Below are 103,948 nucleotides of genomic sequence, written 5' to 3'. Positions count from 1 at the left end.
AAAATATACATAGAAATTATGTTTGCTCCGAGATATACAAAAACAACCAGATAAATTAAAAACAAAAACAATTACATACGGTATACTAACATTTAGTGCCCGATTGGCAGCAGATAAAAGCTATTATAAATGCATATTTATATGTTTGTTTACATGCACTAAATTGTGGTGATTTTTAGAGGCGTCCGAATCCGTTTTTCTCAAAATCAAAACAATAATATTTAGGCCCAACTAACGTCACTACGAATAATCTAATAAACAAAAAAACATTCTACTGGCTTTGATTATACATAACACGTTTCTCTCTCACAGTATTTTTTCATCATGACTTTACAAAAATAAAAACGACTTTAAAAAAAAAATCATATTGAATAATTGATTATTAATGTAGGCCTATAGCTAATTTAAAGTAGTAGGCCCTACCAGCGAATAATTGTATTACTTCATTAAGTTTTACGATGCTGTTTATTCCAAGGCCTTAATAGTATTTGGATCTTACTATACTGTAAACGCATTGGATCTCCGGAAATAAATCTGTCATAAAAACCAAAAACGAGTTTAATAGTCGGCGTCTAAAATCCAGGTTCTTTTGTAGACCCATATAAGAAACGTGATTCTTTATATCGACAAGTTTAGTACCCGGTAAGTGGATCCGCTCTATAGGCTACATAGTTGGGGAGCCAGAAAGGATTCACCTGCACCCTCTAGCAAACTATACCAACAATGTTTTATTGCTTCCTTATATCAATACAAATCAATTTTTTTGCTGTTGGCCGAAACAAATTGGGATGCTTAGTCAAAACAGGGGCCAAAATGTCAATATGGTCAAAGTTAAGACCTTTTGTAACTTTGTAACTACTGGGTGTATTGGAATATTTTTTTGGCCAAACAACTCTCATATTTCTATTCACTATAATGGGCAACTTTTGCGAAAAGTGAACGTAAACCCCTTTTCTGACCACTGGTCAAGAAATTGGACATAATAATATGTCACTTTCTGACCAGTGATTGCTGAGATACATATTATGTATCTCAGCAACCACTGGTCAGAAAGTGACAATTGTGGTCTCAAATTACTCGCAAAGTATATGTTTATATTTGTTCTAATGTAATAGAAATCATAAAACTGTCAATAAACCTTTAATTTTGATTTTAACTATGTAGCCTATAGAGCGGATCCACTTAAAACCGGCACTGTGTCTAAACTTGATATAAATCACGTTTCTGGGTCTAACAAAAGAACCCTGGCTCCCCAACTAACATGAGTCTGTATTTTAACTTTTTATAAAGAGAAATAGGATAATAATGCATTTCATCGAGAGGGCATGGTTAGTTTTCTTTACGGTATGATTGGTTTTTCTATTTCAATGTTTACAGAGGTTATCCCAAGTGCCAGTTGGGATAAAAATGTCAGTTGATATCCAGTGGTCCTCTTGAATTCAAATAAAAAATACACATTAATGTGCTAGAACATAGTTTACAATATAAGTTTGTTTTATAATAATATTGGCCTAGTAAAATATATAGTTTAAATTTAGATTTAAATGTTAGGCCTATAACATATAGCTGAAACATTCTTTTTAATAAGAATTGGTATAAAGTTTAGGAGGCAAATAACCAAAGACAATGGTGGATGTCCTAAAAGTAAACAAAACAAAATGAGGAATTTTAGGGACATTGTAATTGGGTAAGGGTGACGATATTTTTCTATTTCATGATGTTTCTGAGTTTTTAGCTGGTGTAGTAGAAACAAAGCCACGAGAGCTATTATATGCAAGATCATTTAACAGCATGGTCTATAGCATCAAGGGGCAATTAATGAGAAATGTGTTACTCCTGTACTGCAATTAATTTGCCATTAATTGATTTTAGATGTTTGATAATTGGATTACACAATACTTTAGTACTGTAACGATCGATAATGAAGCATGCTCAATAATACAGCAAGGGTCTACACACCGCCCAAAATTAAATTTCAATCAAACCATGAAGAAATAATGATCAAACGTAACTAGAAGACAATTTAGACAATTACATTATTGGAGCAGGCATAATTAAAAATTGCTCTCTAGTTATATGAAACGCCATGTGTCAACATATTTATTATTGTAATCGTCGTCTAGAACCATAGACAACAATAAATGATTCCGTAACGAAAATACACCAATCACTCTGAGCCAATAGGAATCCAGCCAATGAAACGTCGGAAGCTATAACACGAATGGATTGATGACATTGGACAATGTTCGGGTCAACGATATTTCCAGATTCCTTATCTCATTTGCATAATTCAAACCGAAATGTCAATACAGTATTATTTAATAGGTCTATCGGAAATCACCAGTGCAGCACAGTAGGCCTAAATAACCAGCAGAAGCATTTTAAATTGTACGGTAAACAACGAAGTTATAAGGACATTTTCTACTGGCCGTTGCATCGAAGGCCTACAGTGCGCGTCACATTTTTTGCTGCACATGTAACTGTAAGTATATTTAGTGTTCTAGTCTTTCGTTTGGACATTTTTTGTTATGATATCTACACCTTCGGATGGATAGTATTGTACACATAACGCATGGAGGTATAACGCCCTATCTATGTATAATGATAACGGATTCTGAAGTTTTCCAAATTTGTCGTATTCCAATTTCTCCTTAGTTAGTAATTTCTGATTCTGATTCTACTAAGGTCTACTAAATTTCAAGTCAGCTAGCCTGTAATAACGTTCTCGTAATCATTTTAAGTGTTATACAGTCAGGGATTCTCTTCCAAATTTCATTTATTCTACAGTCTAGACTATAGGCCTACATAGTATAGGTGGGCCTACTCATCCAAATTTCACCTGATTCCGTTCCGCTTCCAGGTTTTAAATAATTATAAATTTAGGTCATCTGATTCCAAATGTTATAACTTGTTTTTTAAAAGTCAGTCTGTTTTTTTTTATATACTCGGTCATTCACATTTAGCCTCTTAGTTAGTCTTAGTCTTATCAATTATCAATTCAAGTTTGTAAAGAATTTAAAGATCATCCGATTAGATGTTGTTGTATCATGCATGACTTTGTTTTGTTATGTAAATGTTCATTATAGGATTGAAAAAACCTTGTTAAAAGAAAAGGCTTTGTCGCTGTATAGACGGCTTTGAACCATCGTGTAGACAAATACATATACACGTATACATATAAATCAAAGAGCTGCATAGGCAGGATATAGAAAAAAATCAAGATCAAATAAGTTAAAACTGCCTCAATATAGATTTATTTTAACGACATGTTTCGGGCATAGCCCATCATCAGGTGAAAAGAATTGTAACAAAGGATAACATATATAAGTCACAAAATTACATAATAAAACAAATCAGCCAATCAAAGATGTTAACAAACAAAAGGCATAGTTATAAAGGCACGCCTCCAAAAGCTATGGGGTACACGTAGTTGTAATAAGGACAACCAAATTATCTCATTCGGTTCTTGATTTGGCTATTTTAACTGCTGGACAGGTTTCACGCCAAATTAGTTTCCACTGCAAAAGTGGTGCCTTGCCTTGGTTTGCGTGATACAGACCATGCGAACCTAATTTGGAAATTTCACTTAATTTGGCGTTACACAGGCAACAGTAGGTCCATGACAAATCATAATGTTTATTATTTAACCATGGATCATATCAACTGGTTTAAATTTAAGTAACGCGTATTTGTCTCTCTTAAACATACACAGACTAACATCTAGGTTTTTTGCTCGGTCCGTATGTATGATAAATTCTTTTGCGAATCGAGTATCGCCTCTCATACTAAACATCATACTGTATATACTGTATCAGAAACAGCTGTTTTAACAAATGCTTTACACGTCTCTCGTCTCCTGGTGAACGAAACGCAATAAACTATTGTAATTTTGAAGTATTCAAAATTCATACTTCCCCCAAGGTAATTTCACGCCTGGGTGAATAATTAACCTTATGTAACTCGATGTTCCATTACATAGCCAAAAGCAATACAATCTATCGCGTTGTATAAAGAAGTAGAGATTAGTAGCCTATAATAGCGATCCTACCCTGTTTTGTTTAGCATTTCGTTTAGCCATTTCTATTGAAACATTGGTTCAAGGTGGGTTTGATGCATTTCATAAAACCACTGCAGTAATAAGTAGTCCCAGTTGTACAATGTACTGGTGATCACAATCTTAAACGTAAGTAGTCACTAGCATAGGCCTAATGCTTGTTTGTTTATAATTGAAAATATATGTCATGCTTTCCGCAGTACAGCAATTACCACGCATTTCGTTGCATTATAGAATAAATTAGTTCAAAATAAATATTACTATCGCGGATTCCGAATCAACGAATACCATTTTGAGCATTTCAAAAATGTATTCTGTGTCAAATTCATGGTAAAACGTAGCACGATAAAGATGGGGGTCACGCGATCACACCCCCCCCCCCCCCGCGCCCTCTCGCCCACAATGTATATTCTCCGTTCACATGACGGTGATTTGTAAAACAAAAACTCCTCTCTTTTGTTATGTAGGCCAATAGTAATATTAATTTATTTCTCTGTAGATTTTTAAACGCCAGTCATGGAGACAATAACTTGGTTCCACAAGGAAAGTGGATTCACACTAGACTATGCAACGTCTACAGAAATTATAGACGCTATGAAGACGTTCGAAGTAAGAGATGATGACGTCTGGATCGTAACATATCCTAAATCAGGTAATATTTTAGATACCGTAATAATAAGTTGATGTTTCAATGTTTCATGACATTGCGTTAAGCCTAAAGATAATAAGTTAACTTCATTCGTATTTATGATTTATGGCCTATTAACAGGTACATCTCAATTGAAATGTATATGACAACGATTTATGGCTTATTAATATTAACAGGTATGCATACATCATACCGATCGATCGTACGGTGAAAATGAGATTCACGAGTATATGATTATACAATCAATAATGCCGCAACAAATTTTACAGGGGGATTGTTAAGCAACATCTAGGAAAGGCCTAGCCTAATTTCAATATATCCATCATCATGAGCCAATTAAGATTAAAACAAATTTTCCAGCTGGCCAAAAACTTGTCAAGAGACAACGTCGTACGACTAAGTAGTCTCGTCGGGTGAAAATTAAACATGTTTACAGTTCTCGCGACGACGTCGATGGCTAAAAACGCGCTATCTCATGACCCGTCTCACGTCGGGATTCATGAGTTTCGTATTAAGGCCAACTCAGAAAGCGTACAGTAGTACGACGAGTCGTCTCGTCGGGAGAAAATTAAACATGTTTAAAGTTTTCGCGACGAGCTAAAAACTACGCCCGGTGATTCGTCTCGTCGGGATTCAACTCAGACAGCAGCACCGACGAGTCGAGTCAAGACGTTTTGTCGGGCCTCGTCGTACGGTGCTGACTGAGTTGGCCTTAGGCGTACATACACTGCTCTTGAAACCTTAAAAAGGACACTTCAAGAAAAAAAATGATGGAGCGGGGCGGGTCTTTCGAGCCCTACGAATTACTGTATTACCATCATAAACTCTTTTCACTCTAAGGCACAACGTGGATGCAAGAGATGGTTTCGGCAGTGAGTGCTGACGGCGATTTAGAGTCGATTAGTAAGAAGTCGTTAGATGATCGTATTCCATTCATCGACTGCATCTTCCCATTTGATATAAGACCGCGATTCCAAGAACTTGAAGAAGCAGCTTCGCCACGGTTCATCAAAACTCATTTTCCGCATCAACTGATTCCTCAAGGTGTTTTAACAAAGAATCCAAAGGTTAGTGTGATATTTGGGTGATAGAGGTGGGTTAGGGTTAGGGTTCACACTGCTTTGTCATATAAAGTTTGATAGTGTAGACGGAGCTTAAGAATAAGATAGCTTTGACAATAAATGTAACATTGTTCATTTCTTAATCTTTTCCAGGTAATCTATGTGGCACGTAATCCGAAAGACGTCATGGTTTCGTGTTTTCATTTCTACAACGCATTCGTTCGAAACGCACCAAAAGTTAAATGGGATGAATTCTTTCAACATTTTATTACTAATAACGGTATGTTTGTTAATACTTGGGCCGTGTTTCTGAAGCCCAAACAAAATTATCGCTTAATTTAAATAAATAATAATTTTAACAATAAAGTCATTAGGGATTGCCAAAAAACGCAGATGCCTAATCGTATCGCAACAATTTGTTGTTCAGGTAAAAATTATCGCATTTATCCGATAATTATCCGATTTGTTTTTATTTTATTTATTTAGGCCTATATCGGTGGCACACATTAATCAGTCAATGGTGCATCCATTTTACAGACAAAATTACAAATAACATAAGCCACAAAAAAACGTGCTGTGTACGAAATAAAAATCAATTAATAAATACTGTTTGAAGACAGTTTGAAATCTAATTATCTTCTATCTAAGAAAGGATAATCCCTGGGGCTATTCTAGGACTAATCCCAGGGTAGCTAAAAAGAGTAATTCGATTATCTTACGTCACTTCTTAAGAACGCTCAACGGGATTACATGCTCGGTAAAAGAATCAAAACAATGAAACATTCATCTGTATTATTATTAGTCCCAATACTGACAAAATTAAGATTCTAATAGTATCCATTGTGAATGTAAGCAGTGTACAGTATTGAATGTACAATGCTGAAAATCCCCCGATTGAGAGTAAAGCTTGGTTCCCACTAGAGACGCAACGCAAGGACGTAACGCAACGTAAGTGATTTTACCAATCACAAGCGATGGATTTATTCGACTGTCGCTTGTCATTGATCAACACGTATGCGTTGCGTTTACGTTCTTGCGTTGCGTCATAGTGGTTACCAAGTTTTGGTCTCTAAAGATCAGCAATTGATGGATGGATCACCCTCATTAAATATGGTCCAAAAAAAATAAAATAAAAGCTTAAGAAATAATAAAAACAATTAACGTAAGATACGTTCCAGTCTGATGAACCTTAACTGCGAGTTACAAAGAACTACTTACGGGATTTGTTGTTAAAGCAAGTTCAGTTATATGCATGGAAGTGTGAAATAACTCACGGATTAAAAGTTATATTTAGATATAAGAATAAGGCCTAATTAATATTATTGTGAATAAGGCCTAATATGATTGTGAATAAGGCCTAATATGATTGTGAATAAGGCCTAATATGATTGTAAATATAAGGCTAAATTGCATTGTGAATATAAGGCTTAATTGCATTGTGAATAAGGCCTAACATTATTGTGAATAAGGTCTAATATGATTGTGAATAAGGCTTAATATGATTGTGAATAAGGCCTAATATGATTGTGAATAAGGCCTAATATTATTGTGAATAAGGTCTAATATTATTGTGAATAAGGCCTAATATTATTGTGAATAAGGTCTAATATTATTGTGAATAAGGCCTAATATGATTGTGAATAAGGCCTAATATTATTATGAATAAGGCCTAATGTTATTGTGAATAGGGCCTAATATTATTGTGAATAGGGCCTATTATTATTGTGAATAAGGCCTAATATTATTATGAATAAGGCATAATTGTATTGTGAATAAGGCCTACATAACATTATTCAAATTTCACCGTAACAATTTCATAATTAGCCCGACTCGCCATATTGGTCAATACTATAATAGATTTGCACAAATAACACATTATGCTAAATGAAATGAAATTGAACTAAATAATAATAAACAATAATTGTTATAAAATGTTATTGTTGTAGACATCTTGTAGCAAAATGCGCCTTTTTATAATACTTTTATTAATGCACACGACACATTTCACAACTTGTCATTTTGTTTTGTTTTTTTATTTAGTTCCATGGGGATCCTGGTTTGATCACAATCTATACTGGTGGAATAGGAGGCACGAATCTCACGTTATGTTTGTTACATTTGAAGAAATGAAACAGGTAGTAAAACAGGCCTTAATGGCTATTGTTTAATTAGGACTAGACTAAGGGTTGCCGAATCCAAGTGTACCGAATTCCAATTTGTCGAATCCAAGTGTACCGAATTCCAATTTGCCACGACTCCAGTTTGCCGAATCCAAGTGTACCAAATTCCAATTTTCCGAGAGTCCAGCTGCCGAATCCCATTTGTTCGAATCCCAGTGCCGACTAGCATAATAAGTACGGTAAAAATAAACAACGGGAAAGAGGAATAACTCCGAAATCGAAAATACAGAAAAAAAATGCTTCTTCTTCTGTTATGGAGCTTGCGGTGTTTTTTCAAAAACCTAAAACGGCCATTTAAAAGCAAAGAATGTTTATTACCATATTTACTGAGGGTAGCCTATCCAGTTCCTAATAGAACTGATCATTCAGGGCCCTCGTTGTATACAAAGAAAGAATGTAAAGCATAAAAAGGTACTTAATCGAGAAAATAGACAATCGAGACAATAGACACGGTGACAATAGACACGGTGACAATAGACACGGAGACAATAGACACGGTGACAGAAAACAAAAGACGCGAGGTGAAATCAACATGTACACGTATAATCGCCGTTTGCTGGCTGTAAATCTTAGTTACTTACTAGTAGCCCTACCAAAACGACATATATTGCAGTTTTAAACTATGAACATGTACTTAGCTTACCTTCTTCCAGATACCCTACTTATATCTAAATTAATATAATCTTAGACAATCTTAAATGTGTATAACGTTTACTCTTACTGAATTGTGTTGTTTTTCTGCGTCGGCTCATTTAGTACAGTGTCTGGCAACTGACCTATTATTAAAAATTACTACGTTGTTCAATGAGAGTGTGACGCGGGCCCAGATTTTTTTTCGTACATAAGTTGTGCAATCCTTGTGAAAGATAGCTGAACTACTTCCTAAATATAACTAAACCTAACCCTCTAAACAAATTATTCTGTCATTATAATGTAAAAATAAGTTCGTTGGGATTCGAACCCCATACATCGAAATGTAAAGTCCATTTATAGACCCTAGTACACAGACGGCTCGACGGAAAGCGTTTGCATTAGAATATTGTAGTTGGGCCAATCCTTACGTCACACGCCTTATAGACATGACTAAATGAATATTCATGTTTATTTTGTGACGTTTCATGACGGGTCCCCAACTTATGTACAAAAAGAAAAATGACAATTATTGTTGAAATGCTTTATACTTATACTTATTTATCCCAACTTCCATTTCCACTAGAGGTGTAAGAACGATTTACCACAAAATGTCAATTCACAATGTCTCTAATTCATGTATTTTCCATACTGCAGGATTTGGTTAAGGTTGTTAGTGATGTTAGCAAATTCCTGGGCAAAGACTTAGATAAAGAAACAATCGAACGCATTGCAGATCATTGTTCATTTGGTAAAATGAAGAAAAACCCACAAGCAAATAAATCACAGAATTTAATGAAAGACACGGTTAATGGCGACACTGGTAATACTGTGCAGTTTATGAGAAAGGGTAAGCATGCGCATGCGTCTACTTGCCATAACACGTGACGCATTAATGGTGTAAAACAGGGTTTGCCAAAATGCCATTTGCCAAGTATACTACTTGCTGCTCTGTGTATAAGCACGTTTTTGGTTGCAGGAAACTTTGTTTTCCTTTCCAAATATCTATTATACCAACAGTAAGAATGATATTTAATGATTTTTAGGAAAAGTAATATATTAGTGAGGTTACAAAACTTATAAAAAAATCTCGAGTTATTTGTATCTTCAATATGGGCCAAAATATTAAATAGCACGTGATTTATCATTAACACATATTATATTGTTATTATTTGTAGGAAAAGTTGGAGACTGGAAGAATCAACTTACTGTAGCCCAAAATGAGATATTTAACAACCTATACAAAGACAAGTTACAAGAAACAGATTTAAATTTCGACAAGTTTGTTTTATGAACGTGATTAATGTGAATGGTGGCGGTATTTTGTGACGTACGTGCTTCGTTTGGCGGTTCAAGCTTAAAATAAGATACGATTTATCCTGATTGTAGTACCATACAGTGTACAGTTTTAAAATCAATGCAAATAACAGACAAACTATAAATGTACTACTTTATATGTCGGGTTACACGCATGAATAAAAGTATGTATTTTAACTATTAAAAAATGTATTAATTTTATAAAATGTATAATTATTCAATGTATTTTTACTTATTTTTTACATTACTATAATATATTCTTATGTGTAATAAAATACTTAATGTTACGATGGAAGTAGACTTGCCCCAAGTCTGTATTATCTTTTTTTTTTATTTATTTGTTTTTATTTCGACCGCGATTTTTGTCTGAAAATACAGACTTGTGAAACACGTATAGAAATCGATTTGCAGACCGCAAACATACGATAAGAATGACGTAGGTTATCATACCGTATTTGGCTATATGGGGCGGGCGGTATGTAAATATGGATTTCGAATCAACCAATGATCATTTTGTTTCAAAATGAAAGAGATCGAGTACGTAGGCCTACCAGTGCTTAATGTACGATCGAGACTGTTGAAATATAAAATAGTAATGCCAAGTTGTTTTGTTTATTAATTGTTTAGTCCTTGGCCTAGGCCTCTTTCGTAGGTCCTACTCAACTCGCACGTATGACCTGCCAAATAAAACGCCAATGAAGTAGGCCTACATACCACCGGCACACAACAGGGCTACACCACCACACAGAACAGGACAGGGTCTGGGTGGGAATTAAATCAAAATTATCTCCGCGTAATAAATGATCCATTCAATGTTTGATTTGCGGAGAAGCTAGCCTATCATATATCAAGACGAGTTTTCATGTTTCAAAGATCCCATCAAATGTTTACCAGACTACTAGGCATATAAAATAATTTCTAGCCTTCAGAACTTTCATAAATGTACCCAAGTACACATTGTCTAAACGTAACATAGCGCATGCGCATCATCTTAGTTGTTGAGTCTTTGAAATTCTTAAATATGAAGAGCCATTGTCTGTAAAAATCAAAGATTTGGTGGCAGATGTAAAAAAATGGATTTCTCTCAAATTTTTACCATGAATAGACATTTCACTAAAAAGCATATCTACATCATTCATTTGAATTTTTAGCCTCCGTTGCCATGACAACGGTCAATTATCCAAATTTTGATGTTTTTGCCATTTTTCACAGATTTTCTATAGTGAAAAAGTACAAACTTGTATACTTATTTTAACCAAAATACTTACAGTATACAGTTTTTGTTTGTAGCAGTGTAAACAACATGTATTGAGTTCCATTTAATGTAAAAAAAAAAAAAAATACAAAATGGAGTTTGGTTGATACCATTATTTTAAAAAGGGGTGTTTTTAAAAAATATTTTTTTTATAAAAGTATACCTCATAAACGTACCTATAACTTCCAAAGTGGTGTTTTTAAATCAATGAGGTTTTTTAATTTGATAGTCAATAGGTTTGTCAACAATAATCACGGAAAAAACACTGGGGTAAATTTCGTACATAGGTTTTGTGTTGCCAGGAAAATACGAAAAATACAAAAAATATAATAAAATATCAACAAACAAAACACATGAAACACAATTTAAATATGGCTAATCCAATAATAAAATGTATATGTGGCTTGTGATAATGCTACTAGAGTCATACGAATAGTTTAGATAAAATAGGAGAATGTGTTGCCAGGTTTATTTCAATTAATTGCCAGAAAAACAGTATTTTGCATTGAAATATTTAGTTGATGGAAAATAATGTTAAACTTGGAAATAATTGCGTCAATGGTTTTTATAAATTTTTAAATCTATTTTGTGTAAAGAGATACAGAAAGACCTCCCAAAAAATCTGACCTTGTAAATAGGTCATTTAAGGTCAAAAGGGGTCAGAATGCAAAACAGGACAGGTCTCCACTTTACTACAACTATTAATGTTTGATCAACATTTACAAGATAGTTCATAACAATTCTCAACAATTTTAATATTTTACCTAATGTGTTACCTTAGCAACCATTTCTATGTGTAACTAAGGAAAGTAATTTTTAAAAAAATGTAAAAAATGGCGTTTTTATAAATACAAAGAATTGATTGCATTTGTAATTTTTCTCAATTTTACTTCTACTGCATTCCATTAATGACAAACTTGACTTTGTAAATTCATTCAACATTTTACCATAGCAACTGTTTCTATGCGAAAAGGGGTTTTTCATAAATACAAAACATTTTTTCTACATAGTTTTACATTTCTACTTTTTGCCAAATTTACTTTAAATACTGAATCCTAATAATCTCAGAAAGAAAGTCTTGACGAATATGAATAAAGGTAAACAAAATAAAATATGGAGTTTTCATGAAAAAAAAAAATTACATATTGAGGTCAAATGACATCAACATTTTACCTATAGTGTATTGATTGTAGCAACTGTTTCTATACTAACTAAGTACAATATTTTTAATATGGGGTTTCATGACTACAAACATTTGATTACATAGCTTTACTACCTTTTCCCAAATTTACTTATCTACTGAATCCCAGAAAATGTCTGACCATGTGAAAGGGTCATTTGTTGGGTCAAGTTATGTCAAAATGTATTATTTATGTTATCTTAGAACCTGTTTCTATGCATAACTAAGGATAATTGCTGCTCTAGCCCGCTACGTCACACGAGATGACTCATTCATTAGATGAAATCAAGCAGCAGTATAGTACTACACTTTGACATTTTTGTTAAAAATGGAAACTCGACTATAATTTATAGGTAGGCCTACCACCTGTTGAATCCAAAAAACGGCTGAGAAAAGAGTCTAATGACAAATCATAAAGCATTTCTGGTATTTATGAGTCCCATGATATTACTATAATTCACTGTCAGATAATCATTGAATTATTATCAAAACAGTCCATTGAAGTTTTTGTTTGTAATAGGATACCTGAAGTATCTAGGCTTGATGAAGTGACCCCCAGACTTGACCTTAGCAATAACAATAAGCAAGCAGCGTTTTTTGTAAGAAATATTCTTGTTTAAATACAGTTCAAGAACTTCCCGTAAGTGGCCACCCTCGGGACCTGGAAAAGTGGCCGCTTATAATTGTAGGCCTATTATTATTTATAATCAGGTGGTTTAGTATTTTTTAGCATTTTCAGACAAATTTTAAAAACTTTTATCATATGAAAAATGGTCGGTCAAAATCAGTGTAGTTTTCTCATCTCTTCACAGTAATGTTTTTAAAACCTCTTCAAAATAAAGCTAATATATAAAGAAATACAATAAACATGCACCTCTAATTCATAGGTCCATGCAATAAGTATTGCATTTTTCGATTGGCCGCTTACTAAAAATCTCATTTTTTGTATAAAAAGGTGCCCGCAGCTGCTTACGGTAAGCACCAAATGCACTAATTAGATAGGAAGAACAAACAGGCTTTTCAAAGTGCGTCCGTTAAGGGAGGTGGCCGCTGTAAATAAAATATGGGGTTTTCATGAATAAAAATAATCACAGAAGAAAGTGCTTACGAATATGACCTTGTGAAACGGTAATTTAAAAATGCAAATAAGGTATTGCCTGCTAATAATCTACAAATTAAAATTAAATTTGTATAAGATAAATATGCAAAATCTAAAGAATATCTCAATTTTAGTTACCATAGTAACTGTTGCTATGCATAACTAAGGGAAATTAAATAACTATCAGATAATTATTAATTAATAATTAATACTGAATCCAAACACACCGTTAAAAAAATATAGAATTTAAAACCAATATTTAATAATAAAGTGTGATATTTTACATGCTGACCTTAAATGAAATGAAATTTCAAATCAGGGCTTCTATATTTGTTATGTAGCATTAACATACCTGAGTATATCATTGACTTTTGATTGGTTCTATTTTGGGGAGGGAAAAGTGGTGGATCCAGGACTTTTAAATAGTTAGGAGGTTGAAGGCGAGGGTCTAAAAACTTAACTTTATGTTCTATCTTTTGCATTGCAATTGTTAACTTGGGGTGGGTGGGGCTTGGAGAAAGGAGGAGGGGGTGGGATGAAGGAGTTTGAATCTGTCTATTCATTGGGGCGATAGTAGCGGCAGTGTGGGTGGTGCTTGAATGCATGCATTTGACACTCTATAGTGGATGATCGACCAAAGTGTTGCAGTTTATCTTTTTGTGGTTATAGTCGGGGTGGGGGGCGGGGGGGAGGGGAGGGATGGTAGTCGAAAATGGTGGTTGATGGGCATGTGGGATCTGCTTAGGTTAGCAAATAAAACAAGTAAACAAATGAAAGAGGAGCTTCAAAATAAGAGAGGAGTAATCTGTTGCAAAGATTAAAATTCACAACGATCTGATAATTTATTCAAATTTCCCGAGGATATAACCTATAAAATGACATTAAAACTGGGAATTACAGAATCTATAATTAAAAAAAAAAGTTTTTTCTCACAACACAACTAGAACTATATAAAACATTAAGAATTTTTCTGACCAATGAGTTTCAAATCAAATAATCAAAGAAAATAAAATGTTTTTACTAATATACCATGTTTTTTTTAATATAAAAATGCCTATGTTTCTCGCAACACTGCTTGCAGATTTTAAATTTACCCCAGTATTTTATTTTAGAAATCAATTATTAAACATTGGAACTACCTATTTGTAATAAATCAGCTAAAAAAATACACCACTTTGGGCGTTATGGTGAAGTAAAGTTTAGTTGCATTGAACAATTAAAAAAAAGTGAAAAACACCCCTTTTTAAATAAATGGTATCTCCCAAAGTATGAAATAAAAAAATAAAAAAAATTTGAAACAGGTGCACAATGCATTGTTATTATGCATACACTAATTATTTTTTATAATTAAATGAACAAAACAAAAATATCGTTCATCAAAGTAGTACCAATATCCATTTTAAAAAACCTTAAAAAAGGACAAAATTTGTCAAAAACACAAATTTGGCCGTTGCCATGGAAATATACGTGTGGAATAAAAAATACTTCATATTTGATTTCTCTCAACACATATAGCCATGTGCAAAATTTGAAAGAAATCCATTTTTTTGAGTCTGCCACTCTTTTTGATATTTCTTTGATTCTTACAGACAATGGCTCTGAATATTTAAACGGTGTACGAGAGAGTAGCCAATCGCATGCAGCTGAAACTAGTCAACCGGATAATCGTATGCACCAAGAATTCTTGGTGTCAAACCACGTGACTTGTGCGTGTTTCCCCAGACGGAGTATCCAAAATCAAGTAGTATACGTATGAAACGCCATATGTGCCAAAATATTTATCTTTTAACTAATATTAGACAAAACTCCGTCTGGAACCCAGACTACGATGGAAGATGTGTAGGTAATGAATTAATAAATTCAAAATTGATAGATTAGAAGAGGCGTGCCGCAATCACAGCTGAACTTGCATTACATGTCTTTTGAAGCAGAGCAGGCGCTTGCTTGTATCCATCAGATTGGACACAGACTACGCGTTTGGACGTACGTGCGCGCGCGAACCAATTGTTTATAAGTTAGGTCTGCTCTATCGTCTGATGACCCAACTGCTGACACAAGTAACACACTTTGCTCACAGTATGTGTGCGCCAGACAATTCGTAAGGAATCGGCCACGCGTGCCGCTGAGGAAAAATATCTATCGTGTTTAATATGATAGCTATAGTGTGCGCGCTGAGCTTTAGGTATCTTCTTGATCCAAATTAGTATTGTTAAACCCCATCGTTTCCTAGCAAACATCACGCAGTGTCTGCTGAACGCTATCACATAACTCTTAAATATTCCTCTAATAATCTCTCTATACTACTACAGTACTGTATTCCACATCCAACTACAACTATGAGTGCTGTTCACACTGTAACTAAACACGACGTGTTTAAGATTTATTTGGCGTTCCATCCTGGAATACTGTTTGTATAATTGGTGATATCTTCACTTGGAACATTATCAAGTTGTCTGTCTCGATCCCTCTGCCGTTTCCTCATTCGTTGTACAATACTTGATTTACTCGACTTTGCATTGTGCGCCCTTGGCTTTTGGCTGAAAGAAAATGTTAAATGCAAATTAATCTTATTTTCCACTAATCGAATTTGTTCGCGCAAATATAAAGCGTCAGCCTATACACATGCGTATTCGTGTTTCGATCTTCCAAATCACAAATACGCATGCTGCCGGTTTTTCTATTCGCGCGTTTTCGCTATTAGTAGAAAGCTGGTTGGTGACGTATCGACGTATTGGCACAACAACACCAATCACAAGAGACACTTCGGATGATCCATCGTGTCGCCATGATTGGTCAAAATACTTGTGTCGCGTTTAGGGTGCTTGCGTTACTCAAGTAGGAACCAACGTCTTATTAATTAGACCTATCTTTATTGCAGATAGATAACACTTTATGAGCTGGGGTAAACTAACTAGAGATCTGATATTTATATGTGGCTATTTACAATGGACGAGGATAAAGATAGTTATACGTACAGCAGCTGGACGTATAGCCAGTCCTATTTACAATACCATTAACCGACGATTAAACATAAACATTAAACATACCGTGTGCAGCAGCATCCGGTGTATGTCATGATAAAAAGGATGATGAGTGAGATACCAAACATCGTACCTATGACGATCGTTAGGTAAAGATATACTAGAAAAAAAACAAAAAAAAAACGATGGATGATGAGTGAATACATATATCAAACCATGCTCAGTGAGTGAAAATGAAAACAATAAATTGCATATTAACACAAACAATATGTCTGACAAATGAAGAAGGGCTTGTAACTGAGACTTTTTTAGCTTGAGAATAATTAATCACTATTCTATACAAGTTTTTATATGGCCCTCTACAAAGAATAGAGAGCCTAACAATACTTAGTAATTAATTAAAAAGTTTTAAGTTGACGTTTTAAATAGAAGTGCCGAATCACTGGAACACATTGCCATATGACTAAGTAAACGCAACATCTGTAAACGTTTTTGAAGGGAAATTGGACAAGTATTGGTCAAATAAGGACTTTAATACCATTCTGGGCTTTGAAGCATAACCGACTGTGGGTCACAAGAGACAAATTAATTACATATTACATAATGTAATATATATCTACACACAATAAGTTTCAAGTTTCAAATGCGCCCTCTATATCGTCACCAACAAACATTTGTCTGCCAAACAAAAACAAAGTAGCGCCCTCTATAGCGTCACAGACAACCAAAACTACAGTACCTGCATGTACTCGTTCGTCATCGTCTACCGAACCATATTCAAGAGTAGTTAGGCGAATGGCCGATTCGTTTACGTCATCACCTTGTACACGCATTGTAATGTTAAACGTGTAGGGTGTATTCGCTTTCAGATTGTTAATCGTGTATGTTGAATATGTTTCAACAGGAAAACGCAATATAAGGATGACGGATGACGACGCGTCAACACTGTATGTTATCTGGAAGAAATCATGACAATGATTAGTCTGGGTCCCAGACGGAGTTTTGACTTAAAAATATAAGTAAAAAGATAAATGTTTGGCATATATGGCGTTTCATACATATACTACTTGAGCTGTTACTTTCCAGACAAAAAACATACAGAAAGACGATAAATACAGACTTGAAGTCTAGAAATGATATTATCATAATGACCAAAACCAAATATTTGTTTATAAACTTTACTTTTATTTACAGGCATATCATTATGGTTTTTAATCTTTCACATTGTTCAAACATAAAGTTACAGCATGGTTCGAGAAAGCAAATGGCAGTAATAGCACATTCCTAGTAGTAGTAATATATAATGCCGTTATCAACTTTAATAGAGTCAATACATGAACCATGAAAGTAGCCATACCTCCACTAACGACGCTTGATCATTTCTTAAAAGAAAACCAATGCTTGTTGACATTACAGAATAGGTAATATCTGACACTCCTAAAAAGAAAAAGAAGAAAAATGAATAAAGCCTTGTCTACACTATCAAACTTTATGTGACAATAAATGTGATGTACCTATGTGGACATGATGATGTCCATATCACTACCACATTTGGGCATATCAATACCATATTTGGACACATCAAACTTTTGTTGCCAAACTAGTTTGATAAACTTGTAGAGCTTGATGTAAATGCGTGTGTATGCGCGTGTATGCGCGCCTAAATCATTAGTTCATAACTTCATTTATATGACTTTGTGTAACTGTATAAGAACTTTTACAAAATAATTGAAGCTGTAAAATATGACTAATTAATATTTAGTGACGTTAAGAGGAATTTAGAGATTACGGACCCGCAAATGTTTAAGTATGCCGCGCCTACTAGGCCTACTTACTGTAGACATTCAAGTGGATTTAGGTCCTTGCGATAATGGTTTTCTATAAACAAAACAACTTTAAGAGTAATTCGGTGTGTTTAAAACAAGAAAAAAAATTATATTTTCTACAAAAACCACTTAGTTTCGGCCTACCATCGGCGGCGGCGTTGAATATTTTGTTTACATTGCCTATATACTGATCTACATTTACACAAAATCGATAACTATGCTGGACGGCTAACTAATTATTATACATGCCTTTTCTATTGTAAATTAGAAATAACTAGATTTCAGTAAAACTCGACTCACCGTAAGATCCCTTGAATAAATAAAATAATGACAATACAAAGATACACTGATACTTCTGCGTCGCCATGACCACAACATACTAACTGGGGAATGACAATATCAGAAACTAAAGGCTCGGTTGGTTAAAATGTAGCTTTTCACCGAGTTATCAGCTTTTATTTAGCCTTGTGATTTTATGGAATCTATTCCAATATCTACTCTAGTTTAATGATTTCCTTCTTCAGCGATCTTTACATCCGGGTTGTGATTTCTAAGCAGACGACTATTGATGATTATTAAAAACACGTTGGCGGCGGTGAACTTGAAAATTTAATACAAAACCCAGTTCTGGTTTGTGGACGTGTATGCAACGAATTATTACGTTTCAGAAAACATCGATTCAGTGGTGTGAAATGCTGCTTTGTATATAGAACAACATTATAGACAATAAGGACTCATAAACCCACTCATTGTATTTATATTTTTATAGAAACAAACGTAAACCCGGAATTTACAATAATAATACAATGAGTAAGAGGCGTATATCTTTACCGGATTAGCTATGATAATAAGGGGAAGATTTTCGGGACGAATCATATTTATTTTCCCAATGTTGAAAGTGTTCGCTAAAGGTCAGATGCGGGAAAAAAAATGTCTATTGATTATACACTCCAATAATTACCGATCTATAGTTTCCCCTATGTTTCATAATTTTTGGGATTTTATTTGTATTACAGGAGCTTGTTGAAAATAAGCACTTTATTATTAGTGGGGGATAGTTCTAATTACACAGTAGGCCTATAATCTCTATTCTTTTGTACACAAATGTTGTAAATAGAGAGGCATTTCTAAAAAAACTATGAAAAATAAACGGTGTGGTAAAAATATAACTTCAATTTTACGTTTTGGTATTTTTATTCAACTTCAGTGTTTTATTTTCATGCTATAGCAAAAATTATCCACCATCTTATTTCACCTTCTAGGAAGTCACCAGACATGTTATTACATTAATTAACTTCTGAAAAAAAAGTCTTCCTGGTTTTTATAGCAAAATTTTGCCAAATTTTGTATTTGACCATTTTAAGGGAAATTCTTGTTTTTTCGTCATTGATTTCTGTTACAAATATTTGATTTATGTACAATTAACCAGATAATATATTTAAAATGTATGCTTGTACCTGAGCTCTGTCTACACTATCAAACTAGTCAGAAGAGATCTAAGGACTGGATATTACACTCCTCTACTTTCTGTTATATACATTTTAGTATGTTATTTTATAGAGCACTCTTTTTAGAAAATTCATGGGACAGAGTAAAGCCTGATAACAAAAAAGCTCTAGATCTCCAAGATAAAGATGATGGTAAATTTTGGTAAGAACATTTCCTCAATCCCAGAATTCTAAAGGGATATTCTCAACTTTCTGATTTCCTCAGAATCTGAGAGATACAGTATTCTCAACTTTCTGATTTCCTCAGAATCTGAGAGATACAGTATTCTCAACTTTCTGATTTCCTCAGAATCTGAGAGATACAGTATTCTCAACTTTCTGATTTCCTCAGAATCTGAGAGATACAGTATTCTCAACTTTCTGATTTCCTCAGAATCTGAGAGATACAGTATTCTCAACTTTCTGATTTCCTCAGAATCTGAGAGATATACAGTATTCTCAACTTTCTTGTTTCCTCAGAATCTGAGAGATACAGTATTCTCAACTTTCTGATTTCCTCAGAATCTGAGAGATACAGTATTCTCAACTTTCTTATTTCCTCAGAATCTGAGAGATACAGTATTCTCAACTTTCTTATTTCCTCAGAATCTGAGAGATACAGTATTCTCAACTTTCTTATTTCCTCAGAATCTGAGAGATACAGTATTCTCAACTTTCTTATTTCCTCAGAATCTGAGAGATACAGTATTCTCAACTTTCTGATTTCCTCAGAATCTGAGAGATACAGTATTCTCAACTTTCTTATTTCCTCAGAATCTGAGAGATACAGTATTCTCAACTTTCTTATTTCCTCAGAATCTGAGAGATACAGTATTCTCAACTTTCTGATTTCCTCAGAATCTGAGAGATACAGTATTCTCAACTTTCTTATTTCCTCAGAATCTGAGAGATACAGTATTCTCAACTTTCTTATTTCCTCAGAATCTGAGAGATACAGTATTCTCAACTTTCTTATTTCCTCAGAATCTGAGATATACAGTATTCTCAACTTTCTGATTTCCTCAGAATCTGAGAGATACAGTATTCTCAACTTTCTTATTTCCTCAGAATCTGAGAGATACAGTATTCTCAACTTTCTTATTTCCTCAGAATCTGAGAGATACAGTATTCTCAACTTTCTTATTTCCTCAGAATCTGAGAGATACAGTATTCTCAACTTTCTTATTTCCTCAGAATCTGAGAGATACAGTATTCTCAACTTTCTGATTTCCTCAGAATCTGAGAGATACAGTATTCTCAACTTTCTTATTTCCTCAGAATCTGAGAGATACAGTATTCTCAACTTTCTGATTTCCTCAGAATCTGAGAGATACAGTATTCTCAACTTTCTTATTTCCTCAGAATCTGAGATATACAGTATTCTCAACTTTCTGATTTCCTCAGAATCTGAGATATACAGTATTCTCAACTTTCTGATTTCCTCAGAATCTGAGAGATACAGTATTCTCAACTTTCTGATTTCCTCAGAATCTGAGAGATACAGTATTCTCAACTTTCTGATTTCCTCAGAATCTGAGAGATACAGTATTCTCAACTTTCTTATTTTTTCAAAAAACACATGATGTACCACAAACCTTTATTCATTTTGTTGACTATGCAAACATTACAACATATATTTTGCTGTAATTGAAAAGCTTTGAAACAGTGAATTTTTGTTGTAGATGCTATTCACATTTTACAAAGCACCTGCATTGAGTCAAATACCATTCACTATGATTTAGATTAAACTTATAGAAATATTCTTGTACAAGAAATACGGTATATACATAATTATTCTGGTGATAAAAAAATAAATGGTACTATACTTTGCTAGTATCGCGAATAACCTTTAAAAAACTAAGCTATTTTATGTCTAGCTTTAGACTTATTATAAAAAAACAAATAAATAATTTGGCACCATTTATAACAGACCAATCCGTTTGTTACAGTATTTTTGATAAGCTATAAGTATTTACATCTATATAACATAATGTGTTATAGTCATATGAATTTTGTGTTATCTTTGTTATATTGTGTCAAAAAAGATATTAAGCTATTTTGTGTCCAGCTTAAAGACTTGGTACTCACTTTCGAATCAGTGGTACACACCTTTCAGTGGTGCGTCCATACAAATATACACAACAACATATAAAAGGTAAATGATGATTAAACTTACATAATTTACTTACATTGAACAAAAAAAAAAAAAACCTAATACAATGTACAGTAGTAATTGTACACTTGATGAAATACTTTAAAAAAAACATTTGTATAACAATTCAATCAATATACAGATACAATAGGTCAGTAGTAAATACACTTTACACATTACAAAATGTCTGACAGAAAAAAAAAACTTATACATAGTAAATAAAACTAAAAAACAATTGGATAACAGTATAAATTTACATTAGGTCAACAGTATAAATAATTCAAAATCATGATTAATATATATTATATAAAACTCAAAGGCAACGAAATCAGCAAGCGATTATGTTACATGATTTCTATTGAAAACCAGAGTTAATACCAAAACATGTTGCTCAAGCCATTTGTACATTTTAGTAGGCTTAAAGATATATTGTCCCCCAAAAACATTAAAAATGAAGATTAATTAAATCAGACCACTTTTAATATGTTATTTTGTAGTTAATCACTTCAGTAGAAAAAAAACTGAAAAAAAAAATGTTTTCACTTATAAAATGACAAAATAAATGGTTAAATTCAACCAAAAACTCATTGGCTGGCAGCCAATTTGACCAATTTTTGCTAATTGAAGTAGATAACTGTTATGTTACATTAAAATGGCATACTCAACAAAATTGTGTTCAGAGTTTTTCAGGGGGACAATACATCTTTAATTAGGATTAAGTTGCATCATTTGGGGATATCTTCATCTCAAATGCTTTTTTCAACTTGTCCGTCTCTTTGGATGCTTCATTGTCATCTCTTTCATTTGACAACTTTGTGGCGGATTTTGCGGCATCCTTTGTTGAATTTGAACTGAAAAAAAAAAAAGTTTATACTTATTCTGTGATAAAAGGATAACAAACAAAGTACACACTATTGGCCTACATCATAATTTAGTGAAAATGCACTTTGACATGAGCAGTACATTGGAAAATTCAGTGAGATGTTATACAGTACAAATAATGAATGTTTATGAGTACAATGGTACAAATATTTTCATAGGGTAAAAATAAAACATTTCACCAAATAAAAATGTTTTAGTATATATTAGTTTTACAGATAAAAATCGATGTTTTATATAAATAGATGTCTGACATTTGGTTGAAGGGTTCACTGTATATAACGTGCCTGAACCCTCAAAATACATATTTTCACATGCATATAACAAAAAATTGCACTCTTGATGTAGGTTCAATGGAGTATTTATTGAATGTCATATGATCCACAATCATCCAAATGACAAGAATCTACATAGTTACATAATAATTATAGAAGTACCTTACATCTTGGACAGCTTCCATTCCATGACTACTATAGCAATGAGTGCTATAACTAAAAACACACTTAGGGCAATTGTTGCACCACGAAACGCTAAAAAAAGGAGAAAAAACCAGTACAGTGAGTTATTGAACATTAATAATCAATAATAATAATCAATAATAATAATCAATAATAGACCAATAAATGTATAAAGCAGAGTAGAGTTTTTAAAAATAATACTATTACAGTAGTATTAAACAGCTTTTGTGTAATTTCTTTTCTCAAATACTATGTTATTACTCTATGGATATGATTATGAATCACGAATTAAAAGACTGTTCAAGGTATTTACCTGGGTAAATTGGTTACTACCCACCAAAGGTAGAAACCTGGGTAAGTTTGGTTGTATGGGTACTAATATCGGTACCTATGGTGGGTAGGAACCCATATTTACTTTTTTTTTTTTCTTACCATATTTAATGAGGGTGATCCATCCAGTAATTGCTGATCATTAGGGACCCTAGGTTCACAAGACAAACATATACACAAGATGCTCTACATAAACAAAGTCTTATAAAGTCTTTGGGAGTGGAGTACATGTGACAGGACTTGAACCCATGACCCTTGGAGTGGTAGCCAAGCATCATAACCACCAAGCCACAACACAATCTAGCCACACCTACCTTTACTTACGCCATCTGAGTTATCATTTGTTGATCCTTCCGCATTTGTAGTTAGTGTAAGAACTGTTTTAGGGGAATCTTGACCTTGTATCCGCTTTATGATGTTAAACGTGTACTCTACATTGCTTTCCAAGTCATTAATCTTGTACGACGAATATGTTTCATCAGGGAAACGCAATATGGTGATGACAGGTGACTCGTTAGTAGTGTACATAATCTGAGAACAATTAATATTTTATATTTATTTTTTTTAACACGCCTTGAACACTCTTGCATGGTATGTGCTATAGAAATCTTCTATATTATTATTATTATGTTATTTTTATGTGCACAAGAATGAGATTAATACAATTTATATTAAGTTATAGATATACGCATAATTTATAGATATACGCATAATTTAATAATAAAGTGACGCAACTTACCTCACTTAAGGATGCCGTCACATTGCCGTTCAACTGAATGTCAATGCTTGAAGCTGTTACAGAATATGTAATATCTGATCCTGAATTTACATAGAAATTTTATTAAAAAAATTACTTAGTCTCGTGCGATGTAGTTTTTTTAAAACACTTTCTTCAATATGGCTTTTAGTATGACTTTTTGAGCCACACTGAAAAGTATTTTTCAACCCAACAGTCACTAATAAAAATGGACACGTTATGGGGGTAGGCCTATATCTAGCCAGTAGTACCTTTTGTCCTTGGACCTAGTTACAGCTAATACTAATATATTAATATAAAACTTAATAGGCCTAGCCTACTATCTATCTAGTTAGGCCTAACTAATAAATTCTTAGTGTTTTTAATTTTATGGTTTTTTCTCAAGAGCCATTCGACTAGCATAATACTTAATTAATTAATAGCCTTTTATAGGCCTATAGACTAGGGCCTCTAATATATAGGCCTATTATAGGCCTAGTACTAGTAGGCCTAGGCCTAGTTCCTTTTACCAGAGATATTATTATTTAATATCACTATAATATTTTACGTAGGCATTTTAACCAACCAATCATAACTGTGTTGACATCATTTCTCTATTCGTAAATCTACAAACGTAATATGGGCTGGGCTAGGCCTGCCGCCTGCTGAGTAATAGGCCTAGCTACTAAGACTAGCCTAGGCCTACAATTAGTACAATACATCTAGCCTACATCATCATTTAAAATAAATAATAAGGACAGCCTAGGCCTACTCACCTGCAGATCCTTGTTGTATGCCTACTAGTAAATACAATAAACAAAAATATACAGAGAAAACGTATTTGCTGTTTTGTATCGACATGGCTACAACAAGAAACCAGCTTTTTAAATCGTAGGAAATTACTGGAAACGACCAAAATGAAATTAGAAATGGAATTTCCCTCTTTCTTTTATGAGATAGTATGGAACGCGGTTCACGCATTTATCGTTAAGAAACGCCCTTTACGCAATTTCTGATATGACGACGTTGGAATTATATAAGAAATTATGTAAAAACAGACCGTTTCTTTTATATGATTTCTATGAATAACTTCTACACAGCAATAATTTAAATTCTTTAAATTTTAAGTAAAGTAATTTATTACTAAAAAAGAAAATATGCAATGTTTTAAAAACCTCTTGTAAAGTTTCAATCATATGTAAAGTAAGTAAACTCAATTTTTTGAAACATCAATATATAAAAATGCAGACAAGAAATCTGGCAAGGATTCCAGACAGTAAAATCATCACTGATTTCATTTAAACGAGTCAAACTATCACATTGTATTCAGATTTTAAAACCTGTTAAATGTATTATGCTGCCCTCTATCATTAGTATATAAGTAAACTTTTATTTATGTTCCAGCAACAAGAAATATTTCTTACAAAAACGCCACTCGACTTGTTGACGTAATAGTTTGTTTTAACATTTTAAAATATCATATGCTGCCCTCTATCATTAGTATATAAACTTTAATATAATATTATTGTTCCAGCATTAAAAAAAAAACCAGGTACTATCCCACTGATTCTGATTCTACTCTTTTAATTGTATTCTAAAAAGATCAAACTTTACAGAAAGCAGACATTTTTTCTGTAGCTTCGGAGAGTTTATTATGGGATGTTAAGTGGTGCATAATGGATGCTGTGGCTGTTTTTTTTTAGCACAATGCAAAATATTGCCTACATATTTTTAATTTCATATGCATTCAACAGCGAGCAAATCTTCAAGTGGAGTGGAGTTCATTTCGTTTCATTTATTTCGTCTCACATAATTATAACAAAAAAATTAAAAACAATAGAGAGAGACAGGATTCCCAAAAGCGAACTAAATCAAACTATCAAGTGGGTCTCCAGAGTTGAAAGAATTACAGCCCTGGCACTAGGTCAGGATTGAACCCTGAACCTTGGTATCGGAAGGCAATCATGTTAACTACCAAGCTACAGCTCCACTACATATCGATCCTTTTGTTATATTTAAGAGGTCGTCTTATAACATTACTCATTAACTTGAGCACTCCAGCATTTAAAAGTCCAAAAATACATTGATCATGACGCAGCAATCTGTGCTCGCTGTGAAATCTGTAAATGTTGTACAACTGTTGAGTTAATCTGCGGATGTTTGTTGGTATCTAACGGTAGGGGCGGACTTCCTTCGCTTATCCTAAACATTTTACGCAACACAACTCTGGAAGCTTCGTCTTCAGCGACTAAAACAGATTCTCCTGCCGCTGTAATGTAAAAAAAAAAATCAGTTACTAGTGATGAAGATGATTTGAGATAGAGTAGAGACTCTCCAACCATATTCAGGGGAGACTACTATTCAGAGGACACTCTTATTAAGGGGACACTCCTATTCAAGGGAGACTACTATTAAGGAGACACTCTTATTCAGGGGACACTCTTATTCAGGAATGCACTCCTGATAGAGAATCGTCATCATTGGGTGACAAAACACAAACTACGTACCCCATCCAAGTAACTTTTTATCGCAATATATCCCAACAACGTATACAGGCACCGCTGTGTTGACACCAACTTGTCTCATAATCCTGTATTAATTAAAGAGGTAAAATCATTTCATACTAATGACATAAAAAGGAAAATGAATAATTATAAAAAATCATTTTAATATATTTTGCGGTAACCAATAAAAGCATGTATAATCGGTCGGTTAAAAATATATTGTCCCTCTGAACAATTTTGTTGTTGTTAGTGACTAAAGTGGTTTTACTATTATAAAAGTCTTTTTTTTTTTTTCATTAATCTTATTTGTTCATGTTATTAGGTGACAATACATCTTTAGTAAGTATATAACCAATAGCAACTGGCAATATTCCCAAACTTTACCTAGGTTCTACTAGATCTCTTTTACTGTCGTCAATGTTCTCCAGTAGGATGGTCATTGGATCAACTGGATTCCATATTTGCATGAGATCTTTTCCAATCAATTGTACCAGGATGAAATCCTTCACAAAACAACCTGCTTTCTCAGGACCCTATAAAGAAATTTGAAGAACGGCTATTTCTTATGGCAGAAAATAATAACAATACAGTACACGACTACAAATCTAATACAGTAAATATATCGAGCAATGAGAAAACAAATATTGCGAACATTGTTTTTTGCAGACAGCCATACTTGGTAGCATCACAATGTAAATGCATGTGCAGTTTGTTAAAACAGTCAGGCACACAGATGTTGTTAAAACAACAAACAGTGGTGTTGGTATTCTATGATATGAGGGCAAAGGTATAAGGGTGCGGGTAGCGCACAGTATCATAATCCAAAAGGGGTGCTCAACAGTATTTCTTTTTTTCTGTAATTGTATCCCTCTCTCCTCGGAAAAAGGGTCATTGTTGGTTTATCCAGGTAAGCTAGGCACAAAATAGACTAAGCAATGCATATGGGGTGATACATGAGAAAATGGATGGATGGATAAGATTATGTTTAATTTATTTTATTTGACCAGCAAATCAATACAATATATATAAAAAAGAGATGAAAAAAATGCTGGACAGGGCAAGCTTAAGCAAAATTCAAATGAGTCAGCTATACCTCTTACAGTATGTACTAAACTTAAACGTACAATATACAGTATAGGATATTGGATACAATATGAGATCAAGTAAATTATAAATGTCTCCCTCTAATAACGATGCATGACTCTGTCAACCTTGTCCTAATTTTGGTCCTGCTAATAGACAGAAAGCACACAACAATAAAACCTAAAAGCCTTACTAATCCACTAACCACTTGTGTGTATCTAATTTTACAATACAAGGCTAATGGGTTTCGTAGAGTACGCACATTTTACCATGCATATTTTTATTACTTTGTCATACTGTAGAAGAGATATATGAGGGCTCAATGATGGCTGTGTTTTACAACTGTAATCTAGGTTACAATAATAATTATGGAATAAAACAATTGTTTTAAACTCAATTCACATGACCTTTCTTACCAATATTCAGTATTCAATTCAAGCTACATAATGAATTGGTCAGTTCTATGTTAAGTCTACACTATAAAACTTTATGTGACAAAAAAATGTGTGATGTGCCCATATATGGACATGATGATGTCATATCACTACCATATTTGGGCACATCACACTTTTTTTTGTCAAAGTGTGTAAAGTATAGACACAGCTTTAGAATTGTAAATTACCATTTTATTTCTTTAATGTATTGTACATAAATAATACTATTTATTTGGGGCTTTTTGTCATAAACAAATCTATTAAATAAACAAGAAAATCCCTTCTTTTTTTTACTTTCAGGAGCAGCAAATATATAGGAAACACTTTATAGAGTGTCCCCTTAATAGTGTCCCCTTCCCAGTTGCAAGAAATTTGAATAGGCAATTCATATTAGGAAATTATTTTATCTTTCAACCAAAGCAATATTGATATTGTGTAATGCTCTGTCTATACTATCAAACTAGTTTGACAAAAAAAGTGTGATGTGCCAAAATATGGTAGTGATATGCCGAAATATGGTAATGATATGACATCATCATGCCCATCTATGGGCACATCACCTTTTTTTGTCACATAAAGTTTGATAGTGTGGACAGAGCTTTAGACAACAAACATAAAATGAAATACAACACCTGTCCTCACCTGCTCGTCAAGAAGAGCACCAACAACCGACATAAATGTGGTTTTCAATACTTGTTCTGGGATTGGAAATTCCTAGAATTAATTCAAAAAAAGGTTAACACGATAAACTTCCATTATGCCATTTTAAATACATTAAGTTTATAGCAATATAAATTGAAGATGTAATTCTGTTGAACCTCAACCTGCTTAACAGACCAATTCCAAGCCAAAAAATAAATATGCAGATCGAGATATCTACTTGGTTTGACACCACAGCACGCCAGTACCAATCACTTTTTTAATGCCTTTTTGCTTTTCAATATATTTATGAATGGTAATTGAATAATGTGTAATGTGGTGGTAGTTAACCTGCTTTCTTGCCTACCAAACACAGGACCTAGGTCCAAATCATATACTAAACACAGCCTTATGTTCTAAAGCATGGACAGATGTATTTCTTAGCATACATTTTTTTTTAATCAATCAAATGAAAAGAATTAAATATTCAAATAATTTTCAACGGTTATTAAAACTACATTATTAAGTATGAATTTTAATTTATATAAATTCTGTAATTTTTTTTTATGTTTTAGCAAATGTTACATTTTAAATTGTGCATTTTCATTGCATCTTAAATATTCTCTTAATTCTTAAAACCTAGATAATCTGTTTTTATAATCTAACTGGATATAATAAAATAATCAATAAAATAAAGTATTAATGTTTTTATACAAAAAAAAAACGGTTCTGAACCATCATTCAATAAATAAAAAAATTAAAAGTCATCAATTACCCGACATATATTTTTCATTGACATTAATATGTCTCTAGTTATTTTCCATTCATAGTGAATTCAAGCGGCATACTTTTATGTCAGAAATATGATTTTCGTACGAATTAGTTTTTAATGCTCCCATAAGCACAATTGAAGCAGACTCGTGCTGAGTGCAGTTAATGAGGTTCTTTTTAATTATATACAGTAGTCTATTTTTAAAAATCACCCTACTTTTATATAAAGTATGATTTGGGTACATAGGATTTTATTTTTAGATTTTACTTTTATATTGTTTAATTCCGTTAAAATAGAATTTACTTTATTCAATTATTTTAAGATTTAAATTTCATTTTTACAATACAAATAAAAAGTAATAGACTCATATTCTTATCTAAAATATAGTCTTTTTTGAAAAATCACCCTACATTTATATAAAGTATGATTTGGGTCATATATAGGATTTTATTTTTAAATATTACTTTTATATTGTTTAATTCCATTTAAATATAATTCAATTCAATTCAATCATGATGTAAAAGTTATTTTTACTTATATATTAAAAAGTAATAGACGTATCCATGTACCATCGCATACAATCTGTCTGATCTGATCACATACAATAGATTTCCCAACAGCTTTCAGTTTTATTTTCCCCATCCAATTTCCTTATTTGCTTCCCAAGGTAAACAGAGCAAGGAAAATGACAATGCAGTCTCGGAACAGAATGGGAGGAAGCACAGATGGGGGAAAGCCTTGAATGAATCTGGGAATGGATTGTATAATGTCAGGAAGTGAACAGGGAAAGTGATTAACCCAGTAAATGACCTTTCCAAATGGAAAAGGTAAATTCCCATAAGTTTATAATAAACATTCCCAACCCTTACTTACTTCAAACTATTTGTTTGTCAAAGGGAAAACAGTTATATTTTACTATAGAGCTTCTTAATATTCGTCCTTACAGAATCTTTCTGTCCTCCTAGACTGTTTCGGTTTATTGTATACCTCTGTTTTTAAACAATTAAATACTTAGCTATAAGTTTACTACCATATCAAATGTTTGCAAGCGTTTAATAATAAAATATAAATTGTATGAAATGAAACCCTCGTAAAATTAAAATATTAAACTCCTGAATTAAAAAATAAACAATTAAATAGTAAGAATTTATGATCTTGAAAAATTATTAAGGAAATTTAAGTTAAAATAAATGGCAACATAAAAAAAATGCAACAAAGTAGTTAGTAAACTAACTTAATATAAAAAATTGCTACATACAGTAATTAAGGCTGTATAAAAAAATGGGCTGCGAAAATAACAAACATTGAAATTAAAGGGTTAACAAAGAGTTGATTGGTGGAATAATGGAGCACTGTAAGATTAATGTATAGAATGGTTACAAATAAAAAACTTCCATAAATAAAAGACTACAATAAAGAAAGCAGGTACACAATAAAAGGAAGGAGAATCTGGCAGTAAATCCAATACTGTTGACAATGTGAATTATGTAGGTAGAGGTTACACTGCAGAAGACCTTGTATATCCATAGGCTTAGCCTGAATGAGGCAGTACATTAGAGAAGCTAAATGACAAGCCCACGACATATAAATCACAAGTTAATATCTTGCCATCATTAACAACAAAAACCCAGGCTCTAGATGTAGGTAACAGCTATGTGCAGTAACTGATGAGTGCCTGGCAAATGCTTCATCGTAAAAATCATTTGGCTTTGGGCTACCATTGTTAATGAATTATAAAGCTATTATTCTAATTAGCGTAAAACTGAATTTTAACTAGATGATCATGTATTACTTTGAGCATTACATAAGTTTGCCCGTAAACTAAACGTAAGTTGTTTTGTATTGCCTGCGAACTGAATGTCTCCAGAATGCATGCCGGGTTGTACAATCACACCAGCTGCTCCCAACTTTATACACAACTCCGTCTGGAATTGAACCAGTGATTGTCAGGTTAGAGGACAGGTGGCAAGCCACATAACCACTAAAATTCTAAAATTATAGATCTGATAAAGTGACAGTTTCTTTCATTAATGGGACAAGAAATGAACACTTTCTATTGTCTTATATTATTATTCCCTGGTGTATAATATAAAAAGAATTAAAACACCACTAATAATAAACATAATTATGTTTAAAGCTCTTCCCAGTGAAGAATAGATTTAGATGATTGATTTAATACAAAATCTAACTACAGTATGTGGTAATCATTGTACTATAGGCCTAATGCACAGCAGTTGTAAAAGATTTTGTGCCCAAAAGGTGTTATTGATGCACTGTACAGTCCCTCTTAAAATTAAATAAATAAAATGTATTTTTTTGCCTAAACTATCTTATTTGTAATGTAAACTAAAGTTGAGTTGGGCTGGTTATTACTATCCTTCGGCTGGTATCGTTTAAAATTATCTAAAAAGGTACTGAAACAAACTTTAACCCAGAACTTTACTATCGATCGAATATATAACCAGAATTTTACTTCTATTTCTACACAAAATTTTAATACAACTAGTGGGCAAACATTATTTTAAAATCCTCAAGCAAAAATTTAAAAAACATTTCTTGATAAATAATCAATATATAATGATTTAGTCTAGAGTAGGTTATTAGAATCTGATCCTATGAATATTAATATATTCTAATTAAACCAAATAATAACCACAAGTTTCATAAAACCTCTTTATTTTAGTAGCAGCATTTTAGGTCTTTTTTGGGTCAAAAGAATTGAATATACTTTAGCACAGCTGAACAGAATTTAGATTTAGATAGACGTACTAGTACTACTGAGTGATACATAGTCTAAAATAAAGTATAAAATATACCTACAGCAAAATCAATGTTTTAAATTTTATATACAAAACGCAACGCATGGCTAGCAATGCATATTAGTGAATCATTACACAGAGAGGAGCTAAAGCTCTGTTTACACTATCAAACTTTATGTGATGTGCTCATATATTATGTCATATCACTACCATATTTGGACATATCACTACCATATTTGGACATATCACTACCATATTTGGGCACATCACACTATTTTTTGATAGTGTGGACAAAGCTTAAGAAAATGTGGGTTCAGAGAAAAAGGAAATTTTACTAGTGAAGAACAAATCAGATACTCAAGGAATCGAAACAAGCAATGTCAACGACAACAAACAATCAAATATGACCATTTTAAATTGTTTTGAAAAAAAAAAATTGGTAAGGCAGGTGGTATCATGGGTGACCAATGGCAACTGCTATACATCTCACTGGTGGATGGGACAAGGGTCAGAGGTCACACAATGGCTATTGATAATTTGAATTGGGCATGCCGAGTTCGATCAAGACTGAAACGAGCCGCACTACTTATAAGTACACGCGGCAGATGATTATATCTAATAAGAAGTTGAAAGTACTTTAAGCATTAGTTGTCTACACGTCATCATTATGTGTGGGATTTGCACTTTAACAGTCTAGTAACTAATTGAGTGTGCTAACTGTTTATATTATACAATTCCAAATCAAATTGATTCAACAACAAAAGAATATTATAGAACAAATTCAATGAACAAGGATTTTAAAACAAAGTGATTATAAGGATTTAGTGTATTTAAAGCAAATCTACTTTCTTTGTTTTAGCACAGTGTGAAAACAGAACAATTTCAGTTAAAACTACAGTATGCATAGGGATAACCACCACTAAAATGTTCTCAACCGATTTGTGATTGATGCTATTAAAAAATTATAATTTGTCGTATTCGATTGAGGCTTTACTACTGAGTATAGTTATTTAACAGAGTATTTTTAGCGTTGAGATTGTTCTTAATAAAAAATTTTTTTTTTGCTGCGAGCACAATCCGTTTACAATTTACCATTCGAATACAAAAATAGCTGCATTACATTTTTTTAATTGCCTTTTAATGGTATATATTTTAATATGTAATGACAAATTATTTCACAAATTTGATCCAGTAAAAGAAATTCTAAACTGACCATGATCAAAAGATTCTTTACAAAAAGTGTAAGGAACCTGATTGAAGTCATTAAAACGATAACCATTGGGTCAAACACAACTGGTGCAAAACACAACTAGAAACCAGTTATCTTTTGATACGCTTCCATAGGCACGGTATACCTTTAATAGTATTGCACTTTCATGCATATTCTATCTAACAATAATTCTGGAAACATCTTTTTTACAAACCATAATTATTGAAGAATTAATGAGAGACATGACGACGTGTGAACCAGAAATAATCTACAAGCTGTTGACCAGCCAGTCATTTTGGAAATTCTTGATGCGGTTACTTATTTTGAGAAATTTCTTATGTGGTTGCTTTACTTTTGGGAAATTCCTGATGTGATCATAAGAGATGGATTATCTGAACTCTCGCTTGTCATTGGTCAACACGCTTGCGTTGCACTTTCGTCCTTGCGTTGCGTCCTACTGGGAACCAAGCTTTACATACAAGAAAGTCTAGGTAGTGATGATAGACAGATGCATGCACAGTACAGAAAGATTGCTTGTTAAAATATGACAATAATGAAGATAGTAACTGAAGGCAATGGTACTCTAGTGCAACACAAATGCTGTAAAAAGACGGTATCATATGTTTGAAATCTGAAACGATTATCAATGTAAAAAATATCATATCGCTGTATTCAGACCGTATAGTATCATATTACGTCATTCCATCATTAATACAATCATTTAATCTTCAGAATTTTAATTTTCATATTAACTAACCGAGTATTTTTTATTTTATTTTATGTGTAGGTCATAGACGAATATGAAATTTAATATTAGTAGTTGTTGACATGTGATATGATATCATATTTGTCACATTTTCATTTCCAAATTGTCATATTAACTAAATAGTTGTTTCATGTTTGTCTGCGTGTATATTTGTCGTAGAATAAAATATAATATTAATATTTCAATCTTCAAAATTGTTGTGTAATTAACTAAATACAAGTAGTTATTCATGTTTATTAGGTGATCATTTAGAATAAAATGATCACCTATTGTTATTGTATGAAATCTTTATTGTTGTTATTATTGTTTCTGTACACTATTTTGTGTAACAATTATCTCAAAAAGTTTAATTGTTAATTTGTTTGTGTGGGTCATAGAATGAAATATATAATACTATTGAATCTTATCTATTCTAAACTAAATAGTTGCTGTTTATGTTAATGTTTGTTTGTGTGGGGGTGTAGAATGAATTTGATATGTAACATGATAACATGTTTGTCTCCCGTAGTCATGTATATCCTCATTTCTTTAATTTTTACATACGTGATTAGTGGGAGAAATCCACAGAGAGAATTAGTATATGTAGGTTGGGTGAACCGGTAGGTCAATCAATCGGCCAATCATTGATTATCTGCCTCTGTACGAACAACGCTTTATTCAATCCTTAATTGAAAAAAATGAAGCACATAAATAATTTTAACAACACCTTTCTATTATTAGTTGTACCGCCATCATTGTTAATATTATAATTATCGTAAATCACAAGTTTGTGTTTGAATATTATCAATTCAGTTTTTTCATATCACAATATTGATTTCAATGTATGATTTTACGAAACAAATTTATAATCGTTTTTCCTATTTTAAAACATACTTCCAATCAAAGAATAGAATGATACCCAATGAGATCTATGTTTTGAATAAAATTAATGTAATAAAAAAAGTAATAGAAATATCCTATTCAAAAATGGTACAAGTCACAAAAATGGGTGGAGCCTCCCAGACTACTATAGAGCCATTGTTTTGGATGTGGAATGGAATGGAATTGGTTTTGCAACATTGAGGCAGAAATACTGCAATAATTGCTTTAGTTTCAACGCAAGATAATATGCACAGATAACTAAATCTCATATTGTTATTCCTAACATCCCCAAACAGATCTACATAACTAGGCTGGGTGAAAACACAGAAATACTTCACTTTCCGTTCCACATTTTCCTCAACAATAGCACTATCATTAAATCTCGCCCCTTCTCAAATATAATTACGTAAACTAACTCTCACAATCGTTTTTATTGTTATTCCTAACATCCCCAAACGCATCTACATAACTAGGCTGGGTGAAAACACAGAAATACTTCAATCTTCACTTTCCGTTCCACATTTTCCTCAACAATAGCACTATCATTATATCTCGCCCCTTCTCAAACATACTGTAATTACGCAAATAACTAACTCTCACAATCCTTTTTATTGTTATTCCTAACATCCCCAAACGCATCTGCATAACTAGGCTGGGTGAAAACACAGACATTCTTCAATTGCAGCTTTCTGTTCCACATTTTCTTTGAACACAAAAGCATCATATCACTTTCCCCTTCCTCATTATAATTATGCAATGAACGTTTAACAATGACCTTCTTTGTGAAGCCTAAAGGATTGTCTACACTATCAAACTTTATGTGACAAAAAAATGTGATGTGCCCATATATGAGTAAGATGATGTCATATCACCACCCTATTTGGGAATATCACTACCATATTTGGGAACAGAACACTTATTTTTGTCAGAGCTTTTACATCCCCAAACACATCTGCATAATAACTAGGATGGGAAGCCTAAAGGATTGTCTACACTATCAAACTTTATGTAACAAAAAAATGTGATGCGCCCATATATGAGTAAGATGATGTCATATCACTACCATATTTGGGAATATCACTACCATATTTGGGAACAGCACACTTATTTTGTCAGAGCTTTACATCCCCAAACACATCTGCATAATAACTAGGATGGGAAGCCTAAAGGATTGTCTACACTATCAAACTTTATGTGACAAAAAAATGTGATGCGCCCATATATGAGTAAGATGATGTCATATCACTACCATATTTGGGAATATCACTACCATATTTGGGAAGAGCACACTTATTTTTGTCAGAGCTTTTACATCCCCAAACACATCTGCATAATAACTAGGCTGGGTGCAAACAGATTGTAAGGTTCACTGATTACTTTGACTGCAGCTCTGTAATCTGTCATAATAACAGGCAGAGTGTCATAGGAATTCAAACATAATCATATATACAGCAGCCTGCATTTTCATAAATGTATAGTGTAATTACTCCCCAGATCTCATCGTATACTTTATTTTTTCTATCATTATTATACAGTAGAAGCTTGACAGACATGACAAGAGGATAGAGGTAGAGAGGTAGAACTGGAGCTTTTAGATTTCATGTACAGTACTGTACAGTATTAAGTATGATGGTTACTTTGGTTTAAAGGATAGGGGTAGAACTAATCTCTGGATTAGGATGGGTCTTTGGATTTCATGTACAGTAATAAGTAGGACGGATACTTTGGTTTAAGTGTTACGACAAGAGCCTAAGATTGCCATTGTTATCTGTAAAGCCTATTAATTGACTGTATATTAATTATAAAAGTATAACGCTAAGGTAGGTCACAAAAACAAACCAATTTGAAGTAATAAAAATGCTAAAATCACTCAGGAATCAAACTAGTGTCAAATAGTAGAAGAGCTCAATTACGACGCCAATTATTTAAAAAAAAATACAGATTTGAGTCATTTCACACATTAAATTCATTATTCTATTATACAAATATACAATAGAACGAACATGAGGCAATATATGTCTATGGCCAACAAAGAACACCGATATTAATAGGACACATTACTGGGTCATAAAGGTGTCCATTAACAGGTGTACTACTGACCGCGTTCAAACAATAACACAGTATAGATACAGTAGTTAGATATGTTTTCAAACGTAACTAAAACAACAATAGAATATTGATATATTTCTACTCGTTACAGAAACGTTCATGTTTCATTTCTAATTCTTCTTCTGATACCAAACCTACAATTAATTTCTCAATTCATCAGGCTTTACCCCTGGCTATGCTCAATACATACTCTAGAAACGCACGCCTCTTTAAATCCAGAATCGTAATCATTGGACTGGGTATTAGTAATAAGATTGACTATATACCCTGATTTAACGTTCATTCATTGATTCTTTTTTTGTAATATCTTCGATGTTTGAAGGGCATTGGTTTGACAAAACCTACGGAACAAAAGGTTAAACGTTCAAGCCGAAGAACAGTTACATTAAGTCAGCCTGTAGCATAATGAAGTGCCTCCTTGATTGCGAATGTCGCAATATATTCCATTGGTTACAAGTTTCAGAAGCTGTATCAGAAACCTACCTGAAGTAGGTTAACTTAAAAGGTACTATTAATACATTGAAATATTCACCGTAAAAAATTAAAATGCTAAGGATTTAGTTTCAATAAAAAAATTAGAAAAACGAATGATGCACTAAGGAGGAAGCTTGCTTTTAACTATAAATAGAAAGCAAAAAAAAAAAATTAGATCATCGGTGAAGTTCAATAAGTAAAATCAGCCAAAACGCATAAATATTGACGATAAAAGCGAAAAAATAACTATTCTTGTTCTTGGGAAGTGATAAAATCATTAGCCTAGTTTTTAGAATGTTACGATTTTTTTAATATGTAAACTTTTAATATACTGTGTCAACTGTGTGTTTGTTATTTGGTTTAATAATTTATTACGTGTTGTATTGACTTGGTTATGTGCCGCACAGTCTAAGCTGATTAAGAGCGGCGAGCGGCTTTGTATTTACGCAGAGAATTTTAAAGGGCATGCCATTATGGACGAAAATCATAAAAATGCGCTGATGAGGGAAATGCGACTTCTTGGATTTGACAGCAGGAGACATTATGACCTATATTAATATTGGTTTAGAATAATGCGGGAATACGGATCAGAAAACATTACAATAATATATATCTCTCAATTAATCATTCCTTATATGGGTTTTGTATTATGACCTATTAACCTTTGACCTAAATAACAGAAATTTATACTGTAAGCTTTTTTACATTAATACTTATTGCATAGATGAAAATGATTGAAAAAATTAATTTGTTGAAATGATCAATAAAAGAAAATCGGCAGAGAAAAAAATATTGATCGAACACAGAAATCCAATGTCTGCTAGGAAGGGTTAAACGGGTGATTTTAAAACCAGCATAAAAATTAACAAAAGAAATTGCCTGACGGACATAATTATTATATTATAATGTGGGTTTTGCATTATGACCTATTAACCTTTGACCTAATTAACGGACATTTTTACTTAGTAAGCTTTTTTACATTAATACATTTTATTAAAATTGTATTAAAATAAAAGAAAATCGGCAAAGAAAAAATATTTGATCAAACAAAAATCCAATGTCTGACATGGAAGGGTAAAAGGGTGGTTTTTTTTAAGCTGCATAATTAGTAGTTGCCCGACAGACATAATTATTATATTATAATAATAATATCGTTATTAAAAAATGAAAATCTTTTTATACGTTAAACCTTCCCATTAATCCGACATTCTTTCCCAGCTGAATCAAAATTCCAATTTATCAAACTCTTGGTTTTAGCACCTTCAGTGTTCAACCTACTTTTTAAAAATTCATAGCATCATTAATGAAAATGGGTTGAATTGAAAAGAATGAATTCTTACCGCGCTGAGGGTCAGATCTGGAACACCTAAGTTGCTGGAAATATTTACAATCGTATCTGTATCGAGGAGGAAGTCACAAATGGCTCTGAAAAAAAAAACAAACTTAAAACTAGGAATGTATTGTTTGAAAGTTTATGACTAAGAAACAATCAAACATTTGTATCATAAACTAGACTGTATCTGACAATCCTTCGTTAAAGAAGAGAAACGATTTGCTGAAAAATTTATTTAGATTTTAAAGTATTTTATTTATAAAATAATAATGTATTAATGCAAAAAAATCTGCTTGCATACTGTACAACGACATTAGTGCTGTTCCACCATGTAAATATTAAAAGCAGTTACCATCGAATGACAATTGAACGTTCCATATCATTTGTTTATAATTCTATTCACGTTTTTAATACCAATTTCGTAAGATCTCTTTAGATTAAACGCTTTATTTAAGTATTCATTTGTAGTAAAATCAAAATGTAAACCGACTAACCAAATTTCATTTGTACCTTGTTATTAAAATGACAATAAATAATATCATATCGTATTTTTCATTCCATCTTTACTGTAGAATCTCTCGTTTATTACCAATATAAAGAAAAAATAACTTTACTTTATTATTATTATTAAGCTTTTATATGATGCCCTACCAAGCTATAGTATTTCACTTTTTATTAAAAATATATAAAGAAAACGAAGAAAACTTACTTAATACCTTCTTGTGGTAAAGTTGGAAGAACACAACGCAAGTAGGTCAAAACATACTCAGAAATAAATTCAATTCCTGAGAAAAATAAAAAACATTGATAACATTTTAATTGCGATTTAAAACCCCTGTGAACATAGGATACATTAACAGTTAATAATGCTTGCCCCAAGCTTTTATGATGTTACATTAGGTTTATGAGAAAAGTGTTTTTTTGTTCTGTAATGTAGTGTGAACGAACGTCATTCCTAGATGTGTTACCTGTCAAATTTAAAACTACAAGACTACATCAATCTTCAAGAAAAAAGTTAATCAATTCAATTTAAAGTTAATATATCCATTTATAAAATCAAGCATTTTTCATTTATGGTTCAAATGAATTTTGTTTTTAATAATCTATATACCGTAATTAATTTATTTTGGTACAAATTTAATTCAATAATTTATTTTATTTCATTTATATGTAATTTTTACTTTCTATGGACCAGAGATTCCGAAATAAAAGATTGACTGAATGAATGTATTAAACTTAATTTAATTTTAACAAAAGAGGCAACCCCTATTCATGGGACATTTCTATTCACAGGTATTTATTAAGGAAACAGATGGAACAAAATATGTTTTCCAGCCAACACCAATCAAGTGGATACAGTACTTTGTTTTGTCTCAAAGTGTCCCATAATTTCTAGTGTATTTCAAACAAGTTTAACAAAAACATACAGAGAGATAGGTTTAAGTAAGTACCTGGGCATACAGAATCTCCCTTTTTGTGGTGTAATATATTAGACTGTCCATCTCAAAATAACATGTCGTCATTTTTTATGATATATTATAATCCAGTGACCAAAAGAGATGTTTTGTTTCATTTGATACATTGAAATATTGGTTTTCAGTAAATCGATCTGTTCGTAGGGTGATCAGTATCTTAGTCAATTTGATGATAAATTAAAAAATCCATATTTAGCCTGATATTGTAAAATAAATCGTACATATTTGTAACATTAGCTACACGGGCCGTAAAGAAGTGTATTAGAGATATAAGACAATAAAACGTGTTTATATAACTGCGAAGGCTCGAGACTGTCATGCTTCAAGAAATATATGTATTCTAACACCTTAACTTTTTGAATAATACAGTAAAGTATCAATGTCCTATTCTTTATTATCGCAAAAATAAACAACAATTACATTTTGTGAAAGAAAATAAAAGTTGAAAGGTGTGGAATGAAGTTGCTGATGCTGAACATACAAATGTACAACACATCATGTTATCAGACAAACCACAACTGAATATACTAGTATACACAGGTGGATCCAGGTGGACAGACAAATGGGGGATGGTGGGGGGATTACGTCACCGTTTCCCCCCTAAGTTCTTACTTAATTTGATACATTAAAAAAAATAACAACATTACAACATAACATACTGTATGTGGTGGGGTGGATTGGATTGAGGGAAAGTATAGTTGTACAGACGGTAATAAACAGCACATGCATGGGGTATTATTCAGTATCACTGTTCTAAGTTCTTACTTAATTTGCTACATTTAAACACAATATTAAATAACAACATATCAACATAACATTAATAACATAACATTAATTAATAACATAACATTAATATACACTATTATGAAACTGTTTTTCACTTATTTATGATTTTAATTTATCAAAAATTCTGCTATAAAAAAATAAATTCATTTAATATATATTTACAGTATAACAGACAAATCTATAATACTTAATTTGCTACATTAACAAATAATGTCAATAACAACATTATAATACACAATTATGAAGCTGCTTTTTTATCAATTAGAACCAAAAGATCTCCTATAAAGATACAAGCGAATTAATTTATATTTATAACAGACAAAACAAACCTTTTGTAGACAATTTTGTGTTGTCTTGCAACTGAACGAGGGCACTATCACCGTCAAGTCCCAATTCTCCTCTTTTACGTTCTTCTCGTTCAATGTAACACTTGTTGGTGAAGGCTGCTCGCAATGAGTCCTCTGAGAATTCCTCACCTAGTCGTTTGCCAAAAGCGTATAACTCACTACTATAATTCCTATCAAGGTAACAGAAGAATTAGCAAATAAAATTGGTTGAAATTGTTAAATAAACTAATTACAGTTGGTTATGAACTTTAAACTTTAAAATCGATTTAAACCCCTTCCCAATCAAACTGTCAGTATTTACGGTCATAAATCATACTGATGTCAACAATACAGAATTATACAATATATTCGACTATACAAGATACAATATTTGTCTTTGTAAAAAACAATTTATGTCAGTTGTCAGCAAATACATATACATAAACAGACTAAAAAATGACAAAAAGTGTAAAAGTATAAACAGTCACATTAAAAATCATTAAAAAAAGTTACAATCGCATTTTTACAAATTAAATTCAAATTATGAATAGAGTTTGGTACAAATTTCTAAAATGACATCACACATTAGGTATATTTTAAACCAGACTTAAATATTAAGTAAGGGTGTGCTTAAATATTAAGTAAGGGTGTGCTTAAATATTAAGTAAGGGTGTGCTTAAATATTAAGTAAGGGTGGGCTTAAATATTAAGTAAGGGTGTGCTTAAATATTAAGTAAGGGTGTGCTTAAATATTAAGTAAGGGTGTTCTTAAATATTAAGTAAGGGTGTGCTTAAATATTAAGTAAGGGTGGGCTTAAATATTAAGTAAGGGTGTGCTTAAATATTAAGTAAGGGTGTGCTTTACTAGGTATATCTTTTTAAAATTAAACTACCGGTAACAGAACACAAACACACAAAATGGTACACATTGTATACACATATTTAATAATCACTATTAATTAGTTCAACAGACTCTTGAAATCTTTGCACATTTAGACAAATTAGTTACGGGTAAAAGAATATTTTAATTAATTGAACACTGTTTTAACATAATGAAACTGAAGGTACTGTACATACACCATATTTAACATTTCTACCCTGACGAACATTGCTGCATTAAGTTACATTCATTTTCGTAGTAATTCATTAATAAAATTTAATGGGGCATAAAATCGTACTTCACATTACAGAAGTAAATGTGAAAGTTTTGAGTTTAACAACGAAGTAAAACAAATAAACACTAATTTTACAGTTTTAATTTACGCCGTGTTGCAGTGTCTGTTGCGCTATTAATCCTTAGATCAGGTATTGTATTTCAGTGGGAGGATTTCATAGATGAGTTTAACTGTGTTAGAAGTAAGGGCAGTAGACACATGTAATAGTACATGGGACAATCAACCTGGGGGGTCACGTAGAACTAGGGCAACTCTATCGAGAGTGAAGACGTTATATGTATATGTAATTAAACAAAGCTACGTCCATAGCAATAATTGAAACAGTCGGCCGATTCCTATAAAAAATGTATTAAATCGATTACTTAATGGAGATAGCAGATTGATAGATCTTTTATGAATTTGGTTTCCTTATAGATAAGTAGCTAACTTATTAAAAACTGGAATTATTAACATGGAGAAAATGAATGAAGATTTAGATTTGTGTCAATGAACACTAGCTAGAAGTAGGTGCAAAGCCTTACTCTTGCTAAAATCTTTACACATATCATTTTTTACTTCATTGTTTTCTGCGGTTTTATAACCTTTAAGGAAGGGTGTAGTACACTTCAGCTTCCAGTATACTACCAGATATCAAATTCCTAAGGAAAACAATTTACCCATTGAACCCCATAATGCTTCCTTTTCGAATGGTGCGACCATCGCAGTCTGTAGCCCATCCTGTATAACCTCAATGAATAAAACTGGAAACTAGCACATACATTTTAGTAAAGCTCTGTCTACACTATCAAATTTTATGTGACAACAAAATGTGATGTGCCCATATAGGCCTAAGGACATGATGGTGTCATATCCTATCATACTTCAGCATATCACTATCATATCAAACTAGTTTGATAGTGTAGACAGAGCTTAAGACTATTTCAAGAATATTTCAAAATAAGACCTCTTTATTTCCGGTATGAAACATAAGTATCCACTAAAAGAATGTCTCTAATCTGTTTGTGACTTGGATCATAAAACAATCTATTTTCATCTTTCCTGAAAATCAAATAAATGATGCCATTTGGTCGCTTAAAGATTATTAAGGTTTGTATATTTATCTATAGAATTATAGGATAAAACTAATATTTAGTATAACAAAGAATTAATACTTACAGCGAAATTTAAGTACTTGTGTACAATAATATAGTAACGGCATAGTCTCCTATTACTTCCAACAGTGGTTACCGTAATACACTTTTATAATCAATTTACGTATACAGTCAACGATAAAAAAGAAATAAAAATAAAAAATTCTAGGACTGACCAATAAATAAATGAATATATCTCAACAGCGGAACTACTCTTTAAGATGAAATGTCCATTTCCTAGTATGTAATTGTAAAGCTTTGTCTACACTATATCAAACTATTTTGACTAAAAAAGTGTGATGTGCCTAAACATGGTAGTGATATGCTTAAATATGGTAGTGATATGCCCAAATATGGTAGTGATATGCTTAAATATGGTAGTGATATGACATCATCATGTACATATATGGGCACACCACATTTCTTTGTCACATAAAGTTTGATAGTGTAAACAGAGCTTTATGGTTCATTGTATAAAGCATTGTCTACACTATACCAAGTGTCAAATATTGTATTGATACTGTATGCTTAAATATGGTAGTGATATGCCCAAATATGGTAGTGATATGCTTAAATATGGTAGTCATATGACATCATCATGTCCATATGGGCACATCACATTTCAAAGTTTGTGACAGAGCTTTAGGGTGTACTTTTAAGTGTAGGTAGAGTAGGTACATTATATTTTTTATATTACAAGCACTTTACATACTTTGGGATAGAATCATAGTAAAATAATTTTAATCAATGTATTGTGATAACCAGGCCAGGTTGTTATCAATAGAAATACAGATATTAATATCCCCAGAAACTAAACATTGCACTCTTCTATATTACAGCTGAAACATAATACAAAACTGAAAACAGCATCAGTCTTAAAAAATTGTGAAACATTGGATAAAAATCGTGAATGTTTTCATCAACCTTTAAATGAGAAACGATGTAGGTTCAATGATGTTCGGTATCAAATGTAAGTTGTTAATGTTTTTAAATGCGACAAATGAAAGCAATACAAGAAATTGTATACATTTAGTAGAAAAATAAGTAAAGATATACGACATAAAAAGAATACCATAGATAAATGCTAGCTATTATGAAATAGGTCATATCTTAAAATGGTTATCAAATTAAATACAAAGTACAAATACATAAAAGGCAATCATTCATATTTGTAATGGTTATCCCCTTGCCTTTAAAACTAATCTATTTTTTACAACTTAACATTTTTATATTTTTTATGCTATTTTTATATTCTTTTGTTTGTTTGTACTATAGTTTAACTACCAGAAACAAAGCAGAGTAGATTCACCATCATTTTTCTCTCTCCATATGCCATTAATAGGGAACTGTCGAAACAGGCAACGTGGTAGTGTGCAACCGAACGTGCAATTTACAGTGCCCATGCGGATACCAAAAAACTTCCGCGGACCGTTGCCTGGAGGGAAGCGATGCAAGGATTTCTGACTTGCACGTCTAGCCTAAACCTTGCCGCTATTTCACTTAAGCTCTGTCTGTCTACACTTTCAAACTTTGTGACAAAAAAATGTCATGATGATGTCATATCACTACCATATTTGGGCATATCACACTGTTTCTGTCAAACTAGTTTGATGTCCTTCAACCAAAAGTCAATTCTGCAATCAGGTGTAATACAGTGTCATATCCATCAGATGTTACCTGTATTATGTTTAGGATAGCCTTATGACATGATAAAGGCATCACATGTGATCACATATGTTACAGTTTTTAGATGTATCACAGAATTTTAATGAATACTGTACAAATTATAGATACAGTACCCACCAAGAATCAGCCGGTTAAAAAGTCCAATTAAGTCAAGTATTAAATAACTAACAAAGTTATCTTATTGGTAACAAAGGGATATTTCTAGAGTAGGCCTACAGTATACAGTCGGTGCTATTTGAATATGGTAGCAACAATTTAGCGGTTTGTGGTGAAAAAATGAAAAGGTATTTAGAGATCATAAAGATGTCTTGCAGGTGTGTTGAATGAAACCCTTGATATAAGCTAGGTGGGTGTCTACGTCCTACCTCCAGACAGCGGAATTAAAAACCTAGTATGTAAACACATTAACTATCCTGTCCACACTAGACGTCAAACTACAGTAGTACTGTATCAATATTATATAACATCTTACAAGACTTACCAATTCTCTTTGTGCGAACGTGGTTTTATTTTTTCTTCACCAAATTTTGAATTAATTTTCTTTATTTGTGTATTGATTTCAGTCAGCATTGGGCGGAACCACCTTGTATGATCACGTTTCACTGTAGTATAAGAAAATAATTATATCTTTAGTCCAGTCTTATATACTATAATATATTATATCTTTAGTCCAGTCTTATATACTATAATATATTATATCTTTAGTCCAGTCTTATATACTATAATATATTATATCTTTGGTCTTATATACTATAATTGCAATTTACAATGTATATTCTTGATTCATTGTAATTTTTAAACTAAATTTTACTTTAATTTTAAATTTTTACAATCGTTTTTACTTCACAAAAAAAAAGCCATTAAGCTCTGTCTACACTATCAAACTAGTGTGATGTGCTCATCATCTTTAGTATCAGTATGGGCACATCACTTTTTTTTTTGTCACATAAAAAGTTTGATAGTGTAGACAGACCTTTATAAAGGTATGAAATAATACATATCCTTGATACAGGATTTGAACAAGAATCAGCCACCTACAAAATGTGAACTTTTTAAGCTATTTTTTTTTCAAGAGGGACATATAAGAAATGTCTTCAATGCAACATCTATCATTATTTACTACCTATAATACACCTTTACTTATAATTCAATTCTTAAAACTTTAGTCGGTGTATTACTTGTCTCATCTTTTCTTTTCAGTCATGTGTTTTATTAGCAGTGACAAGCGCACAAAACTAGGCTTGGCTATGCAGTGCACGCATTACATTAATTGCAAAATCTTTGAGAGGAATACAAATGAGCTACGAATGGAGCGTTTCGCCTAATTATCTTAAGTCATTTAAATCTCACCCACATATTAAACAAATTAATTTTTATATTTCAACATATTTCAAACAACATGTTCAATTGTAAGCCCATGCTTCATAAGTCAGTGATTAAGCGATGGCCCTGTAAACAACATTTGCAAATCCAATAAGATTTGAACCTCGGATTGTATTGTCATGTTGAAGATGACCAACTGCAGTTCTACTATTTAAAATATTCAATGTCTACTTACATATTTAACTTTAAACTAGGCCTATGTCTGAATAAAATGCAAAACCAAAAAAAACACATCCCTCTAGGCGATGGTAAGTAAAGACGATGACGTATTAAATTAAAAAAAAAAAAAGCGTACCAGAATCGAAACCTGGACTTGATAGCTAGAAAAAGGCTACACCACTAAGCCAACCAACAAGTAAAAAGGAATCACTGATTATTATTATTAATTAACAATACATTTGTACATGATTACTGTGAATTGTGGACAAATCAATAATTGCATTCCGCTGACAGAACTTTAAACATAGCGTATATATGTATACACGTCGGTGAGGCAGTGGTTTATGTCATGTAACTTTACTGTACAGTACCTTTAGCAGCTAGAAGCTTTGACCTGAGGCCTGGTCACTAAACAGTGTTTTAATATTTTTATATAGAAATTAAACTAGGACAGCCTAATTAATAAATAATTAAAGACCTCCACTTACTAAAATTATAGCCTAGATTATAGATAGTAAAATAGGGTAGCTCTAGGCCTACGTTACGTACTTAAAAAATTAAAATAGCCTAGTTAGCTACAGTAGTACTATCTATACTTCTAGGGCTGGCCTCTCTAGGCCTAATTAAATAATAAAACACTTTAAATTACATTTGTTTGGCATCCAACATTATTACTTGATAATTATAACATCGTAATACGAAAGTATTAAGCCTGTTTACAAATATATGCCTGGCTATGTTTAGGCTAGGCCAACATACGATAAAAATGTATTTCCCAGCCGGATTAGTCCAGACATCATCATGCCATTCACACCGTACCACAACTACACAATTGACAGGCCTAGCTAGCTGAATAAAATAGTCGAGTTGTGCAGAGTCAATATCAAAATGTAAGCATAAAATATGACAGTAAATTACCTACCAATGTTGAATGGAATATATTGTTTACCTAAAACAATCTTAGTGTGTAAAAACGAATGTTTGCAGTAAAATAAATAAGGAACATGTCGAACACAGGGGGCCGCCATTTTATTCATTTGAGAAATAGGATCTCAAAATATATTACAATTTATTCGAAAAAAGATAATAAAAATAAACGTTTATATTCATTATAAATCATAATAAAATTATTAAAAAATTATTCTGTTATATTTATTGCATTTATGTAATTTAAATGTGGTTAAATCTAAATATCTATGTATAAAATTAATAGAGTTGTTGGTTTACGTGGAGTTAACATACACCTACATTTGCGAACAAACGAACATAACTAGGAAGCAAATTTTGTAAGTCAATCATCTTCACACACTGAGTACGTACACAAGCGATACACAGCGAACGACATCACATGCAGTACAAGATCGGCTTGTTTATATTCTTTTAACTGGTGCTATCTGTTAATTAAAAGCATTAAAATACTAGGAAATGATATGACAAGCGTTGCCGAGTACAATATACGTGGTAGGAACGAACATTTTGTTATTTTTTTCATTTTAGACAAGTGTAAATTAGTAATTTGTGACCAAACCTCAAATCGATGGGGGTTGTTGGTTTCACAGAAGTGGGTTACATTCTTTGTTCATATCCGACTTCAATATCCTAAATTTTTACGGTTCCGGTATTTTTTAAATAATTTATACTCAGGTAACATTAAAATATATATACTATTATCGCCCAACTTACTTTTGATCACTTTTAGGTAGATTTTTTTACATTTTTTCGATGTGCGAAATTTGTGTTTTGGTAGCGTGTTATACCGTACTTTTCCAATGTGAAAGAGGTGGGGTGAAATCCCAGGCTCTACCCTTTCCGTCTTTGTTCCGCACGTATTATATATCCGGTTACGAGGTCATACTGTTCAAGGGGGCTACACGCCGAGTGTTGGCCTTGGCCGGGTGAGATATGCAAATAACCAGAGTGGGTAGTAGGTATTTTAGGAGGTCATTTAATATTTGAGAAGGTAGACCTACCCTTCACCACTAACAATTTTCACCCATCATCATTGTACTGTAACACATAGACTGTCAATGCCCTCCTGGACTTTGATGAGGTCAAAATGTGTACTACCAGTACCACCAGCAATATCGACCACAACCTCTCAATTTTATTTCACCAAATCTACCACAAATTAACATTTATTTTTTGGGTTGTTGAATTGCATTAAATGTATTGTTAAGACCAGCAAAAACATATTATTAGTCTATCAGACCATGGAGGTACAAAATTGATCAGACATACAGTATATCCTGTTATTGGCGAATCCTTTTTGCTGTTGGGTTAAATTTTAAAATAAAATGCTACTGTATTATATTAGCCTGTGTTTTAGACAGGAAGAAACGTGTATTTCGTTTTAAGAATCCGTACATTTCATCTATTTAAGTACTGTAGGCCCCTTGTAATTTACAGTATTGCCAATATTCAAGTATATAGTTGAGTTCTATTTTAAAACAATTTTGGTCATGTTATTCATGAAAAAATGTTCACTGGATATTAAATTTGCTTAGATTTAATTTCTATTATTGTAAACTAATTTTAAATAAACACTAATTAAAGAATTGACTATACTGTACATCAAATCATTTAATTGGAATTTTCCTTTTTAAATTTATAAATTTGTCGATAAATTGGTTGGTGTATCAATCATACAATACACAGTATTTCAATTTCAATAGACAATAGATATTTATATTGTACTAATGAAAATTATTAGTAATTACTATTAATTAACACACCTCAAATTCAAGATTTGCAGTTATATTGTCAAACCAACATTTACTTCTTTCAGAACCCAACTTAGCCATGCTAAAACCATCCCTTGCCAAAATCCTACCAATTTGACCATTTTTCTATGATCTTTGTGATTAACTAACACAGTAAATAAACCACCTTGGGTGATTTCACTAAACAACAGTCAATGATGCTATGCTTGAATGGTTCTGGTTTCAATTGGATAATTAAGGTCGGGTCACTTGAATAAGATGAATCCAATGAAATTGTTCCCTTGGTTTTATGATAAATTCCATTAACGAAATATGTCAAATTTAAGTGATTTTTGCTTATTGCCTTTGAAAAGTCCTAGAATTTTATTAAAATGTTCTAGAATTGATAATATAAATTATAGTAAATAAAGTTGTGCAAATGAAATAAATAAATATAGTTCTGTACTTTTCCTTTTCAGCAGTCTACAGAGAGTTGTAAAATTACAGTAGTATAATTAAAAATTAAATATATTAGTAATTCTGTAATTTTATATTGAAGTAAACAATTAAAAATTCGGTAAAAATGCTTAAACCTGAGATTTGTTATACAGTACAGTAGCTTGTCAGTCATTCATTCTATAAATAAAAAATAAACAACAAAATCACTTTTTCTAATAGGAATGATAAATTTACATTTGTACTGTAAATCACTTAAAAATTAAATAAATAAACAGTGCTGTACAGTACAAAATAAAATGATATTTTAATGCTTTGGTTACAAATTGAATGAAACAATATGCCTGTTCTGATTTATTTTTAGGATTATGTAAATATAATTTATGCTTTTGGGAAAATATTCAGAGAAGATTACCAAAGATGTATGGCCTCGATAAATTTAAGCAAATCAATGATTACTGTTGTTGTGTAAAATGAAATTTGTATTGACAACAGACGATGGAAAAACTAGGGCACAGTGCGAGAATATAAATTGTTGAAGAGTTGTACTTTTTTATGTTCTATGTAACAGAAAAACACTTGTGTTTTAATATATTAATAGTACAGTACAGTGTAGATGTGAGCAAACTTGTAAAGCGTGGTTCCCACTAGCGACGCAACGCAAGGACGTAACGCAACGCAAGTGAATTGACCAATCACAAGCGATGGCTTATTCGCTTGTGATTGCTAACTGTCTATAACTTCGCTTGTCATTGGTTAAAACGCTTGCGTTGCGTTTACGTCCTTGCGTTACGTTCTAGTGTGAACCAAGCTTAATCAATTGAATTGATATTTTACTACTGTACATGATAGAGATAAACATTTGTTGCAGTTTGGTGACAAAAAATAAATATTTCCAAAATATTTTGCAAGAAATGCTTATGTTTAAATGTCACCAACATAACAAAGTAATTTTAATAAATTTGTGTCAAACTATACATAGAGCACACACTAGTGATAGTGTATAAAAGATACTAGTCACGTGAGGTTTACTTTATTTTTAGAATCTGTTTATTTAAAAAGGATAACATTTTTAATAATTCAAAAGTTGGATTTTATTTTTATCTTACACTGTACATACTATAATAATAATAATAATGATTTTAATTTTCAACAACATACATTTTGTGTTTTGTACAAATATTTGTTTTTAATTTAATCTATTTGTACAGAAGACCTGTAGATATCAGCTCTAAGGTAAAGATCCTTTATAAAGTGTACAGTATACATAGCCTGGGTGCAGAACAGTTAAAAAAAAAGTATAGGAAAATTTTTTTTGGGTTTTTCTGATAGAGTATACCTCCATATAGAATGTCAGAAAAAATCCCCATCCCAGGGTTTTGGGGAAAATTTTTTATGGCACTTTTAAATTTTGGCCTACAGTAACACACACAATGCCTATTAACACACACAAATACCTATATATATAGGGGATAGGGAAAACCAATTAACGGTTTTTGTTACTTGCAGTTGTGTTTTAACAGTATTTCAATGGGTTGAATATTTTTATAATTAAAAGTATATAAACCATGTCTGAAATTTCCACCAATAATTTAACTGAAAATGCAGCATGTTGATACTGTACACCAGACTGACCACCATGGTGATTGTAACTGACCACCATGGTGGCTGTAACCGACCATCAGTATCCTTTGACAATATTTTTAGAATCCATTCTACAGTTACATATTAAACATTTTTCAGAAAGTACAGCATATACTCCCTGGTAAGACTAAACTATCCTTCATTTGCTCTCTATGCTCTATCACTGGGGTACTTGCTGTGTCTCAAATTCTCTTCAGGGAGTACAAATAATTGGGGTCTGTTAGTATCAAGTAACTAACTGTTAGCTAAAAACATCTCAGACTACTAAGAACAGCCAGATGCTTGTTATATGCCATGTTGTATTTCATTTTGTAAGTTCATTTTCCATAATTCTTTTAAATACTTATACTGTACGTACTGTACGTGCTTATTATGTCTTATCCTCTTTTTTCAGATTAAAGCTCAGTGCAGATAAAACTTCCATCATGAGTACAGAGGTCATGATTGCGTCCGACAACGACATAAGTGACCTGGGACCAGTACGAAAGATGTCTACAAGTTTTTTGGACGATTTTAAAAAATGTATTGCAGGATTTGACACAAATGAAAATGACTTTGTTCCTGATACAGTTGAGTATCGTGAAAAAACTAATGGTTTTATTAGTATCACGAAGAACGGGAAAGGTGCCAGTGGACGTCTGGAATCGAAACTAAAAGACATGGCTAAAGACAGGGTAATGTTAAGGGGAGTAACAAAGAATGAAAATGACTCAATGGTTGAAGTGAAGCGATATAACATCTTAGATGGCACAGTGACGAAGCATCAAGAGGTACGGGGCGAAGAATCACAATCACAGAAAAGCGAACCAGAGGATACACCACATTCCAATGAATCAAACCCAAAGGGGGATTTCCTTCGGTCTCTTTTATGCGGGAGCAACAAAGGAGAAAACGGAGAAGCTGAAAACGATTCTCAGGCTTTCTATCCATGTAAAGTGTGCAAAAATAGTTTTATTTCCAAATCAAGTTTACGCAAACATATTTGCGCTACTAGAATAGACGAGAATGGGGTCGTTGAGGGTACAGTTAAGACCGAGGGTCAAGAGGTCAAAGAGACTGCTCAAGATGAGATGGATGTTTATTATAATGAACCAAAGAGCCACGCAGATGCTATTCATCAATATGCATCTGCAGCGAATGACTCGCAATTTTCCATACCCCCACCAAATGCGTATATTGTTGACGGACAATTGCATTTGCTACGTGCAAATGCAAATAATGAAAGTGACCAAATTGACCAAGGTGGAATAGCGGGAGGTGTAGTTGGTGGAATTCCAGGGGGAATAGCAGTTGTTGATGGTATTCTAGAACCTGGAGAGCGACCTTTCACCTGTAAAGTTTGTAACATGAATTTTAAGCATTCCAGTCATCTGATGCGGCATAGGGCAACGCATACGAATGAACGGCCTTATGCTTGTAACGAATGCCCCGCTGCTTTTCGCAGAAAATGTCACTTAAAACGGCATTGGCAGAGAATACATAGTGGGGAGAAACCATTCAAATGCGGCGTTTGTGGTAAATCCTTTAGCGACCGAGATCATCAGCGACAGCACGAGACGATTCATGGACCAGAAACCTATCCGTGCATTGCTTGTCGTTACGTTTACCCGACAGAAATGCATCTTGTAAAGCACTTGGCCGACAACCCAGACTGTAGAGCTATCGTTTCAAAGGGTAGTGCTGATGGCGCTCCACGACGAAAACGCCGGAAAGATGGCAACAAGTTGACATCATACAAATGTGGAATGTGCGGAGAATCTTTTAAGAAACTAAGACAGATTCAAACGCATCAACGTGTCCGTCATCATGATGCATTTGAAAAAAAGTACAAATGTAATCTCTGCAATAAAGGCTTTGACCTTATATCAGATTTAACCCATCATCGCAATACTCATCTTACGAAAGAAGCAAGAGCAACCAATGGCAACCACCCAAGTACAAGCTCTCCAGATGGTCCTCCTCAGAACAAAGAGAAACTGATGGAGATGCTGCAGCAACTGGAGAAGAGAATACAACAGCAGCAGCAACAGGTGAAGAAAATTGAAAATCAGCAAGAACAGATCGTACAGGAGGGTTATCCGGTTATTGGATCCCCGCCAACCACTCATCCGCTCAACTTTGCTGATTTACCAATCATGTCAGAGCGTGAATTCAGTCATGTGCATTATCTCTTACGTAAAGACTCGCCAAGCCCCCCACCCCCTCTATATCACCAACATAGAGAATCGATGGCAGCCATTTGGATGAAACATCCTCGTTTACGTGAATACTTCGCAGAACGTAACCAGAATACATCCGCATTAATGCCATCCACTCCGAGCGAAGCTGTACGAGAGAATTCACAAAACGGCAAGAGAGAAGGTGAACCTGAACAGCACCCTCTAAGAGAAAACGAAGAACCTAATTCCCAAAATTGTATGATTGGTCTCCTCCCAAACAATCGGCACACTTGTGAGCAATGTGGTATCTCATTTCTTCTCTATTCTGAATTTCGTATTCACCGTAAACGACATGAACGTGCGCAGCTAGCTTATTCAAAATCATCTAAAGACGATCAAAATCCGAGCTTAAGTATGTTAGAAACGAATCCAAATGCTGACCGCAGCCTTTGCCGGGAATGCTGCTCCGAAAACGGCGACTCAAATCACCGTCACTGCCAACTGAAGGCAGAGGGTAATGACGCACATTCAGAGCACAACTCTGAGCAGAGGTGAGCTTTATTTTTGTTAATTAGCGAGAGTATCGTTATTGTAAAGCCAGGGTTCAGTCCTGCCCTTGTACCAGGGTTGTACCATGCAACTTTTAACAATTCTACTCCCTCTGTACTGCAAGCCTAAATTGAGAGAGTTTATAAATATAAATATAAGCAGTCGTTCAATATCCTTAGAGTTACATACCTTGCTGTAAAATTATATATTTTAATAAAAACAAATATTAAAGCATTTGTTCGTCCAAAAAAAATGTTTGATAATTAATTGATCAATGATTCAAAATTAAATTTGGAAATTAAAAAAAATTACATAATTCTCTTGATTTTAGCAAAACTGTAAACGGACTTGGTAACCTAATTTCTACTATTAATCTAAAATTAATTAAGGTTGCTATTGTTAAGGAACCTGACCTACTTTATTTTATACATATACATGAATTACGGACTCAGCACATAGATTATACAGTATACTACTGTAATACGGTACCTAGATTCTCATGTTTACCAACTATGATTTACTGAAACTTAAATACGCATAGGTTCTGTTGCAAACTACTTAGAAGCACGGCTTAATTTTTATCAGTCGGTCGTCATTTAGAGCAACCGCTCTTTATAAGGTTAATGTATTTCAGTTAAATCGATAAAATGTTTTGCGGACAGTTCAACATTTTATTAATAATTAGTTTTATTACTTTTACTTAATTTCCTATCGTTTATTAATGATTAGTATTTTTAATACCTTTTTAAAGAGGTTGAATATTATATAGACATTAGCAGACTGGATATTAAATCAATATCAAATGTTTTTATGATTTTATTCTTGACCTATCTCAGGTCTCTCCTCACCAGACATATTGTCTCATTGTAAAAACATTTACAGAAAATACAAGGATTTACCACCTGCTTTTTAGCACATATTTTTCTAACACTTTTTATCAGTCATATAAATTTGATTTATTTTATGTGCAAGTACATATATTCTGCTATACCATGGCAACACATTTTCATAATAGACTGAATGGACACATACTATCTTACATCCTTGATCCTATAGTACTTTTAAATTAATTACTTTATCAATGCATCTTCTTAGAATAATTCACCAAAGAGGCTAGTCGTCCTGTCAAGATAATTTTTGATAAGCCCTGTTTTTCCCATTTTGTAACGTATCCACTTATTGGTAATTATGCTAACATGTACATGATAATTTGCTGTAGTAATAGTTGACAATCGGGTCGTATCTCCTGCTTATTGAATGGTTCCTATTCGATTTGCCATATTTCCTGCCTATTGGTAGTTACAACAAGCCCGTTTATTATGAGAATGTTGCTATGACTCAAACTTTATTATTATAGAGTATTTTGTAAGGAACCTTGCCGTCTGCTAAACTACTTAAATCCGAGATCCTTATTACTTTAAGGATAATTGATGTAATTACATATACAGATATTTTATACACAGATTTCAAAAAATTCTAGAAAATGCAAAATTGAATTATTTGCTCAAGATTTGCTGTTTTTAAAGCTGTAAAATTAAGAATTAATATTGACGTTTTAAAAAAAATAACTTTTTATATTTTAATATCTCTTTGACATTTAATAATCTCTACTAGTATTAATTTGATAGTAAGAGCATTAATTATTACATATTAAAGAGAACATTGTGGGTATATAAAGCATTTATTACATGGTAAAAACATTGTTTTACACTTTATTTTGATTTATTTTTAGTATGTCTCATACAAAAAATATACAATTAGAAAATCTTTATTATTTACTGCAGAAAAAAAAAATATGAATGTAAGTAAATATTATACTGTATTATTGATATAAATGCTATTTTTATTATTATTCATTTTGAAAATATTTTTTTAATGGAGAACAAATTAAAAATATAAATAATAATAATAATAAATGAAAACTTATATAGCGCCGGTATCCTCCACCCATGTGGCGCTCATGGCGCTTTGTGCATTAACAAATGAAACAAGGTTAAATGTGTCCTGATATCAGTAATAAAAAGATACAAACTAAGACAGCTTACAGTAGTATTAGGAACATTTGCTAGTTAAAACCAACCAAAACTACTGATGACAGTACATCTGAGTAAGAATTATTATATATACTGTAAATAATTATAATTAATCCCGGATTTATATAGCGCCTAATGTTGTGAAACCTCTAAGCGCTAAACATTATTACCCCAGTCATTTGTTCAGATCAAACATGTATGGAAACATACTCCCATAATGCAGCTATACTTAATCAGCGTAAATTTGAAAAAAATAATAATAATTTTTACTGTAGCTGTCTCTTTAATATAATAGATGATTATAAATGTTACAGTATCTTGACAACATTCCAGTTTACCTTTCATGTTTAATCTTAAAACCTTACAATTTTGCCTTGGAGTCAAATGGAAAGTAGGGCTGTTCATCGAAAGTGTAAAGATGATCTGAAATGTCTAGATTTAAAAACACCATAAATCGCTCTAGGTGTTAACAACATCTTGTCATGAAAAAAATAGGAGAAATTAAGTACATTGCTGTGTATGTCTTTCTGGACTACATAATTTATTATGTTTGTACAAAGAAATATTTTCTCCTTTTAATTTAATATTTTTTGCTGTGATTATTCTGTTTTGTAACTCAAGTTTTTATGTTACTAAAATAAATGAATAGATAAAGTACATACAGAGCTTAGTAAAGATTCCTAACGTTTTAAATTTCATTAACTACAGTGAATAGAATGGTTGATTCAGTGGTTGCTTGAAATGAAATTTTGCGTACAGTATTGAGTTTTAGAAAATGGATTCTTAACTTTATAAAGAGTGAGAAAGGAAGATATATTATTAAGTTATGACAAGCAATAAATAATAATTAGTAAAACTATATTATTGGTTTAAATTAATAATTTTACTGAGGACTGCATATTTTATATCGACGACGAGCTAATCACTTGACCATATGACTCAGATCGTTGACTCGTCAAGTGTCCACTACACACAGCCTTTGTCTCGTATAAATGTGAATATCGTTAATAGTATCATTTTAAAAAGACATTTTTGAGGGAAAAATCACTGAACATTTTAAACAACAAAGTTATGCTTTCATAGAATCACATTTAAGAAAAAGGAAAATCACAAAATTGTATTCGTTCAAATTACGACCACCTGTATCATTTTTAGCCACTAAATTTAAACATTTGACCCTGACAAAAAAAGAAAAAATGTATTGAAGAATTTATATTTTGATATTATTTTTTAATTTACTACTGTAAAAACAAACTTCTATTTCTTAATAATTAATAATAAACTTTTATAAAGAGATATTTACTGATGTCTCACAGCGCTAAAAAAGACCAACAAGAAATATTGAAAAAAGGTGATATTTTAGAAGTGACTTGAAGCTAAAAAGATTTACATTACATTGACGGATATGGAGTAGAAGCTGGTTCCAAAATAAAATTAAATTATCATTTAAAATCATATTTTAATATAATTCATAATAATGGCTTCCTTTTACAATTAAAGTTTAAATTAACAATGCCATTTAAATTACATTTCATAACTTTCACTTATTTTATAATTTAATATTAAAACAATGTTTCATATTCATATTTGGTTTTATTTTCACTGTAAACAACATTAAATTTTAAAGCCTTTCTCTAGACACAGTGATTAAATCTTACACATTATTTGTAGGCCTAATGATAATGACTTTCTCTATTGTACTCAAACAGCTGCATGTTTGACCCTTGTTCATTATCCAAGCTCATTTTCTATTGTTGATAAACAGCTGCTCAGCTGACCGTAAACATGAATCAATAAATAAACATCATTCATTATACGACCATCAATCATGTATTCCCCCTGACAGCAAAATATAACATTAACATCACATTCAACTTGCAACTCATGCCCCCTTCCAATCTAATCTCATTTACTACATATCCCTATGGACTCCACAAGTCATACACCCCTGGTCATCCATCTCATTTATATCCCTGTTGGGATTCTCCCCCTTGACTCTCTCCAATTAATTAAATAAAGATTGAGCATTCCTAAGCCAAACAATTCCCACATGCTTTTTGTGTCTCCCTTTGAGCAATTTTACATCGTTTGAGATCCGCTTAAAATTTTATTTATTCGTTTTTCAACAAAAAATAAATCATTTCAATATTAACTTTTTCTTAGCACTCATCCCAGGTTTTATATTTTTACTGTTTATTTATTAGGGAAGGGGTTAGACTTGGTGCCCCTTGCTTTTTCTATTAATACTGTTTGGTCGTTAGTGCAGCATATGTGCCGCCATAGGGTCCTGCATGCAGACGTTCACCTGTTGAAGATTAAGTCAAATCTCAAGTGTACTATTTGTCTATACTAGTTTCTACTAGGTTTAATCTTGTAGCTGTTTAAATGTTGTTTTTTTTTAGCACCAACCATGTTGAAGTAGTTAATCTTACTGATGCCTGCAAATACTACACTACCCTAAATTGATTCCACCCAGCTTCTTATAGTCGTGTCTCTTTGTATTACTGTACCTCCCAGAAATTCAAATCTAAACTATATATATATGCGCCTGTCGTTACTTTATTAGAAAAAAATGTCAGCAAAAAAGAGTACTGTAAGACAATTTTAACTTTGCAAACATTAAAAATGATTGTTCAGACAATTTAAATGTAATATCTTTATTGCTTCCTTTTTCATACTAAAAGTTTCTCCAATTAATGACCGGTTTGGAACAGGGGTTTTGTAGTCTTAATATTTAATATATATAATATTTAATATACAACAATGTAGTTTTTTGTTATTTTATAAGTTTCTTTTTTTGACATTCTAAAATATAATAAAAAGGACAATAATATACTTAGTATTACTAAAGGTTTTACTTACTAATTCTTCTTTGATTCAGAATCAATCAATTTAAAATTAAAGGTACAAGGTAATAAACTTGTTAAATTCAAGCCATAGGTCAGATATTAACCCTTAAAGCACTGCGTTTTAAGAGACTGTTTCGCTACACTAAATTTTGAGATTTTATACGTAAGCTTAGCTTTAGACGACCAATTATTCTTACTCTATAAACACGTCAACACCTGGCTTCATCTAATCCCGTTACTTTTGTCGTTTACCGTGTGTAATACAACCTAGTTATTCCCTGCGATTCGTAAGCTTCTACATAATAACGTGTCCCAATTTCCCTTTTGTACTGAAAATACCCAAGCATTAACAAGTGACAGCGCTGCAGTTGGTCGTGCAGTCAGCTAATAATATAATATTTCTGAACTTTTTATTATCATACCCAGAATATTTCCCCCAGATGACGGCGATGTGGGGACAGCCACAGTGCCTGCATCATGTTAGATGTCCCTTAAATGTCCCTGTTAAATATTAATGGGAAATCTGTAGCACACAGGGATTTAATATTTTCCCTTTTGTGCACTGACCAAATGGCCTCCAGTGACTACTGTATAATGCATATAGCAGAAACCCCTGAAATATGCTAATCTTGTTTTCTATTTAGAATAGATCATGATAAATTCTAATGGCTTTTGTAGACATTTTTGCTGGTATTTAACTCACTAAAAGGAAGGGGATTTTAATAGTGTATTTTTCCAAACTGAATGGATAATATAAAACAAGTATGGCTTTCTATTAAGAAATACATTTTTATTGTTACTATTGGTTTCAGTCTGTTTTATTATTTAGCAAGTTTTATTGCAGTTAAATTCAACTAAAATCATATGTTTGTGCAGTTATAATGCAGTTACTGCAGTAACTGCAGTGGAATAATTTCAATACAATACAAAGCTAATTTACAACATACAATTAACAATATAGAATATTCATACAATAGCACTATTCGACTGATAACCCTGATGTACATGAACTTTCAACGCTATTTCATAAACCTATTACTTTATTTTTGTCTCATTTTTAATTAAAGTTGAATTTGCATTTTGTTATTAATATTAAACATCACGTTTCATTGTTTACATGAAGAAATATTGTTGCAAGTAAAATTGACACACAGTACTTCTGTAACTACAGTACTAACTCTTCTCATACATAAGGAAATAGAATTGGGGTAGGGTCGCAAAATGTATTCACCTGGCCCCATTGATTTTAATACAAATAGCGCACATTAATGATTAAATCATTACATTTGTAGCCGATAGCAATGAATAGTTGATGATACATATAAAGTGGGTTAGGGGTTTACACAAATTATAAGCTGGAGTCGTAGATTTTTTTTTTAGATCTCTAATTTAATGATTATTCGCAATTTTTAGCCGTTGGATACAAGGTGTATACCTGAGGTTACAAAATCATTGTGATTTATTATTTTTAATAGTAATTGATCATGAAGTTCGCTCAAGATGTAGGCTGACTTTGCCTAGTATTACAATCCCTCCAGATACAAACTATCCTATGATTTTTACCAATAGAAGTGACAAATGATATTTTTATTGTTCTGTTTTAGTAAGTCTATAGTATATGATGCAAGTCCACCCTGTACTTAAAAACCACATCAAAATTTGGGGTTAACTACACCTTGTCATCCTCTCCCCAAACTTGAACCAATTTTGGGTTCAAAGAAAATTATAGGTTGCAATATTAATATTCATTTTTGTCAGTTCTTTCATTGAATACAGTAATTGTATACAAAGGGACCCAAATGGTTTTTGCTAATTGAGTAAATTCTAGTATTATTATGCTGACATTCAAAGCAAGAAGACAAATTTAACTATTCAAATCAAACTTTATGTGACAACAAAATGTGATGTGCCCATATATGGACAGGATGATGACATATCACTACCATATTTAAGCATAGCACTACTATATATGGACACATTACATTTTTTTGACAGTGACACAGGTTTGATAGTGTAGACAAGGCTTTAGAAATGATAAAAGAATAGTTAAATTTGTTTGCATAATCTTCCTACTGTATACTAATTTTCAACAAAATTATAATATTTATTTTTAAACACATGGTTTTTTAGACTTGATTTTTTTAACGACCACGATCATGTATACTGTAGTAATTCTCTGGTATCTTTAGATATCACATATTTATGTCGCAGAGTGGTAAAAAGACAAGTATAATATAAATTAGTATAATATTGGTGAAATCTTAGTGAACTATTAACTTATTTATAATATATTTAAATTACATATTTTAAATTATATACAAGTTGACATTCATGGGGCTTTAAGTACAGCACTTATACTTAAGTATGATGCATGTAAAACAGATTATTTATTATAAACATGCTTAAAATAATCCAAACCGATTTGTAACTACATGAAACAACTGAAGTTATAATAATGATTCTCTGTTGACTCCAAGAAAAAATAATTAGGTACAGTATACAGAAATGAATGTTGTATGGATGTTTAAGTATACACTCATTTATAGTACAAGACATTATTTATAATCATAGACACAAGGTATGACGATATCTGTGTCAAGCCAGTGAAAATACGCAATAGGTTTTGTTTGTATCAGCCAGTCATAGCGGCGTGAAATTACAACTGTCTTTATACAGCAGATCAAGTTTTCAATCTGTGGGGATCGCATTGCCAGAACTGGGTCGGGTCATCGGAGAAGGTGTCGTCGCTAGCTGTATGGCATTTTGACCCTTCCTCCAGCAGCCTAGTTCTAGGATCAGCTGCCCTTTACGATGAAGCAAGACAAATTATGTTGACGACATTCGAAATTACAGATGCTACTCACTTCCAATTTATTCCACAGATAGCTTGTAATTGCATGTATTACAAGCGCAATTTTGCCTTGAAACTTGTATGTTAACAACATTTCTGAATCACTCTACTAAACGCACTGATAAAGTCTCATATCATTTCTATACTAAAAATATCTGTTATTCCTATAAATAACGTCCACACGTTTATTTACATAATCAATATTTTTCACAGCATACAACAAAAAGCCTAATATAGCTGTCTTTGTTCACTACTGTATAATGATTATATTTAAGTGTATAAAATATAGCTAATTTAGCTGGGCTTAAACACCAGATGATGTGATGCATAATTAATTATGCAAATAAGCCTTAAGCTTTCTTATTCTGTAGAACCAGGTCATCTGTAAAGTGAAATTTACCGGAATTATCACAGGCTAGGCTGTTTCTCAATGGAAATTTCAAGCCTAATAATATTAATTACAATTAAAGTATGAGCATCTGATTAAAATTAATAACGAAATATATTATCATATGTAATTTTATTTGGTTTTCACCCTTCATTCATAATAACATTTATTTCTTATCATTTCAAAGTAAACAAAATAACAATTTAAATATAAATAATTAAGAGGCAACACCCAGAAAGTAATAACATTTTGAGGTTTCCCTCCAGTACTGTACAACTCTACTATAATAAAATGAGTTTATCCCCATATTTATATGTAAAATACCTAAAATTTAGTTTTAAGGGGGGGGGGGGGTAAGCTTTTATCTGTTTAGTTTTAAAAAGGAATCTCTATTTTTTCAGATTTAGCAAATATTTTTTGTGTAAATGTCATGGAGGAAATAATGGTATAATTTGTGCCCACATACATACTGGGATTGAAATTTAAAAGATCAGAAAGCCAGGGAGCTCACTTTTAACAATAAAAATACATTAAATTGTAGACAGACTCTATTCAACAATTTCCAATCTTTTATTCCATCCAAGAATGAAAGAAATTCTGTGCGACCTTCCAATCTTCTGTATGTTTGTTATTGTGCATATGTAGGACAGAACCAATGTGTAAGGGGAAATCATTAAACAAAGGCTATTATAATAATAGTGTACTGTACGACATTGTATTAATAAACATAGTGCGGCATTGTAGTATTAAACAACAAAATTTCACAATTTTATTTTTTATTTCAACAATATTTTATGAGGGTGATTCATCCAGCATAAGCTGATCATTAGGGACCCTCAAACAAAACAAACGGAAAATACAAAATAAACTATAAAAATACAAAATTAACAAAGATATTTTAACGAATGAAAATTTTGTACTTGTTTTTGCAAGCAAAATTATGAAAAATTTAACGCACATAAAATGATTTTCCAAATTGAATTATCCGATCGCTTTAACTTAATTGGTCGTCAATTTAAGTTTATTGCTTTTTCGTATGGTAACCTTCATCGTCACGGTTTTCAAGCGATATTATTATGCTTTAATAGTATATTTTTAAATTGAGAATTTTGTGTAAATATGGGGTTGTGTGCTAGTTACTAAATCCTATCTGAGATATGCTAAAAAATTTTAAAGAAAACGAAAATTAGATTAAAATAAAAATGTCAGAGGATCTGAATTTTTGAATCGCTTTTAATATCAACAAATGCAATTAAAATTTTGTTTTAAAAATGTTTTAAAGTTTAATGTTATCGCTACACTGACCTGTGAAATGGACAGAAAAACACCTTTAAGATATCTTTAATGTAATTTTAATCATTGGTGGTCATTTACTGTTGCCTATTATTGTATTCATGGGCTCTGCAAGTGAATTGTAAAGTAATCGCACAGTATTAACATTTTATGTTGGAAAATATTGAAGCTTACTAATGTTATTAAAGGTCTCTTAACATTCAAATAGGCCTTTGAAGCTCTGTCTACACTATCAAACTAGTGTAGTAGTATTTTTTTAATCATTTTGTATTATACCTCTGTCGTATCATTAACAAACTCTGGGTGTCAGCGAGTGAGTTTTGTTGGCGATATGAAATGGAAAAATACAGTAGTGTTCATTTATCTTTCTAAAGCTTTTGCATAATGTAGAATAAATATATTACAGTATGCACTGATGAAGGGCTAGTGTTGCCCGAAAGCTCTGCTAACTTTTCTGGCTGTTTTACTTTTTTGAGATCCAGCCACCGATACCCACAGCATTGTCATTTTGTATCTCCAATGAGATCCAGCCACTGATACACACAGCATTGTCATTTTGTATCTCCATTGAGATCCAGCCACTGATACCCACAGCATTGTCATTTTGTATCTCCATTGAGATCCAGCCACTGATACCCACAGCATTGTCATTTTGTATCTCCAATGAGATCCAGCCACTGATACCCACAGCATTGTCATTTTGTATCTCCATTGAGATCCAGCCACTGATACCCACAGCATTGTCATTTTGTATCTCCATTGAGATCCAGCCACTGATACCCACAGCATTGTCATTTTGTATCTCCATTGAGATCCAGCCACTGATACCCACAGCATTGTCATTTTTTTCAGCATTTTGCCTTTGGATTTATATTACAGTTGTTTGATTATGATTTTTATTCATGGTTACATTAGAGTAATATACGTGTAATATAGTTTTAAAGACCAATGCATTTCCAGTGTATAGTACTCTATTTAGTATAATGCCTCTTAAGTGTAGATATATAAATAATGTTGATTAGAACTAGTTTTTGGCCTTTTTAAAACCATTTTAAAAAGACAATTTTAATTACATTTGTTGGTATTAAAATTATTTTATGCTTTTTTTTGTTTTCTCAAAACTATACTAATATCACAACTAAACTAAAATCACAAATCACAATTACTTTTTCCACGAAAATTGTATTCTTTTGAATTACTAGACTTTGTCTAGACCAGAACAGCAGTAGTTTAGAATAGAGAATACCGTAGTTGCAATACTGAAAGTGGTGCGTTTGACATACAGCACCACCCATTTTTTATGCAGATAATTAGACTATTTTTTCTGCATATAGAGGGAAACCGAAAAAAAGATAGTCTTTAATTAGAGTATGCCTTCATTATAAACTTGTGTAATATAATGGGATGGATTCATTCATTTTGAATTTATGGTCCTTCCTTCTTGTAAGTGAAGTCGTCTAAGTCGTGAAGGTCGACTTTCACGTCACGTAATTCATAAAAAATTTATAAATTAATTAATTTATGTTTATTTTATCTTTCAGCGCAAAGGATCCAACTATTCGTCCAACATGTAGGCACTGTGATATCATTATGGTAGAGCTAACTAAGGTAAAAATAAACTATTGAAATATATTGAAGCTTTACATTAGGGGCGGATTGCTATAAAACAGTCTTAACTGATAGTCTTAACTCCGCGATTAAAGCCGGCTTTATCAGATAGCAATCTTACTAAAGCCACCCCTGTTAGACCAGTGCTATAAAACAGTCTTAGATAAGACCGCGTAAAGTAACAAATTGAGGGCGTACTTTGCGCGTAGAATACCAAATAAGGTAATGTTCGTCACGCTTGTTCAATTCACAATCATAACAGTACGTACATTTCTACACAAGAAAATTTATTCTAGGCCTATATAAGAATAAAATCAACGATATTATTTGATTTAACACTTAAAACTTGTTTAATTGGTTGTCTTTGACGATAAATAATATGTAAAAGCAACAAAAAGAGAGGTTTAAGACAGTTTTAAGACTCCTTCGAGTAGGCTTTAATTTTAAAGACCGCTTACAGGTTAGACCGCGGTATAGCAATGGTCTATAATATAAGACTACTTGCTACGTCAAGAATTATAGCCGGCTAAGACCGTTTATAGACCGCCCCAGGTCTTCCTCTAATAACAAACCATTCAATTTAAAGTTATTTCTGTACTGGTTAAATAAACTTATAATTCTAGTTAAGCTAGAACAGCTAAACACCTAATCACTCCCCACCTTTTTCATACATTTTAATGTGATTTTATGACATTTTTGGAACTTCTCTGCATCATCATTAAAAAATGATAAACTACATGTTTCATTTATTTTGCACTATAATAAAGCGTTAACTTTAAATTAAGTATGTTAGTTCGTGCTGTTTAGATTCAAGCCTGCCCCCACCCACTTCAAATTGATATATTTGCATGATGTGATAGGCTAATCCTCAGCTATGTCTGCTCACATGCCTTGCATATTAATATACAGCAGGTGGGGGTAATACGAAACTCAAATTACAAGTTAACTGATGAATATTACCTGCAAACAGAAAGAGTAAAAGGTTGACTAGGGGACCTACATTCTGTGTCCGTCTGCCGAGAGTTACTAATTCAAAAGATGCATTAAACCACCTCAGGGACATCCCAGTCAGTTCTAATTTTTAATATGTAACAGATTCATATTCATGATGCAGGCAAATTCATTCATCTACATACATAGTATTTGTTTATTCAACTTATTCAATTAAATTTATTTTTAACTGTCGTCGAGTTGTAGAAAATTGCGTTTTTTCCCGTAGAGGCTTGCATTGAGGCTGATTTGGAGATCTTTGTGACACTTTCACGACACGACATTTTCATGTGAATGTTGCATTGTTACTGTGCGTTGTATTGTCGAAGTGAAATCAAGAGATAATTGCGAGTGTCACAAATAATAAAACCTCTGATAGGCTCAGGCCTTTTAATCTAGGGAACTGATCATAAGTTCATCTCTAAAAATGTGTCGCATTCATGTGACTCTTTCACAAATATTGTCATCTTAATCATGGTATAATAATGACTATAATACATATCTAGCAGGTACAAACGGCGTTAGTATCGAACTTGCGTTTTAGGAGGAGATAGAGGAACAGATTTTGGCTTAGTGCTATTCTAGTCTAGATTTTAGGACACTTTTAATTACAAAGTCATACGATAATTAGAAACTGTCTTTAAACGAACTAAAATACTCTAACATCTTCCAATAAACAAATTTACTATAGTATAATACAGTTTTTATTTAAAAAATTTGAATAAAATTTATATCCATAAAGCACAATACTGAAACTAGTGACAAGTTTGATGTCTTGTGGGTTAATATACACTAAATTAATTTAAATATAGAAATATATATTTATAATTATAGGTCAGGGGTAGATCCAGTGGGTAGAACTAGGGGTGGATCCAGGTGTGCGTTTTCCTCTTTTGACAGCGAAAATTAAATTATGAACGATGTTTTGATTTTGACTTAATAATATTTTATGTTTAGCTATATAAAAAGTTTGAATCATTCTTGGTCGGGTGGAAGTACAAATTGAGTCGGGCAGAAGGGCAATATCCTTTAGAAAGTTGGCCCCATTGGTTTAAGAATAGATAGGAAACAATAAAAAATTGATAAGATTTGAGTATAATGTAGTAGTTCCTGAGGAGATACTAGAAACCAGCATAAAGCTCTGTCTAACACTATCAAATTTTATGTGACAAAAATGATGTCATATAACTACCATGTTTGGACATATCACACTTTTTTTGTCATGCTTAAGGTCCTTACTAATGTGATCCATTTTTGACATGATTTTATGGTTGCAGTCTTTAATTAATAATTGCCTATAGTTTTGCTCATCTCAGCCTGTTATTTATAGGTAGACCTTTTTGTCAATGTTGATATGCTTACTATAATAACATACATCAATTTATGCCATCAATCTGTCAAATATCAAAGAGAGAAAACATCTTAAAATTTGCACTTGATTTACTGTGTTGTGTTTCTGTGGAATACTGTCATTTTTTCTGTTCATAATAACAGTATTTTGTTAAAATTTAAATTTCTTATAATAACTTTAAAGCCTTTAGGGATCTTACCCTGTATAGCTGTATACCACACAATAAAGGATAGGATATCTAATGATATAGTACTGTGCTTTGTTATTCAGGATGTCAATAAGAATGTTAGTACCAAAAATGAAACAAAAGTTTCTTAGAATCACGTACAAGAACAATACAATCACTATACTATGGGCGTTTGAGGAAGTTTTTCTATTTTTGTTCATTGTATTCAGGGACTTCTTTTATTAAATTGGTTGGTTATCAAATGCAGAAAACAGAGAAGAAAAGTATTCGTAAAATCAAAGCATTTAAAACCATTTTAGAATTCTGTTACTTTTAAGATATTATTGAGTTTTCTTCAAATAGATAAATTAAATAACTTTGTATTTAATATGGAAAACACCAGTCCTTATACTGTAATATCTTTCTACTACTCTAGTAACTTTACAACTTATTTGTGTTCAACATTCATTAGAGAGAACAAAGACAGGTCTAAACTTTCTATTGTTTACTGTGATTTATAAAGATCTTAACAATTTCTAGCTGTTCTCATTGCCTATCACAGAAGACCACTCTGTCCTTTCCCTAGAACCCAAACCTGAAACTTGCCTAGATAGAACCCTGAGAAGTTAAAGGCTACTTCATTCTAACCAGTATCACTAGAAAGTCCAATAGACCCTCCTTCTTTGGTGTAATGCCAAAGCCCTTAGGTATTAATAACACATTGAAAATGAAATATACACAACTAAAGTTCACAAGCATGACCTGGTTTCCATTAATAAAAAGGGGAAGGGGAAGAGGGGGTTCATAAGAAGGGAGTTAACAAAAAGCGCACATTAACTAAGGAATTATTCTTATGAAATTTAATCATGTTATTTGTGGTATATTATTATACTTTGAACCCTGAGGATAATTGTACATTTTACATCCATAATAATCTAAGTTAGTAAGTAATTTGAGATCCTTTATTCATGAAATTTGAACATACCATTATGTCTACTTTGAGCTTAACCATTCTTGTTGGTATAAACACTAACCAAGTCTGTTAAAATACCATATGGATTGGAAATTACTACAAACAATATGGATGAGCTTGGAGGGGGATGTGCTGTTGAAAATTAAACAGGAATTAGGCCAATGCATGTGGTCAAAATGACCTTTTACATTAGAGCCAGCTGCCCACTGGGCATATTAAGTATATCTGTAAAAGTTTACACCATAGAGTATCCTTTGTCCAGGCCTAGATTTAATTGTATGCCTCAAGGTTGATTCCATCCTGTTAGTAATGCATGGTCATTTTACCTGGTCAATTGGGGACTTCAACACTGTTGGGGGATTGCTTGATTGGACTATACCATTCTAAAAAAGGGGAAGTCAATATGATTACTATTTCAACACCTATTATTCAGATAATTTGTTGAAAGATCATGATATATAATTTCACTATTGATGGTATGGCATTAAAATTTCATATTTCTCATTATCGATGAAATATGATACAGAATTTCTCAGAATAGTTTCTTTTGGGTTAAACCATTTTAAAAAGAGGGTTGGAAATCAGTCCGATGACAAGATAAACAAAAATGACCATTGGAAAATAGCATAATCCAATGGATAGTTTGTGAATTTCTTCGTTTCTAATGAAAATGATATAAATCCTAATTTATAAATTTTCCAAATGAACTTTTTGCCGTTTACAATCTAATTGTTCTTCATTGAATTAAAGTATATTACATTTAATAATTAAAATAATCTGTTTTATATTATGTGATTTTTAATGTTACTGTATGACCGTGTAATTAAGTGAATTTGATTGGCCCTTGTAGGCCTGCCATTAATCTTTGTTTAAGCTTTGAATGAACAGCTTTTTTGCTTCAAACCCTTGCTAAGCCGCCTCCTTAGGCTCCCCATCAGACGACCATGAAAATCTCCATAGATTTCCAACAGGATATGTTTATAGAACAATGAAATCTCGACTACCGAATCATTTAATGTTACATGAGAACTGTTTTTGGATATGTGTCCTTCGTTTTAAATAATAAGATTTTAATGGCGGCCACAAAAGAGATGATTTTTAGTATCTGCCCAATCCCCAGGCATTTAAATACTTACCACACTATATAATACAACTTTTATTATAAGATTTGTTTAATGAGTATAAAGGAACAAGGGTATGGTATTTTAATACAGGCACAGATAGGAAGGAGCCTTGTGTAGGATTGGTTCTAGCATGAAAATAACATAATTGCTATACTGGAAATAAAAAGGATACAATCATTCTCCTTTCTTATTCATAGCGTACTCAACTCAACTGTAGAACTGAATCACCTTTGGTCAGGTTATTAAAAATTAAATTAAAACTTACTAATATTAACAAGGGAGTTAGAGAATTTATCAGCTTCTAAAATTCGTAAATACCCTCACATTACAGAACTTGTGAAGGGGATATATGAAATGTCAATCACCTTTCGTGACATGTGGTGTTCCTGATAAACCGTATTCTGTTCATTGTTTTCTTTAACTAAGGAAACAATATAGAATTCTAATAAATGATCTAGCCTTTCTTGTCCAGGAAGTCCAAAAGCTTCCAATTCATTTGAAACAAATACTGGATTTATTGTGAATTTAAACATTTATTGAATGAAGTTTGTTGTCATTTGTTTGTTAAAAGTTTTTGATTTCTTTTGAATATTAAGCATTTTCTACATTTACTGTAAGGACCATGCATAAAAACAGCTCGTAAAGAAACCTTTAATTTTATGAAACCAAGAAACTAGTATTGTTTTGCAGTTTTTTTTATTCCAGTTCCTTGTGTGTTTCCTTTTCAGGATTGATATAATCTGTGTTTTTTTTATTTCTTCATTCAATACATTTTTTTTTATAATAATTTGCATTTTGCATTTTTATTTTTAAAAAGAATAAAGTACACCACATATTGTAAGGCAGTCTCACCAAGATTGGGAAGAATTAAACAAATTTATTAATTTCCATTCTTTAAAAAAGTCTAATCCATATATTTATAGTTTCAGATACATATTGTATAAAATTAGTTAAGTCCAAAGGCAAATCACTGTAAAAATGACAATGCTGTGGGTATCAGTTGCTGGATCTCAATGGAGATTCAAAATAAAATAAGCAAAAACTAAATCAAAACGATAAAGTAAAACAGCCAGAAAAATTAACAGAGCATTCAGGCAACACTCGGCAATATTATATATAATACACTTTTCTGTCTTTTAAATATAAAATCTTCTGGTAAACATTGTCTTCAACTTTTACCCATAAAAAAGAACTAAAATATTATCTCTCTTTTTTTTTGTCTTTTAGGAACGAGAAGTGAATGCAGGTTTGAAAGCAGAAATAAATCAATTACGTGAAGCTTTATCACAACTCATCAAGCGGGAATAACCATCACATTTTTCTTGGTAAGCAGCGAAGTCCATCATTTTCAATTTGATTTCTCTTTTGATGTTATTGTTAGCAAAAATTATATTGAATATGTACATGGTTCATATAGTATCCTAATTTAATACAACATTTTAAAAAAAAAAGTATAAAAAGAAAGAAGAAGAAATCATCATATAATTTGTATTTATCATTTTTTAAAAAAATAATTAAGCAAACATAACGATATGCTTGCTGAACCAATGGAGGAATAAGTTTAGTCTAAACTACCTGTATTCCTCCATGGTGAACCTGTGCACCTTTGCCCAGTACAAAAGAGAACCTACTGCAGACAGAAGCTCTGTCTACACTATCAAACTTTATGTGACATACAAACGTGATGTGCCCATGTAAGGACATGATGTTGTCATATTTTTTAAATAATATTCATCGCATAATATGCAATCTACGATAATTTAATTAATTGATATAACAAATTTATTAAATACATAACATCATTTGAATAAAAAGAACAAATCACATATCTACACATAATAATCATAACATCGTATACTCTATCTCTATCTAACAATTTATTCAATCTTCTATTGACTAAAGCCGAAGTATAGTCGTTATCTCGGGACCGTTCTATGGCCACCACCAGGTAGGCTTACTTCATCAAAGCTTCTATAAATGGATGTACTGGTTGGGAGCAGAAAAACTAGTAGACCATACCCAGTACCGTTTTGATTACGATCAATCGGGAAATTACCTCACAAAAATACCATAAGCTATTATTTGGGTACATGACACTTTGTTGTCACATAAGTTTGATAGTGTAGAAAGAGCTGTATAAAGAATGAAAATCATGTTTACTTGCATTCATGAAAATTGAAATAATATTAACCACCGGATTTAGGAAATTAGTAATAACACCTTCAAAAGATTATTTTGCGTTGTTGCATTAATTAAGCATGCTTTCAGGTGATTTACAATTTTTTGGTAAATTCTTACGAGGAAATTATCCCCTGTGTACAGTGATGTGTGTGAAGAAGATGTGATCCGTGAAAAGTAGTGCTATGTCTCTTAGTTCACTACGTTGATAAAGTCTTACAAGTTTTGATATTAAATCTTCAGATGAGGCAGAGGAGACGACTCGTGGGTCTTGATTATAATTAGTCTAACTCGATCCCCAACCACCCCTTACTATAATATTATTCCTACGAGACATATTCTAGCGTCCCCTAGCTGTAAAGCATCTTCTATGCCGATTACACTCATTCTGTCGTTGGAAGTAAAGGTAGTCTTTCCGAATTCAAGTCAAGGGTCTCATTAGAGATTACTTTAAATAACAGGTGGATTTTATTAGAAGCAGGTGGGGAAGAAATAATTAAGATGTCTCAAGGTGAGAAGAACAGTTCTGCTTCACCACCAATAATGCGCATTATCTTTGTGTACTGATTAATGCTCATGATATATTAAACAGCCAGAAACATCACCAACCAATATTGCCAGAATAAAATTTACTTGGCACAGAAATTTGAAATAACGTATAAATAAAGCTAATTCCAGAAATTAGCTTGATAAATCTTTTCGTGAAATCTAATGTTTTATTGTGTACGTTCTGACCTCTTTAAAACACAAATAATGGGGAGAAACATTTCCTATTGCGATTTGAGCTACTAGATCAAACATCCTAATATAAGGAAGAGCCCCACCCAACAGGAAAGGGGAGCAGTATCTATATCCTTAGTGGTATTCCCTAAATTATGATTAAATTAAATACTTTGCCCTAATATGACAGATGTGTTTCTTTGATTAAACCTCAACAGTGGTTAACTTCACACAATGAGTTTTGTTAACACCCATTCAAATGAATAGAAAGAAATTTTTAGTGTTTAGTGGCTGATGTCTATCTATCTACTGTACCATGATGATTACTTAATTCTAGCTATAGTATATAGTAAAGTAAATCATGATGTAATTTGCAATATTAAATAGACACATTGTTTTAAAGATGTATTGTCCCCCTGAAAAATTTATTTTTAAATTTAAAAAAAAAAATAGTCAAATTGGCTGCCAGCCAATGGCTTTTTGGTTGAATTTAACCATTTATTTTGTAATTTTATAAATAAGTGAAAACATAAATTTGTTTCCATTTTTATTTCTACAGAAATGATTAACTTGATTATTAAAGCTACAAACTAATCTATTCAAAGTCTGATTTTATTCATCTTTATTTATTTATCTTTTATGTTTTGGGAGGACAATACATCTTTAAGGAAATAGTATAGGCCTAGTGTTGTAAATGTGAAAAATGACAACCATGAGCAGAGATGTGTACAGTTATAAATGCACTAATACAAATACCGGCTAACCCTAACCCTAATTAATGGAGAAAGCAATTTTACTAAATGCCAATCTTAAATAGAACCTTCTAAACACAAAATATCTCAATAAGCTAAATTGGATGATTCACTATTAACAAAGGTCATTAATGTTCTACAACATTGTAGGTAAAAGGTTTCCACTGTTGACATCCGGAAGTTGTCGTTAGCTCTCTCTTTACAGAGTGACCAATTAGCATGTTTTTACTACATTAAATCAAGAAATTATAATATATATACGTGCGGCTATTCTAAAAGCATATTTTCAATAAACTTATCATTATCTAGTTACTACCAAAGAATATAAATAGGTAAAGAATCAACAGTACGCGCTGTTATGTATAGGATAGGAAACGTGGACGTGCTTTCATGGACGAGTAAGAATCCAGCAGCCGAACGATGGCGGGCTTTAGATATGGTTCCCGTCTAATTCCACGTTTGGATGGATCGTGATGATCTGATGTGTTCTCGCGTCTGTGCTCTACTAATTTTGATATTATTAATATTTTGATAATCATTTTGATAAATAATCATCGTTTGCATTTTTATAGATAGTTTTACCTTACCACGCCTGAAGGTGGCGCACTTCTTCTAGCGAAAAAGAAGTGCGCCACCTTCAGGCGTAGGCAAATAGTAACCCGGATGTGGTTTACGCCGCCAACGGAACTGTTGTATCTTCTCCTTTTATTATCTTTGTTACTACCATTTAGTTATATAATAAAACATCTTAATTAAAACAATTTTTAATCCTAAAACATACTAAAACACTACTAAAATACTGTTATTATATATTTATTCTTTGCGGCTACATTTAAAAAATTTAAAGTACAAAGTGTATAGTTTGTAAAATTGTTAATTTTAAACTTTTTCTGGTGACTGTGCACCTTCCTTTGTTTTCGTCAGCCCACAATCGGTTTAAAATTTCATACAAACTTGATATCTTATCCTTGAATAAAGCACAGTTGGTAAGCTGGGAAAATAGTTGTGATTCTTGACCATTCATGTGGTATTTAGGGGTTAAAATTGTAAGCTAACCTTGACCACCACAAACCTATCCTACCTATCTGACATCTCATCTGACCTGTTTAAAGGAAATTTCTGTAAAATTGTTTTTGCAATTATTTCTAATACATATTTACTGGACTATTTGGATCTTTTTCTATAGTTGCGAAAATTTGGGGACTTTCTCAGATTAAACTTTTAATGCCTATCCATCTGAATTTCATGAAGAGGCTTGAGAGACCGGAGTGGATTTTTATAGGGTCTTTAGGATTGTGGAGTGATAATGACCATTCAGATTTAAACAACTGCAATTTTATTAGAAATTGATGGATGTTATTCAAGAAAAAAAGTAAATGTTTATCATGTGGTGTTCAGGTTTTGTGAACAGCAGAATAGATTTTATTAAAAAGTTTCCGGTTCTCTATGCCAGTTCTCTCTAGTGTCAGGGTGCTTAAAATTTTAAATACAATATAGTGTCATTTACCCAAATTTTACAAATAAAAAAAAAACTAGCAATGAAAAAAGGGGATTATTTATGTTGGTTTATACCAGCTGTGAGGAGGGCAGTTACCTTTGATGATGTTGATGCTATTTGTTACATTTATTGCACATAAGGTCCACGACCCAATTGATTCTTACTTAAGTTAAAGTACTACTAATGTGAAGAATCTCTATATTGAGTTGAATAAACCATGTCAGACAGATACAATGTTTTATAAACACTATCTCTAAGAAATGGCAGAATTTATGTCAACAAAATGCTTCAATCAGAGATGTAGATATTTTTGGAGTAAACTGCATTTTAAGAAGGCATTAGATGTGATCGTATACAGGTATAAAACAAAATCTTATTGATATCAAGACAAATTGGAAAATGTATGTCGTATACATACAAGATGCAAGTATGGACCAGAGAGATAAAATAGTTAATTTTAAATGAATTCAAACGAATACAACATCACCAGTGACATAGATAAAAGTAATTTTTTTTAAACATGATGGAAACGATGTATAATCCTTCCGTAGATATAGATTGGGGGAGGGAAAGTTAGCCGTGTTTAAGGAGGCAGGAGCATTACCATTGATGTACAATGAGCTAGTTTTAATGCATCTTCAATGTGGAAGATAAGAAAGATTACCAGGCCTAGCTTAGAAACAAGACTGAAAATGAAACTGTCTGAGAGATGAACATGTGACCTACTTTACTGCTTGTTTACTTTCCTATGTGATGTCGTTGACCCATGGTAGTATTTATTTCATACTGCAAATGGATTAAAGATGGAAATTTTTGCTCATCCTTATTCATATTTTATATCATTAATCAAACATCGTTATCATATTCATTGGTAGGTAGTCCACAGCTTGGAAATAGAGAGGAAAATCACAATTTGTTGTTCAAATATTTAAATTAATATTCATACAAATAGGTTATGTTTATGTACAATAAATAAAAGCAGGTGATTTTACAGTACCGTACTGTACTGTTCTTAATACAGCTCCCTGTATAACACAATCTTGTCAGAATTCTCTCACTTGCACTGAAACGAAGAGCTAGTGTCTCCCCGAGATCTCTGCAAATTTTTTGCCTGTTTTCTATCGTTTTGATTAGCTTTTTGCTTCTTTTATTTGTACAGTATCTCCATTGAGATCTATCCAGGTCCTGATATTCACAGCATTGTCATTTTTCAGCAATTTGAATTTACATTTGTAATGTTCGTTATATAACAAGGAGTTATTACTTATAATAGAAACTCAGGCAGTATAAAAGTGAATTTTACCGTTTTAATTTATTAAATTATATTTCAGAAATACAATTTATTAAATTATATATCAGAAATACCTCTTCTGCATGGTAAAGAACAATGTAGGCAAATGTAAGTAGCCTATTTAAACCAAGAATTATTGATTGTCTGTGTAAAAGGAAACATCGTAATAAAAAAATAATAATATAGTTGATTGTGATGGCTTCAGGAGGTTTCTGGAAAGCATGTAAACAATTATTAATATCCCCTAGTGACAATCATATGATTATATTAATAATATAATATTAAATATTGTTGTAATTTACTCAATGGAAAACACAACATATGTTAGAATTACAGTAAAAATAAGTATATATATTACAGGTAAACATGTTTTATGTTTGAAAAAGAGTTGCAAAGTACAAATAATTTTAAGGATAAACTAAAACATCAAAATATACTATAGAACATCTGAGAAAAAATATGTAATCTGCATTTATTTTAAAAAAATGATTGCCTAACACCAAATTAAATATTTAATGTATTTAATTTAATCGAACATCCAGATAAATATTTGATAGTCCACACTGTGTGATTATTAGTTTGTCAATGTCATTTCTTACTTTACTCAATCTTTGGGGAAATCTGTGCTACTTATCAATAGTAACTGTAAGTGTTGAAGTATTCTTTGTAGGCCTCCATCCATGGTTGAGGCCCTGTTCAGACCCATGGCGTTAGACCGTTTTAGCGTACGACGCTAAAAGAATGTGTGTCTGAACAGTTGGGGATTAGCGTACAACGCGTCGTACAACGGTTGTAGCGTTGTAGTGGAAAACGGTTGATAGTACCGTTTTAGCGTACGACGCTACTGTAAGTCAACGTTGTATCCAATCACAACGTTTCCTGTTATGACGCGAAACAAGGTTTGACCTAGGCTGACATCTTGTATCGTCAATGTGTGAGATGGATTTCAATAACAAAAAGGCAAGAATAAATAAGGCCTAACTACACTACAAATACAACTGTTACAAAGGCTACAAACTATTATCAACTGATTATTACCATTATATTTTCTAACAAATGACATAAATAAATGCACCTTGTATTTAAACATAGGGACTACGGTCCCATCCGGTTTTAGGCCTAGCTAGGCCTAGAGCCATTCACGCATTTCATTCAAGCTAAAAACTAGCGTGGGTCGACATCAAGTCACTCATTCATACAAGGCAGACTAGACTGGACAAGTTTAATGCTGAACCCCCTAACTCCTAACAAATTCAGTAAACAAACAAGAGAGCTGGGTCCCTTTTTTTAGCAAGTTAAGGGTTATTAGCAACCGACTGGACTGGGTTGGAATATAATCTTTGACTGGACTGGATAGACTAATCACAATCAATTTTTTCTTCATCATTAGGAGGCCTGCTTTATTTTCGTAACGCAAGAGCCTGGGGAAAATGTTTTTTGCTACAAAATAAAAACAATAGAAACAGAAATTTGGCTTTACTATATTTTTCTTAAATAAATGCTGAGGTATGTTTTATTTACGGCAAATTTTGTCATAATTGTAGGGCTGAGATCTAGGCCTATATACAGTGGAAATAATGATGAAAACACGTGGGTAAGAGCACATGAATATGCAACTAGAAACAACCTGGATGACGTACTTCCGTTGTAACGATAATCGTACGCTATGGGTCTGAACACCTCGTTTTTTCCTCTGCGGTTTGTAACGTGACCTTGCTAGTAACGTTGTACGCTAAAACGGTCTAACGCCATGGGTCTGAACAGGGCCTTAGTTGCAGTGAACTAACAAGTGAACCAAGGCCTGTCTTTAGAGGGATCAGTTTTCCATTAATACACTGTCAAGGTAAAACTTAGCCCACCTTGAGTATTCTCTAATCAGCTAGGGAAAAATTAGAGAGTTTGAAAACTCATTACAATTGACCTTGTAAATATGTACCAAAGGGGGTCTTGATAAGGTTCAATGAATTAACCACTAGAACAGCAGGAATGGATGCAAGTCAGAAATGACTGTTGGAAATGTAAAGTATTCAGACAACATGAGGAAATGGGTTTAAAATCAAAGATTGGGATTGCTATATCAATATTATTGAAGAAAAACTAGTTCATTATTATAAAACAAACAAATGTTGAACCAATACCCACATAAAACTTTCTTGTCTATATCGTGCCTAGTTGTCTAGTTTCATCATATATTACTGTACACAGTATTCCTTGTTGTATGTGAAAATATGGTTTTAAAAATACAGTTTATTTAGAGGGATTCTCAACTAAAACAACAAATCAATTGAATAAATGTAATATGTTAAATAATAACATAAATCCATAAAACGTCTCAAGTCTGAGAAAGTGATGTGTGAAGTGTTGTTAATCATTTCTACTAGAGAACAACTTTTATCCAATCACAGAGATCGAGACAGAAACATGCTGCAATTTGATGCTTCTAGCAGATAAGAAGTATTAATAAGGAAAAGGTTAAAGAGGGTTTAAGTAGCATTGTGTTAATTCTGTTGTTTATTTCCTTCTTCCCATCATCCGTCCCCGCTATTCCCCAGAAATAGAAATAGTGTTCAAATAAGATGTGGGTGTGTCAGTTTCTGTTTGAGGAGGTACACAAAGGATTTAATGGATGTCTTTTTTACTGCTGACAATGGTGAAATTTCACATTTTGGAAAACAGCTTCCAACAAAAATTATTTTATGCTTGGAAATGCTTTGTCTACGTAAAAACTAAACTAACTTTAAAATCCTATTTCTAACATGCAAAATGAATGATTTCTTGGGGGCTTTTTAAACGTGGGGAAAAAAGAGTGTACAGTTTGTCTGTTTTATTCGCTTCTTAGTATCACCTTCCCCCATCGTAATTAGAAAAGGGTATTATGTATGATGGAATATGCGAAAGGTAAGCTGTTTTGGCCATGTTTTGTGCGTTTTCGCATACAACAACAGTGACATTGATCCAGGTTTTTGTTGGTTTTTTGGTGTAGGGTGTATGCCACATGGGGTATGCCTGATCTCGTAACATGAGATTATTTCAAACCCATCAAGTATCTTTGATATCAAATCTCGGTATCTAATAACAGCAGAGGGGGTACGTAGCCTTGATTGCACCTGCTCCTTTTTCAGACTACTAGGAATTATTCATAGACTTTTTTCCTCGTATATAAAGACAATATTTAATTAATTTTTTTCAGAAAGATTATACTGGTTATACTGTAATTTCACATCATAGTATATATAATGTCTTGAACATTTTTTCAGAGAACATTGATCAAAAGTTGTTTTCAGTTCTCTCTCTGTTCATGTTAACGCAAACATTTTTTATGTAGTCAAACAAAATATATTCTGATTTTTCATTATTAATTTACATATCAATTTTTATATGTTATTTGATCTTTTCCTATAACTTATAACACATGTTTCAAACCTGCCAACGAAATTGTTTAATACAAGAAGAATGTTGTGGCAGCTTATTATTATATACTGTATAAACTAAAAACATTAATTTGTCTGTGTCAGTGTGAGAGAAAGTATGTAATTTAGTGATTTCCCCCATGCTGGCTCACCTGGAAGGCCCGACAAGAACCAATGGGCCTAAAGGCTAAATTAAGGTCATGTGATGGCTTTGTGTCCCTTTACCTTCAATACAAATAGAGGGTCACCCTGCCCAGACTAGACCTTCAAATGTCATGCTGTATTTTGTTTTATAATGATGTGAACAGCTTGCCCATATATTGACCAACAAGATCATTTAAAAAGTGAAGGTGTGTTGCTCTATCATATGTGGCAAATTGACCCCTGGGGACTTATAGGATGAGGTCAAGGGAATGGTTGGTCATTTTATTTTAAAAGTAAAGATACCATTTAAAATGTAATTTAGAAATTCTGGTACAGCAAACTCTCCATCATGAATAACATTGATACATGATGTTTTTATCATGATGTTATGTTGTACATTTGTTTTAAATGACAATATCTCGATCAACTAAACATTTATTCAATTTTAATACAGGTACAAACAAAATGTAGTTTAATAATAATGAAAGCAAAATTAAAAAGGATCAATATTTTGTTTGAAAGATAATAAATCTATTAGGGATACAGTATTACAAGGAAAAGGAATTGTTGTTTTTAGTATTCAGCTTTGTACTATTTTTAATTAAAAACCAACAAAAGGTCAACCACCTCACAACACAATGTCAATTGTCATTGTAAAATCGTAGTTAATATCAACATTTAATTCAATTCAAAATCTTGGCAGTTTGTGTGATGTTCTATAAGGCCCTGTTTCTGCTGCCAATCCCAAATATACCGTATAAATATACCGTATAAATATACCGTATATATACCGTATATGAAATTCGTGCACCGTTTCCGCTGCACATACTTCGTGGGTGGGCTATAAAAAAAGTTGGCTTTCATATACCCAAAATGCATTTTGTGAGACGGAAGTATGGATTGACCTAGAGTCTCGTGTAGTGAGGTTACATGACAAAAACAAAACAATGATGGTTTCTCAAAACGTCTTAGCATTGCTTTCTATTTTAAATAATGATCAGAAGTGGCAACGAATTTACATCGCACAAACAATCTAGAAATGTAGAATGGGCATTGACTACATTTATGCAGAGAAGACGACGGCGTTTGCCGATAACTTTGGCGTTATTAAGTCTACAAATTCTGCTTTTATTTTGTTTGAGATACTTTTGTAAATCTCGGTATCTCTTCTGTTGCCATGTAGTCTCCCCCCAACCTTCGCTTCTCCCCACAATTGAATTGCAAAAATAGTTATTTCTTCAGTCCACAGTGATATTTTGATCTGTTGCTTGCTTATTATACACGTGTGTGTCAATGCAGCAGAAAAACCAAACAAACGCGTCACGCTCTGTTTTTGACCTCGTGTCATGGGCCGGGTCACATATACGGTATATTTTGAGTGCAGCAGAAACGGGGTACGAAATATACGGTATATTTTGGAATATACCGTATAATATCCACAAACGATGGGGATATTTATGCGGTATATATACCGCATATATATACGGTATATTTTTTATGAGACCCATTTCTGCTGCCAAAAAATATACCGTATATAAAATATACCGTATATATACGGTATATTTTTGGCAGCAGAAACGGGGCCTAAGTGTAAGTGTGCAAGCTTATTGTTGTAAAGAAGGTGTGAATCGTTCTGTTCAATGTAACATATAATTTTTTTTTTATTCACTTTACTTTAAAATGTTGAATTTTTAGCAAAAATGTAATATAATAATTATCAGTTATCATATATCTTTAATTGAATTACATGATTATACATGTTAATTTTAAATAGTTAAGTATAGAGAACTTTGTTGATAAGCAACAAGGGGGACATGTTGATACGAAACAAGGGGGACATGTTGATAAATTCCATATTTAACCTTTTTAAAATATAGGTTATAATTTTATCGTTTCGTTTTCTATTCGTTTTTATTTTAGTCAGCAATTTTCATGAATTCCCAAAAGTTTATGAAAACTGGGTAAAGCCAACAACATTTCCTTTATTTTAACATTAAATGGGGCAAACGGAAGTTCTTCTAAAAGATTCAAATTTCAAATTTGTTTCTTAATTCCAATTTAATGATTCGCCATATAGCGTGACAAAATTTGAAAAAAATGACTAAGGTATGGAAGGAATATTATGTTCAATATTACTATAACAGAAATTAGTTTTCTTTAGAGCCTATACCGGTATATATATCACATACAAACCAATTATTTACATAGTAAATATTTGATTTCCCATATTAGAAATAAATAGAAAATTATTAGGTACTTTATAAAGGACTACAATTTAATCCCATGATTTTATTATGAAAATTGAAAACCATTTCTGAAATAAAATTTAAAAAATTGTGAGAATAAAGGGTCTGGGAAAAAAAGAACTTTTAAAAGGTTTCTGAAATTAAGAGGAAAAAAGAACTAAAGGGTGAGAACATACTATTGTAGTGAGCTCATGCACATTATTTATTATATTAGCAATGATAGTATAAAGGGTGAGAACATACTATTGTAGTGAGCTCATGCACATTATTTATTATATTAGCAATGACAGTATAAAGGGCGAGAAGGAAATATTTGAGCTTATATAATCACACAATTCACTAATTTAATTAAAGAAACTGACAGTTGTCATTATAAATCTAATATCATTTGTGTTGAATACTGTAATTAATTTTACTTGGCCAATTTGTACTATATTTAGTTCAAAATTTGAATTTGAATTATTCTTGAGCGTAGTGAATAATCTTAATTATCGTCTTTAAACAAATGACTTGGCAAAACCTTCTATGTTGGAATAGAATAGTATTTTACAAGGACATAAAAACAATGTTTTTCACTTGTATTCTTCCCCTACTTTTAATACCTTTTTTCTGTAATCTTGTTGGCTTAAATAAAGAATATCTTCCAGTCTAAAGTTGTGTTCAAGGTCCAATCCAAATGACCTTTTACAAAAATTGTTAAAATAATTGTTAAACTTTGACTAGTACTCTTTCCCAAACAGAACTCATTCATTTGATTTTTTAGAATGTGTATCTGATTTTCTGGAAAAAAGTATCTTGTTTTCTGAATGTAATTAACCTATAAAAATTGTTTTGGATGAGTTTTGGTGGAGTTTAATAAATATATTGGATTACATCTTGGCACATTTTATTGTTATATAAATGCTTAGATTGACATTTTATTAAGTCCATCCAAATAAAAAAAAAAGAATTGTGTGACTTACTATTGGAGAAGGTATTAAAAAAAATCAAATTCCAATACTTTAAAAAAAATATAAATGAACAACACAAATTCAGTACAGTAAAAATATTAATTAATATTAATTTAAACATTTAATAATGTGATATAGGTAGGAGACCTTATTCAGTCCCCTAGAAGATTAAGAATGCTATGATCGTAGATAAATTCGTTATTAAGTCTATTTGAAGCAAGCGTGAAATTCCTAGCGAAGATCGTTATAGATTAATCTGTAGATGATATATTGCCCATTCGTTGAACAAACTTCATATTTAAGTGAAAACTGTGACTTTTAAGCAAGTCACCCAGTTTTAATGGTAATGAAATACTCACCTATGCGCACAACATATCAACTGATACGCTCAAGTTTTCCTGAGTATGGTACGACATTTAGAAAATTCAATTTATGTTTTAAACCTCATAATTCAGCAACTCAGACAAGACAAGACATAAATAGTAAATTAATTAAAGGAACAAAACATGAAATTACACTATAAACAATTACTAATTATTTATATTAAATAATACAAATTGAAATAGAATTAAAGATACTTTAACAAAAGTGAAAAAAAAAATGATAATTCACAGATGGTATGCTGTTTTAGTAATTAGAAACGTGGCTATTTTAGAGCGTGTTTTTACCTCGGGATGTACTTAAACCTGTCAGTACAGCATTAAATTAAATGATAATATCACAAACGAATTGTTGTACTCCCTATCATTCAGTTTATCATAGATCTTTGTTTAAAAAAAATAGATCATAGTACTGTACCTCACGATAATATAGATATTAAGATAATATAAGATAAATCTCAATTGTCATCAACACAAACTTTAAATCACAGAAGTTGAAGGAACAGACTAATAAGTTTATTTGTTTCATACAGATTTAACAAATTGATAAGATTGAAACTATTCAATCAATCATCTATTCATTTAACTGTCCATGCAAAAGCATTCTTCCATTGGAAGGGTCAAGGCCAACAGCGATCAAAGATTAAGGGGCGCAGTGGGAAATTGTAAAGAGCCCATTGAGGAAATGCTATCAACCGGATATTAAGGTCCAAACCCAACCCCCTGGACCACTTAGACGTCAATTGAGATTAAGTTTATCAAAGAGATAATTGTTAATAGAAAATCTCTGAAAATGTCCTAATCCTCTTCAACGAAAACCCAAATTTTATGCACAGAAAGGAGAAAAAAGAAAAACTAGAGCAAAAGTTGAAGATTTCAGTAAAATGCTAAAACTGAAAGAAAACAATTTCTGTATAAATATAAACAAATGAAAAGACTTGCAAGTTGTGTAAATCCTCATTACAAAGCCTACAAAAGTTTATCAATGATGAACTTAAATTCTCATAGAAAAGAAAAAAAAACAGGGGAAGAAAGAAAAAAAGTAGGGCACATTTTGCAACTAATGCTTGTGCTATAACTGGGACAAAACGATTTCTTATACTTGAGAAGCAAATATAAACGTGTTTGTGTTTTCATGACAAGTTTAAAAGAAATGATACGGATAAAGATAATGCTCACAATAATAGGACAGTGTCTTGTTTCTGAAATTACTCGGTAATAAAATCAGTTTCTGGTTGGTCCCATTACTGTATGTGCATTTGGTTCATGTTATATATACACACGTGAAAAGGTATATTCGTTCAATGTGTATTCTTTTTACAAGTTTCAGAAGAAATACCTGATGTTTCTTACATTAATGTTTGACACTGTGCTAGATTAGATCATAAATAAAATAGAATAAATAAATATTCTTTACTCGATGATAGATTGAATATTAAAAGAGAAAACAAAACCAAGTGATGTATTTTGTAAAAAAAATATTAGAAGTTTTTAAAAGTCAATATTGAGATGAAATTAAACATGTTTGAAAGAAATCAGTTTTCTAAAAGTTACGTACATAGTGTGTGATTTATTTTTAAGTTTGTATCTTACGCTCAGACGTGAATTTGATAAACAACCCCTATTGGCAGTCGCATGTATAATACGCTTGACAAAAATCATCTCAAACCCAGGGTCATCTTAGGAGCAGATTACCTCATATATGCAAGCATATTGCAAAATATTTCAAAATATTTCAAGTTTAAACCTAGTTTGAAGTAAAAAATGTAACACAGCTTTCTACTTATATGTAATTTATTGCCATCTTAAGAACTGGTTTAATTCTATCTTTGATGGTATTTAAGGATTACAGGCTTCGTATTACACAAGAAATTTGATTGGCTAGCAACCTTTGGGTTTGAATGGAAGTTGACGTTCGTACAAGAAAATTTCAATTTATTTTTCCATATTTTTTATTGTTGACAAAATAAACTATTAAACAATTTATTTATTTTTTTTTCAGAATATTTTAATATTTCCATTCTGCAATTATGGAGCTTACAGTAGAAAGTTAAGCAACTAGAAACGCATCAAAAAAATAAGTGAACCAAGGTACTATACACAGTGCACCTACTTACCAATAGAAACAAAGATATAGGCAGATACAGCAAAACAACCAGACACAGTGAAACCTGACCAAGACACCCAGAAACATCCGCAGTCCGGGAGATACTCACAAATTTGCCACCCCGATTTAGGGAAGTATTTCCTCGGCAACACTGAAGAAAGGTACAGTATCATAAGGATGAAGAAAGCAACTTTACAAAGAAACATCTCAAAATAAATAAAAAAACAACCATTTTTTTCCTTGCAGTTATTTGCTTGTAACTTATTTCTTCATGCTGATAAGTGCTTATTGTATAATAATCGTACACAATTTTTTATTCAGGTTGGATTAAAAACAGGCCAACATTTTTGACAATAGAACAGCTAAAGTATTGACTTCTGAACAGTGTATAACTTTAAGCCTTCTCTTGCCCAATAAAATATACTTTATACATTTTCTCACATTATTATTAGTATCATGAATCCCTGTGCCCTGCACACATGATGTACATGATGGACTCATAATAAATACATTTGGTTTTTTCTATCTAGTAACATATTAAATTTACAACTCTATCTCAAATAAAACATTTGCAAATTGTGTCGAAACAAGTGTTATTTAAAAAAAATGTTTTATGGCATTTTTTTATTAACCTTTTATTGAAAGGTGCTCAAGTTATTTTAAATATTATAACACTTTTTTTTCATATTTTTACAGTTATTTATTCTATTTTAGAATTCTAAAACTTTGAATTTTTCAAACTGTAAAAAAATACTTTGGATTTATTAGAATGGGGTCAGTTAAAGTCAGTTAACTGAATGAAATATCCCAAACCTCAATTCGTGGATTTCATTACGTTGGGTATTTTGAGACATTCGTGACTAAATTAGTGTTTGAAAGTTATACATAGCCATGAATACATTCAATAGCTTTTGGTGCAACTTAAGTATAAATTTGGTTTGTTTTACCCATCTACCAATTTTCACTATTAAATTGTGATATCCATCTATCTGTATCTGTTTGTTACTTCCAATTTGTTGCCGAAATTTTAACAAAATAATTTACTCAAATTCTAGATTGAGGAAATAAATTACGAGTTAAGATTGTTGTCAAAAATGAATCTTTATGTTGTTTTATTCTTTCCATTGAAATATTCAATTCATCAGAGTTTCAAATTACAATATAATCATTTTTATATAAAATTTTACTTTTTAACTCAGCCCATTTAATTCCTAATGTTATAGTATACAATTGTTTTATTTAAATTAAATATTAGTGTTTAAATAAATAATGTAACTGATTTTTATTATGAATATTTAAAATGTACACAATTATTTTTACATTCCAACATATTAAAAATTGTATATATATTTATATACATTTTTTTTATTAGTAATTACAATATTATGATGAAATTTATTTGTTTAAAATAAATGTATTCGTTGTTTTTTTCTTTTTTAACCTAATTTGAACATAAATATATGTTTATTGAAAGACATTATCTACTACTACTACTCCCAATAAAATAATTGAGTATATTTTAGGGGAATTAAAAAACTTATTTTTCTTAAACACTTATTACTATCTTGTTTCCTGTTGATCTAATAAAAATGAATAAAAATGTCATGATATATATCAAACATTAAGGTATTTATTTGTGTTGACAAGACTACAACGAATTTGCCTTAGTGTAAAAAAGGTGTCGTGATCATTTTCACCCATGCTTTCTCCTAATTACTTTGCATTTTTTCATTTCATGTTTTCAAATGTATAGTGACTTGTCGATAAGTGTGTCACATTTATTAAACATGTTGTTAGGCCCGACAAGGCAGTAAATAATGGTGCTGAAAAATTACGTGAAATTTAATCAAGATTTAACGTATTGATTTCTGTAAAAGAGATATATCATATCCTACTTAGCGAAAGCAAATAATTTTAAAGAACTATTTTGTATATTTAGTAATATTTTTTATAATTTATTTATACATTTTTTGTGGTTATTTTAAGACTCATTTTTCATACCATGTGTTTATTGCTATTTATTAACAAATATTTTGGGTTTTTTTAATTTGGGTGTAGATGGTAAATGACCTAGTTAATGGTAATAAGCTTTGGGCAGAGCTAATGGTACATACTGTTTTGCGCATTGATACGGGACATTGATATTGGTTACTTGTAAACTTAACTGAACAGGATTAGAATTTGAAGCAAAGTAGTGTTAATGTAAATGCATGTCGCATTGCTTTAAAAAAAAATGCCCAAATGGTGATGTCCCTAATCGGTTCCCAGAGGTTTCTTCCCAATGCCTATCTTTGTCATTTGCCTCGACCTGATTTACTCTTACTCTTTTCGTATGGAATTTTCCCCCATGGAGAATGTGTGTTGGGAATCGCATGTTCTCATTATAACTTGATTACAAGGAACCGACCTACTTCTGTTACCATGCAAGCTGGACTACCAAGCCTACATTTGTTTCTGAGTCATCAAAATAGAGGGGGTACTCCATAATATTCAGATGTTCCAAGTTATTGCATGTGTCTATTTTTTTTCACTCACTATTTATTAAGTACAGTAGCTTTATGTTTAATACACCACCTAATTAGTATATGTAGTTAATAAGTCACTTATGTTATTATATATAAAGCGGATGGAAACGCCATGTATAGATTGTAATATATTATTTATGATATTTGTAGCCTTTCGTAATGAGAGTATAATGTTCACACTAAAATGATAAAGTACTATGGTGTGAAATTGAATATACAAACAATATATTTAAATTTTCTTTAACTTATTTTGTAAAAAAAAAAGACTTGCTAATTATTAGTTGTATCTTCAGGGAGATACATTATCTATTGAGGATATAGGATAATTGGAACAAGAAATGGTTGAATATCAGTCACACAGGAATAATACATTGAATGTATTACCAGGCTATGTTGTTAAATGCCACTTATGAATGCAATTTCATGTTTTTTTGGGGTTTAGTACATTATCACATTATTGGATAGGCTTTTCATGTGATAATATTGATCGTAATGTTTTATCGTTTTAATTGTTAAAGTTAAATGAACCATCAAGTTTGTATTTATACCCACTACTTATAATTACAAATTATTGATTACTAATCACAAAAGAATATAACAATTAAAGAAATTAATATTTGTTTTAATGCACACCAATTTTTCCATGATCATTTTTTTCTAAAACAGTAATAAAACTTAATGAAATGTGACCAAATCTATAAATTCTCATCCGTCAACAAAACTGAATAATTGGTATGCAAATTAAGCAACCTAAAGCAATCATGTAAAATGCAAAAAAAAAAACGTAATTTAAATACAAAAATATTATTTTAATAGTGTTTTATGAGAATTTCTCAATTATTTATTATTATACTGTAAACTACTTGCCAAATTTGTTTAGTGTCTTTAGACGTCGCTATATATTGTGACTAAAAATATTTGTATAAATATTTTTTGTTGTATTTAGCCTACAAATAATTCCTATAGTCTTCCCCTTTATGGTAGGCATAGGATGATGAATGGATATGATAGCATCAATGACAATGCTAAATAAGAAAAAAATGTTAAAATTATGTTCACATTCTTTTTTGTTAAAAAAATATTTATCAAAGAATATTGAATACCAAATGTTTAGCTTGTGTAGATGGTAACAACAGTGATTCTGTATGTAGGGATGTTTATACGTGTATTAAATTTGTCATATAAAAGTAGTGTAGCTATATTAGTATCATTCCACTAAACAAATCAGGTATATGGAAGACATATTACCTTATATGGAACTTTTGTTTAATTATTTACTTTTTAAAGTATCATGTTCTGTACAAACATTTTAAAGCATGTTTTAGTCACATGATATACTAAGGTCACATGATATACTAAGAGAACTGAAAGAAGTATCTGTTGAATGTAATAGTGCCCTCTAGTGTTCAGATTAATAAAAGCTACATGCTACAGTAGAACTCTTTTTTTTTCTCTGTTTTGTTCGTCTAAATTTTTGAACTTTTGATTGTACTTATGATTGTATGATCATAAAGAAATTAGTTTAATTGCCTACAGGGGCCAAGGAATTAGTTTAATTGCCAAGGAATCACCTGCGCAGATCCTGGTGGGGACATGTCTCCCCCTCCCACATATTTTTAGTGGGGACTGTCCCCCTCACACTCCCAACAGAAAAATCATTAAATTGTTAAAATGAATAGAAAGTATGACTTCTATGACGTGCATGACAGCCTAAATGTACTAAAAAGTATTTCATTTTTATACGTGCCTCCCCCCCCCCCCCCTCCGATATTAAAAACGGATCTGCGCCGTTCAATGAATGCATCCTTTTTCAGATTACCAACAATCTCCGAATTTCTCATAAAGTTAGATAGTAAAACAGACTTCCTTCTTCCAACAAAAATAGTATAATATATTATAAAATAGAATGATATTGTAAATTAAAGTAAATAAGTATAATATCATATTCAATAAAGGTTGTATGTACTCCTAGATTGACACCAATGTAGGCAGGCTTACTCACCACTGAGTTTGAACTGCATGACTCTTGCGGTTAGTTCGTCGGCTGGGCGTATCTCCTCAGGCTGACTTGGAATGACTTTTTTCCACACACAGGCCTAGATTTTCAGACGAAGACTTAGACCTCAAACATTTGAATATTTCACGCTAAAATGTTGTCCTCTATCTGTTCGAAGATTTTATATTTTACACTTATTAGTTATGCAATAATCGTTACGATAACATTAATTATGATTTGAGCTCTTGTTAATCCTAATAATAGGCACGCATAGGCTGCTGGATTTTTGTGCGCGGGTATTTTGAAACAAAAATCGCGACGTGTTGTTTTAATTAAGCTCTGTCTACACTGTCAAACTTTAAGTGACAACAAATGTGATGTGCCCATATATAGATGGACATGATGATGTCAGAACTACCATATTTAAGCATAGCACTCCCATATATGGGCACATCACAATTTTTGTCAAAGTAGTTTGATAGTGTAGACATAGCTTTAGGGAGCCGCGGCCTAAATAATAGTTACACTGTGGTTAAAAAAAGTTCGGTAATGTTAGCGTGCGTGTAAAATAAGGAGACGGCGCAAAATATTCCAGATTATAATTTTATCTTTGAAGACAAGTTTAAATAAAAAGCGCAATACAAAATAAAACATGGTCAAAAAACGTGGTCATTAAACTATGATGCCATGATATTTTGACTTCCTTTAAATATTGATATATAAAAGTAAAAAAAAGGAAAAAATAAGTAAAAGTTAAATAATAATAATAGTTATGTGGTTATCTTATGCACAATTATTTTACATCTTGGTGTCGATAACTGTGATATCTAGCCTTCTTCTGATTCCATTGCACCACCTCTTTCAAGCAGACCTGGATCGGCTCTAAACAGTGAAAATGAGTGACAAAAATACAATACAGTAGTGCAATACATAATAAACACAGTTGCAGTATATTCGTTTTCAACATACTTTTTAGTTTATAAAATCTTTAAATATTTCTGAAGTTTTACTAACTGAAATCTGTAGAGGGCAGCAGACTATAACTTTGTTTTTGTTGGATAGAATTGACTTTCCCATTTGAACCGATCTTGGTTCTTCACGAAAAATTGCCATCGAGGGGAGGGGGTCCAGGGGCGCCGCGAGAGCAGGGCTATCAGATTCGAGTTGGTAGAAATTAGGACTCTGACTACGTGACTATAGCATGGAAGTAAACACATTTATAAAAGTTAAAAGTGTATTTATTTATTGATTATGATGAACTGAATAAATTTGAATTCACAGATGTTGTATTCGTATTAGATACAGAAAACCTTCTATAAGAATTACTAGGTTTAAAGATTGTCTTGGAAAATCTGCACATGCTACACTAGGTGTGTTTTTATAAAAGAAGACGAAGTATTTCATTTCTTTCTCTTTTTTTTATTTAGCACTGTATACGGTATTCGAATTTCATTCTGTTATTTATTTATTAAATCAGGTGAAATGCCGACCAGTAGTAACGAAAACCAAGGAACACGAAGTCATGGAGATGACGAAGTTAAGTTAAATCAGAAACAGGTTAGTTGTAATGTTATAAGCTGTATAGCTATAGCTTACATATATATATGTAAGCTACAGCATCTGGAGAAATATGTACGACAGCTTAAAAAATTGGTACAAAAAAATACACCAATCGCCGTTGCGCGATTTCTTTCATTACGCCGATTTATATTTTTATCGTATTCGTATGGCAAAAAGTAACATATAACAAATAACATTGTTGGAAGTTTATCATACAAAAGGGTTAAAATGACTTTTTGGTTTCACGATCCTTTATCTTGTCAATCAGGTCGGCTACTTTTAATGTTTCCCAGTCAGTTGCTAATTTTAATATTGTTAATGTACTCACTAGAATTTCAATCCACTCAAACGGCTAACATGTGTTTGATTTCGGCGGCAAAATAGCGTATTTTACCAAAATCAAGATTTTCTTTAAAGAATCTTTCCTTTAGTAAATCGACATTTTTTGGAAGTCATGTCATCCAATTCAACCTTGTTTTGAAATAAATAGCCTTGAATTTCTGTGCGTCATTTTCTGTTGTATTTTTGTAACAATTCTTTTTAATTACATGAAAATCGATAACATTTGGATTGTGTATGAATAAATACTTTGGGTACAATTATAGATGATCAAAAAGACACACGCATTATTAAACATAATACTGAAATGACCGTTCTAGTCAATTCTATGGTTTCATTTTTTTTTAAAAGACAAAAAATGTGTAAACATTAGTTTTATTTATTATTAAATGTTATAGTGTACAGAAAATGATTTCTGATTTTATTTGACCAAAATGCGATATAATTCCCTAAGTAATAGCACCAATATTGATCGCTTCTTTCCATTCTATTATTTTACATCACTTTTAACCTGAAATATCGTTTTTCTATATTCGATCGATGTCATCTTGTTTTAATGATTTAAATTGTTTATCTAAAGTAGTTTTTATTAAGATTTTAACCGGCCTGAGTAGTGGCGATGTTTCGCTGTTGGTCTGGAATGAAATAAATAATAAATGAATTTATTTGACCAAATAAATGCATTATAGCGCCACACGGTAATGTTGACCGCTGAATACAATACACAACAGACACGGATTATAAGATCGAACGAATTCGATTCTGGAATTGCGACGGCGAGACATTCGACTTTTAACAGGGAGGAGTTGCTTCTAACTTCAATTTTATCAGTTTCTGAAAGAATTAAAATTTGTAATATACCATTAATAATTCTAAACAGGTGGCTGCTTTCTGGTGGTAGGATTTGTTGCTCTGGTAGGTATCTGCTGGTATCTGGTGGTATTTAGTAGGACCCAATCAAAGTCGTTTAGTTAGAGTTCGTACAGCAATTGCAGGTAGGTAGGTAGACCTGGTATTTAGAGTATAAACACAAACAAAAAACACTGTTTTATATTGTATATTTATTGTAAATTAACACATTTTTGCTATTAACAATGTCACGTTGAAAGAAGTACAAGATCCCGTTCGTTGATTGTTTAACGAATTTGTGTTCTTCGAAAAATAATTTGACAATGATTTATTTGATTTGTCGGTACATTACATAGGCCTACAGCAGTAGAGCAGTATAGTTTAAAACAAGTTTTAGGCAGCCAAGATACGTGCGTTGCTGTAGTAAGGCGCAGGAGGTACTACAGAGTGGAGTACTATGCCTAGTAGTAGAGTAAGCCTAGCTAGGATAAAGAGTACCTGAACTTTGCATATAGATTTTTGTGGGCAGGGGTGTGGCAGGATATCTGCGGGACGGTACGGTGCCAGTGTGGTAAACCAGCTGTGCAATTTCAGTATTATTAATGTAATAATTATTACTAATATTATTAGTAGAGTAGTAGTAGTGGCCTAGTCGTGACGTCTTATAGCACCCGATTGGAAAGAACAACCAATTTACTATGATTATTTTTATTTATTTATCAGGTTCAACCAAGCATTTTAGGATTTATTTACAATAAAATTTTCTCGTTTGCAAGCATGTACCGGTCACTTCGGTATCAAATTGTCTTTTCCGTGCGAAGTTGTCACTATAGCAACAGAACGTCCTCTTCTTGGATAACAGAAAATGTTTTCTCGTCAAACAACAAAGAAAGAGCAATAAAGATAATGGACCAAGTACATCCTCTAAGAAGAATGTTGAAAGGGTTGAAATCAAACGCAGCCGTTTGTATCCCAATGTGTATAGTGAACAATCAACCATCCATTTTATTCACACTAAGGTCAACAGAGCTTAAATCGCATAGAGGTCAAGTTAGGTAGGTCAATTGACGCTACCGATTGTCTTTAGGGTTAGTCCATGACAAAATGGGTGCGTCACGGTCACCTAAAGCCTGTTTTCCTGTCGACTTAAGCCTGTTTTCCTGTCAACGCTATCATCATTCATCGTTAATCGTTAAAAGTTCAACGACGATCGTTCTAAAACGATCAATTCGACGTCGTCGTAATGCGAAAAAATGAATAGAGGATTCCACTGCCTCTATAAAGCGTGGTTCCCACCAGGGAGTTGTAAATTCCCTTTTCCCACCGACGCAACACAAGGACGTAACGCAACGCAAGTGAATTGACCAATCACAAGCGATGGCTTATTCGCTTGTGATTGCTAAAACTGTCTATAACTTCGCTTGTCATTGGTTAAAACGCTTGCGTTGCGTTTACGTCCTTACGTTACGTTCTAGTGGGAACCAAGCTTTAAGCCTGTTTTCCTGTCGACATTAGTCGACGCTATCATCGTTAATCCTTAAAAGTTCAACGACAATCGTTTGAAAACGATCAAGTTGAAATGTTAACGATAGCGCGAACATCTGATTTCTAGCGTTGAACGTTAGAGTTGAAACTCCGGTCTTCTTTCTCGACGTCGTCGTAACGCGCAAAAATGAATAGAGGACTCCCCTGCCTCTAGCAGTAGGCTCACAGTGTAGGACACGTGGGCCTAGGCATACTAATATCTCTATACTGATGGTTTTTCGTTTTCAGTAGGCCTATCCTAGTCCAAATAGCATTTTGGACTAGGCTAAAGACTTTGACCTACCTAATATCCCCGCGCCTACTTTCCGGAACATCATTTTATAGTAACTTTGGGAAGGCTAGGCCTAGCTTTGACCGCGCCGCGATGCAACAAAAATAAATGTAGTCAGCAGAATTTGCCATCAATTATGTGACGTCATGTGCTGTATCGCCATGATGATTGGTCAGTTCTTACGTTTTAGCGTTGCTATATCGCTAGAGTTGAACTGGATTCAACTCTTGCGATTGTCAACGATCGCGACTTGTGTAGCGTCGATTACCGTCGATTATTACACCTTTTCCTGTAAATCGGCGACATTTTGTATCGTCATCGTTAGTTAAAAAAGTCCCTTTTCCTGTAAATCGTTAACATTTCTATGTTTACGTTGAAGATCGCCGATTTTTGTTAACGATAGCGTCGAATAACGTCGACAGGAAAACAGGCTTTAGTACTAGTAGTAGGCTGCTCACAGTGCAGGAGACGTGGGCCTATGGCAATTGCCGTTTTATCATTTACCTCTGAATTAAACTTAAGTTGAATACATTGCACTGAAGTGCAATTGTATTCAACTTAAGTGCAATACATTCGACTTAAGTGCAATACATTTTATTTGCACTGAAGTTAAATTGCATTGTAGGCTACTTAACTGCAATTGTATTACACTTAACTCGAATTGTATTCAAAGTTTAGTGCAAATGAATTGCAGTTAACTCGAATTGCATTCAACTTAACTTTAATTGTCAACAATGTGTGATTGGTCCGTTTGGTGTATTTATATTAAGTAAACGTGATTGGCCATCAAAGGTGTTTAGGTCATAGGAGAAAGACCAAATAACAAACGGGTCAATCAGATCGTGTTCGTACGGCGATTGAAATACACGTTTATTTGGTTTTTACCCTTGGGGTAAAACCCATACGACGTTCGTACGAATAAACAAAGTACCGGTAAGCTGACACGAAACCAATTAAGATCGGAATTCTTAGGTCAAAAAAGCGCCCTCTGTGCGTCGACCCATATCAATTGACATGGCGTGTTGACAAATTCAACTGGATATTGCATGTCGTTTCGCGCGCAAATCGTTCAATTATTATTTTTCAATCGACAACCAGACCTATATATTTATAATACATCGAATACAATTTACTTTTTAAATAAATAATGATCGAAAATCCTGCTAACGTATGTTGTTTGTTGACCACGTGTATTTATCGTGCGAGCCGAACTATTGTTGTGGAAATTCCATTTAATGTACACGCACTGTACCCCTCTTGTAAAAATCACCACGTGTATTTATCGTGCGAGCCGAACTATTGTTGTGGAAATTCCATTTAATGTACACGTACTGTACCCCTCTTGTAAAAATCACCACGTGTATTTATCGTGCGAGCCGAACTATTGTTGTGGAAATTCCATTTAATGTACACGCACTGTACCCCTCTTGTAAAAATCACCACGTGTATTTATCGTGCGAGCCGAAGTATTGTTGTGGAAATTCCATTTAATGCAGTGGTGGCGCCAGCGGGGGGGGGGGGGGGCTACGGGGGCTCTAGCCCCCTCGTCGGGGAGCCTAGCCCCCCCGTCGGGGAACACGGGTACTTTTTGTCGGGGAATATAATATACAATAAAAAACGTTCGCGTTCACTTCATATAGCTTCAGCGCCTAGAAAACTACGACGTTCCATTGACCGTGAGAGTACGTCAGAGGGCTATTATGCACTTTTATGCATTCATTTATTGCCAGCGATCTAACTTACTACTAAACATTAGCTAGGTACGCACTTGTCTGGCGGTATCCCTCAGTACGAATCGTTCAACGTTGGGTCGAGACGCGTGATATCGAGTTCCATCCAGGGACCAAAATGTGTAATGTAGTTATTTTCTAGGCGAAGTTTACCGACGGTTACCGAAGGGAACACGGGTACTTTTTGTCGGGGAATATAATATACAGTAAAAAGCGTTCGCGTTCACTTCGTAGCTAGCTTGCTTCAGCGCCTAGAAAACCGCGACGTTTCATTGACCGTGAGAGTAGGCCTACGTCAGAGTGATATTATGCACTTTATATGCATTCATTATTGCCAGCGATCTAACTTACTACTAAACAATAGCTAGGTTCGCACTTGTCTGGCGGTATCCCTTTGTACGAATCGTTCAACGTTGGGTCGAGACGCGTGATATCATGTTCTATCCAGGGACCAAAATGTGTACTGTAGTTATTTTCCAGGCGAAGTTTACTGACGGTTACATCGTGTACTGCTACACTACAGCAAAAACGAATTATGTTAATTGTTCGTATGTTCACCAATTTTTTAAATTTACAAGTAACCTTCTGTACCGTGGGGCACCTAAAAAACATTTTTCATCCATTACTAAACAAAAAAACATGCCATTTTCGCTTAGCCAACATCTTATTATAGCTAAGTTATTACATTTTCAATGTCCTGTATGTCATGAATTTCTCACCACTCGGGAGTCCAGATGGTACGCACGCATACACTTGGGAGGAATAAACTTATTTCCCCGACTGAAAAAGGTCTACGCTTGCTTTTTTTAAGCCTCTAGGCCTGATTTTTCCGAAGTATAAAATGCAATTTTTTGAAGACCTGCAGCTCTAGTTTTAAACAGTTTCTTAGCTCAGCCCCAACAATAAAGCTGGTCATATTTCGAAGTACAAGAAGTGCATTTTCCGGGACCTAACATCTCTATTTTTCAACATTTCTTAGCTCAGTCACAACCTTGATAGGGACTTATATATTTTGTTTCATGTTTTGAAGTATAATAAGTTCAATTTCCGGGACCTCCAAAACTCTATTTTTCTAAATTTTCTTTGAACTTTTATTTTTTAAATTGAAAAATATAGATTGAAACAGTCATCGCGCATCGTTTTTTTGCACGCAGTATTTTAGTATTTTATTTATGCATTATAAAAAATGGCTACCCTAAATCTGATTAAAATGACCTCAAATGACGCTAGAACGCGTTGCTTCCGGGGGCTTCGCCCCCTGGACCCCCACCGGGGGCCCTTGGCGCCCCCCCTGGCCCCCAGCCTAGTGATGCTCGCTTCGCTCGCATAGCCCCCTCGTCGGGGAATGTAGCCCCCGCGTCGGGAAGATCCTGGCGCCACCCCTGATTTAATGTACACGTACTGTACCCCTCTTGTAAAAATCACCACGTGTATTTATCGTGCGAGCCGAACTATTGTTGTGAAAATTCCATTTAATGTACACGCACTGTACCCCTCTTGTAAAAATTACCACGTGTATTCATCGTGCGAGCCGAACAATTGTTGTAAAAATTCCATTTAACACGCACTGTACCCCTCTTATCGTGCGAGCCGAACGGTTGAGGGTGTGTAGAAAGCGACGACCTCGAATTGGACGACCCCAACGACCCGGGCGACCTCGAATTGGACGACCTAGAATTGGACGACCCACAACACGAAACCGACGACCCCTATAATAGCCTAGCCTAGCCTAAGTATGATATAACATCCCGAAGCCGAACATAACCAAAGATCTTTAAACCATACCGTATATAATACTCGCAAGCAAGCAATTGATTGAAAAAATACAGAAATATCGCCATTTGATACTGAATGTGTCGACACGAACAAACGAACAGATATGGAACGCCAAGAGTGCATCATTAAAACTGCATTCGACTCGATTAGCACACGAAATATCATAAACATGGCAAACCAGGCCCCTTTTTCAGCGGCAGGGAAGGTTTGACGGTTTGACCATGGAGGTATAAAAATACCTCCATGGTTTGACCGTATACAATGCATGTGTGAAATGTAAAGCTTTCTTATGGCCCTCCCCATGCAGGATTAGGCCAAGTTGAGCCGCCGACAAGTTGAGGCGCCGCCAGAAAAACGTTATTTTCTATGAAACGCCAAATGCTTACTTTCGCCGGTGCTCGTTTCTATTTAATAGAAGTTCTATTTATATTAATTATTAGATATAACGATGTATATTCCAAAGTTTATATATCACGGTTTTTAGTATATATTATTAAATATTATAATTAAAGAGAAATAATTATGAATATCTGACTTGTAGATTCCAAAATATAAGGCCTAAAACATGACCGAAAATGATCGTTTTTAGCCAAAAATAACGTAAACATGTTGCCCGGCCCCCTCAGGCGGCAGTTGATGTAAAATAATTGCATAAAATCACCGTTTTTTAGTAAAATATTTTGTGTATTAACATTGTAAAATTCAATAAAATATGATATTAAAAGATAGTAAATTAAAAATAATTATTTAACCTCATTCGAAGAATATCAATACTCTATTAGTCCTGAGAGACAACGTGATTTTACGTGGTAGGCATACACGCGAGAAAAATATTATGGAGTGCACTGCATTTTTACCTTGAAAGATTAAAAACAATTAAATTATTAAATATGACTACTTTCCTTTGCTGTTTCAAACCAACAAAATTGTAGTATGTAATTATTATTTATTTTCATGACACAATAAACCTAAAGACCATGAACTTATGTAGGGCCTACTAGGACACCACTCTATCACTACGCGAAATGTCGTAAAAGACGCACTGGCCGTGTCATAGAAATTACCGGCGGCTCAATTTGTCGGCGGCCCAACCGGTCATATCCCCCCATGCACATGTTACGCTGCTTGGTAGGCCTATAGTGTTCATTATAAGAAGACGAGATGTAATTATACGTCCATGGTTTAACCATGTGTTGTATAATATTTATTTCTTTTTAATTTCTTTTTAATATGTCGAATGCAGTTTTAATGATGCACTCTTGGCGTTCCATATCTTTTCGTTTGTTCGTGTCGACACAATCAGTATCAAATGGCGATATTTCTGTATTTTTTCTATGTTCGGCTTCGGGATGTTATACCACACTTAGGCCTAGGCTAGGCTAGGCTATAGGGGTCGTCGGTTTCGTGTTATGGGTCGTTCAATTCGAGGTCGTTCAATTCGAGGTCGCCCGGGTCGTTGGGGTCGTCCAATTCGAGGTCGTCGCTTTCTACACACCCGAACGGTTGATGTGGTAATTCACAGACACCAGGCTACCACAATACAGAACTCCCTGCCGTTACATGTACATTATAAGCCACCGATTCGCAAGTTCAGGTCACCGGAAAAAAACCAACGAGTTGATTATTTATATATAATTTTACAAAACAATAGATATACATTCGCATTAACGAAAAAAAAACATTTTAAACAATAATAATTGTTAAACAATAAGAAAGCTTATTTGAGGTCGCGATTTGACATGACCCCGTTAACGCTTGATTAATTATACACCCCGAGGCAGCGTGTAATTGGAATGGGATTGAAACAACCAGTAAAGTTGGTGGATTTTTCGTCCCGATGGTTTTCTAATTTTTTATAGCCAGAGGCGTAAGTTAATTGTCACACGCGACCTCACAGTTGGAAGTACACGGTAGTTTCAGTCCCGTCCGAACTGTATCCAAGATTGCCTTGCTGTGATGCATTAACATAAGTGGACGTTATTGGTTGACTGTATTTGCCAACATTTGAACTTAAGTATAATGTGATTGGTCAGTTTGAGTGTATTTCTATAGATCGCTTCTTGCAATAATGACGTCACTCGATCGGCTAAGGCCTAGAATTATCTATACAAGGTCGTAAAAGGTGTGTTGCAACCTATATTGTGTAAATGCCCAGGTTTATCAGGTTCTATTCAGGAATTTTGACGACAATGACAGCAGGAAATTGTCAAATCTATACAGATTGGAATGAATACAAACACTATGGAATTTTGTAGCCAAATATGATTGTCACCATGAAAATTTAAAAATGAGGGCAAATAAAGTAACTTTGACGAAAAGTGATCAGTGTAATGAAAGATAATTTTACTTACATTTTAATTCTAAAAAATACGTTAAAATAATGAGATCATAACGTTAATGTATGCCATTCTATGACCTGATATACGCTTATATCTGTTGAGTTGTCCTAGTATGTGCCATCATAGAATATATTATACAGTAAATATTATCTATCTATGTGTAGCATAGGTGAAATTAAGAGACCCAAATATGTTCTTATTTTTGGTATGATGACGTTATCGAAATAAAACATGAAGAAAACAGGTTCAGAAAATAACATTTTTAGCAGATTTGGAATAAAATTGGACACGTAGAAGCACGGTGCGCTTTCTATTAAATGATGAAGAGATGCCAATGATAACATCACATGACATCATCCATGCTTAATTTTTATATGAAATCATATCTACATTACAATTATCCACCATTGTTTGGTCTAAATAAAGCCAATCTCCAAAGAATGTTTACTATAGGCCTAGGCTCACTGTGTAGTGAACTTGCGCGCCTGCCGTGGCGTGGGCAAACCATGATAATAAAACGCACGGACCAATCAAAATTACTTAATGTTAATAGGACGATAATAAACACACGGACCAATCACATTACACTTAAGTGAAATCAACCAAAACACGATCGTATTGCACTGAAGTGAAATACAATTACACTGAAGTCGAATTGGGCAAAATGACTTCAGTGCAATTGTATTTAACTTAAGTTTAATTAAAATTTGTATTCAACTTCAGTGCAAATCATTTAAACTTAAGTCGAATGTATTGCACTGAAGTCGAATGTAATTGCACTTAAGTTGAATGTATTGCACTTCAGTGCAATGTATTCAAGTTTAATTCAGAGGTAAATGATAAAACGGCTTGAATATCTCTATACGGATGGTTGTTCGTTTTCAGTAGGCCTATCCTAGCCCAAATACCTAACCTAATATCCCCACACCTAATTTCCGAAACATTATTTTATAGTCACTTTGGCAAGACCTAGCTTTGGCCGCGATGCAACAAAAATAAATGCAGTCAGCAGAATTTTCCATCGTGACGTCATGTGCTGCATCTCCAAGATGATTGGTCAGTTCTTACGTTTTAGCGTTGCGATATTGCGCTAGAGTTGAACTGGATTCAACTCTTGCGATTGTCAACGATTGCAACTTGTAGCGTCGATTACCGTCGATTATTACACCTTTTCCTGTAAATCGCCGACGTTTTGTACCGTCGTTGTTAGTTAAAAAATTACCTTTTCCTGTAAATCGTTAACATTTCAATGATTACGTAGGAGATCGCCGATTCGTCGACAGGAAAACATAAATTATTAGTCACATTTTTTTACGCACGGATGCATTATGGTATTCAAAGGTATAACGCACATACGGACAAATGACGGGGGTCTTGTGGGTCATACAATTGGCAAGGGCATTATCATTAGTTGAACCATGGACTTCTAATTTATAGGTCCATGGTTGAACCTAGCCTTAATTAAAGATCTAGCTCTAGCTGCGCATTAGCGCAAGTAAAGTTGAACTCAATCATTTTATCTAATTAAAATATCATAATCCTGATGCAATCATGAATCATACAGTTAGGATTCGTGACTGTAGTATACTGTACATATGTCTCTCAGAACAACAATTGTCATTGTACAGGATTTGAACCTAAGACTTTGGAATTGGTAAGCGAGGTATCACAGCTAAAAAACTCCACTTAATATATCAATAATTATTTTCCATTCTCTCTTTGTTTTTCAGTTTTCCAGGAGGTAAATGGCAAGAAGGTGATGCTGACATCATTTCAACTGGTCTGAGAGAAATGCATGAGGAGATCGACATCCTGCCAAGCTCTGTAGAAGTCTGGGGAAAGCTAAACCCTATTCCAGACTATGTATGTACTTTTGATGTAATACTACCACACAATACCGGGATGTATAAGGCCCTGTAACAATAGTTTTAAAAAAAACAATGGCTAACTTTCATCTTCTGTTTTTTTAATTTTTCAATTATTTCAACAGACCAAGACAATTGCAGTAACTCCAATTTTATGTAACATAGGAAAAATTGAATTGGATCAAGTAAAATTTAATCAATCAGAGGTGAGTGAGGGTAAAAACAATCAGATAACAGCATTTGCTAATGAAGCATTCCACAAATCAAATAACAGGGTTTTCTGTTATGAAACATTCCACCAATCAAATAGCAGCATTTTGTTAAAGTAAAACATTCCACCAATCAAATAACAGGGTTTTCGGTTATGAAACATTCCACCAATCAAAAGCAGTGTTTTATGGAACCTTCCGCAAATCAAATAACAGTATTTTGCTATTATGAAATATCCTAACAGACAAATAACAGTTTTCTGTTTTGAAACATCCCATCAATAAAAAAAATTGAATCTTTTGTTATAAAACATCCCACCAATCAAAATCAGTGTTTTCTGCTATAGAACTTTTCACCAATCAAATTCTTTTTACTTTTATTTGTACATACAGATTACAAGTATATTCAGCATCCCCATCGCTGTCCTTTCAGACCCACTGTTCACTCGTTATACCCGTTATCGAGTACCTGAAACGGCCACACATTTTAGCTTCATATACTCTATGCCCGTATTTCTAGGAGGTGCGCACAAAGTTTGGGGTATGACGGCAATAGCGACGGATGAATGCTTGAAAGTGCTTCTACGTGAGTTGTACACTCCCTCTGTTAAACAGGTGTTGTATGCAGGTGTTCAATCTGTACAAACAGCCTTAAAGACAAAAAGGAGTTCGGACGATTCTGAGAAGACTGTATCAAGAAGTTGATGATGTACTTTTTTAGGTTTTACTTATTCAATTATCAGATACAGTGGACAGGATTTTTACTAAAAAGATCTAAACAAAATTAAGTGCTCAGA

The 103,948-nt window shown here is 32.7% G+C and overlaps 6 protein-coding genes across 7 annotated transcripts; 3 read left to right on the top strand and 3 right to left on the bottom strand.

Moving 5' to 3' along the window:
* Positions 1–2,317: 2,317 nt before the first annotated feature.
* LOC140044513 (sulfotransferase 1C2-like) lies at positions 2,318–10,180 on the top strand. Of its 2 annotated transcripts, none has more exons than XM_072089052.1 (7): positions 2,318–2,482; positions 4,554–4,706; positions 5,544–5,770; positions 5,918–6,044; positions 7,805–7,899; positions 9,232–9,424; positions 9,753–10,180. In XM_072089052.1, exons 2-7 carry the CDS (start codon positions 4,571–4,573, stop codon positions 9,866–9,868), a joined length of 894 nt encoding a protein of 297 aa, XP_071945153.1. In that variant the 5' UTR covers positions 2,318–2,482; positions 4,554–4,570; the 3' UTR covers positions 9,869–10,180. The 2 variants fall into 2 exon arrangements, with proteins under 2 accessions (XP_071945153.1, XP_071945154.1); XM_072089053.1 differs by lacking the exon at positions 2,318–2,482 and adding an exon at positions 4,013–4,183.
* Positions 10,181–14,732: 4,552 nt separating this feature from the next.
* Positions 14,733–18,760, bottom strand: LOC140043360 (uncharacterized). The gene is made up of 5 exons (XM_072087862.1): positions 18,533–18,760; positions 17,764–17,843; positions 17,146–17,362; positions 16,473–16,566; positions 14,733–15,962 (listed from the first exon to the last, which is right to left on the bottom strand). Exons 1-5 carry the CDS (start codon positions 18,597–18,599, stop codon positions 15,806–15,808), a joined length of 615 nt encoding a protein of 204 aa, XP_071943963.1. The 5' UTR covers positions 18,600–18,760; the 3' UTR covers positions 14,733–15,805.
* Positions 18,761–21,299: 2,539 nt separating this feature from the next.
* Positions 21,300–25,201, bottom strand: LOC140043358 (uncharacterized). The gene is made up of 5 exons (XM_072087861.1): positions 25,051–25,201; positions 24,278–24,357; positions 23,853–24,069; positions 23,193–23,280; positions 21,300–22,722 (listed from the first exon to the last, which is right to left on the bottom strand). The coding sequence occupies exons 1-5, from the start codon at positions 25,133–25,135 to the stop codon at positions 22,587–22,589; spliced, it is 606 nt and encodes a 201-aa protein (XP_071943962.1). The 5' UTR covers positions 25,136–25,201; the 3' UTR covers positions 21,300–22,586.
* A 237-nt stretch (positions 25,202–25,438) lies between these two features.
* LOC140043357 (large ribosomal subunit protein mL44-like) lies at positions 25,439–90,951 on the bottom strand. Its single transcript, XM_072087860.1, has 9 exons — positions 90,675–90,951; positions 46,278–46,398; positions 41,809–41,996; positions 39,928–40,003; positions 39,226–39,310; positions 28,938–29,009; positions 27,163–27,311; positions 26,782–26,864; positions 25,439–26,543 (listed from the first exon to the last, which is right to left on the bottom strand). Exons 1-9 carry the CDS (start codon positions 90,691–90,693, stop codon positions 26,362–26,364), a joined length of 975 nt encoding a protein of 324 aa, XP_071943961.1. The 5' UTR covers positions 90,694–90,951; the 3' UTR covers positions 25,439–26,361.
* On the top strand, positions 48,660–87,217 carry LOC140043356 (uncharacterized). Its single transcript, XM_072087859.1, has 5 exons — positions 48,660–48,799; positions 52,532–54,847; positions 65,801–65,867; positions 71,699–71,796; positions 86,043–87,217. Exons 2-4 carry the CDS (start codon positions 52,563–52,565, stop codon positions 71,777–71,779), a joined length of 2,433 nt encoding a protein of 810 aa, XP_071943960.1. The 5' UTR covers positions 48,660–48,799; positions 52,532–52,562; the 3' UTR covers positions 71,780–71,796; positions 86,043–87,217.
* Positions 90,952–92,150: 1,199 nt separating the features above from the next.
* LOC140043540 (mitochondrial coenzyme A diphosphatase NUDT8-like) lies at positions 92,151–103,730 on the top strand (the record flags this gene model as incomplete). Its single annotated transcript, XM_072088065.1, has 5 exons — positions 92,151–92,225; positions 94,140–94,471; positions 102,808–102,940; positions 103,068–103,148; positions 103,545–103,730. Coding segments are annotated over exons 1-5 (807 nt in total), but the record flags the coding sequence as incomplete, so codon positions are not given.
* Between the last annotated feature and the right edge of the window lie 218 nt (positions 103,731–103,948).

The sequence above is a fragment of the Antedon mediterranea genome, chromosome 3 (assembly GCF_964355755.1).
Source record: "Antedon mediterranea chromosome 3, ecAntMedi1.1, whole genome shotgun sequence".
Classification (NCBI taxonomy): domain Eukaryota; kingdom Metazoa; phylum Echinodermata; class Crinoidea; order Comatulida; family Antedonidae; genus Antedon; species Antedon mediterranea.
Note: the sequence above shows the minus strand (reverse complement) of the source record. Positions and strands in the feature narration are given on the sequence as shown.

Coding starts and splice junctions, on each gene's coding strand:
- LOC140044513 (XM_072089052.1), top strand. CDS start 4,571: ATGGAGACAATAACTTGGTTCCACAAGGAAAGTGGATTCACACTAGAC. Junction 5,771..5,917: donor TTTTAACAAAGAATCCAAAG/GTTAGTGTGATA, acceptor AATCTTTTCCAG/GTAATCTATGTGGCACGTAA. Junction 6,045..7,804: donor ACATTTTATTACTAATAACG/GTATGTTTGTTA, acceptor TTTTTTATTTAG/TTCCATGGGGATCCTGGTTT.
- LOC140043360 (XM_072087862.1), bottom strand. CDS start 18,599: ATGGCGACGCAGAAGTATCAGTGTATCTTTGTATTGTCATTATTTTAT. Junction 17,363..17,763: donor ATCAAGCGTCGTTAGTGGAG/GTATGGCTACTT, acceptor GATTTCTTCCAG/ATAACATACAGTGTTGACGC. Junction 15,963..16,472: donor ACCGGATGCTGCTGCACACG/GTATGTTTAATG, acceptor ATTTTCTTTCAG/CCAAAAGCCAAGGGCGCACA.
- LOC140043358 (XM_072087861.1), bottom strand. CDS start 25,135: ATGTCGATACAAAACAGCAAATACGTTTTCTCTGTATATTTTTGTTTA. Junction 24,358..25,050: donor CATACAACAAGGATCTGCAG/GTGAGTAGGCCT, acceptor ATGTAAATTCAG/GATCAGATATTACATATTCT. Junction 22,723..23,192: donor GAATGGAAGCTGTCCAAGAT/GTAAGGTACTTC, acceptor TTTTTTTTTCAG/TTCAAATTCAACAAAGGATG.
- LOC140043356 (XM_072087859.1), top strand. CDS start 52,563: ATGAGTACAGAGGTCATGATTGCGTCCGACAACGACATAAGTGACCTG. Junction 54,848..65,800: donor GAGCACAACTCTGAGCAGAG/GTGAGCTTTATT, acceptor TTTATCTTTCAG/CGCAAAGGATCCAACTATTC. Junction 65,868..71,698: donor TTATGGTAGAGCTAACTAAG/GTAAAAATAAAC, acceptor TTTGTCTTTTAG/GAACGAGAAGTGAATGCAGG.
- LOC140043357 (XM_072087860.1), bottom strand. Junction 41,997..46,277: donor CGTTCGCACAAAGAGAATTG/GTAAGTCTTGTA, acceptor TTACCTTGATAG/GAATTATAGTAGTGAGTTAT. Junction 26,544..26,781: donor TAAAAAGTTACTTGGATGGG/GTACGTAGTTTG, acceptor TTTACATTACAG/CGGCAGGAGAATCTGTTTTA.